This window comes from Parasteatoda tepidariorum, chromosome 6 (genome assembly GCF_982258835.1).
Source record: "Parasteatoda tepidariorum strain Cologne lab strain chromosome 6, Ptep-v5.0, whole genome shotgun sequence".
Taxonomy (NCBI): Eukaryota; Metazoa; Arthropoda; class Arachnida; order Araneae; family Theridiidae; genus Parasteatoda; species Parasteatoda tepidariorum.
This window is the reverse complement of record NC_141760.1, coordinates 88,202,189-88,341,437: the sequence shown is the minus strand read 5'-3', so window position 1 is coordinate 88,341,437 and position 139,249 is coordinate 88,202,189. Positions and strand designations below refer to the sequence as shown.

The window sequence follows — 139,249 nt, the reverse complement described above, 5'->3', positions numbered from 1 at the left end:
TTGCAAAACAGGCAATTTATGTTTCTCTTTTCTATTTTATATTTTTTCTTAAATAAACATCTATTTTCTAAAACTATTTATGGTCAATTTTTAAAATTATCCAGTATAATATTACCTTGCGCACATCCATTTCGGGCCCATCCTTGGCAACTAACAAATCAATGCACAGAATAACAAATCACTTCAGCAGTGCAGCAAGAACGGCACTTTAAAACCCTCTAGTTACACTCAATTTGCGCTTTTGTTTTCATATTATATATACTTTTTGTGTTCTATTTTATTTGTTGTAATTTTTGTAAAAAAATTTTTTGAGTGCTCCTCACACTATTGTATTAATATATTTTGCTTTGGCTTTATTGATACAATATCAGATAGCACTCTGTTTTGCGGATATTATCGTGTGGGCTGATGAAAAGATTATATCTTTTTTTTCCGGTTTTTTTAAATAAAATTTCATCCTTTTTTTTCTTCTTTTTTTTTAAACTGTTGTTTGTTATTTTTTTACTTATTATTTCCCCCCCCCTTTTTTTTCATATGTCTATAATTTTTCTTTGTCTTATCTTCATTTTGAACTTATCTAATGAGTTCTGTTTACTTGCAGCTTAAGCGCAATAAATGAAACTTATTGTTTTTCTTAACTTTCTTCGTGTTTTCTTGTATTTATTTATTTATTATATACATATATATATATATATATATATATATATATATATATATATATATATATATACACTGGTTATCATAAATTAAGGAAAATTCACAAAAATCGCGATAACTCAAGAAATTACACATGGAATTTTATGAAACTTACCCACAATATACAACACATAGTAAGGTATTAAACAACATAAAAAGAAATTATCAGACATTAATAGTAGTATAGAAATTAGCACATGTATAAAATAAACAAATTGGAAGTATCGGTTTGCAATAGAAAAAGTACCTTTAATATGGAATATGATTGCCTCTAGAAGCAATACAGCACAAACAGCGATGTGTGATGCTTTCAATTATGCGGTCTATCAGTTCAATAGGAAGTGAGAGCCATTGCTCTTGTAAAGCAGTTGCAAGCGTGGCAAGGGTCTGAGGGGGCGGATTGATGGCAGATACACGCCTCCCTAGAGCATCCCAAACGTGCTCGATAGGATTCAAGTCCGGGGATCGAGCTGGCCACTCCATGCGAGTAATTGTTTCCTGTTGAAGATAATCATCAACAATGCGAGCTCTGTGTGGTCTTGCATTATCGTCCTGTAACAGGAAGCAATCACCAATTGCCCCGGCATATGGGCGCACATAAGCATCAAGGATGTTGTCTCGATAAACCTGAGCATTCACGGTTCCCCTTGGAAAGACATGGAGGTATGTGCGCCCTCCTAAGGATATGCCTCCCCAAACACAGACACTGCCTCTTCCGTATGCATCTCTTTCACGGATGTTTGATGGATGATAACGGGTCCCAGGTTCTCTCCATATCAAATAACGTCTACTGTCACTTTCTAGACTAAACCTGGACTCATCCGTAAAGAGAACAGGCCTCCATTGATCTGACGTCCAGTGGACATGTTGTCGGGCCCACTGCAAACGGTCTCTCCTATGGCGTGATGTGAGCGGCACGCAAATGGCTGGTCGTCTCGCATACAGACCACCTTCGTGGAGCCTTCTGCGCACAGTTGACGTTGACACCAACCTTCCGGTGGCTGCAGCAAGAGAGGATCTAAGATGTGTCGGAGTAGCGGTTCTATTCCTGCGTGCACTTAATGTCAAATATCGGTCATCGGCACTGGTCGTAACAGTTGGCCGTCCTTGACTGAACCTCCTAGATGCCGAATCTGTGGTTTGAAATTGCCTCCAAAGTCTATGAACCACAGATGGACTCACATTTAGCCATCTGGCCACTTCTGATTGACTCTGCCCTGCCTCTAGTCTCCCGATGGCTCTCCATCGTAGTTCTTCAGGCAAATGATGCCTAGAGGTCATTATTACGAATTGGCTATCTCAGATTTTCAATGTCGCAATCACAGTAAAATTTGTGTGCTTTCTCTCAAACTTGGACTTTTATGCTCCAGGCAGATGACGTAAGCCGAGTGCAGCGCCACTAATTTGCATATTGCAATTTTACTCAGCTACTCTTAGTGGACAACATATGCAAATTTTGCACGGTTTGGCTTACTTTTGAAAGAGTTATCGCTATTTTTGTGATTTTTCCTTAATTTATGATAACCAGTGTATATATATATATATATATATATATATATATATATATATATATATATATATATATATATATATATATATATATATATATATATATATATATATATATATATATATATATATATATATATATATATATATATATATATATATATATATATATATATATATATATATATATATATAATATATATAATATATAATATATATAATATATAATATATATAATATATAATATATATAATATATAATATATATAATATATAATATATACAGAGAGAGCTTTCTCATATTGTATTACTATTGGCTATAGTAATATAATATTAAATAACACTCTAATTTACGTATATAATCGCGTGAGTTAACAATGAGATAATGTCTTTTCATTATTTTGCTTTCTGGATTTCAGTTCTTCTTTTTAATTGTTTTAATATTTTAAAAAATTTATCAATTTTTTTAATAATTTTTATTTTTTAAAAAATATATATGTCTTTTCTTGTTTTCCTTGTATTTTTATTGTATTTAATGTGTTATATGTAATTGCAACTTATGCGCAGTTAATTAAAATTTATTTTCTTCTTAATTTTCTTTGCGAGTACCTCTCCTTTTATTAATTCGTTTCTGTCTCTTTATTATTTTCCACATATACGTTGAAAACAGCAACATATACATATATCTACATATATGGCTGAGCATTCGCAAAAGTTAGTGAGCGTGTTAACTCATATGATAAAATTTCTAGATTTTGGATATTTTTTATTACATTCAGTACCATTTCGATGCAGCAAACAACTAAAAAAAATTACCTAGAATACAGTTTAACAAATGTGGTACATCATCTCCGAGCACAACAACATAGTGAATTGACATAGGGAAATGACATCTGCTGGTCTGGTCTTGTTGGTTGGCCGGGGTACCTGAGGCCGGAGCGGCCCTTTACCCCTTCATCATGAGATGGAGTCCTTGAGGTGTTTCCTTCTGGTGGTGAAAATCTAAAATTGTAAGTAGAAAATTAGTAATGAGCAAATTGCTCATGATACATTTTGTAAATACATATATGGAAAATACAATAAAATACAAGTACATAAAATATAGTAAAATACTACATAAAAATATTGATAAGATAAATAACTAGTAAAAGTTTAACTTCTAATGAGAAGTTTGTCCAAATATTGTATGACCCTAGTACAAAATATGCTCTTTCTTCTCATCCATTTCATTCTCACTAACCATATAGGTTCATTCATTCTATCTCTTATTGCCCCTATAAGCAAATCATAATGATTTTGTCAACGCATCACACTCTTTTTCCAAGTAGGATTTGTCATATATATTGTAGTGCCAATTATACATAGTATAGATGTATCGAATTTTTAAGCCAATGTAAAATTTCTTACCTCTAGAAAGAAGTTTGTCATATTTGTACATCTACTGTACATTATTTCTCTATATCACATCCAACATTTCATTCTTTCATTATTTACAGTGTTAATTCATTCTATATATGATATTTTGCCCCATTACAAAGCATAGTCAGTATTTTAAAACAAATCTAAGAGATTTTGTCAGCGTATATATAATATTTATAAGTCATGTCCGAGTTAGGTTTCCACATTTGGTATATTGATATTGATTTAGTATATTGATCTGCTTTCAACAATGCATGTCTTATATACAGATTCCGTAATGATATGCAGGAATGACGTCACTTACGTTATCTGAAAAAAAAAATCTGTTCCAACACACATACACACACACACACACACATATATATATATATATATATATATATATATATATATATATATATATATATATATATATATATATATATATATATATATATATATATATATATCCTTTAAAATGATTATTTAAATTTTAAAAAAATGAATAATAGACGATACCAAATACAATACCAAATTATCGGGCTGCCGTCGTAGTAATAGATAAATATTAAATGATTATTGCTTTCAAGTAATTTTTGGGGAAGATTCGATTTTCTGCACCCAGACTTTTATATAGTTTTTTAAATCCATGTATAAAAATAAATAAATAAAAACCCAAGTGCGACATAAATTTACAACATAAATAAATATTCAGGTAAATTAGATGAATTAAGAAGTTATTGATCCAGCTACTAGCGAATATTTGTAGAGAAAACGAAATCTTACCTTAGTTTTCCAAAAGATCTTTTAAAAATTATTCTAATTACGCATCTAAGTACAAAATATGTCAGATATTTTAAGAATGCAACGATATTTCTCGTTGTTAACTGAAATCTTGATAATTATCTAATCTCTAATAATTATCTTGAAATTAACCTTTTCGTCTTGTTTTTAAATAACCCGCTGAAATTAGGATGAAAAATATAATTTAAAATTACATTTTGAGACAAAATACGAATATTTGCTACATTATATATTCTGGTTTATACCAAATTACCAATATTAAGAGATTGTACAACGGGGGGAAAAACGAAACAATTAGAATAACTATTGATTTAATAATCAGATTTTAATGTACTAGGACTCAATCTCCATGGCTCTTGAGGATGATCTCAAATATGCTAATTAGTTAGTGCAAACGATATTTTAACTTAAGAAATCCGACACAAAAACGTGCTTTCTTTGAATATAATGCCTTTTTTACAATGAATTACGATGATTATGTTCTTGACCCCCAAAACATAGGAAGTAGCCGCAATCGGGTAAATATGGCCCAGTTTTTTTTTTTTGGTCAGAGCGGTTGAAAGTTTGGACCTATTAATGTTAATTTTACTTCATGCGTATTTCGCAATAGTTCGAGAATTAGGAAAATTTTTGCACACAATTATAAAATTCGTTTATCCAATTACTTTAAGGAATTTAATTTTATATTCGAGATACAGAATTTGTACGAAATCAATCGAATAATTCCTTCGGAATCTAGTTTTTAATGTCTGGTTTTTTAAAAATTCGATTTCTAAAAAAAGTTCAAATGTTTTTTCCTTAATTGTAAAATATTGTATGACACAACGACGAGACATAACATTAAAAAAAATCATTTATTTACAATTTTTTTAATTTTATCTTTGGTTAAAAAGCAAATTAAAGAAAGACAAAATATTCTAACTGCTTCTCTAAATTTTAAAGTGATGTTTCATTACAAAAACTCTCGTCTATTTTCATAAAACTAACATGACGTGACCCACTAAATTCAAATATATGAATTTAGACTAAAAAATCAACCTAAGTTCACATGGTCATACATGCCTTTTTCTGTTTTTGTCTTGCATTATCTTATTGGATATATTGTTAAGAAGTTTAAACAAAACTTTATATAGAGAGCTTTTGATCATAAAGAAAATTAATCAGAAAAAATATAATTGAAAAATAAAGATCAATAAATATATTTTTCAGGAAAAAATTATTTTAAAAAAGAAGGAAATCAATAATATAGTGAACATTAAATCTGTGTTTCGTTCCGCCCCCCCCCCCTAACATGGTGCTCCAGGTAATCACCCGCCTAGCCGCCGGTCCTGCCTGGATGCTTCTAAAGCAAAAAAGGATGTTCTAAAAGGTCAGAATGTGATTTCATCGGCGTTGTATAGTGTCTTCTAAAAGGCATTGCGAATGGATTTGATAAAGCAGGCTGCTGTGTATTCAATGGGAAAGATAGTCGTTCGGAATAAAATTGCAGAATGTGATTTCAACGGCGTTGTACAGTGTCTTCCAAAAGGCATTACGAATGGATTTTAATAAAGTAAGCTGCTGTGTATCCAATGGGAAAGATAGTCGTTCGGAATAAAATTGCAAAATGTGATTTCAACGACGTTGTACAGTGTCTTCTAAAAGACATTACGAATGGATTTAATAAGGCAGGCTGCTGTGTATCCAATGGGAAAGACAGTATTTCGGAATAAAATTGCAGAATGTGATTTCAACGGCGTTGTACAGTGTCTTCTACAAGGCATTACAAATGGATTTAATAAAGCAGGCTGCTGTGTATCCAATGGGAAAGATAGTATTTCGGAATAAAATTACAGAATGTGATTTCATCGGCGTTGTATAGTGTCTTCTAAAAGGCATTGCGAATGGCTTTAATAAAGCAGGCTGCTGTGCATCCAATGGGAAAGACAGTATTTCGGAATAAAATTGCAGAATGTGATTTCAATGGCGTTGTACAGTGTCTTCTACAAGGCATTAGGAATGGATTTAATAAAGCAGGCTGCTGTGTATCCAATGGGAAAGATATTATTTTGGAATAAAATTGCAGAATGTGATTTCAACGGCGTTGTACAGTATCTTCTAAAAGGCATTACGAATGGATTTAATAACGCAGGCTGCTGTGCATCCTATGGGAACGTTTGGGAGCGTTATATCCAATGGGTAAAATTGCGTGACGGAAGATCTTCCAAAGTCGATGACGCGCAAATGGGCTACAACACACATCCCATTACTTTTCAATTCCTGCAACACCTTCGAAAACGATGGGTGAAAAATATCGCAGAATATACCCACAACTGATCAAGAGAATCAAATCATAAAACTTGGAAACAATATTTAGTTTCGAAAGTAAACAAAATAGTAAATTTTCAAACAACAGAGATTGAGATATTGAGAGGGATATTGCTAAAATTGTATTTAAAAAGAGAAAAGATTACACAATTATTTTTTATCAAAAACATATTGTAAAACTTTGCATAAACGTTAAACATAAATAGAAAGCTTAGTTCTAGTGATTTCATAACATAACTATAAAACAAATTGTTGGGATGATTTTATAGGTGTTGTCGAATTTGAACAAATTCTGCACACTTAAGTGTAAGCATTTTAAATATTTTCGTTAAGTTGTCATCTATGTAACTACCGTGAACTCTCAAAATTCTTTGAATTTAATTTTTCATTCCTTGCTTTTAAATTTTCAAAATAGTTGCATATTGTCTTTGACCATATAATAACTTTTACGGAAATTATTTAAACATTTAAAAAATTTCAACTTATGAATGAATGATGTTTTGTGAAAACACGACACGCTGTTAAACATTTTAAAGAAAAAATCGTTAAATAAAAATTTATTTAAATGTAATTTTACGACATTCAACCAAACTAGTAAAGTAACAGAAAAAACGGTATTCAGGTGGCAAACTGTGAGTGAAATTGACTCTTTTCGCCTAAATACGGTTCAACAACAAGAATTTTATCCGTATCAAGTAAGCCAACCTTATGAAACCACTTAGTCCCTTGCAGCTTGACACATACTTTAGTCGCGAGGGCAAATCTGTATATCTCATCACCAGTTAAACAGAGATTTGAATACCAATGTTGACCCCACAACATTTCTTCAAAGCATAAAGAAATTCCAATGCCCTGCAGGTGATCTTGGAATACGAAACTCTCATTTACGCATAGATGACAGCACCTCAGAGCTGTTTAACATTAAATATTTAGTATTTCCCCGCTTCACGGTAGGTGGTACCACCAGATAAATCAATTAAACCCCATTCAGTGGTGTATTTAATAAAACACAACTCAACCACAACCTGATTCCAATGTCCATTATCTAACTCGAAAAGCCTAACCTAACCAAGCTCCAATGTACCTAATTAAATTTCCTTTTTACGGCTTTGAATTCATGATGTGTGCAAACGGTTACAAAATCCTACAGTTTTATAATCACGGATTTTAACCATACCAGTTATAAATGGTTTCAAAACCGTAAAAGTAACGAAATGTTTCTGACCATATATGGCAGTACTTTTACTTTCGTTACTTGTACCGCCGGTACAAGTAAAAAGTACGTACTTTTACTTGCACTTCGTTACTTTTTAAATGTAGTACTTTTACTTGTACTTTCGTTACTTTTTTAGGGAAAAAGTACAAGTATTTGTAACGAAAATGTCGAATGAAATCGTTACTTTTTTCTAAAACTCGGTAAGCTTTCTAAAAAAAAAAAAAAAAATTAAATTAAAAAAAATGCTTAGGTTTTTTTAATTTATAAAATTAATGCGCAATATATTCGCAATATAACTCCACAGCTAACTTCGTGTTTAAATACCTTCTGTTTCAACTTATACTGCACATTGAATTATTTTTTACTAGCTCAAAGATCACAAAGCTATCTGAAACCCCGTGTTTGCTTTGTTTATGTTTGTGCTTTTAAAACGCGTTTCTAAAGAGTAAAACAATTTTAAATAAATGGTAATTTAAATAAATAAAAATAATAAACTAAAAATTAAAATCCATAGAAAAAATTTCTTTTTCGTGCAAATCCATAAAAAGTTTTATATTAAAATTATATTTGATTTTAAAATTATATTATACGATTATATTATAAAATTATATTATAATATTCTTCCGAATTTAAAAATAAATTAATATCCATAACTTTCAAAATTAAAAATAAATAAATAAATAACAACAATTTTGCAAAAACATTAAAGAAAATAAGAATAAATTCAATAAAATTTTAGGTTACTTTATTTTCGATTTCCTGGAAATGTACTTTTAAATAGTTACTTTTTTGTTTAGTACTTGTATTTTCACTTGTACTTTTTACTCGTTACTTTTTAAAATAAGAACTTTTTACTCGTTACTTTTTTTAAAAATACTTGTACTTTTACTCGTTACTTTTTAAAAGTAACGTTGCCATATATGTTTCTGACCGTAACTTTTATAATTGATTTGATGGACAGTTTGTTGTCGGTTAATTCACATTAACTTAAGAATAAAAATTTTACGCTGTTCGCGATAAAGCGGACCACCTGAATAACTTTTGATCTAATAATCGGATTTTCACTTTCTAGGACTCGATCTTAATGACTCAAGGGGGTAATCTCAAATATGCTGATTAATAAGCGCAAACGATAATTTAAAGTTACAATATCAGACACAAAAGCATACTTTCTATGAATCGGATCTTTTCTTCGACTGATTCGGGTTTCAGATACCCAAAATGTAGAAGATAGTCACAATCTTGTAGATATGGTCAGAACTGTGGTCCAAAGTTTGGCTCCCTAAATGTTAATTTTACTGTTTGCGTATTTCCCCAGTTCTCGAGAGCTTTTCAAGCCATTTGAAAATTTTTGCACTATAAAATTCGTTTATCCAAAAATTCAAAATTCCATGCAAAGAATAGCTTTTAGTGAATAGTTATTATTTTCTGTTATTTTATTTAATAATGGTTGAAAAAATTTAAATTCTAAGCTGGACAATTTTTTGCATGATTTTAGAAAAAAATTTAATTTTATATGGCGATCTTTAGAACCAGACGATCTTTAGAACCAACTCCGTTCGCCATCCCAGTCTACAGACCTTAAACCAATTTAGAGCTTGTGGAATTCTCTGAAACAAAGAGAATATCCAAGGAAATAGTTAACTTTGTTACAGTAGGGGAGACCAGAGAAAAATAACAGTAGAATTAACATCTGAACTAGATGTATCAATGTCAAATAGGTTCAAAGATGTTATAAAAACAAGTGATTCCCTTACAAGAGATTAACTATAAGTTGCAAACAATCATTGTAAAGCCCCCAGTTAATGGGATCAAACTTTAGATAAGCACTATCTGTACCAATTTTAAGTTTAGAATTGTTTATATTATGTTAGAATCAGGGTTTTTTTTTTGTTGCTCATACCATAACTAAAGGACATTACAGGGAATTAAAGAAAAACTAAAATAATTCATAAAACCTTCAATTACTTAATGTTTAATTCATAAATATTAAAGATGATCATCCACATGCTACCATTTGGCGGCAAGTGTTAATAGATCAAAAGGAAGCTGTTCTGTTTTTTTTTCCTTTAACAGCAAATATTAAGATGAAAATATTATCATTTTTTCATAACTGCACCCGTATTGGTTTGTTTTTTTTTATTATCAATAAATTATTTTGATCTGTATAATTTCATTCCTTTGTTGTATATCATGTAAAAATACCATTAAATCTAAAGTATATTTTTTTTTTAAAAAATAGCTGAACTCTTCTATTAAATATTCTAAAAAAACGCATCGGGTTTTATTTTACGTTTTCCTTACAGACTATAAATATTCTGCTCCCTCAACCACCCCCGGGGGGGAGGAGATTTAAAGGATAAGTTCTGTAATTGAATTTCTCATTTGATATGATTTTACGAGGTAATTTTTCAATTTCTGCGTCGATGTATTCTCGCGGTATTTGACCGTTTCCGTACCTTTTTTTTTATCTTGTCCATAATCGACTAACCCAAACCATTTTTATATTAGATTAACTATTAAATAAACAAAGTAAAAAAAACAATTATACACATTGTTGCTGATTTTTTCGAATAAGACAAAAGTTATTATTACATAAAATATCATAACAAGCTGTAACATTTTTTGTATGCTTTAATAAAGTAAACTTTTTTTTTAACAATGCCATAAGCAATTGTTATTTCGATTGATTAAATGCTTTGTCATTTCTTCTCAAAAATTCTTGACTGAAGGCAACATTGAAGTTCGCATGAAAATTGCAGGTAGTATTACTTTAATGATATTTTTATGTATTTTCGTTTTCTTTTCTTCTTTTTTTGTAAATTAAACGTCATTTCTTCACACAGCGTATTAATAAAAGTCATTTAATAGAATAAAGAAAACTTAACCTCTACGACCCTGGCGTCCCAGTATTAGTGCGCATTTTTACATTGCACTATATTCCTTATTTTAAAAATTTTTTCCTTAATTTATTTCGCAGTGCAAATTAAGATTCTTTATAACCAATTAAGTGCTTTTAGCTGAAAAAAGTTCTCATAATACTTACTTATAGCCAGTATGTCCTATAATTAATTCACTTATAAATTAGTTCGATCACGGGCTGAATGTTATAATATTTCATATTTAAAAAAAACTTATATATAAGGCAATTTAACTAATCAGTCATTGATTTTTATGTGCCCAATTCATAGTTATGGGCTAGTAGGGTCAATATCATTATCACCTGTGTTCTATCTCCAGTGTCGCTTCATTAAAATAAAAAGAGTGAAAAAAAAACGCTTTTACAAACAAAATAGGCTCAAATTTTCAAATCTAATTAATTATCTTACAACAAGCCTGTGTAGGGGTTAGGGAACTGCCCTTGTATCAGAAAGGTTCTGAGTTCGAATCCCGGGCAAGGCATGGATGTTCTTTCCTTCTCTATACTATCTGTCCTTACTGTAGGAGCAACGTTGGTCCACCTAATATGGTGCCCTTGAAAGAGAGGCCAACAAAACTGCCCTGTAAGTGCCTGAAGTTAACACGGGAGGGCATTGGAAAAAAAATCTTACAACAAACTCTTTAGCAAGAAAGTAGGTGTCACAAATTAATGTTCCAACATAAAAAGAAAGTTTTATAATTGGATCATTTTTATGTTTCCTCAGTGAGTTTCTTTAATGAGCATGATTATAATTTACCAACATTCTATCGTTTAACAGTGAATCAATAATATTATAGTCGATTTAAATGACATATCACAGTAGCAATTACAAATAGTTACACGAAGTACAGTTATCTTCAAAATATGGCAGACATCGGGTAATCAAGTGACCAGGTAATGAAGTTTAAATTGCATAGTAAACAGAGTTTAAAATAATGGAATAAGAATTTGAAATCAGACAACATAACAGATCATAAATTGGATAATTAATAATAATAATAATAAAATTTAAGGATTCCCAAGTCAAAAGTGCAGTGCTAGAAAGAACAATAGTAACGACAGGAATGAGCTAGTTTCTGCTATGTATTGTTATGACTACAATCTTATGTCTGCAAGATTATATGCTTCACAATGCTAACCTACATCAAGTGCTAAGAAGCTAGTCTATAAAGCAATAGCATGATAAGCTATATACGAGCATCTTATGCTTACTTGCTGTTTAAGCTTTTTCCAAATAGAGAAGTAGACACATTAACGAACTTATAAGCTTGTTAATAAAGCTATGAAAACATTTTTGGTATGAACAGCCAGCATGATGCGCAATAATTTAATTACTGCTAACATAAGAACTAATGAAATATTCATTAATATTACATAAATTATTATATTCAATAATACATAATATTATATTCAATATTACATAATATTATATTCAATAATACATAATATTATATTCAATAATGCATAATATTATATTCAATAATTAGACTTAGAGGTTAGGCAGCTCTGACGAGCAGGGTACATCGACCAGAGGTCTATTGTACCCAAACCCTAAATCGCGATTAGCAAGAAAGCCCTATAGTTGAAATGAAGTTCAGCAAGCACCTTACAGGAACGTCTTGCAGTTTCCAGGAATTGACGGAATGCTGCCCTAAATGCTCAAATCTTTGAGCAGAATAGACATCACAATCACAGAGTATGTGTCGTGATGTCTCTTCTGCAAGATGACAACCCCGACAAAGATAATTGGATTCTACTCCCATTATGTGCAAGGGGTCTCCTGAGGATGCAGTGACCAGTAAGAAGACCTATGATCTTCCTTAAACTGTTTCTATTAAGCTTTAAGAGCTCCTTTTGACGTACACTAGGACAGTCACGATTCAGCTCCTTAGCTTGTCTCTAACAGTCAGCAGCGCGCCATTGCTCATGGGCAATCTTGCCGTAGAGCTTGAAAATGGATGCCCTAAATAAAGAGGGAGAAATTCCCAGCGCAAGTTCAGGGCCCCAGAAAATTGCATTAGAGCCAGCCCGTGCTGCTTCATCAGCTAGCTCATTTCCACCAATACCCATATGTCCAGGTACCCATTTTCAATAATACATAATGTTATATTCACTAATGCGTAATATCAAATCCAATAATATTATTCAAAATATTAAATAATATTCCATCCAACACTTTGACTTTCAAAATTATCCTCTATTTGTTTACTTAACAATTGGGACCACTCTTTTAGAAAAGGAGCACCTCATATTATTAAGTCAAATTTGAACTGAAAAAGGATCGAGTTTTTTCTAAATATAGCAACCATTGTTGCCTTTTTTAACAATCTCTCTATAAGTATCCAAAACAATTGTACGTTTCAAACATATCAGAATTACTCAATATCACTAATATGTTATGAAATGGAGCAGATTTGAACTCAGAAATTATATTATTTATTTTATAGGAAGCAAAATTATTTGTTTGAAAATATCGCCTCTCAAAATAAGATGCAGACGGCAGTTGGTAGGAAAAAAAAACAACATGAATTAAACATTTTAGATTTTTAAAAAAAATAAGTAAAAAAAATAGCAGCCGTGCTTTATGAAACAATTAACTAAAAACATACTTCAATTTATTTGTAGAATGTGCTCCGTAGATGAAACCAATTTCGTTTTCATATCAAAATGGGTTAAAGAAAAATATATAACTCTTTAAAACAATTTTTTTAAAAAACTTTGACAAATTAATACACTTTCAAATTATTAAAAAAAAACTTTTTTTTTTTACTTTACAGAAAATTTTTTATCAGTGTGGGGAGAGTCATCTCGACTATACCAACCTTCATCTAGCCCCATCATAGAAACAAGTTAACACGGCTTACGTAATGGAATTATATTTTTGTAGTGGTAGATACACTACAGTACTCCCCCGCCAGAACTATATGTGTGATAGAATTCGATGAACTGATGCAACTAGTTGATTTTTTGCTGTTTTAGGAGAAACCGGGAGAGCTATGTTAAGATCACCAGGCCTATTTGGATGCTAATCGTGAGAGCTGCATTAAGATCACGGTCGTGGTTGTTCCAGAGAAAGTACTGTCGTTAGCAGTTGAGTGTATAGAGGCCGACATTGTGTGTGATATTGACAAAGTAGCAACGGTGCCAGAACTAGGATAATGTCGCAGTCACAAGTAGCAAGTCAACTGTCCAATTTGGAATCCATTCAAGTAGGCGTGTTCAAATCTAATTGGACGTTTCTGTCAAGGGAGGTAGAGGTGGAGGATCGAAGTAAAGGTGGTGGATGTTCAGCTCCAACGTTAAGTAATCTCGCATCGATTGCGGTTGAAGCCTGGTCTGTAGCTGTAAGTTACGGTGACTGTAGCTCCCGGAGTAGATGCTCGGCTTGTACGTTGCGACGCTGTAGCGTACGTGGGGGAGGTGGTGAATGCTCAGCTCAAACGTAACGTAGCCTTGCATTGATTGCGGTTGTTTGCTCAGCCTGTTGAAGTCTATGTGAGGTTACGTAATGCTTGAGTCGGGTTCCACCACCTCTACCACGGGTGCTACAGAATCATCAACTCCGGGCTCTACAACCCCCTTCACTTACAGTTACAGGCTGAGCTTCAACCGCAGTCGATACGAGGCTTCACTGGCTGTAGCTTTCACCTTGGCTTTGACGTTGCAATGCTGTAGCGTTAGTGGGGGAGGGGTGTGTGCTCAGCTAAACGTTACGTAGTCTCTCATCGATTTTGGTTGAAGCTTAATCTGTAACTGTAAGTTACGGTGACTGTAGCGCCCGGAGAAGAAGCTCGGCTTGTACGTTGCAATGCTGTTGCGACCGTGGGGGAGGGGTGAATGCTAAGCTCAAACGTTGCGTAGCCTCGCATTGATTCCTGGCTGTTTGCTCAGCTTGTTGAAGTCTTTGCGAGACTAAGTAATGCTTGAGTCGAGCATCCACCACCTCTACCACGGGTGTTACTTAATTGTAACGTACAAGCCGATCACCAACTGCTGGCTCTACAGCCCCCGTAACCTACAGTTACAGGCCGAGCTTCAACCGCAGTCGATACGAGGCTACGCTGGCTGTTGCTTCCATAGCTGAAGCTTGGCTTTTACGTTGCAATGCTGTAGCATCCGTGGGGGTGGGGTGTATGCTCAGCTAAACGTTACGTAGTCTCGCATCGATTGCGGTTGAAGCCTGGTCTGTAACTGAAAGTTACGGTGACTGTAGCACCCGGAGAAGAAGCTCGGCTTGTACGTTGCAACGCTGTTGCGACCGTGGGGGAGGGGCTGAATGCTATGCTCAAACGTTGCGTAGCCACGCATTGATTGCTTGCTGTTTGCTCAGCCTGTTGAAGTCTTTGCGAGGCTACGTAATGCTTGAGTCGAGCATCCACCACCTCTACCACGGGTGTTACTTTATTGTAACGTACAAGCCGATCATCAACTCCGGGCTCTACAGTCCCCGTAACTTACAGTTACAGACCGAGTTTCAACCACAGTCAATACGAGGCTACGTTGGCTGTTGCTTCCATAGCTGAAGCTTGGCCTTTACGTTGCAATGCTGTAGCACCCGGGGGGTGGGGAGTATGCTCAGCTAAACGTTACGTAGTCTCCCATCGATTGCGGTTGAAGCCTCTTCTGTAACTGTAAGTTACGGTGACTGTAGCGCCCGGAGAAGAAGCTTGGCTTGTACGTTGCAACGCTGTTGCGACCGTGGGGGAGGGAGTGAATGCTAAGCTCAAACGTTGCGTAGCCTCGCATTGATTGCTTGCTGTTTGCTCAGCCTGTTGAAGTCTTTGCGAGGCTACGTAATGCTTGAGTCGAGCATCCACCACCTCTACCACGGGTGTTACTTTATTGTAACGTACAAGCCGATCATCAACTCCGGGCTCTACAGTCCCCGTAACTTACAGTTACAGACCGAGTTTCAACCACAGTCAATACGAGGCTACGTTGGCTGTTGCTTCCATAGCTGAAGCTTGGCCTTTACGTTGCAATGCTGTAGCACCCGGGGGGTGGGGAGTATGCTCAGCTAAACGTTACGTAGTCTCCCATCGATTGCGGTTGAAGCCTCTTCTGTAACTGTAAGTTACGGTGACTGTAGCGCCCGGAGAAGAAGCTTGGCTTGTACGTTGCAACGCTGTTGCGACCGTGGGGGAGGGAGTGAATGCTAAGCTCAAACGTTGCGTAGCCTCGCATTGATTGCTTGCTGTTTGCTCAGCCTGTTGAAGTCTTTGCGAGGCTACGTAATGCTTGAGTCGAGCATCCACCACCTCTACCACAGGTGTTACTTAATTGTAACGTGCAAGCCGATCATCAAATCCGGGCTCTACAGCCCCCGTAACTTACAGTTACAGATCGAGCTTCAACCGCAATCGATACGAGGCTACGCTGGCTGTTGCTTCCATAACTGAAGCTTGGCTTTTACGTTGCAATGCTGTAGCATCCGTGGGGGTGGGTTGTGTGCTCAGCTAAACGTTACGTAGTCTCGCATCGATTGCAGAGGAAGCTTGGTCTGTAACTGTAAGTGAGGGTGACTGTAGGGCCCGGAGTAGATGCTCGGTTTGTATGTTGCAACGCTGTTGCAACCATGGGGGAGGTGGTGAATGCTTCGCTCAAACGTTATGTAACCACGTATTGATTGTGCTTGTTTGCCCAGCGTGTTGAAGTCTATGCGAGGCTACGTAACGCTTGAGTCGAGCATTCACCACCTCTACCCCGGGTGTTACAGAATTGTAACGTACAAGCCGATCTTCAACTCCGGTCTCTACAACCCCTTTCACTTACAGTTACAGGCTGAGCTTCAACCGCAGTCGATACGAGGCTTCACTGGCTGTAGCTTCCAGAGCTGAAGCTTGGCTTTTACGTTGCAATGCTGTAGCGTCCGTGGGTGTGGGGTGTATGCTCAGGTAGTCTCGCATCGATTGCGGTTGAAGCTTGGCTTGTAACTGTAAGTTACTGTTACTGTAGTGGCCGGAGAAGATCCTCGGCTTGTACGTTGCAACGCTGTTGCGTCCGCGCGGGAGGGGTGAATGCTCTGCTCAAATGTTACGTAGCCTCGCATCGATTGCGTTTGACGAACGGCCTGTAATTATAAGTTACGGTGGCCGTAGCTCCAGGAGTTGATAAATGCGAGGCTACGTAACGTTTGAGCCGAGCATCCACAGCAAAGCCTTTTGTGCAAATGCTTCCTGAGGAGTTTAAAGTTCCACAAGTATCCAGTACCCAAGTGAATTTTGAAACCCAAATGTTGGATGTGTCTCCAGAGAATGACGAACCCTCATGTGACAATCCTCGAGGGAATGTTGGATAGCGCCCAAATGCCTTCTGATGAAACAGAAGTATTTGATATTCCTCTAACATTAGATGAATCAGAAGTATTGGATATGCCTCAAGTGTTGGTTGAATCTCAAGAGCTCCAAGACGTGTTTTTTAAGAGCCCCAAGGCGTGGATTTTTCACTCATTGCTCCAGAGGTGGATCAAGAATGGGATAACATGCGTTACTTTTTAAACAATTTTTCGAAATCTTTGGATGAATTGTATTTATGTACAGTTGTGAAACCCTGTAGGAAAAGACAGTATCCATTTAATCCAGAAACACCATTGGATCAGTAAAAAATCAAAGGAAACGATTATATAATGTAAATATTGCATAGTATTGAAGGTATTGTGTTGTATTGTAAATTTGAATGCATTGTATTATAATATAAATAAAACCCTCTGGGGTAAATTTTTTTTCAAAACTGTTTGTCATTCTTTAAGATTTCATTCCTTGTCACATGGCCAAACAGAATGTTATAACACTTTGTGAACAATCAGAATGCCGCACGCCATAACACTGCATCCTTTTTCGCGAATAAAAGGGGATTACATCCATCACACCATCTAATATGTTTAGTCTCTCTAAGATGGATCAGTTCATGAGAGAACAACTCTCATCATTACGATTTTTACTGACAGAACATAATTCTCGAATGTTTTCTATTCATGGCGTACACTGTCTCAGACAAACAGCTGAGTACAAGTTATGTAAAAGTTTTTGTCAATGTCATCAGTCGAAAATGCCAATTCCGAAAAGAATATCGCATCTCCCAAGATTATGAATATAGACTAGCACCGTGTCAATTTTTGTTGTTGATGAAGGGTCAATCGAAGGGTTGTCAATCGAAATGCAACTCTCAATTTTTGCCTGCAATTTGTCTGACATGACCCTAAAAACCGTACTATTTACTTTAATTTCACTTCAAATGCTTTTATGTGAACTCAATAGCTTATTTCATTTTCACGCAATTTGCACTCTGTTAGAAACTTCTCTGAAAAAAATAATTAAATAACAAGTTGTTTAACTGTTAACTCTGAGAAAAATCGTTTAATAACTGCTCTCACCTAATATGGTTGACCCACCCAATGAAGCCACTTAGTTCTCTTCTGATAAGTACACATTATAGACGAATGGCCCCTTGTGACCGATAAGACGGGGTTCGAGTCCTAGGGTTGACATTATAATATTTTCGATATTCCCTTCAAATAAAGAGTTTCTACATCATATGGGAGATTTTCAAACTTCTTATTTGGTTCTAAAACCATTCCAGTTGTAAATAGTTAAAAAACCGTCTAACTTTGCATTCATGCTTTCTTATCCATACTAGTTGTAAACAGTTTAAAAACCGTAAAGGTAAAAAACGTGCTTTACCATAAACTTTACGGTTAATTTGATGTACAGAGTGCAGACGGTTTGTTTACCATAATTTTAGAATGAAAATTATAGCAGAACGGAACACTCATCTTTTCTCCTTTTAGAACCTATAAATTAAAATTACAGAAATAAATTTCAATTTGAAATTATCATAGATAATTAACAAAACTGGCAAACATCTTATACACCTTTTGCTGTTTGTTAAAACATTTGCTAAACTTACAATTAATTTACAATCACAAAAAAGAAGCATAGTGCAAGTCTCTGAATATGAAAAATGATGCTCTTTGAAACACATGTCAGAAACAGTTTGTAAAATATCCTGGTACTGCCATCTGGTGTGTAAAATGAGAAATATTTTTACAACTCATTTAATGTGATTTTTAAATCCTAAAGATTTAAACAAATCCATAGCAACAGATCTGTCCAGAGTTTATCGGAATTTGAAAAATAGCCTACTAAAATATTTTTGCCAAATTTCTTTTTCTTTAAAATAGACATTTATTTATTCATCGAGATTTTTTTAATTTCACTTTTAGAAGGAAACATTAAAGTAGGAAACTCAAGGGAATAGCTTTTGTCTCAAAAAATAAACCTACAGTCTAACATACGTTAAAGTTTTGAAAATAGCCATTCGATGAACAGATTATGAAGACGCAAGCAATAGCAACCACTTTTTTTAAGAAACATTTTTTTACAAGTAAACTCAACTCTCAAAGGGTGTATAGACAAAGGAAAATAATGCCTAGTTTTTTCTTTCTTTTTTTTTTTTTTTTTTTTTTTTTTAATAATCTTTAGTAAGATTTCCTGATTTAAGTGATGATTGTTAAATATATTACTTTTTTAATATTAGTTTTAGATCTTCATTAAAACTTAAGATATTCTGCTATTTATATAAACCTTCTCTACCAAACAATGCATATTCACTGAATAATAAAAGGAAAGAGTTAGTGTTAAAGAAAAGCTACAAGATTTTCTCAGAACTCAGGTCGAATTTATAAAAAGGTTTCGTTTATAGCTTTTTGCTTAATTTATAGTTTCTGCCTGTATTTTTCATGGTACAGAAGAAGCATGTACATGTAAAAAATTCCAAATCAAATTTCGGTAGAAAAAACAACGACATTCTGAGTGCCTGTACTTTTTATCGTAAAATCCATTTGTTACTGAACAAAGTTTACAAAATTGTAAAGTTACAATTTGTAGTTTGCAAAAGTGTGTAGTTTACGAAAATTTAGAAATTTCGATCAGTGATAGAATTTTTTATCCCATTCAAATCATATTAGATAGTTTTTCTTTAACAACTACGAGGAGCATCCAGAAAGTCAGTTTCCCTAATTTATAAAAAAAAAAAGGACTCACACTTTCAGGAATATATTTATTAGCAACAAGTACAGCAATGTTTCAGCTATTTTTCGACATAGCCGCCACCAGAATTGAGACACTTGTCGTATCGTGGGATCAACTTTTGTATATCCCTCTGTCGAACTCTGCCGTCTGTGAATGGAACCAGCGTGTGACAGACGTCTTCAGCTCTTCGACGTTGCCAAAACGCTCACCGGAGGACAGGAATGTCTTGAGGTGCAAGAAAACGTGAAAATCGCTGGGAGCAATATCAGGGATGTAGGATGGATGATCAAACAACTCTCAACCACATTCCGTCAAAACAGCTGCTGTGCGTTGTGCCGTATGCGGACAAGCATTGCCATGGAGGAACGCAACATCTGCAGTAAGCATTCCATGACTCTTGTTTTGAATGGCACGTCACAATTTCCGCGGTGTTTCACAGTAACGGTAGACGTCTGTCACACGCTGGTTCCATTCACAGGCGGCAGAGTTCGACAGAGGGATATACAAAAGTTGATCCCACGATATGACAAGTGTCTCAGTTCTGGTGGCGGCTATGTCGAAAAATAGCTGAAACATTGCTGTACTTGTTGCTAATAAATATGTTCCTGAAAGTGTGTTCCTGAAAGTTTTTTTCTTCTTTTTAATTCGGGAAACTTACTTTCTGGATGCACCTCGTAATACAACGTGCTTTTAATTTTTTTTAAAAAATTCCGTTCGTATTCCTTTTTATTAATTTATATTTAAAACTTGCAAAAATGTAAGCGAAAAAGGCATTGTTACAATTTTTATTTTCATACGAATTCATTATTATATACAAATTCATAATTATTATAATTTTCAATATAAAATTACCGCTAATACGAAGCTATAACATATCTGGCAATCTTATAATATTGTTTATATTAAATTATCAGATACCAACATTTTAAAAACCATAATAGGTAATTGTAACAAATGTGTTTTTTTCTCTTTTTTCTTTGCAAAATAAAACCAAGACTGGTTTACAATGAAAAATTTATCATTTTTGTGTGTGTTGAATAAAACATAAATAAAAACATAAACAACATAAGCAAATATTTTTAGAACAAAAACATAAGCAGAAATAAAATATTGCTTTAATTTTTAGAAGAAAAAAAATCAGTCACGATTCAAAAAGGAGTAAAAAGCTATTCCCTCCAAGCTAATAAAGTAACGCCATTATTTCTTGTCTTTTTTTCTTTTTATGAAAAAAGACAGACGTTCTGCTGTGGATTAAACTCTATCGTCTAAAATTTGAAAAGTATAAAAAATTACCAAAAACAAGAAAATTTAAAAAAAATTTTGCAAAATTTAAAACGGCGAGGGTAGTAATGCATTACTACTTGATCATTTTTTTTCTATTTTCTTGAGTTCATGCTATTAATATCTTGAGTAGATTAATTCAATTTATACAAATAAAAAAAAACAAAATAAATAAATATGAGTTTCTGATTAACAGACTTCATTATGTGGAAGGAAAAATTTCGAATTGCATTATTTAATGATATGTATCAATGTAGATTAGTATTATCTATAGAAACCCTTCTTTGGATAGGATATTGGCTTTTTCTGAGACTTTTTTCTTTTTCAGACATCAAAACTTTCGAATCATTTTATTTACTCTGATATTGTTGGCTGTCAGGCATTTAACTTGGATGTCGGCGAAGTAGAGTTAAGTTTGCTATGGGAAATGCCGTATGCAAAGTATATTGACAAACCTATAAAAAGAAAGAGATGGAGTTAAGTAACAAAATTAAAAAAACTGTGTGTTTGAGAAGCTTTAAATATTTTACTAATAACCCTGATATTTTTTAAACATTTTCAGACTAATGCATTTAGGCTACGTAGAAATGTGTGAGAAATTATTCAGTCAAATTAAATTTGGTTATGTAGATTGCAGTGAGTTTTTAATAATGCCATTTGTCATTCAGTCCTTCAGAATTCAAGAGTTACTTCCGCTTTTGACAATTCAGCAATCTTTCAGCTGTATTTTGTTAATTTTGAGAATTATTTCGTCACGAAATTGCATGATTTGGGACGAAATTCGAACTCACAAATACCAAAAATATTTCCTCAACTTGAAACCTCATCACAGTGCATTGTGGGAAATTGATAAATAAAATGACAAAACTAGGATGAAGACAAGTCGATCGGTCGGAGAATGGCGAAATATTTCTCTACTTTTTGACGAAATTATTTTCTCGAAGAAATGACGATGGATTATTTCATCACTTGTTGAAATGTTCGTTTGGAGCATGTACTAGGAAGCGAATCGTCAAAGAAAGAAAGCTTCGTGAAATTAGATTATCCATTTTTTACAGTGTATATAGAAATCAAGTTACAAAATTTGAAATAATACTCTTTTGCATGTATTCCTAGACTTTTTTTAAATTATCAATCTGCTTTCGTGCTCGCCTTCAATTTGCTGTAAGAATCGTCAAAAATATACGCTGTGTACCAGTTTTGATTAGAGCTTAATTTCAAAATTAAATCAATCCCCTTATTTATAGGTGCATAATGTTAATGATGGCAAGCAGAATCTCTCATTTAAATAGCGTGCATGCTGATGTTAGTCATCAGTTTCAAAATTAGCTGAATTAGACGTTTTTTTTTATTTTCATCATTTAAATAAACAATAATTGTGTATAATATAAAAAAAACACAACTACTTCCACTTAGTAGGAATAACATTTACCATGACGCAATGCTAAATTCTATGCCACTATGCACATAAATGCCGCTATCCACATAAATCAATTATTAATCAAAAATCGAATATCAATTACTTTTCTTTATAATGCAATAAAATCTGGAGAGCAGCTATTTAAACGATCAAACACTTCGTTTGTTTATTTGTGGCTTGAAGTTAGGGTCGCAGAAAATGCCGTTCATGGGTTAAATTTAGTAGGAATAACACAACCTGTGACGTAGGCTATAGTATACCCAATTAATGATTTTTACCAAATATTGTGACTTTAATTACATAATTTTTGAATTATTAACTATATATATATATATATCGTACGCTAAATGAAGTACCGGTTCCTTGCAAATATAGTTAGTATTTTGCAATACGTTTGGCTAATTGAAAAAATCCTCATTATTTCCAAAAGATCCTGATATTGTTAGACTTATTACAATCAGCATATTGACTTTTAGGCTAAATAGGAAATGTGCAAATAACTACTCGATGAGACTAGATTTTCTTCGACTTTTTTTAATAAAACTTTAATAAAGCTATTTACTATAAGCCATTACTACACTCAGCATAAACAGCCTGAAATAGTAAATCAGGCTAATTAATCATTGGATGATGAATTTTCTAATTTGCCCATGAGCCTTCACTGCAATGAACCATAAAAAGTGTCAGGTTGATTTAAAACTGTTTAGAAATTTCCTGAATTAGCCAAGTGCATTTCTAAATGACGGCGATTGTTTTCAATAAACTAGACTATTCAATTAGCCTATCACGTAAATATTATTGGAGGTATCATACCATTTAATGCTCTGGTAAAAGCAGTTTCACACTCACCTACAATTACCCAAACTAATAATCTCAACCACGTGGCAGCTTGAAGATTTACTAAAAGGAGCACATTGAAAAAAATGCTTAATGCTGGAATCAAAGGAACCAGAGGTACCTAAAAGAAACGTTCATATACAATAAATCTAAATCTGTAAAGGAACAAAAAAAAAGACATTTTAAAAATGGAAATCTGTGTAAAACCGATTCACGTAATTTCGCAAAGTACCATTTTTCTTTTTTAAAAAAAGAAGAAATGTTGAGAGTGGAACAGAAACAAAAATTCTTAATCATTAGCAGTTTGTTATCCTTTTTGTTTCAAGTCCGAGTTACTTTTACAATTAATATACTAATTGTAATTAAGATGTAATTAAGATTGTAATTACTAATTGTAATTGTGAATAAGATACTTATTGTAATTGTGATTAAGATACTTATTGTAATTGTGATTAAGATACTTATTGTAATTGTGATTAAGATACTTATTGTAATTGTGATTAAGATACTCATTGTAATTGTGATTAAGGTACTAATTGTAATTAAGAATGAGAACAAGTCACAAATAAACCGTAAAATTTTGGTAAATGTGCATAACACTTTATAACTTAGTATTTTTCACAATTTAATCTTAATATTTTTACCGATATATCTCAAAATTTAAAAAAAAAAGGTTTGAAGTTTGGTAAATATGTTTAATGATCAGTATGAATTTTTTCCTGATTAAATTTTAATATTTGTTTTCCGTTAAACTTTATAATTAAAGAATAAACATTGGTAAAATCTGGTAAATTCACTGAATGCTTCATAATTTAGAATTTTTTTTTTATCATTCCTACGATGAAATAAGAAAGGAAACTAAAAATAGACATAGCAAAAATATTCTTAATGCGACGCAGGTACTTAATTCAGTGCTGTTGAACAAAAATTCAAAGCACAATTAAGTTTTTTACCTATTATAGTCACAAACTAAGGCCTTAAGTTCTAAAATTTACTTTTTTTTAAATCAATCAAAATATTGACTCTAGAGAATGTATAGTGCCTTACCTTATAATTAATATGTAATGAAGATTGTTCATGAAGCATTATCAGAATGAATGATATTGCAAAACCACAGAGTAGAATGACCACTATACAAATAGACCACCAAGCACCCTCAATTATGCTGACGTAACACACTCTCACAAATCCACACAGCAGAAATGTGAACACTACATAGCTTGTCAAGCACATAAGAACAAGCTTCCCCGGGTGCCAGTCAATGAAAGCCTGTAGTTTTCTGAACTGACTTTTTAATTGTCCTGCAGGATCTACAGCCTCTACAACCTGTATTTCTTTGCTTTTATCACCTCCAATTGGGCTGAGTTCTTGCCAATTTGTCTTTAGTTCAGCGGCTGGTTTGTATCTAAGGACTATGACTGAAGCACTAACAACTAAGTAAGCAAACAAAGTTCCAATCGAAAGCATTTCTACTAAAATACTGATGTCAAAAACTAATGTAAGGATGCCGGACAGGGAAGAGAAAATATACATTGCTGTTAAGGGGATTTTGGTTTTCGAGTTAACATTTGCACAAAAAGCAAACAAAAGTCCATCATCTGCCATAACATATGTTACTCTGGTTAGGGCAAAAAGGCTTCCAATTATTGCAGTAGCCATACCACTAACAGCTCCTACAATCACTACTATTTTTGCCCAATGTGCGCCATGATAAGCTAAAGCTTCCGGTAATCCAGAGTCTTCGACAATATCCTTGTAGTTAACCATCAGAGTTAATACAGTAGATACTCCAACGTAAGCAATAGTAGCAATAGCCATTGAAAACATAGTTGCTTTGGGTATAGATTTCTGTGGATTTTTTACTTCCTCCCCCGATGAGGCGATTGCATCAAATCCCACGTAAGCATAGAAGCATGAAGCAGCTGCAGCAAGAACTCCCGAAAAACCATACGGCAGGAATCCTCCTCTTTCTGGATTAGTCCAATTCGCCGTATCAGCAAAGTATGCTCCTACACCGATTATAATAAGTATAACACATAAGTTTACGTATGTGAACACGTTATTTAAATGTGATGTCATTCTAACCCCAAATGACAAATATATCACAAATAAAGTTAAAATTCCTAATGCTAGGAAATCTAAGTATTCTGCCATATATGGTTGGTTGATTTCACCAATAAATGTTATTGTTCCATTTTTGATGCGACCTCCAGTTAAAGAGTCTATATAAGCACTGCATGATCTAGCTGTAGCAGCTGCACCTATGACATGTTCCAGTGCTACATTCCAACCGACTAGAAAAGCCCATAGTTCTCCAAGGGCTAAATACGTATATGAATATGCAGATCCAGATCTTGGATATCTTACTCCAAGTTCAGCGTAACACAAAGCAGCTAAAAATGAAGCAAATCCACTGAGCAGGAAAGCTAAGATTATCGCCGGACCTGCAATATTTTTGGACACAGTTGCAGTTAGAACATAGACACCAGATCCAACCATGTGACCAACGGCTAGAAGAGTGATATCTGCTGTGTTGAGACATCGGCGTAAATTAGTTTCTAAGACATTTGTGTCAGTATATTTTTTTCTAGTAAGTCGGGCTGCAAAACTTTTAAATTTGGTGGACATTCTTCTAGAGTTCGAGAGCACACCTAGGAAAAAATTGTCAAAAATTATACAAAGGTCTTAAAAATAATATCCCAATCTAATAAAGACAAATCTTTAAAAAATCATTTATCTTAAGAGTTATATTACTTATATATAATTTGCGTAAAAAGATATGCATTTGAATTTATTGTCTTCCATTTTGATAAAAAAAAAATATCACTGATATTTAGAGTCAGAATGACGACACAAATTTTCTGTATGACGTCATATGTCATTCTAATACTACCTATCACTTAAATTTATTATTTTTTCTGGAGATAAGAGCTATCAAGGAAAAATTCAATACGCTAACAAAATGAAATACAATATATATTTACTACGTTTTTATTTTCTGCTTTTGTGTCTGAAACTATGGAATTTTGAAATCAAAATTTCAACTCTTTTTTCCGACTAGCTAAAATGTTCAAATTTTAGTTGCAGCAGCACGATTATATTGAAAACGCTGGATTCAGTCGTTTCTGGCCGATACAAGCATAAATTTATCACTAAATAAAATTTATAGTAAATAAAAATTCCATTCTTTTTTTCAAAGTCGCTTGAACGCTAAAGATTTAACAGAATAATTGTGTTGAATGACATTAATTCTTTATATTCAATTCTTCTTTTTTTATCTAACAGAAAGAAAATTATTTTCTTCCTTTGAGAATTCGATGTAGATTAATTCTAAAAAAAATGTAATTGATATTGATCAAAACGTAATTAAAAAGCGTTCGGTCATTCTGAGACCTGACTTTAAAAAAAGATGCAGAAAACGCGGTATAATACTTTTTTCTAAGTTCAACTAATTCAATTTAGTTTTTTTTTTTCAATTACTACTTAAAAAAATAATAAATTTTAATTCATAGCATTTTTTACATGGTGTCGAATACTTTTATGGAGCATTTTTTTCTTCTCAAAATGGTCATGGAGCAAGCTCCACTAGACTCAGATATTAAGATATTACTATAAAAATGTCAAAAAGGCAACTGACTTAAATTTTTAATTTTTCTTACAATTTCTTTAATTGTAATTAAAATTCCGACGAACGAGAGACAACCTAGTTATGTTTTTACGATTATAGATTTGTTTGCATGACTTTACAAATCTAAAATTAATTAGATTATAGATATAAATCAAAAAAGCAAATCATAAAAAAATATTTTTAATTGATAAAATTATACCAAATGTGAAAGTGATAAAATTGTACCAAATGTGAAAGTGATAAATTTGTACCAATTGTTTTTTAAGTGAGAAAATTGTTCAATACAGTTGTTCGCTGCTTCTCAGGAGGTTAATGAATTATTTTCTCTTAAAGTCTGGTATATTAGGTATCTTGCATAGAAGGAACACAAAGCATTAAGTGTTTTTAAAAGCAAAATAAATAAAAATAAACAATAATTACTTTCAAGGTCTAATGTTCCTTTATGATGTGTGTTTTAAACATTTAGTTATATAGGTTAAATGCCAAATTATATTTCTAATTATAGCTCGAAGTCAAGAAATAGTGACCTGTCTCAGCACAACTACTTAACTCTGAGGGCAATAAATCATATATTTTATTTTATCACAGACTTTGCACAGACAATCTATCTGGCATCCATCACAACCAGTCTTGCTATTATGAACCCAACTCAAAAGGCAAAGAAACTCCTAGATCAAGTTCGCTTGTGTGTAACTGACTCACATGCATTACTTGGAGTTAAAAACCACGAAGACTTCCAAAGGGATTTCGAACCAATATCCATCTACCACTACAAAACTTTTATAGATCAGTAGTGAGGTTGGCGTGAACCAAGAGTAGTATACTAACTGACCAGCTATAATTGGGATTCGAAACTGGGTAACCAGGCGTCTGCTCTAACCCCTGCGCCATTTGAATTTGGAAGTAATAGATAATATTTTGCCGATTTAAAGAATTGTGATGGAGAAAAATGAAGCATTAGCATAATTTTTTTATAGAAATCCTACGGTCTTTAAAAATACAAAAAAAATTATTGAGGGATTATTAAAAAAGGCACATTACAACATTCTTAATCATCGCAAAGTATAATGCCCCAAAGAAAATATACTTAAATGGATTTCTAACAGCGGAAGATTTAACCCTTATCCCTTTACTTCACACTTTTTAAAAGTGAAGGGTAATTATTATTTTCACATGCGGGATTAGTCGAGGAATACAGGATAAATGCAGAAAAAATTTCTTGCAATTTTTGAGGAGGGGGGAATAAATATTTGCTACTCAGCAATTTTCTAGGGGGGTGGTGTTGAACCTTCAAGCTGAAGTAATAAACACGAAATAATCAAACAACAATTATCCATCTTACCAAAAGGATAATTGGCGTAAAACTGACGAATCTGAGAGAAAAGAGCATGTTTTTCACTCTCTGGTGGTCAATTCTTTCCTCTTCTTGTGCGAAGCAGTTTTCAATGTTAAATTATGAAGGACAGAAAAAAAAAAGAAAAAAAACTTAACTTTGTAGATGCGCAAAGAGGAACAGTGAAGGGTTAAAGAGGTTGATAAAAGAAAAACCTCACTGGCTTTATCGTAAATATACTTGCATTTTTTTTTTTTTAAATTTTTAAAGACGAATTGATTTTTGTGAACCCTGTCTGTAACTGTAAACAAAGCATCAAAAGTTTAGAATTCAATTTGTGTTACAAACATAAATACTCTTGCGAAAATTTTATAATTGAAATTCTTCTGAGTCCTACGTAAACTTTCTACCAATATTTCAAACCCATAAGAACCGTGCAGCTCAAAATAAATATTAAGTTTGCGATATACGCAAGAAAAATCTGGAACAAATTTTGTGACCTTAAACTTTTTTTTCCTTGGAAGTGCATTGTGATAAACCATATCTAAAACAGGAGGGATACCGTTTTTCAATGTTTTCTTGGCACACTAATATACTATTTTAATGCCTACAGAATAAATTGTAGTATCTACTTTTTATTACAATACATATCACAAAGATTGCTTCATGTTCTGTCAAATTTTTATGACATTGAATATAAAACTCAGATATTGTGAAATTTCTTTTCATTTAAACACGTGTAATCTAAAGAATCATTTGGAAACGACGCCAAATGAATGTATTCTATTATCTGAACTGACACAATCAAGATGAATTATGAATTATAAAACCCAAAATGTTATTAAGTGCTTTGTTTATGCCTAGTTTCTTATTCATAATCATTTAAGTATGTTTTGAATGTAAAAAAATGTTTAACAAAGAGAGCAAATACAATTTTATCTATTTTTAAAATTAATAGTTTATTCCGCAATGACCGTCAGTATAGCACAACGCTATTGAAATCTAGGAAATTACTATTAAGGAAGGCGACTCAACAAAACGTAACGACATGTTTTACTACTGAAAAATTTGGAGGAGTTGGAAAACAATTATTAAGAAAACCTTTAAGTTTCAACCATGAATCAAACAGTTATAATGTTTTGTGTATCCGCTTTCTCTATAGGGATTTGTCAGATTTAAATAAGGTTTTTATTTGTTCATTTATTTATTTATTTAGCAGTCAAATATTTATTTGCGGCCTATACTTAGTAGGCTTGATGATGAAAGCTGAAAAGCATACCGTGACAAAGTGACAATGTTTTAGTGAGGAAAAACTAAAACGCCATTTAAATCTGACATATTACTATTGATGAATGCAGATCAAAACTTGTTTGATTGTCGAAAAAACAGAGAGGAGTTCAAAGATGATTATCACAGAAACACATTCACGTTTCAAGCTGCAGTCAAACAGCTTTTAATGCCTTATATTTTGCCTCCCCCTATAGTGATTCATCAGATTTTGACAACGTTTTTATTTTCCCTTACTGAAATAATAATTAGTGACCCAACCTAAATGTATACTTTTTCGTCTTTGAATTTGACAAGAATTCTATAAATCTAGTATACGAGATTCAACTAAAGACAAATTTATATTTTTTTTTTCCTGTAAAATATTTTAAAGATAACATCAGCGATACATCCTAGCTTATAGCTCTATTTGATTAAAAAAAGATCTTAATGTCCGTACTTAATGTTTAATTATTTTTCATTCGCTGTGTCAGATAAATTTAATGAACAACGTTTACGTGATAACATGGGAAGACAACGTAATCATATTAATATTTCTAAAATTATCTGAGACCATGAGTTTATTTTGCTTATAATACTTCTTTTAAAAAGGAGTTTTTATGAAAGCAAATGATTTAAAATCAACGATAATTCAAATGAAAAAGAAATTGGTTGATGATTCATTAATTTAAATAACAGCTGCATAATGAAATAAAAGAAATACACTATGTATTAAAAAGCAAAATTTATGAATTCAACGTTCTTAGTCGTTCCGATGACCAGTTAAAATGAACCATGCTGTTATTGACACCATCAATGTTTAATTAATGTAGGTAATATTTAATAATTCAGATGGAAAAAAAATCTTTGTACTTAAATAAGCAAAAAGAAAAGATGCTTATTCGGCTTGGGGAATAGTAAAAATTCGTCATATTATTGACACATAAATGAATTAATATTGGTAATATGTATTTTATTGAAATAAAATAAAATAGGCTATGTTCCAAAAAGCAAAGTTAATGGAGAAAAGGGATTCGGCTAGGGCAGTGTTTCTTAACCTTTTTGGTATAATGGACCCCTTTTAAAAATTTTTAAGAAGTCACACCCTGTGGAAAAAGTAATTGCAAAAAACATCAATTATTAGAAAGCATTTAATTTTATTATTTTAATAGCATACAAATTTTTTTAAATTAAAAAGTAATTGCAAAAAACATCAATTATTAGAAAGCATTTAATTTTATTATTTTAATAGCATACAAAATTTTTTAAATTAAAATTTTTAATGTTAAGGTTGCTGCTGCTTTTCCTTAATTAACAAATTGAATTGGGGGATAGATTTCGACAAAGCAACGCGCATATCATGTTCAACATTCAATCGATTTCGATGTTTTGTTTTTATTGTTATGAGTGTGGAAAATCCCGCTTTGCAAAGATACACCGTAGCAAACGGGATTATAGCTGCCATAGATCTCTTTACAAGCAAAGGGTAGGCCTCCAAACGTTTTAAAAATTAGGAGTAGTTAGCGGACCCCCAAAATATGACTCATGGACCCCTTAGGGGTTCATGAACCACAGGTTAAGAAACCCTGGGTTAGGGGAACTATAGAAAATCGCCATACTCAGGTGACGCTTAATTAATTTTAGTAATATGTACTACTGGTATTATAATTGGTGCAGTTTTAATAAATATTTTACAATGGATTTTCCTTAGATTCAGAAGAAGAAAGAAAATTTCGTGTTAGCAAAGATAGTGTATTGATATTTTAATGAACTTGAAATAAAAGAGCTTTTTCCTATCCCACCACTACTTATATTACTTTAAATAGTATATTAAAAGTTAGATAGGGAAATAGTTAAGATTTAAAATCCTTATCAAAGTCTTACAAGATTTATATTTGCATTTAAAATTATATTCGCTTTATTGAAGAATTATATTTGGTTTTAAAATTTCAGTTTCAAATTGCTACCATTGACACATGTATATCGCATTAAACTCAAATGTTAAAGGATTGTGCAGTAGGTACTAAATACACTAATAAAGGTATGCAGTATTATATTGATATATTAGGTAATTAGCAATTAACCAATACTAAACAGTTTTAATGCCGATACTATGGAAATAAGTATCTTACTGCCTCTCGATATTTTATTTTATAACCGTCGTTGAAAAGCTGACCCAATTTCTGGGCTTTACAGCTGCTAATATTCAACTTCGTAGTCTTGTAATTTCTAACCCAATTCAGAAGACAAGGGAACTCCTGGATCAAGTATTGGGAGAAATTTTGCCTTCGTGGAGAACTTTTTGATAGAACTAACCCGCATTTGCTCTACATGGAGAGAAAACCACAAAAATCTCCAACGGTTAGCCTGAGAGCAAAGGGACTCTAACCTATCTGTCTACCACTAAGGATATTTTATGTCAGCATTGTGGTCAATAGAATTCGCATCGACCAGTCATCGCTGGGATTCGAACACGGTTCCTCTTATTGGAAGGCGAAATCTCTAACCACTGAGCCATCACAGCTCACTGCCTCTCCATAGAGATATCCTGAGAAAATTTCTTCATGGTGCTAAATTTTGACTATAATGATTTGGCAGCGAGCAATAGTACCACGCCAAGTAATGCTGAATACAGTTAATCTCTTTTCTGCTGAGATGAAGTACAAAAACCGTTTTGCCTTATTTAGTAATGTAAGACCGGGATAATCTGGTTGGTAGGGCACTAGGCCCATGTCCAAGAGTTCGTGGGTTCGATCCCCGCCGGCTGAAGAATCCCAGTGTGATAAATGGTGACTGATGCATGTTAAATCTGTCGAGTCGCAAAGTCCCGCATGTTCCCATACCAAAGCAATACCTCTGGGGGTACTGATCTAGGAGTTTCCTTGTCTTCTGAATTGGTACAAAGCTACAAAGCTACGGAGTTGAACATTAGTAGTCGTAAACTCAAAATTGGGTCGGCTGTTCAGCGTCGGATAAAATAAAATAATAAATAAAATTCAGTAATGTAAACCCCCCAGGAAACGAAACAAATAATAATAAATAAAAAAAATTTAAATTATTTTAACTTTATTAATTGTGTCTGTATATGCCTCTCAGTTTTGTGGAGGATTTCGTTGCGTTATTAAATACTGATTAATTGATAATTTTCTCTTTTTTTTTATTCATCCCATGCAAAGAACAGGTTTTCAGCTATTTCGAAAATAAAAAGGAAATATGTGCATAATACTATGTGTAAAGACTTAATGCATTAGTTTCTTCAAAAACGTTGCACTTCCCTTTATTTTAAATTTGATTCACAAATAAAATCTTTCTTTGTCATTCTTAATTTAATTCAATGAAAGAGATAAATACGATACAGTGAGTTACCAAAAAATGGTCCGAACCAGTCAATTCTACATGTTAGCGCTATTAAGAACCTCTCACAGACAAAATAATCTATGACAGAATCTTGTAAATGTAAATTAGAAGAAGAAAATCTCACGCAGCTAAAACATTGTCAAACAGGATCCCATGATGACAAAATACCAGGATAAAATTTTAAACGGACAAAATATCGTTGGTAGAATTTCCCGCTAGTGAAATAAAAATTGCAGCTAAGAATCATGAGCGGTCAAATTCTTCGAGCGTTGAATCTTCGATAGTTCGAAAATAAAAATGAAATATGTGCATACTATGTGTATATAAACCAGTACTTGATGTACTGGTTTCATTAAAAACGTTGTATACTTCCCTTTAATTTAAATTTGGTTTATAAATAAAATCTTTCTTTGTCATTCTTAATTTAATTCAATGGAAGAGATAAATACGATGCGAGAATTACCAAAAAATGGCCGGAACCTGTCAATTCCACATGTTAACGTGATTAAGAACCTCTCACAGACAAAATAATCTATGACAGAATCTTGTAAATGTAAATTAGAAGAAGAAAAATCTCACGCAGCTAAAACATTGTCAAACAGGATCCCATGATGACAAAATACCAGGATAAAATTTTAAGTGGACGAAATATCGTTGGTAGAATTTTCCGCTAATGAAATAAAATTTGTAGTTAAGAATCATGGGTGTTCAAATTCTTCTAGGAACGAAATGGTAGCAGTCTTGTGCTTATAATTGTGTTTACTGTACCATATGATTACATGTAAGAATTAGTCCTAAAACCAGTCAGCTAAGAAGGATAAACCACTCATAATTAGAAATGTATTTTATAATAGTGGTTTCCATTTCTAACAAGTGGGAATAATTTTCCCCTTCCAGTTACCGGTAAATCTCTAAAGGGGAAAATGCGGTTGCTAATCTTATTTTTAAGCAAAATCTGAATTACAGCATTCAGCCGAATTCCGTAAGATAATTATGGAAAATACCGGAACAATACTATTATCTTCCGGAATATACTATTATCTTCCGTAAGATAATAGTATAATTATCTTAAGGAATTCAGCCGAATTCCGTAAGATAATTATACTCGGGAAAAAAAGTAATCGAAAAACAATTTAAAGGAAACAAAAATTTTCAAAAAATAAATGAAAAGAAAGAACTATTTTTAAATTCACATTTCATTTTCCCAAACACAACGCTGCACTGAGTTTTCTGATACAATGTTTTATTTGGCATAGATCTAAATATCAATTATATAATAAACGGATACTCAATTTACGAATCATTTTTACGGTTTTTTCTCTGATTACTGTCGACGTCTGCTTTATTTGCTACTATTATCCTCTACTCAATTAAATTTAATTTTTTAATATAAAAGTTATTTGTCTTATTTTTATTTTATTATGAAATATTTATTTTTAGTTCAAGAATATAAACTACTGTAATTTAGTTTTTTTATTAAAGCTAATTACTAACTGCGAATCGTTTTGATTGTGTCTGAAATCTAAATAAATGCATGTTTGCATTTTCTGATATAGACTTGGAGGAGGGGGATTATTGTACAGTAAAGGCGAAAGGAGAGAAGCGGCAAAAAAAAAAAAAAAAATTCGAAACCCCCCTGTTCCCTGTAAAATGCTGTTATAGTATAAAATATATAATTGACTTACCAGTTTCGGTTGAGGCAGCCATGCTTTATGGATTATTTATTAGCGATTTAATGTATCTATCAAATTTGATGATTTTGGAAACATAAAATATTCCAAAAAAATAATTTTTTTGTTCCTTCTGCAGCGCCTATCAATGCCAAACAAAACATTTGATTATTATTTTATAACAACTTTTATAAAGCACCATCTTCTATAACGAATTTTGAAGATAGCTATGTGTCAAGCATTGTAGCTGAACTTCAGCCAAATGAATGCATGCTGATTCCACGATTTGCGAGCTCTTAACGTGTAATAAATGCATTTACGTTTTATAAAGAGAAGTAGAAAACGGCGCTGCTCTGATGAAATCTCGCCAATGTATAATTCTTGTCGGAACTGTCGTGATGTGAACAAATATTTACTTAATTTATAGTCTGAATCTCGAAAATAAAATTATATGGAGTTATTTAAAAGAAACCTGCATGGCATACATAAATAGCATTGAAATTCTATCTTTTCAAATCATGTCTTACTAGTTATCACGAATAAAATAATAGCTTTGTAGAATAGAAAAATATATTAAGTGAAAATGACATTTTCACGGTTAAAAGCAATCTTTATTTATTTATTAATAAAATTTCTATTCTCGCAATTCGTAACGAGAAAAAAATGTATTGTAAGATGCAACTTTACTTTTTTTCCCCTTATATATTCGAAAACTGTACCTCCTCCCCCCCTCTAAAAAAATTAACTAAATTAACAGCCAATGCACTCTTCTCTTAAGCTCTTCAAATAATATAGTGATTTTATCTTAATTAATATTCACCGAAAAAAATCCTTTTAAAAAAATGCTATTGTTCAGGCTAAGAATGTTATTAGTTTAATTTGCAAAGTTTTTCGAGTAAGGCTATTTTTAATGAAAAAAATGTTTGGTAGACTACAACTTCATGTTCTTATTTTTTTAATTATTTTTTTAGCTGCTTTATTTTTAATTTTATTATTTAACTAAACTGACTGTCAACACACGCTTCCATTAAGCTCTTTAAAGTTATATAATGATTTTATGCTTAGTAATATGCAGTAAAAAAATTATTTTAAGAACGTGCTATTTTCCAGATTAATTTATTTCTCAAGATTTTTCAAACAGGGCTCTATTTTTAATTAAAAGCTTGTTTTATTGACTGCAAAGTTTATTTATTTTTTTTTTATCTCTAAAAAGTAGGTTTTTTTTTCTTTTTCTTTTTTTTTCTTTCTTTTTTCGAATTTTCTAAAAAGACAGTCTTATACATTTAAACATTGTCTAAGGCAATTTACCATGAAGAAAGATATTTTGTAAACATCTTCTTGATTATTATTATTTTTTCTTTTTTATTTATTACTAGCCGCTTAAGGCGGCCAGCTGTCCGCCACGCTAAAGGTTTTCACAAATAAAGTTTTTTAAAACATAGCAGGAAATTTGAAGATTAGTGGACAATTAAAGTGTTCCTGTCCTGCAACGTTGTCTTCATACCCAGTTCTGCTGCAGATGTGTTATAGCTCTTGAGGATGTTTGAAGATGTAACTTTGCTATGGTAACCTAAGGCCTATGATAACCTAACCTATAATATAACTATCAGGTGGAGACTTTTTTTTTTAAAAAAAAAAGGCCTCAGAAATTGTAAAAGCATACAAAAGTTGCTTTCGAAATCATCATTGGCCAATAGCTGAAAATTACAGCGCAGTTAATAAGATATTTGAGAAACAGCAATAAAATATTCCTATTTCTTCCTAATTTTCCCCTAATAAAATATTAATATTCCTATAACTTCCTATTCTTGTAAAACTTCTTTATAAACAATATTTTTAGTTTTTCCATTTGGTGCGAATAAGTATAAGTTCTTTTCTTCACCAACTCTTGAGCAGCCAACATAAAGCTGTCCATGTGAAAAGCAAGGCTTCTGCAAGTCAAGACCAATGACTTTTAAAGATTGTCCCTGAGATTTATTTATACTCATCGCAAAACTAAGTCGAACAGGAAACTGAAGTCGTTTAAACTGAAATGGATTGTCTGAAGATATGATGGGGATGCGAGGGATAAGCACACTATTTCCTGTTGACTGTCCTGTTATAATCATCGCTTCAATAACATTAGGCATCAATTTTTTCACAATCAATCTTGTTCCATTACACAATGCAGGTGGATCCAAATTTCTTAAAAGCATAATTGGTGCCCCAATTTTCAATTCTAATTTATGTGCAGGCACTCCAGGTGGTTCCAATGAGTTCAAAAATTCTGTCGGATAGTTGACAACTTGATCTATTTCCATGACAGCGTCCATCGACTTGTAAATTTCCAGAGCACCAGGTAATTTTTTTAAAAGTTTGTTATTTATCACGTTAACAATATCATTTGTTGGAGAAAGGATAGCTCTTTCACATAGCCATTGAGGGTTGCAGTAATTTTCATGAATATTAGGAAAAACCATTTCTTTGAGTTCGTCGGTTGTAGCAACACGATTTCCAATATTTTTCACATCTATAAGCCCTTCTTTATCGCCACTAATATCACCATTTCCAAGTCTTAGAAGATTGTTGGCAAATTCCTGAGCAAAGACTTCTCCTGTTAAATGAACTCGCATATTTGTTTTCAGCCGCAGTCTTTGAACATTTGTCCAAATGTAAGATGACTTTATACATGCATGTATTTCATCTGCCTTTGTCCCACGTTGTATTACGGGAAGTGTTTGTCGAAAATCACCAGATAAAACTAAAGTTACACCTCCCATACACTTGTTGTTTTTTAAAAGGTCTTGCATAGTGATATCCAGGGCTTCTAAAGCAGCTTTATGTGACATAGTGCACTCATCCCAAACTATTAGTTTACATCTTCTAAGAACATCAGCTTTGTGTGAGCTTCTGGAAATATTGCAGGTAGGATGCTCGACGGTTGATAAATTTAAAGGTAATTTAAACACTGAATGAGCTGTTCGTCCACCAGACAAAAGAGTTGCAGCAATACCAGAGGATGCAACAGCAAGTGCAATCTTATTTCTTTGTCTCACTTTTGCTAAAATCAGATTTATGAGATAAGTTTTTCCTGTTCCACCAGGTGCATCCACAAAAAATATTCCACCGACGTCATTAAACACAGCAAATAAGATTTTCTCCACAAGCTTCCTTCTGGTCTTGAACCAGATTTGGCTCATTCGAATCAATGTATGATGTCATTTCATCTGTATTGTAATTAGTTGCCCTCAAAATTTCTCTGTTTAAGTCAATGGTACCTGTTTGTTGTGGCAAAGGAAGTCCATAAGTTTTTAAACCAGAACCACCCAATTCTTTGACCTTGTTTTCAAGAAGAATTAATGCCTGATTGAAGATGGCATCATCATAATTTAAATCCATGTCAGTACTTCTAATCCTGGCCTGGTGCAAAACATCTTCAGCCATATTTTCTCTTTGTAAATTCCACAATTCCAGAGGGTTTGCAATAGAACATGTTTGCAACATAATTGCAAATAAATTACGCAGCATTTCAGGTGATCGAACAACAGCAGCTTCTTCTAGCGTGCTTTTCCAGTGCGAGTCATCTTCAAGAAGTCCTCTTACCTGGCAAGCCTGCTTAAATGTTTCGCATTTTATTTCTCCAAAAGTCTTTAAGTCATTGAAAGATGTAGGTCCGTGCACCTCATGAAGCAGCAGTCGAAGATGAAAACATTCGGAATTGTTAGGATGAATAGTGTAGACGCGACCAAGTGCATCACTTGATTTAATTCCTGGGTCTTCAGATACTGTCTGACCAGATTTCCGCCGAACCCACTTTTTGCTGCTTGCAGACCATGTATAATACTTTGGCAACTGATTATACAACAAAGTGCGAGCAAAATCATCGTTTTGACATAAGCTAAAAAAAGAAGTAAGTGTTGTGGCTGGTGGAGCTTGAGCTCTTTCCCGTGCATTTTCTAATGTGAAGTAAACTCGCTGGCCATTCTCTAAGTGTACACTTAAATGAACAACTGTTGGATGCCTTTCATGTATAGGGAAACCCAAAATACGCCACACTGCCTCATTGCTACTGATGTATCGTCCTATTTCATAATGCTGTACTTCATCATGCACACTTTCGTCGTTGGCAATGTTAAATACAGCCATATCAGATCCTTTGTTTACGTATTTGCAAACATATTTTATAGATTTTATCGAATTACAAAATTCCACATTAATATGGGCATTAAAAGTTTTTGACAACAATGGACAAAAAGGAACTACCCATCTATTATCAATAACAATATCAGAACTCCGTACTTTTTTAACTGTCGTATAACTACCATCCTCTGGACTCTGTCGACGATACAGGGGATATCCATCTTCCCCTGTTTGTGTTTCTTTCAAAAAATTTCGAGGATACCTCTTCGTACATTTTCCATCTTTCATGCAAGGAGACTGTTGATTCAGGATCCCACAAGGGCCATGTATCATTTGCGTCTTAATAACATCATGCAAAACTGGATCAATTTTTGGATCTGGTATTTCTGCACTTATTACATTATCTATGCTATGAACATGGATTTTTTCATGCAGCCAAATTAAGATATGAGCATGTGGGAGACCACGTTTTTGCCACTCTATTGTGTACATAAAACATTGAACAGAGCCAAATACTTTTCCTTTGTTGATGAGAATCATAAGAGCTCTTAGTTTAAGATGAAAAACTCTTGCTAGCAAATCATGTCGATCGTGACTTCTCTGCCTAGGCATTAATTCATTGGTAACCTCCTGCCACTGAGGATTACAGGTGAATGTAATAAACAAATCAGGCTTCCCGTAATTTCTAACATATGTCATCGCATCTTGAGTTCGCTCATGCATGTAGCGTGGACCACCAGTAAATGTAGAAGGTAAAATTACCATTTTACCTATATCATGAACACTCCCGTCTCTGTTTAGGGCATCCTTGAGATGAACATACTCTTCAACACGTAGTTTCTTCTGGTTCAAGCGTACAAACCTCAGTCGCTCAGATTCAATTTTTGCGAACATGTCCACAATAAATTGATTAAAAAGTTCCTTGCATCTCAAAATAATATTGAAATTTGCAGCTCGAAACATAATTCGATAGGCATAAAAATCCATTGCTGAAATTTTCTTAGAAGTCGGGAAGCCAGTAGTTGGGTTTAATTGCCTTAGTTCAAAATGGTAGCCGTCTTCACCTTGCCAGAACATCAAAGGATACTGCAATGCATCATATGCTCGGTGTGTTTCTGCAATTTTTTAATTTCATTACTTTTCAATTCCAATACTATATCTCTGCTGCTGTATACATCACCTGCAAGAATAACTGCCACCTCCGATGTATTTGGAGCATTAAATCGTCTTTCATGCTGACCGACAGGTGTTTTATCTGCCTGAATTATAACTTTTAATTCAGGAGTCATTTTCTCCATGACCAACTTAAAACTTCTCACGTAATTATTGTGTTCATGCAACATTTCTTGCAAACTTGAAACTAATGCTTGTTTTACTTTCAAAACATTCCTGCAACGTTGTTCGGATTGCTTTTCCTGATCACCTACAAAGTATAATTGAAGAAAATTTGGCTTATCATTTATTTGTGGTTGTAGGCTTCCTATTCTGTGGTACACTTGTCCCTGAACTTTGAAAGTAGGCATAAAGCCTTGTTCCCGAATTTCACTCCCAGATCCAAATGATGTCATCTGAAAGCATGAATTGTATCTTCTGATGTTAGTCTGAAAATGTACTGTTTCAATTGAAGAATCTGTTAACAATGCCAGTAGAGGTTCAGGAGGTGTTTGAAGTTCACATAGCTTAATTTTTCCATTGCTACAACACATACTTGGTGTTTCACCTTTCCATTTTAATACCTGGCAAGAAATGCATTCTGTTGCCATTCCGCCAATTTCTATCAATGGATCTGATGCATAACATAAAGATGGGTTGTACATAAATGCAGAGTTTTCCTTGTCTTGCCACAAATGCAATCGAGCTTGGGATGTTGAAGCACGATTTTCTTCTAGCCTTCTTCGACGTTCCTGGGATGTTTCTCGGGTCCTTGCATTTCTGGTTGAGACACGATTATTTTCTAATCTTCTTCCGCGTTCTTCAGATGTTTCTCGGGTCCTTGCATTTCTGGTTGAGACACGATCATTTTCTAATCTTCTTCCGCGTTCTTCAGATGTTTCTCGGGTCCTTGCATTTCTGGTTGAGACACGATCATTTTCTAATCTTCCTCCGCGTTCTTCAGATGTTTCTTGAGCCCTAGCACTGCTTGTCGAAATTCGGTCATATTCCATCCTTCTTTGACGTTCCACAGACGTTTCTTGGGCCCTTCTTCTTCTTTGAGAATCTCTTAATGTCTTTTTCTTTGACAAAATACAAAGTTTTTTGGAAGGCGGTTCTGCCATATCAGTAATCGGGTGTTTAAGAAGTCAACGAATACTTTAGAACAGCAATTACTATGAAAGCAAATCATGAAACTTCAATATTAAAATCTAAGTGCCTACCTGCAAACTGAAACTTTCTGAAAATAACTAATTACATTTAATAAAAACTGTTAAAATAAAGAATAGAAAAACCAAAGAGATCCAAGGTAAGTGTGATCGTTCCTTCAAAAACAATTAAATTCCTATTTTATATATTATATAGCTACTACGCTTAAGAAAAAAAAACGAAAATGCTAAATACATGAAAAGAACACGAAAACGAATTAATTTTTTATCGTATCAACTTCTATTTCTATATAATTTTTTATGGTATCAATTTATATATCTATATCGCAACAAAAATTATCGTTTTCGCTTAAGAAAAAAAAACAGAGCGTGGAAAGAAGAAGAAAAACTTATTATAACAATTATGAACAGCGACAAATATATCAAAGCGAATCGTTCTATTTACGTATCGAATATGTTGCCACATTTTTGACACAAAAGTTAAACTTTTCTCCACTTTGATAAATGTATGCTAATGCGAACCTTACAATTAAATTATTAATTCCTTTGTGTATTATTGGTTTAAGTTGTCGAAAATTAATATTTCAATTGTAAGGTTCGCATTAGCATACATTTATAAGAGTGGAGAAAAGTATATGCATTTTTTAATAGTTTTTTGAATATGGCTCTTTGAAAACGAATATTACGTCAAGTGCTCAGGTATTATAATTTTGATCTAGTTGCGCTTGTATAATTTTGATCTAGTTGCGCTTGTATAATTTTGATCTAGTTGCGCTTTCTACGTCATTTTGCTAACATCGTTTGGTTTGTTATTTAACATCGTTTGGTTTGTTATTTCTAAGTTAACTTTCAAAAAATTAGCTGGCAACAGCAACGAAAAAGCAGAGATTTTCTTACAAAATGACTGATAACTAAAAAACTAATCCAAATTTTTGAAAAAGAAAAAAAATACTTCTTCATTATGTCAAAACACAATTATGTGCCGAGTTTCGTGCCTTGGCGAGGCTTCTGGGGCGATATATTGTGATTACAGACAGACAGACACACACACATCCGCGTTTATTATTATGTATAGATGTATAGATGTATAGATAAATTAGTTTATTACCATTAATATTTTTACAGCTTGCTTTGTGGATTTTTTTTTATTAATTCTATTTTAAAATAATGGACAGCGAGAATAATTTCGAATGTACGCATCTAATTACTGTATAAATTTTAAGTAAAATGTATAGCACTCTTATTGGCCCCCTAAGAGCGTTTAGATCCTACTATACTGAAAGGAAACACAAATAATTAAATTCGAAAAGGATAGAACTTCTTTGAAAAAAACGCGCTAAGAAGCAGCAGAAATTTCAGAAAAAAGTATCAATAAAAGAAACAAAGGAAATAAAAATAAAAATATGACCACCGAAGCCGACGTCTTCAGGGGGTACCGGCCTCGGTAGCCATTAAAAACTAAACCATTTCTAATTGAGGGAGAAGCAAATGCTTAAAATATCTCCCTCAGTATACCCCGATGGTTTTGTATAGAGGTCCAGGAAAAACAAGATACATTCAAAATAATAAACAAATTAAGAAAAGAAACTCAATCAAAATCATCAGAAAAATAAAAACTCACTAAGTCACAGGTCAAGCATCAACTTCAAAAGCAAGTAGAAGAAAAGAAAACACTAAAAACTGAAAAAACAACGCCCCCTATTATAATGCGCAGAAGTTTAAAAATGAAATGGAAAAGGTCAGGAGAAGGAAATACGTAGACAAATTAGTAGAATGCTTAACTGGGGCTGCTCAGTTAAGACTATAATTGCGCCCTGTTAAAAGAAAAAATTATATAAAAACTTAGAAACCATCAATCATTTTTTAATTAAAAAATTAACATTACAAAAATTAAAAGGAAAATCAATATTACTCAAATAATTTAAAAAATTATCCACAGCTTCCCGAAAACTTTCAACATTATTGCAAATTTTCTTGATCCTAACTAATTGTGAAAAAACAAGATTTTTGAATATTTTACTACACAAATTAGTTTTAAAGTTGCAGAAAAAAATAACATTAAATTTAAAAGCTTTTCTTTTATCAAACACACCAATTTTAATAAAACTGTTAACAATATCACTTTTAAAATCTAAATATTCATTATTAAAACAATTTTCATTAGTTTTTTTCAAGACCAAATCACCAGGATAAATACTATAAATAAAATTATAATCATCACAATTAAGCAAAATCAAATCATCAATGTATCTGAAAGCATTAAGTTCCTTATGTTCAAGAAATTTAGCCTCAAAAAAATGCAAAAAAAAGTTGGCAAGAGCCCCAGAAAAGGAATTACCTTGTGGAATTCCAATAATTTGTTTATAAAAATCTAAACCATTAAAAAGAACATTCTCCAAAAAATTAAACTTGCATAAATCTAACCAGTTAAACCTATCAATTTTTTTTATTAAATAAATACCTGTCATAAATACCTTTCAGTTTTCTTTTCTTCTACTTGCTTTTGAAGTTGATGCTTGACCTGTGACTTAGTGAGTTTTTATTTTTCTGATGATTTTGATTGAGTTTCTTTTCTTAATTTGTTTATTATTTTGAATGTATCTTGTTTTTCCTGGACCTTTATACAAAACCATCGGGGTACTGAGGGAGATATTTTAAGCTTTTGCTTCTCCCTCAATTAGAAATGGTTTTGTTTTTAATGGCTACCGAGGCCGGTACCCCCTGAAGACGTCGGCTTCGGTGGTCATATTTTTATTTTTATTTCCTTTGTTTCTTTTATTTATAGATCCTACTATGTCATTCTTATTTACCCCCTATAAACGTTTAGATATTTTTATGTATAGCATTCCTAATGGCCCCCTAAGAACTTTTAGATCTTTTTATGTATAACATTCTTATTGGCACCCAACGAATGTTCAGATCTTTTCATGTATAGCATTCTTATTGGCCCCTAAGAAAGTTTAGATCTTTTTAATGAAGTAACATTTAAATATTAGGTAATCATGACTTGTACTTTTTTGTTCTTCCCGCCTTGTCAAAGCAACAAACAAACTTTTCGCATTCTTGTTTTGGGTTTTCTCCCTTCTAACAAACTTCTGACAATTATACATATTATGTGACAGCACCATGCAAAATGTAAAAACTAAAAGTTTTGTTTTTCAAAGGAGATACAGCTTTTGAATTTTTAGATTTAAGCCAGTTTCTCTCGAAATTTTGAAACCTTAAATTCATTAGTTAAAATTTTTTGAACAGTAAATTTAATGTTCTACATTTTATTTTATTAACTATTCTGCTTTTTATATTTAATTTTATAACCGTAGTTGAACAGCTGACCCAATTTTAGATTTACGACAACTGTTTTTCAACTCCGTGGTCTTGTAATTTTGAACCCAATCCAGAAAATAAGGGAGCTCCTGAATCACTTATTGGGGGAAATTTGCCTTCGTGAAGGACCTTTTGATGTAACTTACACGCATTTCCGTTTCATGGATAGGAAAACAACGAAAACCTCCCACGGTTAGCCTCACGGCTAGGAACCTCTAGCCCGTCTGCGGCTGAATACATTTTACATCAGTACTGTGGTTGGTGCGAGCCGGGTGGGGAAATACTCTACATTTGTCTACTTTTTTTTAAATGGGCAATCAACGGTCTTTGCCATTGGGTTTTATTTAAAATCCTTTCACATAAACTTAAGTTTTATGTAGTATCATCCATTATTAATCTAAGACATTGAGTGCTGAAGGGTTCTCAGATCATTACAGTTCTCCATATCATCACTGATATGTTGTGGCTGTCAGAAGGATTCAATGTAAAAAAGAAATTCAAATATCATCCTAAGCTCAAGACATTTACAGCTTAGTTCTAACAACACAGGTCACTCAACGGCTCGCTCAGTAGGATTTATATTTGAAATCCAAACTCATATTAAATCTAACACACTAACAGTATCATTTGTCATAAAGCTATATGACAATACTCTTTCTTCATGGCCTATGAAGCATAGGCAGGATATAAGAGGCAAATTGATAACACAAAAGAAATTTATTTAACAATCAAATATTGATTAGTTTCGTTGATTTTGAAAATAATATACATTGGATGAGAATGCTTAAGTGAGATTTATATTAAAGTAATAATATATAAACATGAGCTTTTGCATACGAAGCTAAAATACTATTACTACTGCTGAAATTCTATCACTTATACTGAAGCGCCTTTATCACAAATTTGAGAATAATGTTTTTTATAATTGCTTGATCTATGAAAATTTTATTGGAACAAAACGATTTGTCTATTGAACTAAAGTACAAGCCTAAATTTTTTCAATGCGAATCTATCAGATAACGTTAAGTAACACACGAACCGAAATTTGGATCAAGTCATAGTCTTGAAAACAAACACAAACTTTCACTAATATCAGAAATAAAATATTATTGTTTATTTATGGTATCCATTGCAATAAACAGCGTCAACACTAGGGCACATTCATCTGCGTATTCATCTACACCGATATTAATTATTATATTTATATTTAATACAAAAAAGCTTATTAACAATGGTAAAAAAGTTTTACTTATAATAAAATCCATTCGTGGTCACAACGCTCAAATTCGCCATCTGGGGAAAAAATCGGTTCCATGTCTTGACCCTTCCCCCTTGCCTCTTCTAAGTTGTAAAGGAATGTGCTGTCATATTTTCCTTTCTTAATATTTTTCGTACTTTCGTTTAAATTTTTTAAGATTCCCACGACGCTTCTTTTGGAACTACGTTCAATGTAGTTTTCATTTCCATATAGTTTCCTAACTTAAAAGTTTTTAATCCATTTGAAAATCAAGATGGAAACTAACGTACTTCTTTTTCCGCATGCTATGGCGAAAGAATGTGAAGAGTTGCCATAGGTAGAGAGTTCCGCTCTACGCAAACACTACACCCCATTTTGATCACCAATTCAAAAAGAACAGTGTTCCACAAAGGACTGATCGTTAAGACACGGTCCCCAGCAGAACATCGAAGTCAAGCATAACTGGCTGTGGTCAGTAAGCGAGTGGGTGACCCCTTTGATCAGCCTGCGTAGGGACCGAAGGTGAGCGGTATCGGCCCTTGTTAAACTGTTCTAACTTAAAGCGCTTGATTTCGGGAGCAGGTCGTCAGTTTACCAAAGCAGGGGAGCTATCTTCTCTGCAAAGGAGCAAAAATTGCGATGGCATGTCTCCGGATCCTCTGGGATGTTTCTCAGACGGTCGCCAATAGCCTATTGTGCAGCTCTAGTGCCACGTAAATAAAAGTACCTACCTATCAAAAATACAGTTAAATGCTGACGCTCTCGACAGAAGTAAAATTAAACTGGTAAACAAATAAAGGCAATGACATCGCACGAATTGACCAAACCATCTAGAAACCTGACACCAATTTGAATATAGGAACGACTAGTGCGGTGCACTGGTATAACCTGTTCTCATTTTGGGATAGTCGATGCATGTAGCTGGTGTCAAAAGTGTGAATATTGGAAAGTGCCCTTTGAATAGTTAAATATGATTTCAACCTAGAGAATAGTTAAATTAAATTTTTTAGATTAATGTTAAAAGGAGTTAACGGAACCCAAAATCTTCGATCAGTTGCTATGAATAATATACCTTTGAGCCAAACCTTCTATTGGCGATCGAAATAGGCTACGAATGGCTTAGAGCAGAACTCTCTATCTAGAACAATACTTCGCATGCTTTTACCATTAGTGTGTACAAAGTCATAGAGGTAGGCAGTACGTTTGATTCTGTCTTGATTTTTAACTGGATTTAAAACTTTCAAGTAAAGAAACTATACGGAACTGAAGACTACATTGAACGTAGCTCTAAAAGAAATCATCGTAAGAATTTCGAAAAGTATCTTTGGCAATTAAATATATTAAGAAAAGGTAATATCGTGGCACATTCCTATACAACTGAGAAGAGGAAGAGAGAAAGGGGGTAGGGTGAAGACATGGAACCAATGTTTTCCCCAGATGGCGCATTTGAGTCTTGCGATCATGAACAATTGAAACAGTACCAGACTTTTCAGCTTTTAAATTCGCAAAGGTAGGCAGCCAGAAACGCCTCATATGCATAAATTTGTTTTGATTTTTCAATAGCGAAATTTTGTTCACTAATCCGATTTTATTAATGTTCTATTTTTAACACATTTGTTTTTTAATATAAATTTTCTAATTTCGAATATTTATATACTGATCGTAGCAGGTTTTTTTAGTAAATTTGCAAGAAACTTGATGTAGTTTATTCCACATCTAGCTAGGTAAAACAATATGAAAAAATGAGAAATTTAAACATGATGAGTGAAATAAATAAAATGTTGCATGGATATTTCGAAGAAGGGATACACAGATGTTGTGTGTCATATAAAGAATATTTGATATAGTTATATTAATCATTTAAAGAGCCACATGGAATTTTTTCGTTTTCTCTTCCTTTATTCTCGCCGCAATTCCTTGTCCTATCATTTAATATCAGATTAATTTTGATTTAAAAAATAGGATATAATGGGTGATAAATTATTGCCAATTTTTTTTTTATCTACTCCGTGTGTTTTATTATGCTTTTCATTTCATTTTTTGGGGGAGGTGGATTCGAACTATAATTATTATTTATTTATTGTTATTTTTTTAAAAATTTATTTACCAGTGTAAAAATTTGGTCTATTTACAGCTAGCAATTTTGAAATCTTGTCTCATGTGTAAAATCTTTTTCTTCCGGTGGAATTTATGAAAAATTAAATTATGCATATTGCAGTGTTTATAGAAACTTAAAATCTTTGAATAGCATCTTTTGGATTTTTTTTTTCTTCAGTTTTATATTTTTATTTTTCAATGTTTTTAATAACCATTTTAAGTCAATTCCTTACAGTCTAAGTTCAATCTTAAGAGGACACCATGTCACATGAGAAACTTCACATCACAAATTATTTTTCATCTCCATAACTAATTCAAAGTATAGCAAAAGTTGTCAAAATATGAAAATGCAAGCAAATTATTGGAAGAGAACTTCTTCATTGTGTAATCCTAAGTTATCTTTTAATTTTTTTTCTTTTTGATACTTAAAAAATGTCTTTTCAGTATTTGAAACTTCATGGTTCTCTCTAGGTTTGCCTTAACTCACTTTTTTCTATATTTTAAATTAGCTATGGAGCTCAAAAGAAAATTTCTCCTGTGGTATGGCATCTTAAGTCATTTCTTCAATGAGTACCATTGCAATATTTCAAATTAATGAATATGACTATCTTAGTCAACTTACTTTTACACTTATATTATTGTTATTATATAAACTATATAGATATGTCAGGGGTCTGTCTAGGTTTTTCTGAGAGGTACCTATGTTGTGAAAATTTAGACATAATTTGTGAAAAATTAAAAATTATATTAAAAAATCGACACAAAAACATGGTCAAAATATAGATTTATCGTTTCTTAAGGGATACAAAAATAAAATTTTAAGAAAAAGTATTTTGTGAAACTACCGTTTTTCCTAAAGTTGAATTTGTGAAGCTACCGTTTTTCCTAAAATTGAATTTGTGAAGATACCGCTAAACGGTAGTAAATTCTGCCTGGACAGACCCCTGTATGTTGTGTCTTGCATAAAGCTCACATAATTATCTGAACAATCTAACTCAAATGTGAGTTTTTATTTTTTTTTTAACCAAAAGTCTGCTTAATATTTGTCTCAGTTAGATATTCTAGATTTGCTTTAATGCAGAGAAGAAATTAAGAGATTTTGGTTATAGATTAGGTCTTACATAAATTTAAATTTTTGCAGACTAACTTTTTTATTAACTGAGATTTTTATCTTTGTGTTTTTATGTAAATGTTTTATATTACATATATACATATAAGTATATAATACACAATAATGAATTATATTACATTGAATAATAAAAGTGAAATAATGGAATTAAATGGAGAATTACAATGAATGTTTTATATTCAAATTTATGATGTTACACAGAGCTAAGATTTTATGAGAGAGGAAAAGACCTAAGCATCATATGAAAAAAAAAGGAAAACTAAATCAGTATATCATCCCTTTACACTCGTATGGCAGAAACTGCCAATTGTTTTCCATGAAATTTATATGTTTTTCCTTTGAAATAACATTAAATTTATTTTTGTGCACTTTAGTGTAGTTATTACACTTTTGTAATTATTACAATATTACGTATAATAATAGGTATTTTAAAATTGAAATGTCAAAATTTTGTGAAAATTTTAGAAAGGGTTTCTAATATTTTGAGTAACAGTACTATTTTTGGCATGCTTAAAATTGTAAATTGAAAATTATTTTAATCTGAATGATTCCTTCCTTCCACTTTGGTATATTTTTATTAAGTTTTCTTTAATTTTTCAGACTAAACAATTAAATATAGTGAATAGAAAAATTGACAAATTGTAATAATAGAAAAATTGTAACTGCTATTAAGTTTCTTAATGTTTTTGTTTTTAAATAATTAAACATCTTGACATTTAAAAAAAGATGTAGATAAACATATTTTAAGTTAATTTTCAAATTAGTAATAATTCTTCAAAGAGAAAGTTAATAGTAATACAAACTGTAAAAGTTATTTTAAGCAAGAACAAAAAAGAACTTGTTTTTCAATTTCAATTAGTTTTAGAAAGTTGTACAAAAGTCAAGTCTGTACAAAACTGTTTGATTAATTTGCCCATGTTATTCCATTAAATAACATATAGTGGCTGTTTTTGATGCATTATAATCACATGCACAAATTTTGATGCATATAAAAAATTGTTTTCATCAAGGGGATCAATGTTTAACCTGTTTATTATTCATATTTTTCCAGGCAGAAATTCAATATTAATTCACTCATTAATTATAAAAATTACCTATGCAGTATTAGTATATTGTTTACTGTATTATATTGTTTCAAAAAATAACTGTCATTTGTATTTTTATTTGATTGTTCACTCTTTTTCTATATTTTGATTAATTGTGTCACACTTTAAAATATAACCACTGCTCATGTGAACTTTGTTTTTATACATTTATAGTTGTTATGATTAATTTAATTGGAAGAGGATGAGCTCTGACCCCCATCATCAAAGCCAGGAATCTGAGTATTTAAATGAAAATCAACCAGGGATTTCTAAGTCAGGTGATCTTTTTCTTAATTTTTGTCATTCTTTGATGAAATTTTTAAGTAATTCTTCTAGTTATTTGTTCTGTGGCGTAACTACCACTATAAATATTAAATACCAATTCACTAGTATATAAGACATGTTAACTTGATTCTATCTTGAAGTACCTTTTGATAGATGAAGGTTGACATAGTCTAAAATTTTATCCCCTCATTGGTGACCTGCGGACGTGATGCTGGATGATCCACATTAAACAGTTGATTTGCTTAAAAATATACTGCTGAAAGGAAAAAAAATCCGGTTAAGTAAATAAAGACTCCTGGTTAATAAACAAAAAAGAAAAATGAAGGGGGAAAAAAATAATGAGCAAAATACTATAAAAAAAAGGGGGGAAATAATGAGCAAAATGCAATACAGATAAAAAAAAATTGAAGAAAAAAATTATATATATAATGAGCAAAAAAAAAAAAATTATGTAAATTAATAAACAGCATGAATCAACTAGTAGTAACTGTTCATCAAATTCTATGACAGATAAAATTCTGCAAGGGGAGTAATGTGGTGTAACTACCACTATAAATATTAAATACCAATTCACTAGTATATAAGACATGTTAACTTGATTCTATCTTGAAGTACCTTTTGATAGATGAAGGTTGACATAGTCTATAATTTTATCCCCTCATTGGTGACCTGCGGACGTGATGCTGGATGATCCACATTAAACAGTTGATTTGCTTAAAAATATACTGCTGAAAGGAAAAAAAATCCGGTTAAGTAAATAAAGACTCCTGGTTAATAAACAAAAAAGAAAAATGAAGGGGGAAAAAAATAATGAGCAAAATACTATAAAAAAAAGGGTAAAATACTATAAAAAATAATGAGCAAAATGCAATACAGATAAAAAAAAAAATGAGCGAAATGCTATAAACAAAAAAAAATTGAAGAAAAAAATTACTATAAAAAAAAGGGAATACTATAAAAAAAAAGGGTAAAATACTTTAAAAAATAATGAGCAAAATGCAATACAGATAAAAAAAAAAATGAGCAAAATGCTATAAACAAAAAAAATTGAAGAAAAAAATTATATATATAATGAGCAAAAAAAAAATTACATAAATTAATAAACAGCATGAATCAACTACAGTGGAGCATCATTTATACGACGCCGAAGGGACCACCAAAAAACGTCGTATAATCGATTTTTACTTCTAAAACTGAAATTAACTCTGTTTTCAGTTAATTTTAATGTTTAACGTGTTGATTTACATAAATTTCTAAATTAGACAAAGCAAAACAAACAAATAACCAAAGAAGAAAAATTGCAGTAAGCAGTTTGAATGTATGTTACCTTTAATTATATTTTCTTGCTATTAGTCTCTACAATGCTTTGAATAGCGAGTTGAACTTACTGCTTTCTATGATGCAATTTTAGATTTCTAATCACGGCCAAATCTAATGGCTGAAGCGCACTTGCGCAATTTACAGGAAAAAAGAGAGCTTTAACATTTTCCAAAATAATTAGTATCGATGGGTGCGCTGGACATTGGTCGATGAATAGCAAAGTTTTTCGTTTTTGCCTCTTCATAATATTGTCTAGTTTTTTCAGTCATCTAGTAAAAATTACGGTCGTCATCCAAGCATTCTTGTTGGCACCCTTTTCTGTATCATTCATGTTGGCAAATGCCGCCTTTTTTTAAAATACACAAGAAAAAATAATAAATTAAATAAACGTGAACAAAATCTAAAAACCGACGTATAACCGATTCTGTGCGTCGTATAAACGATATATTTTTACATTAAAATGAATAGGAATGATTTGGGACCACACTAAAACGTCGTATAAACGATGCTCCACTGTAGTAGTAACCGTTCATCGAATTCTATGACAGATAAAATTCTGCAAGGGGAGTAATGTGGTGTAACTACCACTATAAATATTAAATACCAATTCACTAGTATATAAGACATGTTAGCTTGATTGTATTTTGAGGTACATTTTGATAGATGAAGGTTGGCATAGTCTAAAATTAAATCCCCACAGTTCTCTTAAAAAGTCATTGTTATTGTCAAAAAATCATAGAATTTCAATGAAGAATACAAAAAAAAAAAATTTATATTTCGTTTTGGATTTTAACTTCAAAAAACTCCAAAATTTACTAAAATATTTTTTTTCTCCATAACTTTCTTCACTTTCTTTTCCATTTAAAAATATTATACTTTCTTTTGCAAACCTTATTAAGAATGTGTAAAATACGTAAAAGTTTATCAATATTTGCTATTGCTGGTTTGGAATGAAGATTAAAGTTTGAAAGATGCCATAATTTTCATATAACCAGTAAAATATGAAATTATTCCTGTAACTAAATCTGTCTTTTCTCCTATATGGTGTTCAATGATGTGTTAAATTTTTCTAGCAAGTTTAAGAAATAAAATTGTATGTTGCTATAACTTATTGTGAAGTCAGTTGTTGAGAACATCATTTATTTTTCTCTTGTTATATATCTTGTGTTTGGTGATAAATACTATGTTACTGCACTGAGCTTTTGACACAAAAATTCTTGTTGTATAATAACATTGTTATGTTTAATAGAACAGCAATTTTTTACTATGTATGTGGGAGCTGTTTTATATAATAAACTGGTTTCCACTGGTTCTAGTTAAATATCCTTATTGATTGTTGTATTTTATCCTTTATTGAATTACTAACATATCAAATCTTGAAGAATTACAGTATTGTTATCCATAAAAGATATTTAAAGATGCTTTGCAGATCTTATGTTGAGATTGAGAATCCTTTTGGTGCAATATAATCACATTGACTGCTCCCGATGCAGTGAAAATAGCCCCAATGATTTTGACTAAATATAGTTAACTATATACGTAGGCACTGTCTAAAGTTGTTTTCTCATTTTAGAAAAACATTGTAATTTAAAAAAAAAATTTTAAATTGTTTGTTCAGTTGATTTAATAGGGGCCTTTAAAATTTTAAAGAGCAAGCAAATCTCTGTTGTACCTCGGCCAAGGCAAAATATGAACAGACCAGTTTTTCTGGAGAGTTTTGTTACTGATATAATGAGTTAAATTTTTATTCAATATTTTCAATTAAAAAATATTTATTGAATTATTGATCATAGTTCTTAAAAATGTGAGTCAATCAACAAATAAAATAAATAGAAAGCTCAAAATGGACAATTTGTTATTTTTTATTTCAATATAAAAATATTTCATTTTGAGTTAATTTATTTTGACTGTACACCTAGTTTTAAATAACCAGAAAAAGAAGTTTTAAACTACATAATTACCCAAGAAATTAATACAGCAGTGCACTGTAAATTAAATTTGTATCATATTTTACTTTCTCAATTGTTGATGACTAAACAGAATGTTTAATATCATTAATGGTAGTGGAACTCAACATGTTAAGGATTTTTTGTCGTATGCTATTATTATCACGATACTTTTACTTATACAAATTTTTTATTCCTTTTAATACCTGAAGTACTTTTGGTGATAAATGCTTTGTTATTGCACTGAGCTTTTGGCACAAAAATTCTTGTTTTATAATAACATTGATATGTTGTTTAATAGAATAACAGTTTTTTCACTATATATGTTGGAGCTGTTATATATAACAAACTGATTTCCACCTTTTTTATTTTATAAGAAAGATGTACTTAAAAGTGATAAAACCCATACAAACTTCTCCAATCGCTTAATATTTCTGATGCTTTAAACAATCGTGGAGCTCAATTTTTTTTTTCAGAAATCATTACCCATTTTCTCCATATTCAGAAACAGAAACCCATTTTTAAATGACTAGATTTATAGTGCTTTTCATCATTCCTGTTAAAATTTGAAAAATTCATGATCTATTTTATAACCAAATCTCTAAAATATATGCCTAGGTTAAAATTTGATGTCTATAATTTGAGAATAATAAACAATTTTACTCTTGTTTTATGTTTATAAATGGAATGTTAATTTTCTTGAAATGAATTCAAAGTGAAATTATAAAGTGAAGTTCATGTTAATTCATCATAATTTAAACTTATTTATTTTTGAAGATTTATTTGACAAATAATTTTTTTTTTTAACTTTATTTTAATGAAATGTAAATTAGTTATTCTAAAAACTTAATTTTATTTCAGGTGTATTTCAGTGCATACCAAGGAAGTTTAAACAATGGTTTCCATCTTCTTCTAAAGTTGTTTTATATTTTACTCAAGGACTAGTAATTTTATTACTGTTTGGAACTATTTACGGCATGATAGGAAAAGATATCTTTCCAGTTAGTGGAATTTTCGCATTATTTCTTCTGGCATTATTAGCTCATATAGGTGGCTTGATTGTTAAGATTGTTAGGCTGCCTCCTTTAGTTGGTAAGTAATTTACTTTATATATGTTAAAAAGTTATTTTGTTATTTTTGATGTTCTGATAGCTGAAAAATGTAGTTCAGTGCCAACTTTTAGAAGAAAGAAAAAACATTTATTTATTATTCATGCTAAATTGAAAAAGTACTTTGTAAATGATTGGAATTCTTAGTTGAGTAAAATATTTAGCAACTAATCAACATACAACTGTTGTGCATTTACAACTTAAAAAATAAAAAAGAGCTGCTTCAAACTACAGGGTTGCCACTCCACAGGGAAAACCTGGAAAATACAGGGAATTTAAAAATTACCTAAAATAACAGGGGAAATGCAGGGAATTTTGATTTTTTCTTTACAAACTGGGAAAATACAGGGAATTTTGTTTTTTAAAAAATGGGGACCACTCCAAGCGTAATCTATGGAATATTTAAGGAAGATGTTTCAGCTATACTTAACTATTTCATTTACTATAGCATTATTTAAGTATGTCGTGCTTTTTTCCAGCAATTAAAACTAACAAATATAGTTAGACCAATATGGCCCACACAAGAGCACAGTAATTGTTGTTTCTTCTTAATATATTGCGTGTAATATCTACAGGGAAAACACAGGGAATTTTTTTTACAGATTTGAAACCCTGAACTGTATATTAAAGTAGTTAGTATGATAAGGAATGCAATGCAAAAACGCACTGATAATATGGTCAACAGATGTATCTCTGTTAAACACAGTTGCTTTTTTTATTTGATTGTGTTTGAATTTATTATTTATGGTTCTAAATATCTTATAAACACCAATTAGTTTTTTACTACTTTAAAATATGATTTTGTTGGTGTTTATTTTTCCTTTACAATTATCTATTATAAAGGCCAATTACATGAAATCGATTGGCCTGGCAATCATTTTAGATATTTTTGTTACAATTTTTGTTTAACAAAATAAACTTTTAACTGGTTAAATAATAAATTATGATTAATAAATAAAATAAAACAATAGACGCAATATAAAAATTGTATAATGCAATTTTAAGTAATAGATCTATTTATTTTTAATAATTTTACTTATTATTTAATGTTTGCATACTTGGAAAACATAATTTACAAAGTGCCTTGGCTATTTGATACCCATGAATCCTGGGGTATGTCTAAAAATTAAAATCATTTCATTTTCAATATTTTTTTTACTTATCCCTGATTAGGCAATTTGTCAAAAATCATTAATCAATTAATAAACAATATGCATGATTTTCAAAATCATTTTTAAAAGAAAAAAGCATGAAAAACTATGTTGAAAAATTTCAATTAATCTTCAATTCAACTAAGTTAATTATATTTAAAACTCCTTTTAAATTGCTATGATCTCACTATCAGTAAAAGCAGCTGATCATTGATGATGTCACTCTTCATGAAACATTCTATTAAGAGTCTATTATCATTAATGTTTCCATTTCTCTTGATAGTTTTTTTTATACAGATTTATTTTATATAAAAAAAAACAGATGATGGGAGATTCTGAAAAGCTTCAGCATTATAGTTATAAATATTGTATAGTGCTCTATTGCTCAAGTTCTTTGATCAAAACTCCTGAGAAAACGTTTTTTGTTGTGCCTAAAGTTGAACGTATTCAAAAATAAGATGTGCAGCAATGAAGAGAGATGAAAGCAAAAATAGAAAACATTACTAATTACGTTTTTATTGATTTTCATAGTTTTAAAATTTATTACTTTGTTAAAAAGTTTCAGTTAACAAAATTGCTTTAGTGCTTGGTCTTGAGCTTTCAGAAACTAGTTTATTTAAGAAAGATCATTGAATTAAATCAAATGTTTTTTTTTTAAAGAAATCATGAATTTAAAAATTTATTAAAGTATTTTAACGTGAGAATTTTCATTGATTTTCGTAGTTTTAATTTTTTTTTCCTGTGTTAAGTTTTAATCATCAAAATTTTGTATTTGGTGTATGAACAATTAAAGCACTTTTGAAAAGGCATTTTAAAAATCTTCTTTTTTTTGGATTTTTCCAAATGCAACTTAAAAATTTTAAAATTTGATGTAGTTATTTTTTATGTTTATTATATATTTACTTGTATTTTTTATAATAATAAATAAAATAATGACTTAAAAATAAATTTGCTATATAAAATTCATAACTGAGCTTTTTGCTTTTACACATTTCATTTCTACTCGCATAAAATCAAAATGTTTTCTTAGAAAAGAAAACATCAATATGCTGTCTAATGTAGGCAGAATATCCTACTGATCCTTTATGAATCTTTGTTCCACTGTCATTCTCTTAGATCAGGGGTGGCGAACCTTTAGGTGCCAACGTTCCATTTTTTCTAGAAAATTGTTTAATGAGGCCATAGATGTGCGGTCAAATAATTTTAACTTCGGGATTATTGGGAAAATAATGATACTAAATACTATCAACTCAAAACTCTTTATTTACTATGAGAAATAATACATTTTACAATGTCTCAGTTATATGCGTAACTCAACTTAAAGTAACATCAGTGTGATTTCTGTTGTTGCAGATTCGATGACAAATAACTTTTATTAGGTTATAAGATGTTAGTTCCAGCATTGCTGTTAATTTTTTGCTAGTTATTTATTGTTAGCTTGTTTTTTATGCTTATTAATTGTTTTTTGGCATTAATTGTTAATTATTTGGTTCAAATTTTTTTATTTTTTTGTTTGTTAATTGTGAATTTTTATTTAATTGTTAAGATGCTTCATAGTGAACTTTGTGATGGGTGGCAGGCTCAAAATATTGTGTCGCGTGCTATTGGTTCGCCATCCCTGTCTTTGATTGCTTAGATTGAATAAAAGTTTTTTTTTTTTTTTTTTTTTTTTTTTTTTTAAGAATTAATTGTTTGTAAACTAACAGCAAGTTTAATGAATGTTTATTTGAAATGGCTTAGCAGCATGTTTATTTGAAATGGCTTATTGGAAATAACATAAGATGAGCAAAAGCTGAGCAATGTTTTGTGTAGAGGGAATCACATTAAACCAAGCCTTGCTTTCAGTCACATAGCTTGGTTTACGAATTTTACAATTTTTAGTTGTTTTTAACTCTTAAATTTAAAGTTTTATCAAATTAAGTGGATTTAAAATTTTTTTTACAGGTTGATATAACTAATATAACCAGATTTTAATGGGATATATTCGAATGCATATTCCTCATTTTAAATCAAACAAACTTTATTATTTTATTTCTAAACTAAATTGTTATTAATTGCTGTTTATATATTATTGCTTTTTTTAATAGGAATGCTAATTGTTGGTTTCCTCTTCCGTAACTTATCTTTCATAACATTTTATGACCATATAACGGTCAGATGGGCTGCTTCATTCAGGTACTTATTATTTTTGCCTTATTAATAGTATATATTTTTGATTGGAATAGCTCACAAAAAGCACAAAAGTGCTTGAGTGTTTATCTTTTTAGAAACTTATCTAATCACTTTTATAATTCTTAATGAATGACAGTTGCCTATATTCTTCAGATGTAGTACTTTTCTTCTCCTTCATTTTTTATATTCTTTTTACTTTTGAACTGCAGATTTCCTTATATACGAAGCATACAATTTAAACATCCTTAAAAAATATATTTTTTGCATAGATTTTATGCTATTTTTGTTATTGAAACTGTATGTTTTGAGTCTATATAGTGTAATTCCTTGATTCACCTTCTAACTTTTTTTTACTACTTAAAACCAGACTTATTATCTATGTACAATTTCATGCAAAACATGAATATTCTTAACAAAAGTTCTTTATTTTTTTTAGATGATAAGTGCTAGTTTTTTAAAACTACTGTACTTCTAGTTGTAATTGCTAAGAAATATATATTTTTTGTATAATTCTTCCAGCAGTATAATGTTTCTTTTTCCAGTTGGGTTGCAAATATATTTTATTTTTGTTTGTACTAAGAATATCATTACTTGTCTTAGTACTTTTATTGCTTGTACAATTTGTCCTGATAGTAGAATACTTAAATTTCATATGCTTTTTTAAATTAATCGAGAGTAAAATAAGTATATATTCCAAACTTTTAATTTTAAAATGATAGAAAAAAACTAACATAATTTTTTTTAGTTAATTCCAGTTTTCAGAGACATGGATATTTTATATCAAGTTTTACAATCATTTAGTATAGATATTAAATTATTATTATTATTTAAAACTACATATTTATACTCATATTTATAGTTTATTACTTTATTTCTGGTGTTTAGTGGCATTCAAAAAATTAACAAAGGTAATGTAAAATGTGTTCTTTTCAATTACCTCAAGAACACACTGTGTTGTGGTTCTAGATATTCCAATAATTGAAATATTTTTAAAATTAAAATATTTTAATATTTTTGTAATATGATGATTAAAATATTACTGTTATATGATCTTTCAATTATTAAAAAGTACAACACGTTTAATTGTATTTGAATTTTAATTTGGAATATTAAGCAAACCCCAAAAAATTGAAAATCGGTGCCTTAGCTGGTGGTTAGGCTACATTTCTGAAGTTTGTATGACTGAGTTTGAAGTCATACAAAAGTTTATGACAATGATGCTTATGCTCCTTAATCCAATTAAATAAAATTATTAAAATCTATATTTATTTGATTTTTTTTTTCAAAAAATTTAGATAACAAGGCAAATAAATAGTAATATCTATTAAGTAGTGCAAAACTAAACTACCTCTATGTTACAAATCGAAAAGTCAACATACCTATATAATTAAACAAATCTTTTTGATTCTGTGCATCTAAACTTTTTTTTTTAATTTTAAAGCAATTTATTATTTTTTTAAATTTGCATTTTTCGTGCAAAAATTGTTTAATTACAAATGAACTTTCACTCTATCCAACTTTTACATGGTCTTACACATTTGATTACTAGGTTGTTCTTATTCAATCCATCATTTTTCTAGCAATGAGGCTCAATGATAATAACCTATTTATATTTACAAGTAATAGTTATACCTATACATTTCATATGCATTTTATTCTAGGGGATCAGCTTTGGTTGTAATCTTACTCAAAGCTGGCTTAGGACTTGATGCAGATAAATTAAAAAAATTAAGCAGAGTAGTTTTTCAACTGTCTTTCACTCCCTGTATCGTTGAAGCAATAACTATTGGTGTTGCTTCACATTTTTTATTACAATTACCATGGTCTTGGTCTATAATGCTTGGGTATGTATTTAAATTTATGCTGTGGTTATTTCTTTTATAGTTACTTGAAAGCTTGAATTGTTGGTTGTGAATTATTTTTTTTAATTTTAAGAATTATGACTGCTTGCAAGGTTTTGTAATATCAATATGTTTTTATTGAATACATTTTTCAAATATAAGCCATCTGAGAAATATGCATATAAATTTTCATGCTGATACAGTAACGTAACAAAAAGTTAAAATAGAGAGAAAGAAGCACCTTGTTCATTTTATTTAATGTTCAATATCATTTATATATTTGTTCTTTTACCAATGACAATGAATTTAAATCATTCAAAAACCAGTATGTTTTAAATTGTTGGGAATTATGGGCTATCTCACCTTCAGATGCACCTGTTGCATGTAACTTGAGCTGGGCTATTTTGAGATTCAAACTCAGATTCAAAATACTACAAGCACACACTTATTTGATTTTTTTAGCCCTATCAAAAGGAAGCTTATTTTCCTTTTAAGAAAATTAGCATTTTATCTTATAGAGAATGACATTTTGCTATTTATCCATCTTAGTTTTGATTTCAAATGTAAGTGCTATAAGGTTTTATTTTCCAATCATATTGATTTCAAAAAATTATTCAGTAACTGTAAACTAAAAAAAATAATTTTTTTCAGCTCAGGCCTGCAAAACTTGAAATGTTTCACAATACAGATGATGATACTTGTTGTTACAGGTATTAATTTCACGAAATGTAGAAGCATTATGTACTAGAGTTAGGGCTCCAACGAGAAGGTAATTCTCTGTTAAAGCTACTTTATGTGTCTCAAGGTGGGAATGACGTCACTGCCCTATTTACTACTTATGAAGCATTAACAAAATCGCAAAAATGGCGAATTCTTAAGAAAAAAATAAAAAAAATATTAAAATAGAAAGTCAGAAAAAAGTACATTGAAGACAATGAAACAAAAATAAAAGTACTGAAAAATTAATAAAAAAAATTTTTTTTTAATACTCTTTAAATCTTTTCTAAGCACAATTTAACAAACATTATATTGCTTTTTGTTCCTTTCATAAATTTCTGAATTATTTTTTATATAAACATCCAATTTATGAATTGCTTTTTTTTAAAAATCGATTTACTGGTTTTTCTCTGAGTACAGTCCAGTTGAACTGTTTTATCTGATACTAGATGTTAACATTTTAAGTTTGCGCTTTGTTACGTAAATTATATTTTGCATTTTATTTTACTACTATGTATATAGTTAGTTTTAGATCATGTGTATGAACATTTATTTTTATTCAACCTGATATAATTCTTTTTTAATAAAACACATAAGATATGTCTGAAATCTTAATAAATGCTTCTTTATGTTTTCAGTTTTAGAAGGAAGGGAGGGGAGTTGTCTTATAGCCATAAGAAAGGGGGGCATAGGTCAAAAAATGTTGGAATCCACTGCATCAGATAGACAAATATTGACACTGGTTCAAGAAACATTTTAGTCCGAGGCTCATCATTCTCCCCTACTTTTCAGACTAACTGAAACTTATCACAGTTTTTGGTATTTACATATATGTGAGCATTATTATATGATTAATTGTATTTATTCTTTAGATTTGTTATATCTGCTGTATCGCCAGCTGTCATTGTTCCTGGTTTATTGAATCTTCAAAGTAAAATGCGTGGTACTAAGAAAGGAATACCTACACTGGTCATTGCTGCTGCTTCTATAGATGATATATTGGCTATAACAGGATTCACTGTGATGCTTACTATAGCTCTTACGCATGGTAAGATTTTGTAGCAATTATTTTATGAAATTATTAGCTTTTGTTAAATTTATGAATAGACAAAGATTAGAAGAGATATTTAGCTTATATTTTATTCAAAAATTCAACTGAATTTTCTATACAATAAAAAAGCATGCTTTTTGTACATGTATTATAATTGTGTTACAATGGGACTAAAATTCAATTTTCAGTTATCTATTCTCCTTGCATATTTTACTATCCAATGAATCATATTAATTTAGACAATGTCAACCTCCTCTAAATCTCTTTAATTTCCTAAAATATTTCAGAATAAAGTTTTCTAATTTTTTTTATTACATATATTGCAATTTTAATTATAAACCTCAATGTACTTTTAAACATTTTATCCATTTCAATCTTAATTGAAATACATAATTTGAAATGCAAAGAAATGTGCTTAGATTTTCATTATATTTATTTGTGTTAAAGTTACAGCTCTTTTTTTTTTTTTTTTTTAGTGTCAAGCTATTTAGAAAAGAAAAATGCTGTTCTGTATTCTTTAATTTGTTGTTATAGCCCAGCTCATAACTAAATGTTTATAAGGAAGAAAAAAAATTTTGTGCCAATAAGTGATTGCAGATTTATTACATTCTCATAAAAATTTAACTAGTAGTAAAATTGAAACTGATTCAATAAAAAAATATGAATAATACCTCAAAATATACAATTTCCACTCAACATTCAATGATGCAAACAATGTTTTCTTTCTTTTTGAGAGATGTTATTTGATGTGATAAGTAGTATCAGAAATGGCGACACAAAAATCAGCCATTAAAAATTTCAGCATTTGATCTATACATACATATTCCTCTTCACTCTGAATCAGAGCATAGAGCTTCTATCACAGCTTTCCATCTCACTCTATTTGTGGCTAGATATTTTGCCTCTCTTTGTGTCATTTGATCAAAGTCATTGTCATTTGATCAATCTATACTTAAAAATATTTTGAATGCATTAGTTTTTTGTGTAAAGCATAATCACATGCAGTTATATCTTTAGCATTAGTGAAATAAGTATTTTAACTTAATTTTAAGCTTTAGAAATTGGTTGCTGATCAAATAACAGTTTTTTTTTATCATTTTCCTATGTAAAGATTTTTATGAAGATGTAAGACAGTGAAAATCGTAAAATTAGTTACACTAAAGTGATGTATAATATTTGTTTGACTTTTAATAGTAGATATTAAAATCCAAAGTTTAAAGTATGAAATAACTGCTTAAACCATTGTTGGTTTCTTAGAGATAACATTCTTAATATCAATATCCCTTTGTTGGTAGATTATTTTTAACCAAATTTATTGACATTTTGTTTACAATTTTTTGTAATCATTTTTCTATGTAAAATTTTTTATGTAAAAGTAAGACAGTGAAAAACATAAAATTAGTTACACTAAAGTGATGTACAATATTCGCTTGGCCTTTAATAGTAGATATTAAACAATGCATTTTATTGAACTGTGTTGATCTACTTTTTTTTTATCATTACCAACCCAAAGTTTAAAGTATGAAATAGCTGCTTAAACCATTGTCCATTCCTTGGTTTCTGAAAGATAACATTCTTAATATCAATATCCCATTGTTTTTAATAGTAATTTTAACTTGATATATAAAATTTATTGACATATTTTAATCTTTAATTACTTTTTAAGTTAGTGGACTTACATTATTTTGTTAAAGGTTACATATGTTTATAATAGCTTTCATTTTGTTTTAAAAGTTTTTTTTAAATCTAATTTATATCTATTATCATTTTTGTAATTTAGTTATTGATTAAAGTTATATTTACAGATAATCTGGTCTCTTCAGTTTTAAAAGGTTTATTTGAACCAATTGGTGGACTTATATTTGGATTAGGATATGGTAGATTACTGTGGTGCTTGCCCAGCCTTGAAAGTTCTCCAGTATGTATGCATCTTTAAAAAAAAAATTTATGAACTGTAATCACAAATGTAATTATTATATACATATTTTTCATTGATATTACTGTTTTGGATAATGTATAAATTTCTTGTATGAAATTTTGTTCAAATTTCTTGTATTGAAAGTTCGTAATTTATTTTATGCTGATTAAAAAAATTAATACTTTTCTAGATTGCATTGTACTACATATAAAATAATTATGTTCTTCTATATTCTAATCTAAGTTTTTTTATATCTAAGTTTACTATTACTTTCTTAATATGGTCACTTACCATCCAACAGCATGTAAGTTTGTGCTTTTGCTTTAAGTATTTTATCTTTGTTTCTATTTATTTATTAAATTTTTATTTTCAAGTTTTTATTTATTTATTTTTGTTCCATGTTCTTTCTTCATATTTTACATCAATCTTATTTAGTTAATGCAACACATGAAATATGCAGAGAAGACCTTTTTTAGTGTCCTATGTTAAGTAATGATGAGTGGCCTATTATTTTGTTGTCATACTATTTTTTACTGTGATTTATTTCGAATTTACTTTTATTTTCTATAATTATTATGTTCAATTAGCAGCATTACCACTATGTTACTTCTTTTATTTTATTTTCTTGCATTTTTGTTATTATCTTTTTCTCTTTTTTTCTTTATTTTATTTATTTATTGTTTTTCCTTTTTTTTTTAAACATCACAAACTTGATTTCTCAATTCTTTGCTAAACTTTACTTTTTTTTGTATAAAAATGGCTATTAAATAGATAATTTTTTTTTTAAATTTAACTGTTGAATCCGTGAGGAAATGTATGACTAATTTTTATTACATTATAAGCCAGCAACATGCTTTCGTATTTTTTATATTTGTTTAACATGAGATTTTAAGAAAAAAAATTTGTTTGTTGCAAAGTTTTTGCATTTAGTTTCAGGTGATGTACTACCATATTTTGCTTCTGTGCTTAGGAGGTTCTACTGTCATGTTTTTCAGTAAAGAATTGGGTATTGCAGGAGCTGGTCCAATGGGTTGTTTAGTATTAGCATTTGTTGCAGCTTTAAATTGGAAGAAGGATCCAGAACATTTTGTAAGTTTAAAATTTGCACATTTTGTTTGTATTTAAAAAAATTCATTTTAGGCTCGACGTTTTTAAGCATTTAGTATTCAAAATTATGATGCTTTTTATCAGTTTTCTTATGTGTTAATTTAGGATTTAATTTTGCTCAGTTAGTTAATATTCTTTTCATAATAATTAATGCATTCGAAAGTTTGGTATTTTTTGGCTAGTTGGGTGCAAGTGCCACCAACTCTTTTTACTTTGGAGACATTTTATCACTATTTCCAGAAGTAACCAAACAAAACGGCCGTCATTGAAGACTAAACCGAAAATGTTAATCAATATACAAAACAGAATCCCTAGTGATTTAACGCAATTTGTTACGCAAGCCTTGCCGCCGACCATCAGACCCTTTAATTGGCTCCCAGAATGCGGTATTTTGAAAATAAAATGGCCTAGTGAAGCGAGCCTTATAATGGGCTTAAAACTGAGCATTAGCAGTTGCTCAACGAGCGCAAAAGGAGTTTGAATGCAGGGGGGCACTCTCTCTATCGCAAGTGCTTGAAGGAAAAATGAAGGGTGCTGGGGGAGGGGTACATGTAATCAATGTAATATATATATAATAAAAAGTATCGTTTTGAATTTTTATTTTATTTCAGCACGGGTCTAAATTATTTGGTGACTTTCCGCTTGCGCCCGACTTACCGTAAAGTACCGAAAATTCTCTTCCTAGGGCATTCATTTGAATTTTAGCATATTCTGTAACCTGTAGCTTATTTTTTTCAGTGGTTAAACTAATACTGATTACACAATTATTCATATTTTTGCAAAATATGATTCATATTTTTACAATTATTCATATTTTTGTTTTCTGCAAAAAACTATTTTGGTTCATCAAGAAATAGATTTTAAAAACAGTTTGTTATAGAAATGTTACCTTACAAAAAGTGTGGCTTATCATTGTATTGGTCCAATCCCTTCATTTCTCCAGAACTTATATGTAGTCAGGGATTCTCAAACTTTTTATCACTTTATGTCATGATTTTGTATAAGATTGTGAAATAAAACCATACTATCTATTATTTAATTATGAGGTAAAAATTTAATCTTTAGCAGGATAATGGCTTCTGTTATCAGTCACGACTTCTGTTTTCCAGTTATTATATATTAAGAGCTAATATCTAAGCAAAAATGTTCCCATAACCATTCTCTGTTTTCGCTCATTTCTATTCACCAAAAAAAAATTTTTTTTCACCTGTCCTGTTAAAACACTCAATTATATTATTAAAGAATATTATTTTATTTAATGTTTGTTTTGTTTCAAATATTATTTTTTATTGCATGTAATTCTTGGAAGTAGTGTTGTTTTTAAGAGTTTGTTTGTAAACTCTTGTCAAATTAAACTTTTTGAATCAGCCATGTTTCATACTTATTTTTGGATATTAAATTGCATTAATTTTTCAAGTTAATAGATTTTTACCTGTTTTGAAAAGAAGTAAGAGATTATATAAAAACAAGTTAAGTCTAAAAAAAATTTATAGCATTGATGAAGAATTTTTTTTTTCTTTTCAATTTTCTAGTTTTATATTTTCTTTATTTTGTCATGTCATTCAAGTATATTAAATAACATTTTTTGATTTTGTGTTGTGATGATATTTTTCTGAGCTTCATTTTCATAAGTTAAACAATAATTAAAGAGATTTTGATTTCCTTATTTGCTTTATTTACTTTACATTATTAAAATCACATTTATTTGAATTATTAATTTTGGAAGAAAGTAAGCTTTATATTTTAATAATACAGTACAGAACCCGTTATCCGGAAATCAGAAAACCGGAACGAAATTCGATAAATTTTCCCGCCATTTTTTAAACAAAATTTTTTTTTCCTTATAAGATTTTAGGATTTTTCTTTCTTTTTTGAAAGATGTTCACCTTACCATCATTTTGGAAATAATCATTAGTGTATTACTTCATCGTTTTTTCTTCTTTTCAGGATTATTTCCTAAAAAAAATTTTTTTTTAGTTTGGTTTAACAATAAAAAAACGGCTTTTTGTAGCGATTCAGTAAACCGGAAAAATCAGTTATCCGGAATAGTGATGGTCCCGATCGTTCCGGATAATCGGTTCCCTACTGTACTTCATTTTAGATTTTTAATTAGATAAAAATTCCATTAGAAGTAAAAGAAAATTATGTTTGAAATATTTTGTTAAAAAAAAAAAAAAATTACGTTTGAAATATTTTGTTTTACTGTTGATTTCAAAAATAAAAAATAGAGAATTAATGTAAAATTTCTTTTCCAACAAAAATCATTGAATTTGTAATTCTTAATCTGTAAGTTTTTTTTTTTTTTTTTTTTGACTAAAATATATTTTTTAAGATGCACACTGATAAAAAGATATTATAATTCTACTTTATATTGTAATTTTATGTAATTTTGCTTAAACACAATAAGCACTTGTATTAAATGATTTAATTCCTAATAATTTTCCTAAAGATGTTAACTAATTTAACAAATGATATTTATCAGTTAAATATTAAGGTAAAAATTGAGCAAGATGAAATAAATTATAATTATAAAAACTCTGTGAAATAAAAAAATTAAGTTTAAATTATTGTGTGTTACTATTGATTTCAAAAATAAGAAATACAGAATTAATATATAATTTCTTTTCCAACAAAAATCATAAAAGTTGTAGCTCCTTTTTACGCTGTAAGCTAAAACATACATTTTTAAGACATACTCTGAATTGTAATTCTACTTTACTTTGTAATTTCGCTTGTTTGCATTAAGAACTGTTATTAAATATTTTAACTGTTATTAAATATTTTAATTCCTATTACTTTTCTGAAGGTGTTGCGTAATTTAACAAATGATATTTTTCAATTATACAATAATTAAGGTAAAAATTTAGCTGGATAAAATAAATTCTTATAATTTCTTACTTAAATCAAAATAAATTTTCAACTTCGTCAAGTGCGAATTTAATTTTATAATTTAGCAAATAATCTGTAATTATCATTCATTATTATTAATATAAAATTGATATATTATTTTTGTTAAAATGTTTTATATTTCTTTAATCAGCTCCTGATATTAATTATAGTTCATAATTTATCTGTAGAATTATATAGAAAAATTGATTTCTTTGCTCTGGAGCTTGCTTCAACCTTTTTTGTTTAGCCTTATTGGTGCTGAAGTTTCTGTTGGAGATTTACAGTCTAATCTTGGTAATGTATCTATAGTTTTATAATCTTTTTGTGATTTCTGAAAAATTATTTTTTCTATCATGAATTCCTATTTTTATTTTATATTTCACTTTATCATTAAATGAATATTATTTTCAATTCACCTTGAATTTTTAGATTTTTCTGTTGGTTGCTAGTTTAAAAAATTGAGTCGTATGGAACACAAATTAAACCAGAGTTTCTATCTATCTATCTCTTTCTCTGTTTTTTTCCCATTAATAATTTATATTTTAATTCATAAATTGAAGTGTTTGAAATAAATTATAGAAATAGTTAAAAAGATAAAGATAAATTAACTTACAAATAAACTAGCTAAATATGCCTCTATTGGTACCCTCTTTTTTTTTTTTTTTGTTAATGCTATATTTCTAAAGAATGACTAAGCAATTAATTTGAAATTAGATAAAACTCATATTCTAGTTCCTGATTAGCTGTCAGCTATTATTTATTTATTTATTTTTGCTTTAGAAATAGATATATTTTCTTTATTTTTTCATTTAATTGTATAATTTATTGAAATCAATTGTATTTTCCAGGAGCTGCCATGCTGACTCTTTTTATTGGTTTAGTATTCCGTATAATGACAGCAGCTTTTGTTACATTTGGGGGAGGGTTCAATATTAAGGAAAAAATTTTCATTGCATTTGCTTGGTTACCAAAAGCAACAGTTCAGGTAAATTTCAAAATATGTTTATATTATTTAATAGCTTATTTGAACCTCTTGAGAGATTTTCTTGATATAAATTTTTTATTTTATCTGCCATATATCCTGATATGCAACTCATCCCCCATTTTTTGATAACAAGGCAACAAATTTTTAGTATGACATGTGTAGATGTTGATTATTACTCCTGTAGACATCATAAAGAGTGCCACTCTTTATTCCTGGGGACTCCTGAAATCAATTTTGAGGAAAATCAGTAGACTAAATTTCTCCAATTAATATCTCTTTTCTGATTTTTTTAAAATTAAAATGTCCCTCTTCCTTAACAATTCAGAAAATATTTTCTGTTAAGAATAAAATAATACATTTTAATGAAAACATTGTTATTTTTTATAATTACTTTGAAGTGATCAAGTAATGATCACTTCAAATCACACCGAAATGAAAAATTGTGATTAATGCTTCAATTACACAGGTATTCAAAAACATATAAATTATGCAAAAAGTGAGCGTCTGTGAACAATGAGCTTCAGTGCTTGCTTTCATAAAATTTGTACTGTTGTTGTGTCTAGGATATCCATTACAGGGAAGGATCCATATGACCACACTACAAACATAATTGATTCCGACGCAGTTGATGTTCATGAATCTTTAAATATGTAGCTTTTCAGTATACTTGAAAAGTTTTCATTTTTTTCTGAAGCACTCATGGATAAATTATCTTAACTTTTAAATTTTTTTTTTCAGAATTTAATTTAAAGCATTAGCTCTAAAACAAAAACATTGTATGTAAAGAATATAAGATGAAAGAAAATGCTTATTAATTGTGTATAACATATTAAAAATAGTTTTCAAAAGTGTTGCATTGATACAAAGTAATTCCTATCTACCTCAATGCATCAATAAATCATAATTAACTTTTGTTCATCTTTATTACCGGTGTACAAGTTTACCTCCCAATTCTCTTAAAGTTTAGGTTGTTTGAAAAGTCGACCTAAGCTCCACAATGTATGGTATTTCTTTTTTGCATTTTAATATTATATTTTTGCTGTCTCATTTTTTTATATAATAATGACTAAAATAAATGTGTTTGCTTAAAAGTTCTGTGATTAAAATAAATATTTTTTTTCTTCATTATTTTAAATATTTTAAACTTCAGAATTATTTGTAAACGATGCAGGTGTATGTTATTATCATATTAAGATTTATAACATAAATATGTTAACATTTATAACATTAATTAGTATTTTTTTAACATTAATATTTGTAACATTAATAGGTTTTTTTACATTAATATTTATAACATTGATATTTGTAACATTAATTTTTAACATTGATATACATATTAGGATGCTGTCTCAAATTTAAGAACTGAGTTTAAATTCATGTTGAAATAAAAAATACCAGCAAACATTCATATTAAGTTTCTTGACAACTGCCATGGTGGTAAAAGGTCATAAACATTTTGGCATTATTGAAATGAAATGTATGCCCAAACAATATGAGGGAATAAAGGATTTATCAAATTCTTAATGCTGCATGTATTGATCATGTTCCCTCAGTCTAAATTTTATCATTTATATTTCTTTACATATTTTTTCTTGTTGAGTAAAGAATTTCTGAAAAGGATTATAATTGGATCTTGTTTTGTAAAAAAGAAAAAAGATAAACTTATCATGAAATATGGTCTACATATTTAGTACATGTAACAATTTTATATAAATTATTGTGTTGGCCAGGTGACCGAGTGGTTAGTGTGCCTGACTGCGAAGCCAATGGCTGCGGGTTCGAATCCCGCTCTGGGCATGGATGTTTCTCTCTCTCTCTCTGTTGTCTTCTGATGTATGAATGTGGCCCACCCTATGAACGGGTATTTGTGGCGTGGGTAATGTTGCTCTCCTCCGTGACTTAGGTTCATAGGTGCCCGCAGGATAATGATAAATGAGCAATGCTTCCGGCATCTTCTAAGGCGAAGAACGAAAGTTCAGTGCCTGCCGTTATTAAAAATAAAAATATACATAAATTATTGTTGTTAAAATTCTATATATAGGAATTCTTTTTATTTTCCTATAAAAACTTGAAATTCTTTTAAAGGCGGCTATTGGATCCCAAGCCTTGGATTATGTTGTTACTAATAATGGCAGCCCTGAAATGCTGGATTATGCTCAAAAGGTAAAGTAATGTTTGTGCTCTTTAGTCATAGATTTGCAATTATTATCAAAATCTTCAATTAAATCTTCAATTTTTTAAGGTTCTGACATGTGCTGTACTTTCTATCATGATGACAGCACCGATTGGAGCTGCTTTCATTTCTATTATGGGCCCTAAATTGTTGACTAAAGATATTCAAACCAGAAGGAAAAGTAAACAAAAATTAGAAAATTGTGATTCAAATATCCAAGATGTCGAAAACTGTATAATGGCTAAAATGTGAGATGAAGTTTAGTATGTTATGGTAAGAAATTTATTAAAATTTTATATAAGTTACTAAAAGATTGAAATTAATATTTTAGCATTTAATACTTATCAAACAAATACTTTATTTTGTTCATCTATAATTTTCACAGAAAAAAAATTGTTTTTTTTTTATGTACATATTATTAATTTTAAGTCTTGTCTGAATTTGATTTAGAATATTTAATATTTTTCTGAAATGTTTAGTTATAAGTAGGGCCCTATAAATTATGCGGAAATTTTTTATAGATTATGCGGCGATTTTTAAAAATTGTGCGGTGTCTTTTAAAAATTATGCATGCAGGTTGCGAATGACCCAGAAAACAATTGAAACTGAAAAAAAAAATCACTTAAAAAAGTTCAACTTTCTTTCCTGTTTTAATAAAAAAAAAATTCAATGAATACAGTAAAGATTTCAACTAAATTACCTTCTTATGTATTGTACATCCATTTTCTACATCAGAACAATTATTAAAGTTTATTAAAATGGAGAGAAGTTAGTCCAGAAGCTGCATTTTCTTTCAAACTCTGTCTTTGTTTTGTAAAAATTTGGCCGTAGCAGGATACAGCTCTTTCACAATCTACTGAATTAGGAAGCACTGAGAGCACTTGTCTTGCTTTTTTTGTAAGTTTTGGAAATCTCTCTGAGACTACCTCTGAATTCCAGAATCTAATTATGTTCTGGTTTGAACATCATTCTTTTACATATTCTTTGTAAGCAGCATACTCGAGTTTTATATCTTGACCACTCATTCCTGGAATATTCTTGAATACATCGTCATCTTCAATATTGAGGTTGACTATTTGTTCTGGATCGAAAACTCGAGCAGCTTTCATGAAGTTTAATGCAGGTTGACTCAACTTGGGCACGCGTTTTTTGAATACATCTAGTTCTGGAGAGTAGTAAGTATTCAACTTTGCAATTGTTTTGTGAAACACTTCTTGAAGAAATACGTTGCGTGAATCTTTTTGTGAGTATGATGCCTGAGAATTGCATCGAAGTTTAGACCGCAGATCAAAAATCTTATTGTAAGCTTTGTGAATAGATACACCACATGTTTCGAAAAAGAGAAGAGTATCCATTAATATCTGAGCGTGTTCTGCAATGAACTGAAAGTCTTTGCAAACGTACTTGCTTTCCACCAAAACTTTGCACTGATTGAGACAAGCAGTGTTAGGAGTAAGGTGTTTATTTCACTGCTAAAAAATTCTATGTAAACATTACAATATTCAGCATGATATTGCGCTGATTTAAACCAGGAATTCCACCGTGTCTTTATTGGTACTGGACAAAGTTTAGCTTTCTTATTGTCATCTGTTAAAAACTTTAAATAGCGGCGCTTTCTAGCAGGACAATGCGTGAACAATTTCTTAAAGTTTCCTGTGAATTTGTCCACCTCTGAAAAATGTTCACGCCTCTGATCAGACGCTAAATTAAGAATGTGAGCATTGCAGGTCATGTGCACTGAATTGGGCAGTAGAGTACGCAAGACTTCCTTGTAAGCCCGAGTCATGTAAGTTGCGTTATCTGTTAAGATTGCTGAAACTTTGTTGAAATCAATCTCCATATTTGTCAAGCACTGCGCTACGGCTCGAGAAACTGTAGTCGATTGTACAGCTTCAAGATGAATGCTATGTAGAAGATAAGGATGCATCATTGCAGTATCTGTAAATTGTGGGACAGCTAAAATATGTAAAACATAATTGTCTTTATCATCACTGCCTTCATCGAAGCCGATGCAGAGTGAATCAGTAGTACGAAGAATTTCTTTCAATTCATTCTTCTTTACTTCAAATACTTTTGGTAAATAATTTTGGCGAAGAGAATTAGCACAAGGTAAAGCACCTGCACCCGAAATATTTTTCATTAGAAAATCTCTCATTTTGGGGTGATCCAGTTTTTCAATTGGAATATTAGCACTCGTAAATGTGTCAACAATTTCAAAGTTTAAAAGATTGCGCATTTCAGCACATTCGGTTTTTCTCTTGAACATTGATGACACGGTTGCTTGTTTTTTTTTCTGCATTTCGCTGTCCTCTTGTTCATTTTTTCTTTTATTTGTTTTGTGACAATTACTACCCAAATGCTTATCGACAACACACTTTCTTGTGTGATCCACGGCAATATTACACGTGGTACAGAACATTATTCCATCAGAAGCATGAAAAATACTCTGATATTGCTTACATCTATCCTGTGCAGAAATATGGATGGCATTTTTTTTAATTTTAGATAGAGACATGTTTACAGTGACTATTTGTGTGGAAATGAGTTAAACTAATTTCAAATCAATAAATGAAAAGACTCACATGCACCGAGCAGATACTCGAAGAATGAATAGAGCGGAATGCATGGCCCTCAAGCAATATCTTGTGGAGTTCCAGGAACTACAAGGAAAAGAGGTGGGAGTGGAGTTTGGGGGGGGGGTCATTCTTCCCCAACGTCCCATTATCTCTGTGGTCTATACCATAGAGGTGACCTCTATGGTCTATACACCGCGAAAGCTGTTCAACCAGCTTCCTATTGAAGATGATGGCGACTGATAAGAAGCTATGTGCCGGGGGGGGGGAGATTCTTGGAAAGATCTGACAACCTGACCAAAAAGATTCTTGGAATTGAAAAAGAAGATATATTTCAATTGAAAAAAAAAACCCTTAAGGAGAAATTTATCTGGTAAACGAATACATTTTGCTGAAAAATAAAAATTATATAGATATGCTGCGATTACGCGGAAAATTTAAAATTATGTGGATAGTTGTGAATTATGCGGGTTTTCGCATCTTCACATAATTTATAGGGCCCTAGTTATAAGTATAATATGATGATTTTGATAAAATTAAAAATCCAATGTCAGTTACACCTATTAGCTTTAGCTAAATAATTGAAATTCACCTCTTCTGTGCTCATTATAGGGAAATGTTATTTGAAATATTTCTAAACTTCATATAATAATTTCTTGAGTCTTGTTTCCACCAAATAAAAAAAGTCTTGTATCAATGTGAAGCAATTCCATTAAATGTGGAATATTCATTATTAGTTGTAATTAACGAATTCTAGTCTTTGCTTTCTTTCCCAATGTCCTTTTTTTTAAAATTAAATTTGGATAAATATACATGCCAATAAAAGTATACATACATATATTTTGTCCAAGGTAAATTTTGTTAAGTAAACAGGACTATTCCTGATCATTAAAAGTGCCTAGTATTCACTCATTAAAAAGAAGTCTTGTTTAAAATCTACATTATTTTGTGAACTGAAATAATTCTTATTTGTAATCCTGCTTTCCCAATTGCATCCAATTTATACAATATTGCATACCACTTTTTAACATTTGTTGATGTAATTTCTGCACTCAACACACATTAACAAAAGTATACCCTGTGATGTTCTGATAAAAAAAATTCTCCTTTTTGTTGTTACTATGTCATTTAATTATAAATGTATGCATAATTAAATATTTAATATTAATTGAGTCACTATACAGTATTTAGCTTATGAATAGATAAGTTTTTAGTTAGATGTTGACATTTTTTACTTTGGTTATATAAGAACCACAATGGGATATATAATGTTTTTAAAAATCTGTACAAATTAAAAATTATTATTGATTAATTGCATGTTTTTGGATTTATATTTCAGATTTGTATCAAATGGATGTTTTCCTGCTATAAACTTTTTCTTTAGTTCAGCACAATTTGAAAAATTGGCATCTTTTTTTGCAAAGCTGAACTATTATGAAGCTTAGTACCTAGTAACTGGCATGTTTCAAACTTTAAAGTACTCTTCCATCATTTTTATCAAAAATAAGCATTTGCACTGAGCTATGTTGAAAGTAATAGATTTTTTCTATTAATAATATTGCAAATAGGTCTTTTACATATTGCACTGTTTTAAAAGCTAAACAAATTTATTTTATTTTTTGCTCATTTTTTAATGTTCACACATTGTAAGTTGCTTTCAATATATCTGGAAATTTTCAATTTATATGGTTGGATTTATCATCTCATATTTTAAGTTTATATATATTTAAGCTTTGTTTATATATATGCTTAGTTATATGTCTGAAAATGTGCAAAGGAAATAATTTTATCTTTAAATATTATGTATATTTTTTCTTCAGGAATAAGTATTATTGCATTTAATGAACTAGTATTTGCATTGAGAAATTATTTTTTTTCGTAATACTGGTCTATATTTTTACAAATGTGTTGATTTGTTATTTTAAAAGTAGTTTTTGATTTAGTATTGTTATTTTGAATACTGTTTTGACAGTATGTAATGTTGAAGTAATAGTATTTGGCAAGTATTATTTTCCAAACTTGACTGGTCTATATTTTCACGACAATACTGGTCTAAAAAATAATCAAAGGAATTATGTTTGTTTATAAATTGTTTTATTTGTCCTAATATTTTTTTAAAAATATTCCAATGCATAATACATAATAATAATCATATCGTTTCGGCACTCTTTGCAAATGCTAGTAAGTTTTTAAAATACTGGTAAAATGTTTTATCAATAATACTAGGTTTAAAAAAGAGAACCAAATTTGAGTACATAATAACATGAGAATATCCGTAATAATTAAAAATGTTAAATATATGCTTTAAAAAACACACACTATAACATTTTATAAATTATTCTTACACTAAAAGGACTTAACCAAATGTTGAATGAACATTATTTGTTATTACATTATTTATCCTAATTTTTTTTAAATAAATGTTCCAATACATAATAAGTAGAAAAGTAAATTTAAGCAATTTTTTTATGTATATATCAGTATACATATGAATTTGAACCAAAAAATTTCAACAATAAATAAAAAAATTTTAAATCTGAATAATTGCAAAAATAAATATTTATTGTTGACTGCACTTTTTATAATAATAATGAAATTTTATATTTTAATAAAATGTACTTCAAATTTTATTAATTTGTGATAAAAATTAGATTAATTTTTAAATCTAGTAGTGTTACAATTTCTTTTTTAGAAATAAGTCATTTTTGTGTGTACATATGTAAACATTGTTATATTAAGCATAAAATCTACATAATGTTATTTTCAGATGTAATAATATGGTTATTTGTGCCAAAGCATTTGATCTCAAAATCATCTTATGCCCCACTCGACAAATATAAATATTTATTCTTACATGTATTTTGTAAACTACCATGGTGTCAGTAACATGTCACCGGAAATGTTAGCAGATAAAATGCATGCTAGACTAAAACTCTTATATGCCAAACATCTTTTTTTAAATGCTTATAGAAATTTATAAATGTACCTGCTATTTATCTGTCAAAAAAAAATGACATTAGCAAAATTATAGCTTTGTTAATAACTTTAATTAAAAGGACTAAGTATTACAGGGTTCCCACGGTCCTTGAGAGTCCTTGAAAGTCCTTGAATTTTTTTTTGCTAAATTTAGGTCCTTGAAAGTGCTTGAAAAACGTCTTATGTCCTTGAAAAACTTGATAGGTCCTTGAATTTGTCCAATACTGCTGGAGGCCCTTTTTATAAAACACCCGCGGATATTTCTCGTTCTTTCTGTTTTGTTCCCGAGCTCTCTCATGTGGTTTTTAACGCCACCGTTTCTAACCGGGCCTAGCGTCTTGGTGTCTGCCAAGCGCGCGGAGCACAGCAAACAATCAATGCGTTCGTGGCGAGACTCCGCTTCATCTTCTGTCGCATATGCTTAGATCTTCTTTTTTCTTATCGAAACTGGAATACTCTCGAATTTACAATTAACAATATGTACCTTGATGGATTAACAATAATGAATTAACAATAATGAATTAACAATATGTACCTTGTAGTTTTCAATAAATTTGCCGTTTTACCATCCGCACTTGTCCTTACGTTTGCGTCATTTCAAAACTTTATTGTAAAGCGTATTCGCAAAGGCACGGCTTTGTATTTGTGTTATGTAGTTTAGACTAGTTATGCCTGGGAAGTGCTATTTTAATCCCCAATGGATGGATAATCAAGCTTATTAAGAATGGATTTTATCGATGCCCGAAAAGAAGTTCAGAGCCAAGTGCCGATTATGCATGAAGGAGATCGATATCGCGAAAATGGAAGAATCTGCTCTGAAATCACACATCAAAGAAAGGTAAAACAAAAAAGCAGTCTCATGCCCTGAGTTCTCTTTTTCCAAAGACATCAACATCTAATTCATCTGGTGTAAATACTCCTTCAACATCATGTGCCCCATGTGAAGCAGAAACTTTAGTGGCCGAGGTAACATTGTCTTCTTATCTGGTCAAAAGGAATGTGCTTGATGCTGAAATTCTCTGGAGTCTGAAGTGCATCACTAGTACATTCATGTAACTCCTGTGAAGGGATTAGTAAATTGTTCTCCAAAATGTTTGCTGATAGCTGTATAGCGAGACAATTTTTTTGTAGTGCCACAAAGTGAGCCTATTTGGGCTCCTTTGGATTGGCACTATACTTCAAAGGGATTCTTATAAATGAGCTGAAGAATGTTGATTGCTACACTGTACTCTTTGATGAGACGTTAAATCAGTCTCTACAATCTAAGCAGATGGACATTATTGTAAGGAATTGATAATAAAGTTTGCACTAAGTATCTTACCTCCCAATTTATGGGTCATGGAACTACAGAAAATATTTTGTCCTTGTCATGCCTCCATGTTGGGATGGCGCTGTCATCAAGGTAGATGTTGTAAAAAGACAGAGGAGGGAACGCTCTGATGGAGAGCGGAAGCGAATTGTTTAGGTGGATTGGTTATAGTAATTTTCTTCAAACTTCATTTTTTTTCCTTTGTTAATAAATATTTGTGTTGTTAACTGGTTACCATTTATTTGGCCAATTGTGATTTTGGGAAGTATCTGAGTGAAGAAGGGAAAAGGAGGAAAAATTATACGTTATATCACAGCACGCTCTCTTTCGAGAACCAGAGCATAAATCAAGGTATGAGATTTATCATATTCTGTTTATGAAAAACAATTAAGAATTGTGAATTTGGGAAGTACCTGAATGAAGAAGGGAAAAGGAGGAAAAAAGCAGAAGCGAATTGTTTAGGTGGATTGGTTATATTAATTTTCTTCAAACTTCATTTTTTTTCCTTTGTTAATAAATATTTGTGTTGTTAACTGGTTACCATTTATTTGGCCAATTGTGATTTTGGGAAGTATCTGAGTGAAGAAAGGAAAAGGAGGAAAAATTATACGTTATATCACAGTCCTCTTTTTACAAATGCATGGATGATGGTTAAAAACTCTCTAAAATACTTCAATTATCCATGGATGAACCCTATGTCAATTGGAAATTCTATTAGAAGCTTCAGTGTGAATTAAAAGAGAAATATTCCCACCAGGTCATATTCATTGGCAGTTGTGGATTACACATAACGAATAATGCTTTTAAACATGGTGAAAATGGGATATGTTCCTTCTAATTTTTATTTTCAGAAAGAATTGTTGCTGCATAACATTTAGAGAAGGTTGTGTAAATTATGGATGAATAATTTCAGAAACGATGCTTAATCGAGGAGAGGAGGGGGTTATGGAATACCTAAGATTTAGCTCTGTCTTTCATGCAGCCTTCACATGGAAATACACAGGATTAAAGGATTTCACCATTAACACCTCATTACCATTAGTGATAGATTGTGCTGAAAATGATTTTGTGAATTAATCTGTAAAACCAGTAGGGTTGTTTTTAAAAATATATAAATTTTAGTCCATAATACATATACTCTCTTCTCTCTATATAGGCAAAGCATTTAGGTATTATATTTGAAATTAATTATTGCCACAACAAGCATTGTTGCTTCTAGTAAAATAGAAGAGAATAATTTTTAAAATTGGTCTTAGATTAAGGTCCTTGAAAAATTTTGTTGAGGTCCTTGAAAAGTCCTTGAATTTTAATCTCATCATAGAGTGGGAACCCTGTATTACTACCTATGAAATACTAGGTAGTTTTACAAAGAAGTATTAAGTCTGAATAAGCAATGATAGACTTGCTTTGCATTGTTTATAGGTTGTTTTGGACCAATTGATTGAATAATGCAGAGCATAATTAACAATGTAATATTTATATAAAAAATGCTAAGTATTGACAATTATTATGAGCGTGCAAAACAATGTCCAATTGTGATTGGATCAAAGTATGAAAAAAGTCTAATTGTTTAATAAATTCCTATTTTTTATAATTAAATTTAAAAGGCAATTCTTATTAAATAAAATAAGATTTTTTCTCGCATTCTTAAGTACAGTTTTTCTGTGCCCCCTCCCCCTTCCAGCATCTTAGCAATTTTCATCAAAATTTTAGAAAATGCTCAGCTGTTGTTTTATATTATTTTTGAATCAATATTTATGTGCCCAGTCAAGCATGTAGAGGTAAAAAATTCATGATCAATCAAATATTTTACATGCTCCAGGCATTAAAACTTTTTAGGCCCCATTTTACATAAATCATAATGTATGTTATTTATTTTATTAGAAATCATTTCAAAAATTATATAAATTTTTATGTGCGCAATTTTTTTCTCATAAAAAGAAACCTGGTAAATAGTTTTAAATTTAAAGTAATATTCGATTTATAAATTTCCATAAAAAGAAAAGTTACCATAAAAGGAAAACAATGACAAAATCTCTGCAACTATATATATTTTTTCATTCAAATATATGTAATAACAACAAAAATTAGAAATAGCTTGAAAAAAAAGTCTTTATAGAAAAAAAAGCTTCTCAAATGTCTATATACTCTGGTGTTATAGACAATACTGCAATGAAGGATCACTTACATGTATTTTAATGTGCCAATTTTAGCATTCCTTTCATGAACTAAGCACTCAGTACATATATAACATCTGCAGTAGAGCCTCTATTACCTGACATGCATGGAACCAGGACTAAATCAGAAATTAAAAATGGTTGACTAATTTGGGATCTTTTTTAAGTCTAATAAATATCCATTTTTATGTTGTTGTTTTTTTTCATAAATAATGATACAATAACATGAAAAAAATTATTAGCAATTTTTTTGTTTTCTGTGTCTCATTCTCTTAAATACAAATATCTGATCACAACATAGTTAGTTTATTGGCATAAGGTCCAAAAATGAAACAGTAACTTAGAATATCAGCAATAATAATGGGATGCTTTTAACGTGCATTGAAAGTCATATGATTGAGCATTAGCTAATCAAAGAGTCAGATTGTCAGGATTCTGCTGTATTCTAATTTATATTCCAGTTGTGTCTACCATAGATGTTTAATATTTGCTTAGCATTTTTTATAAATTGTATTCCAAAAAAATATTTTTTGCTTCAGTGTTACTTTCAGTGCTTATTTTTGCTAGTTTTTTCAAAATTGACAATTTATTTAAACTTTATTTATTTATTATTTCTTAAGATCAGTAATGTTTTTTTAAAAAAAAAATTTATATTAGTATGTTTTATTGAAGTTGTTCTATCGTGAAGTTTAGATCTGATTTTATATAATAAATGTTATAGAAATCTTTTTATTACTATTTTTATTTTGTTTTTAAAAATTGTTATTCATGAACTTTGCTCAAAGCTGCACTATAATACTTTTCTACTTATATTTGTGATAGTCATTTTATAAATCTATTTTTTTCCAACTTGTTAGCAACTGTTTCAACTGATATAATATTACACCTTCCTGACTGTGATGTTTTATACTTAGTCTTTCACATATCTCATTGAATAAAGTGTATTTAAAATTTATGTTCTCTTATTTCAGTTCTCAAATTAATGTTTCGTATTTAAATATTTTATCCATTTTCAGCTCCTAATCAGATTCAATAAGTGTTCGGTAGTGAATGCTCATATATATATATATATATATATATATATATATATATATATATATATATATATATATATATATATATATATATATATATATATATATATATATATATATATATATATATATATATATATATATATATATATATATAAAACTAAACTCAGTGGCGCGACAGCCCATAGAGGGCCAAGGTCTACTGTGCCCACCTCATTTTTCTTGACCTTGGGCTCTGGGGTGCTGGAGCAGATGTTCCCGTCAGGTGGATATATATACAGTAGTATATAGTAAAATATTTAAGTGAGAAAATGCAAAAACACCATCGAAGTGTTACAAATCATTACTGAGGAAAGTGGGGACCAAAGACATCGAAAATCAGTGTAATTGCCAGAAAACAGACTTCATTAGTAAAAGTAAAGCATTTCTGCAACAGCTTGTTGTGGGCAAGGGAAGGGAAAACGTGGAGGTAAGACTTCACAATTTCGTGACCAACATCTTGATTGTGGCATTGTGGTCAGCACTGTGCGCAGGTGACCTTTACTTCCCAGACAAATTTATCTGAAGCTAGGTGGGGTTCAAACGCCAGCTCTTCACAATGACAGTTCAGTGTAAGTGATGACAGTTCATTAGTAATTAAATATTAATTTGTGATCTTGTAATGTGTGTAAAGAGATTTTTACAGTATATATTAAAGACAGTCCAGAACACCTTTTTTGCTTACTTTATAAAATTAAATTACTTGTTTGTTTTTTTAAATCATACCAGTTATAGTTTTTAAACTCCATTTTGTTGTTGATATTTCATAACCAAACGGAATAAATAGAATGCTCCTCTCCTCTTAGTTTTTTTCAGAGTGAGTAACAAAGGTGTGTACCAGATTTTGCACTCCCCCAATATCTGTCCTCACTGTGATGTATGTAGTGGGTGGGAGAATATTTATTGAAAAATTTTACATCTTGGATAAATATTTAGCTCGCGAAAAAAAAATGGGTTTCTTATAAAGTGAAGATGCTAGAATTTTGTAAACTTTACTAATCAAAGTTAGGAAAGAAAATTTTTTTGTGCGTTGAAAGTTGGAAAGTTTGATTTTTTTTTTATAATCATTCTTGAACAGCTGACCCAATTTTGAGTTAAAGACTAGCAATGTTTAACTCTGTATCGTTGTAATTTTGAATCCAATTTAAAAGACAAGGAAATTCCTGAATCAAGCATTGGGAGAAATTTACTTTCATAGAGAACTTTTTTATGGAACTAGCCTTCATTTCAGTTACACGTAGAGGAAAACTTCCCACTGTTAATATCTAGCGGCAAGAATCCATCTAACTCTTGATTCGTCTACCACTGAAGATATTCTTCTCATCAATGTGGTCGGTGCCAGCCATCACTGGGATTCAAACTTGCATGATCTCACCGGGAGGCAGGCTTAATTTTGTGAATGAAAGACAGTGTCTTTACGATAAAATCTTTTGTGAATGGTCCGTTTTAAAGATTAAATTTGTGTTTTGTTTTTTTGTTTTTTTTTTTTAAATCATTTTATGACTTAAAAAAGTATTTCAAGAAAATGCAATTTATATTTTAAAAAGGCATATTCCAGGCAGTAATATTAGTTATTTTAAGATTGCTATCTTTCTTTTTTGAAAACATATTGGGAAGAGTTTGATTATTATGATGTTCTTAGTTAAATTTTATCTGTCCATGCCTTTATATGTCCTTGTAAAATAAATAAAAGAATCTTTAAAGCATATTTCAAATTTCAATTTATATTTGATCTTGGAAAATAAAATTCGATACATATAAATCTATAATAAGAATGAGTTTCTAATGCATATGAAATCTATATTCAGTATGAAGTAATAATGCACAAACTAGATAGCATACACTTTATGAATGCAACTTGTTTTGTGAATCTGTGCTATGAATGTTCTCGGAGGTACTTTAGAGGTAACGGTGGCTAATGTCATAGCCTGGCATCTTGAGTTGTTTCCTTAAATATGGTTGAAACTTTACCATCTTCTTTGGATGAGTTAGCTGTGTGTACACTTCCATACATGGTGATGCTTGTACTTTCTTTGTTTTCTATGTTTATTTTTCCATCTAATTTGTTAGCTGGTTCTGGTGCTTCTAGTAATCTGGGGGCCAACACAGCTATGGCTGTTGCTCCCAGCGGTGCAGTGATAAGTATTGCAAGAACTGCTACAGTGAGAATCTGCAAAATATTTAGATTTTACAATCAAATTATTTATTGCTCGTGATGATATTTCTGGGAGTGTATTTCAGAAGGACACGTTTTAAGTAGTCAACACTTCTGCCATTGGTAAAGAGTTAAATTGATCAAAGTGTTAAGACTTTGCAGTCTGCTTTTTCTCTTGGTGTGAACATCTAAGAGTTAATTAATGTATTTTCATTTTTGGAAAATATTATATGGCTACATTCGATTATATAACTATGTTTGTAGAGCAATATCAGGCTTGATGTTTCATTGAAATGAAAAATATATTGGGCATTGAAAGTCCGATTTATACTAATCAGACATACCAGTTGAACTGCAAGCAGTGGGAATGGTTTCCTAGTTTCTGAATCTAATATTAGTGGATTTAACATTCTTTGAAAGTTTTTGATTTGTACTGTTAAATATATTTTTTTCTTTAAAAATTATTTTTAATGTTTAAAAATTATTAAATTTATGCCTTATGCAAAACTAAGAACTGGGTTGTTTCAAAAGTAAATATTTGTGATGTATATTAAATTTAAACTTTTTTGGAACATTTTTCAACACTAGGCACTCATTGTTAACTCGTAAATGAAATTTAAAAATATTACTTGAATCAATTAAGTACTCAATAAAGCTGTTGGGAAAAAAAATTTCCGAAAATCTTTTGTTTGATGTTTATGATTTCATATTTAAAATTTTTAAATTATTTATTTTAAATCGGCTCCCAAAATTTGATCATCATAAAATGATCTTATCAGTAATAAACTAACTCCTTTTTAACAATCTATGAGATGATTTTGTAATTTAAGCATTAAAGTTATTTTCTGTTTATCTTTCTTCGTTGAATTATTAGATACATTTAATAAAATGTGTTTTTTTTTCAGGAAAATAAATAAAATTAAGATTTTATCATGGCCACAAGTTTTTATCCGGACCATTTTGATAGATGTTTACAAATCGGTTTTCTTTGCAGCTTAAACTCTTTATTTCCTTCCATTTATTCTAGTACATTTATATTACAATTTTTAGTCATAGCATTTAAAGTTGCAAAGTATTCTACATAATTATTTCTCTTCAAATTCTTTTTTATTTTTAATTCTTTTATGCTACACAGTAAAAAATATTTTAACAGCATTGAAAAGAATTTAAATAGTTAGTCATAGTATAAAAAATGCGATTTTTTAATCTTGTCACAGGTTTAAGTGTCTCTTAGCACATATTTTTCATATTGCGAACAGTAAATTAGTTAATATATTTTAGAGAGAAATGTAGAACTTGCTATTTTAACATGTGATTTGATTTAAATTCCTATAAATTAATCGTGATTAATTATAGGAATTTAAATCTTCATTCTATTAAAAAATAAATAAAAGTAATATTTTAACAATATTATAATCACTAGGATTACAAACATACCTCAATACCATACTGTTCAATTTCAGATCCCAGTTGAAATTTCCTAGCCATTGCTAATGGAACTGGACCTATGGCAGCCTATGGGAAACATAATTTGTCCATTTTTTAACTTAAGTAAGACTAAATTAAAAAGAATTATACAAAACAAAATTTGCACAAGTGATAAGAAAAGTTGAAAAACATTAACAACTGCACTTTTGATAAATTTATATTAAATCAGCATTAATTATTAATATGTATGTTTATTATTTTATTTACACGACGTTGATAACATGTTTGATATTTTATTGTAGATAATTTGATAGGTTTTTTAGGTAATATTAGTGTACTATAAAAATTTTGAATTGAGCAGAATTATGAAAGATCTGCAATCAATATATAGTGGCAATATACAGTATATAGATTTATACAGTAAATTAACCTATTATTATGCAACTATATCAAATATTAATGCTATTATATTGCCCTAAAAAGCATAACTTTCACAGAACAGTGGATCCTATATGTGGGAAATTTGGTTGTTGCTGAGAAAAATGATTTTTTCTTTCTCTTGAACATACCATTTTTTTTTCATTCATTTAACTTAATTTTTGAATATTAAAAGTTATGCTTTGATGTTTTACTACAGGTTATCAGAATTTGAAAAAGCTTTGCTGGATGCATGGCAAAATAAAGATGTAAGGAAGATTCGTCAAAAATACTTAACCCTTTAATTAAACCATTATGTTTCTGTTAATTTATTGAAAAACACAATTTTATTTATAGAAATGTGTAAAAAGACACTCATTTAAGCAATGTTTAAAACAGCTCAATTCTGAGGTTTTTAGGAGAAACTAAATTATCTGACATTTTCAAATTTAAGAGGAAAAAAATAGAGCTTGAAAATTTTAAATCTTATTCTTTTATACTAATAATTTTTTAGCTTCCATCAGAATCCATTTCCGCTGAATTGCCAGATAAAAATAGAAAAAAAATGAGAATATGAAATTTAACTTTAATTGAAAAAACAAAGTCTGTGATTAAGTTTTTCCCTAAAACCGCAGAATCAGGGTGAGAAAAAAAAATGCCTACATACATAGTCAGCTATAAACCTTTGGTATTGGATACTTTTTTTAAGGAAGCGTCTTAAACAGCATGCAACATAGAGTCTGATGAAGACGATATCCATGAAGTAGACCTCTTTAGAATCAATGTTGGATAAGGTACTATCAGAGCAAGGAAGAACAGAGTAGATTTATTTAATTAATTCCATCTTACTCCATTAACCTTGTCTGACAGTTAGAGTTAAAACTCTGATCATCCAATCACTTTGTTTTACCCATGTCGTTTAAGTAGTTCAGAGGAAAGGCATCTGATTCTATCCAGTTACCCCATGACAAATCAAAGAGCACATAGGAGAGAGCAACAATCCTTCAGAAGTTGTAATACACATTCACTTTCAATCTTTTGCCACAGTTTTAAATGATAATCTTATTAACGACGATTTTGACAAAACTTAATACTACAGTGAAACCCGTTAAGTTAACCTCGATTAACAAAAGCTGAATTTATCCTATAATAAAAGGTACCTTTGCATCTTACCACTCGTCAATCTTGTATGTTAACTAACTTAGGTTAAATTTGTCTAGGATAGTTATTGATTTCTAAACCTTTCATAAGCATTCCAGGAAAAACTTTCTTTGCTGTTAAGTATTTGAAATTTCCCCTAAGTTGAGAAAAAGTAATAAAAGCTAACCTAAACTCCTTTTTTTATTTAACCTCATCGGAAAACTATTAAAGAGTTTTGTAAGTATAGCAAAATAAATTTTTAAATGTTGAAGACAAATATAATTAGAAAACGTCAAGATTTTTATTTGTATATTGAGTACAGATGTTTTAAGAAATTGTAATAAATAACTAGCATGCATCATTTACAAATTATATATCTTTTTTTTTTAACCAATCCATTTGCTTTTAAATGCATGTGTAAAAATTTTAACGTAAATATAATTAACTTTAAATCTAATTAATATATATTTTATTTTAAATATAATTAAACATAATTATATTTTTTTTTACTTGCTACGGTACCCTTAATTATCAACTTTCTTTCGACGGAACTCTAACTTTATAAATAAAGTTTAAGTTAATTGTAAACTTTATAACCTATAAAAGACTATTTTCAAAATATTTAAGGCAATGAATATTTTTTTTTCATTAATAATCTTAAATTAGGTTATATGTCTGGAAATTAAATTTGCAGTCCTTGTGCTATATCTAGTCTAGTTATGAATATGTTTCTGGTGTATATACATAAGTAAAAAATTTAAAAATAAACAGAATTTTGGTTTGCTTCGTAATGAATATATTCGAATGAATGGCTGCTATAAACTAAATTATCAAGTTATTAGGAAAACATTTCTTCATGAAATTGTATTATTTTGATTTGAAAATCGCGATAAGAAATACTAATGTAATATGTTATAAATGCTTGTGTATGTATATAAAATTTGCTCAATATATAGTAATTAAAAATATTTTTTCTTTTAAAAAAATGGCATTTTGCTTGAAATGATTTCATAAAGGCAACTGTAAGATTAAATAAATCAGGAATTATAGGTTGAATCTAAATATAATCAGAGGTTTCAAAGCTCATCACTGGTTATAAAAAGTACTAACTCGCGAAGCCCCTTAACTCTTCCACGGAACCCTAGGTTTCCGCGGTACACCATTTGGATACAGCTGCATTAAAGTAATGCACTCCAAGTAGTCACTTATATAGGTTTCACTGTACTATCAAATGCAATTTATTTTGATTTTCTATTCGCACCATAAATATAATTACACATAAAACTTAACATTTTGGTACATAGGAACTTTCTCTTATCAAACAGGAGAAGGATGTTTTTTTTTAACCTACTGCCTGACGGTGGAAGATACTCTTTTGAAACAAGCTATTTTGCGATTTTAATTATGCATTTAAGAATACATTCTTCAGATGCATACTTGGAACACAAATATTTGTTAAAACAAATATTAATGATGTATCAAAGAATAAATCATTAATATTTGTGTTTTGCAACAGTTCATTTTTATTAAACTTTATGCAACCATTTAAAAACTAAGGTTTCTAGATAAGGTTAATTCGTCCCAAGTTTAGATTATATTTTGATTGGGAAATTTTGACTTTTTTCTCCTAATAAATTAGGTAAATTAGTATTTAGCTGCAAATTACAACTAGTCAAAACGTAAAATAAAATCGAATACAAATATTTACATCTTTTTGTCAAACGGTGTGTTAAGTAAAATTCATTTAAATTTTCTGTTCATGATTGAACCACAATATCTTCAAATTAGCTAAAACTGTAAATAAAGAAAGCATAAACCATTTCAGTCCATAGTTAAAATACATGTTGAGTAATGTAAAGAGTACCTTGAACGATAACGTGGTTCAATTTAATTTTATTGTATAACGTAATTTGAAACCCTTCATTATTTAAAAAAGGTGTAATTCGAAGCTTGTTTACTAAGAAAAGCAGCGCAGTTTGATTGTCTTAAATCGGAAACAAAACTATAATTTTAAATTGTATGTGCTAGATAAACAAAGAATTATCTGCCCTGTAAAATTAAATTGATAATTGTAAAAGATTTCATTAGGTTCAAAAATTATAAAAAATGAAAAAAAATCAACTTGTTTTATGCCTGCGACTATTCTTAAGATTCTTCCAGACGAGACTAAAAATAACGAAATCGATTTTAAAAAAAAAATAAATAAATAAATACGCAAATTTGCCTTTGGAATATAAAGATGAAAAACAAAACTAGAAAAACCACGCGTCATTACGGAACAGTCAATAGTAGAAAGCTAAATGGAATAAATGTAAAATTCAATTATTCGACATTACCTGAACAGTAGCTTTTGGCATGCCAGCGAATGTGATAAAAATTTGCTCTTTGAGGGTAAGGCCGGCACTGTAAGCAGCAAACATCGAACCAATCATTCTGGAAGCTAATCCAACGAACATGGTTCCTAACCCTAGACCTAAAAATATTAGAATTTTTTTGAATTATGGTTGTGCCCATATTAAAGATGGTTATTAATTAACAAAGTAGCACAATTTTAATGCAACAGAAAACATCAAGAGTGCTCAACTTAAATAAAAACCAAACAATGAAATCTTTTGTCAAATGATAACATTTAATGAACAATTTATAACTATTTCCACATGCTTTTGGGACTAGAAATGAATTAAGATGGAAATTTATACGCGAGTGCTCACCATCTTGCCGAATTATTAATTGCAATATAGATTTTGCCGAATTATTGACTGCAACATAGGTTTGTGTTTAAAGTGTAAGTCTAGTCAAGTAGTAAAGTAAAGTGTTTAGTCTTCCTTCCAAATTAACAGTTTGGTTTCAGAGAGAATTTCTCAACTACAAAACAACTGGTTAGAACTATGGAAAATATTTCACAAGGATTTTACAACAAAGAGGCCACCGCACTTCTGATGCTATTTGTGGCCAAACCCCTTGACCGAGTCTGGCATCAGCGACTAATCCACAAACTAATTAAATATAAAATTCCTGATGATTTAATACTATTTCTAAATATATATTTTAGGAATGAACCTTCAACATCAAAGTAAATAATGCAAAATTCAACCAAAATAAAAATTAAGGTGGGTGTCCTGCAAGGCTCTATGCTAGGGCCAGTTTCATTTCTAATTTGTTGTACAGATTTTCCAAATCTTTCCGATAATAACAATATCATTACAGCACTTTATGCTGATGATACTGCCATCCTGAGCAGATCCATCTGTCCCTATAGAACTATAAGCAACATCAAAAAGAATATTCCAACTATCGAAAACTGCAATTAACGCTTCGAAATCCTCTTTATTAATTATTACAAAAGGAAGAAACAAAATATCTTTCTATTCTTAGGAAGTTAGTTTTAGTTCATTATTGCTTAAGTAGGAATTAAGATCTTTATTTACAAGAATTAAATATCTTATTTACGTAGCAACCTTATTCTTATAATAAATTGAAGGAACGTTAAAACATTTATTATAGAAGTTGTGTCTAATTAGTTTCTAAGCGTTATTATACACACCTAATTACGTTAGAATTGAAGAGTAAATATTTTAAGAATAGTTGTACTGTGTTTAATAATTATTTATCAGGTATTTTATTTAAATAATAGTAATTAAAATTGCTATCATTTGGCAAATAACTGCCAAAAGTAAAATACTGTCCGCCACTTCAATGCCTCAAAATTCAGACAAACTTGCAGTTTATATAAATGGTTTTCTTTGAAATTGAAAATTTCACAGTGAAAAAAGAATTTAAAAGAAAAATAACATAAAACAGAATTTTTAAAACAAAAATTCCTACCTACAGTTTCTGGTTGCAAGTAATCTATCCTAATCTCTGAACCAATTAATCCAAAGAGAAAAGGTTCAATAATCCTCCAAACAAATGATAAAGCATCACCCACGGGATTCTGGAAGTAAAGAAAAACGCCTAAGAACGCTGCTAGGACGTTCACTGATTTTGAAAAATAAAAGATAATATAAATCAGTAAGATATTATAAAAGAGACATTAAGATATTATAAAAAATAAATTTTAGAAACCCCTCTTTTTCGTCATCTTTTTTTTTTCTCGAAATTTTAACGTAGTGACATCCATGAATATATAATAGATATTAACTTCGAATTAAGATAAACATAAGCAATGAACTTTCCTTTAAGATTCGAAAGAAAAGTAAATACGAATAATTATAGTACGATTTTTAACTAATTTTTAAAAATATAAAAAATTTTGATTTTCTCCGTGATACTTGCGCACAGGGTCAAAGATGGAAGAGATCACTAATGCTGGGTGATATAGGAATAATTATCGAGATATATTGTCAGAAAATATTGAAAATACTTTTCAATATAACTTATTTACATATTTTTATTATTGGACAATATTTTAGTTTTAATTTTTCCTCTTGCATCAGCTTATCCAAATACCAAATTTTGCTTGAAGATTTTGCTACGAACAGGTAGTATAGTGGGTGTTTTTTTCGGTAGCTCATCTTCAAATATTGATGCTAAAAGGACAATGTCCTGGTCAAAATATTTCTGAACGTATAGATTCGCTGTTACACCCCTCCCTCAAGTGAATAACGCCAAGCAAAACGGAGTATAAATAAAGAAGTAGCACTTAAGTAGAAATTAAAATATTTTTTTAAAAAAGTAATACTTTCTCATTATAGAAATGTATCGACTAAAATAATGCAAAAATAAATGCTTCCAAAAGTAGCAGGGATATTGTGGAGCCATGAAGCAGTGAGTTTGTGTTGGTGTAGGCCAGTGTTTCCCAAAGTGTGGTACGTGTACCCCCAGGGGTACGGGAACAGTTCAGCGAGAGTACGCGTTCTTATGCGAAATATCTTGCAACAAACAGAAATTTCAAAAACTTTTATTTAAAAATAAAGCTAGCGATAAAAATTTGTAATTACGTATTTTTCTATTGGCTATTTTTTGCAGAGTTAACCGTTAATAATTAGTGGTGTCAACAACCAAATGTGATTTTTAACTTTTGTGCAATTTTTTATAGCAGAAAATACATTCATTTTTTTTATTAGTGATACACAGCGTTACAAAAATAAATAGAAGGGGTACACAAAAGTCATAAGTTTAAGAAACAGTGGTGTAGGCTAATATGCAGAGGAAGCAACCGCGATTTTTATTTTATCCCAGTAATTTGTTTTTAAAATACTGATGCCATAGATTCAGAGTAATGCTGCCGAATGAAACGGAATCAATTTGAAGCCGCGAATCTGTTCGAGTAGGTGAACCAGCTGGTCACCTAGCTTAAAATAACTAATTACAGTTAAAAGCAAAATATAATTTTTAGTATGTTTGATTTCATAAGGATACAAGTGTACCCTCTTGCAGACGGCAATTAACAACAGGATCATCTGTTTCTTCGTTTTTATTCACATATCATTGTGTGCAGATATAGATCCAAAACCGTTTGGGTGCTTACTATTGTTTACTTTTTATCGTTATTTTGACGCAGCATAATCACATACAACTTTTGCTTTATTTATAGTCATGTTTAAAAAAAAAAGGAACACTCTGAATAAATTTGGTCGAATGATCGGATTTTCTCTTTCCACGATGCACTCTTAATAGTTCGAAAATCAGAGTTTAAATATGCTAAGTAAAGATGAAAATGACATTTTATGTCACAATACGTAAATTGCTTTAAATACAATTTCTTCCCTTTTTTTAAATTTTGCCCTAAAAATATACAACTGCAAAATTCAAACTTTTCACAGCAATACAGGACCTTCACATTATTATTTCGTTCAATGAATTTAGGCAGGGCCAGTGATAGGATATGCGACTACAACTATACGATGAGATAAAACTTTTACTTTTAATTTTTATCTGTTTAATCTGAGGAAAATAAAATAAAAACTTTTTCTTTGTTTTTATTCCTTCTTTCGTGTCTATTTATAAAATAAAGCTATACAAATAAAAATCTTCGATTATATTAGCTATATGCACTGTTTATTATTTGGCCAATAAGCTCATAAACCATGTACTAAACGTACAGAAATGCTGATCAATGCTATTTACATATTTACTGTTTCATATTTAACTGACGAATCGTGGCAAAGGGTGCATCTACAAAATGGAAATTTTGAGGCACATATCAGTTGAAGTCTGACTTTGCCTCTGTCTGCATTGTTTTAGTTGGGCTTAAAGGAATGGCCTTTCACGTCTTGGATGGTCCTACCAGGAGTAAAAATTCCAGATGTACTTTCACCCATGTCGCCTAAGCTAAATGCAATGTGGCCAAGCAGCTCCTTCTCACATTTTAACCTGCATCAGGTGCCAGAAGAACCAACTGTTCAGTCCTGAAGTGGGTCTTCTTAATTTGAAATCGCATGAATTCATGGACTTTATTTAGATATTACGGTCTATTAAGTGGGATAAGACAACACAACACATTCTTTCATATTAGCCAACTTTTAATTGGTGTCTTGGGATATTCATCCACTTTTAGATGCACGTGGATAACTTTTTTTTAAATTTTTTTTCCGCACATGCGCTTTATAAAGCAACTACTTCAATTACTCTTATCTGGCGCAGTTTTTATTATTATTTTTTTAATTTTAAATCAATAATTTCGTTATCAGTTTAAAATTGATTCAAACGCTTTGTTTAATTTTTTTTAAATATTTAATCTATAGCAAAAGTGGCACTAGACCTAGTATATATTTTGGACATTTACCAGAGGTCTATTCATACTAGGTCTAGTTAAGTGCCATTGCCCGGTACACATTTGCCCGGTATATCCAACACTGATGTTTTTTAATGGTCAAGTGCCATTGCCCGGTATACATTTGCCCGGTATACCCTACACTGATGTTTGTTCTAATCTATCGTCAGTAAGTATTAAAATATCGAATAAATGTAATTATATCCACGAATAAATTAATATCAAATCGGAAGTAATAAATATTTCGGACATTCACCAAAGCGACTAATTTGATTGTCAACATTCACCGTTGAAAGTCAAGAACCACCGATTTCAGTCATTCACAGTAACATGTACATCATTTACATAATAACCTCATCAGGATGATTATTTCATACTTTGCCTAAATAGCATCCGGCATTTCAAAAAATAAAAATTATTGGTTTTGTTGGCGATGATCTCGTAAGGCGATAAAGAATCATGCATAGTACAGGTAAGGAAGATATTTACCTCGAAGGAAAAGTGGATGAATAACCCAAGGAACCCTTTTAATTCTTTAGTATAAAATCCTTACTTTAAGATATTTAAATAATAGAAAAAATTATTCAAATTTTTCAAGTAAAATATGTCGAACATAACGTAAAGCCTTAGTGTTTTCAGTGGCTCAATTCAGCCTCATTATTTTCAGACTCCCACTCTATTCTCATTATTTTGACAATTTGAGTATCTTGTATTAGTCCTAATCATTTCTTCTTTAGTTCATATGCCACACTTAAGGATTTTGCAATAATGGGGAAAAATTCTTTTGTCCAGAAGAAAAAAGACGAACCCCAATTTCCGATAATTTAAATATAACGGTTTACAAGGAATTAAATTGAAAAACTCTATCCATTATAAGTACTTACATCTTCATCATCCCAATCTTTTTTCTTCCAACGTATGGCAGCTGTAAAGGGGAGGCATATACACCCAAGGGCTCCGGCAGCCCCAGCACCTAAAGCTTGACTTCCAAAGAAAACACACATGGCTGCAAAGACCAACATCATGAAGCGAAATGTTGATTTACTTTTCTGAAAAAAATAAATAAATAGATCAAATTTAAATAGTAGAAAGAAAAAGTCATAGAACTTCTTACTTAATGCTGTGTAGAAAAATAATAAAAATATAAACTACTATAGGGAAAAGTTTCCTCAATATTTTCACCAAGGGTTATATTAAATTTGGCTATCATATCGGTATAACTTACCAGCTATTCCAATACAGCTAGCTACAAATGACTATTACTGCTCCTATAGCTTAGTAATATAGCTACAGTAATATTTCAGGTCCAGTATTTGAATTCAATTTAGCCTAATATTTTTTGTTACTTCGTACCTGGTACATTGTATTCTAAAATTAGAGGACTGTATGTGCTCAGTTGTTTTATTACTTACTTATTGAGAGTCAGGAGACAATGGAATTTCTCATGCTTTCCAAAAAAAAAACGCATATTGCATATTTAGAAATGCCTTGGTGACTTTGAAGTTTTTAAAAAAGGAATCTTCATAAAACCTTCTCATTTCTACAAGAGGCGAAATAATTCTAAATTTTGTATTTTTTGTCATTTATTTTTACTTTTACAATCTTAATCATACAAAAAGATAAGAACAATACTACATAAAAAAAATACTTGCCTCCTCTGGGTTGGGCACATACCAAAATATGACCCCAACAATGATACCATATGCAATACCAACTACGATTTCCACAGGACCTTGAGCGACAGTCCATGCTAAAGTTCCTGGAAATAGAATAGTTTTTCCAGCAATTATGTTAATAATATTTCTGATAATTTTATTAAGCGAGTTAAAAACTATAAAGCAAAATAAAAACATTTTAGAAGAACAAAAAAAATTATAAGCATAAGAGATTTAAAAAACCTAATGCAGGATGTGCCCGAAAGTTTATTTCACTCGGTTAATTTTATTTCACATTATAACCGTCTTTGAACAGTCGATCCAATTGTCGGGTTTACGACTACTAATGTTCAACTTCGCAGTCTTGTAATTTTGAGCCTAATCCAGAAGACAAGGGAACTACAGGATAAAGTATTGGGAGAAATTTGTTTTCGTAGAGGACTTTTTGATGGAATTAACCCTTATTTGCGCTACATGGAGAGGAAGACGAGAGCCTTCCTTGGTTAGCCTGAGGGCAAGGGGACTCTAACCCATGATCCGTCTACCACTGAGGATATTTTACGTCAGCACTGTGGTCGGTGCGAGGCGGATGCGGAATTCGTATCAACCAGCCATCGCTGCTATTCGAAACCAGTTCACCTCATTGGAAGGTGAACGCTCTATCTCCTGAGGCATCGCAGTTCAGTTTGGAACAATTGACAAAATTCCAGAAAGGTTCGAAATAAAAATTTCTGGGAAAAGCTACTGTGACGCCTTCAATGGTAATAAATCTTGCTGGAAGTGATTTATATGTACACGAGAAACCTATTTTAAGACTTTTAAACTGTATACCCGATGTTTAGGCATGTTTTTTTTTTGATGACTTAGTGACAGTGATTTAAAACAAACCACGCATGCACTCATGCACATTTAAATTTATTAGTGCCATAACATTTTTAGAAATTTATTTTTACTCTCTGAGATGCTACAAATAGTAATTTAGTTGGTAAAAAATATTAAAAACAAATTGGCTCTTCAAGCTCAAATCTTTTTCTGAAGAAAAATTTGCTCAAAATTTGAAGAAAAATAAATAACCGGAAAGTATTTTGAAACTGATATATTTACTCTTAACACAAATTATATAAATACAATTATCAACATTAGTTTGCAATATAATGTTTTCAATGGAATTGCTTTTTAAATTAGCATCTTTCGAACTTCAAAAATTGAGTATTATTTTTGAAAATGCAAGAAGAACCCCAAATTGCGTCATTTTTCCGTTCAAAAAATTTCAATGCGAAGAAAATGTAAAATTAGGCTCAGTACCTTGAGAGATTACAGAATTAATATAAATTTGTGATTGAGCAGTAATACCTACCTGTAGCAAATGTAACTCCCAGTAGAATCTCAAAAGCTGTGAGAGCCAAAACATCGTCGATTCCAGCTACGGCAATGACCATTGTCGGAATTCCATTTGCCATTCCAAAACCCTTTTTCATCATTTTGAGCATAACAGGCAAAACGACAGCTGGGGAAACAGCTGATAACATCGACCTGGAAAAATTATAAATTTAACATAATTTTTTTTCTCGATTATTCGATTGACTCATATCGAATGATTGCTTATATTTTAAGTCAAGTCTCCCTACGACCACTATTTGTAGGCCATGAGGACCATGAAGTTTACAGCTCTACAATTCATGACCAATATCTCGAATAAACACAAAACAAAGGAAAAGCGATCGGACGAGTTCAAAGAAATCTAATCAAAGAAGCGCGCTTCAGTTGTTTAACACGTTGAATGGCATGGGGATCACCGGTGACCGGCAGAGTTTGTTCGTAGCGCCACGGGGGTCACCGGTGACCGGCGAAGCCATTATTATTAGAAACACATAATTTGAGTAAATTTTTAATGCTTTTACATTTTTTTATATTATCGTTACTGTGATATTACGTACATTTTTCCTCCTTTTCCCTTCTTCACTCAGATGCTTCCCCAAAACACAAAGAAATATTTATTAACAATGGTAAAAGATGAAGTTTGAAGAAAATTAATATAACCAAGACACCTAAACAATTCACATCCGTTCTCAATCGGAGCATTCCCTCCTCTGTCTTTTTTAAAACATCTACCTTGATGACAGCGCCATCACAACATGGAGGCATGACAGTTACTAAAATGGTTTGAAGAAATTAAAGCAATACATATCGAGAAAATCATTTTGGCCAGACTATCAAGCCATGTAAAATTAGTGTGGCATTCAACGTGTTAAGGGTGTTAATGTAAATTATTAACTCACCCTAGAAGAAAACTCCATATCCAAGGCATTTCTAATAAGTAGTGGCCAGCAACAGATCCAACAACGACTTCGCAAACGAATGGTATGAGTATCACTTTAAAGCAAGTGTTTTTATTATTCTTTAAAATATCAGAATCCACTTCGAGACCAGCTCGTAGAAGAATGAAGATGAGAGCGAGATTTCTGAAATAAAATAAAATAAATAAATGTATTAAAAAACAGAATTGCTTCAAATAAAAACGTTCCAATATTTTCATTTAAATTTTTCAACAAATTAAACAAATGCTACTTTTTCATCTAGTAAAAAGTGAGATAATGGCTCACAAAATTCATTTGACTGGTTAGAAACACAGCAGTGTAAAAAATAAGTTTAAGCCAAAATAATGGTAATTCCATTAACCCTTTTACGCAGATGGTATACCGGTGTCCAATTTTTTTTTCAGACACTCTAATTACAAGCAAAATTATGTTGTTGTTACATATGGCTATATTGGAAATATTAATCCATATACAATGTTCAGTTTTAAGTGGACATAAACAAGGAGTAAAAAATAACAAAATTACATTAACAAACAATTGTTTGTAAAAAAATTTGTTAGATTATCGGAATTATATTTGTACCAAAATAAAAAATCCAAAAAAACGTAGTTTGAATTTTTTTTTTCATTCATATTCAAAAGCTTATCAATAATTGACGTTGTAAATTGAAAAAATGTCAATGATGAATAACTGTTTCTCTGAGAGCTAAATAACAGCTGTTACAAATTTCTGCCTGACCAGAAGAGGGCGTTGTAATTACTCAAAAATAATTCTGTAATCACTTATGTGGCAGGCAATGGATTGAATTGGATGGCTCATTGGAGAGCCCCATTTCGCATCTTATTTTTTATTGCTTTTATTATTAAATTTGTTTGTTATTAAATATGTTTTCTTTATTAATGCACCCATTCACCACTGAATCATTATGCAGCAATTTTTTTCAAGAACAATATTGGTTGAAATATAAAAAAATTTATACTTAGCAGAAATTTGCAATAACAGCAAACAAGTGCAAATTTGAAAATTATTATTTGTAAGTGAGGTGTGTTTGGAAGATTTTACCTTTAACCCAGGAAAAGACACCGGCGTTTCATGCTGTATTTCAGAACCATAGATTGTTAAAATGCTAAATATAATATTTTTCACTCATTTAGACTTAAATTACTAACAAAATGAAAAAGAGCATAAAATAATAAAAAAAAACATTAAAAAAATTAGTTTAAATAAAAATTCTGCATCAAAAGGTTAATGCACACAATCCAAGTAAAATCAATTTTACCATATGCACCTCAATAGAACAGATTTTGTTATTAGGAAAAACCTTCTTACCTTATGTTCCCTGCCCATGCTTCAGGAATGTCTTTCGCTACATTTATATGAGGAACATTGCGAAGGATAAATCCAAAAACCATCATACCTGCAGATGAAAAGATAAATTAACAGACTAAAATGATAAACATAGTTAAAAAAATTCCATGTATTTTTAAATGCATTTTTCTTAACTAAAGATGCAAACACCACGGCTACCATCAACAGCTGTAAAATTTACAAAGATGCTGTTTTGAACAGTGCTATAAATATTACAGCTGACTGAGGTAAATTTCGCATACTGACAACATCTGTTACAGATAGTGAACAACACTGTCAGAAACAGAACCGAGTGAAATTTACAGCAATGTACAGTGTTATTCCCAGAACTGTTAGTAACAGCACTTTCTGCATTTCACATAGGTCTGTTATATTGTTCAAAAGAGAATTTTGTAAATTTTACTGTAGCTGCAGTGTTAGCAACTTCTGCTGTAAAATGCGAGCGATTTCCATCATAGTGTAGACCAATATAAGATAAATTTTACTACTTTAATGCTACATAAAGTGACGGGCCGGCCCTAGACATTTTGGTGCTCCAGGCAAAACCTTAATTTTGCCCCCCCCCCGTTTAATTTGTCACTAATTTGGTGTTCTATAGCTATCATTGCCAATCCATTGAGACGATTTTGCGTCTGCATCATTCTGAGATAATTTTTTATTATTTTTTGTTTTGAAAAGCTTCTTTCCCCTGAAGCCACAGTGACTGGCAATGTAAGTAGGATTCTTAATGCTATGCTGAGGTTTGGTGCGAATTTAAGTGTAGCGATAAACTTGAGAACGTCAACAGGGGTTTCCTTTTTTTGTTAATAATGACGACAAAGTAACTGAAGTCACTTTAAGTGACTTCAGTTACTTTGAATGTTTTGCTTTGATAATTCAGCGTAATGTTGTAGTTATTACTCACTTACTCAATAACTAAACCTATCACATATCGCAAAGATTGATCTAAAAAGGCGTAAGTTTGCATACCAATCTCGGGAGATCAAATAAGAGTTGTGAAAATTATGTGTAAAGTGCACAAAATTAAAAAAGTGAACACTCTGAATATTGTTATATATTGAGGATGTTCACTTTTTTGTTATGGGCACTGTGCGTTTTCCACGGATTAAAAGTTCTGTAAAGAGTACGCATACCAGCTAAATAGATGTAAATACCAGGGAATGTTTAAAAATCATTCTTTTTCCGTCCTAAGAATATTTTGATTTCATAATTACTCTCACAGATATTATTATAAAAATCCTATTCTTTCCTTTTAAAAAATATTATTTTAAATTTCTTTATTACAATTGAAAATTCGGATTATTTTTTTTTTTAAATCGAGAAGGAGCGAAGTTTTAAAATTTATTTTTGGCCTAGTGCCAGTTCTTCTTGATTCTGTTTAACGTGAAACACTCCGGCATAGTATGATGACACATTAAGTTCTTTTTTTTTCTATAAATTTTCCTCTGAACAAATAGCTGATAAATGCTAAAACAGGACAAGCATGCCAGCTGTTTTACGCTTATGTAATCTAATCCGCTTATGAATATTAAAAAAATGTGACTCTTTTCTATGCTTAGTTGAAGTTGCATTGACTGTGAAGTAAAAGTGGCGTAAAGTAATAAATATACTTCGATCTGAATCACTTCATTCAAGATTATGATAAAAAACGGTTTCTTAGACTATATATTCAGCCAAAACGTATATAAAATAATTGACCATCAGCATAGCGATATCTTACTTGTTTTTACAAAAGACTGAATACAAATGTACCGCACGCAGAAATTTTTATTAAAATAAATTTATTAACTTTAGATTCATTTCACGTTCTAGGACTCAATCTTAATGGTTCGAGAGCCGAACCTTAAATATTCTAATTAATTTGTAAAGACGACATTTTAAGTTTTAAAATCAGATGCAAAAACGTACTTTCCTTCTTGATCCTCAAAATAAGGAAAGTAGCTGCAATTTGGAGAACATGGTCTCAATAGAATAGGCTCGTTACCCTTAATTTCACCTTTTCCATCTATTGCCATTTCTAAGAAGTATTTTAAGCTTCAATTTTTTAAAGAACTATTAAATCGATTCACTTCAAATTTCGGGTTTTATCATTTTGAATTTCGCAGATTTAATCGGCGTAAAAATTTGAATATCTTACAATTTAAAACTGTTTTGACCATTAGTAAATTAAATAATAAATAATAAGATTAAATCAATAATTAGTAAATTAAATAATAAAGCAATTGGGACTAAATTTTCCAAATTGTGGTTACTCCCCACATTTTGAGGGTAAAGAATTCAAATCCGTCGTAAACAAGTATGTATTTATTCAAAGAAAAAACGTTATTGTCTCTAGTTCCGTAACTTAAAGCATTGTCCGTAGTAATTAATTAAATTAGAATGCATATGTTTATACCCTCAAACCATTAATATTGAGTTATAGACATAAATTTACGAGATTAACCCATCTAGATGAAAATTATTAAAATCTGCGGAACAAGTTTTTTGTTGCATTTATGCAAATACTTGATCTTGCCTAATTCGGGAGAGGGGTGATTTAAAATCTGAAATTAGTTTTGCTTTTAAAGCTACCTATTTTTTTAATGACTATTTTAGTCTATTTTTTGACGAAATGTACAAGTTCAAAAACCTTATATGTAACTAGGGGTTGCGTAAATGTTGCGACGAACTTTTAGGAAAGCTAGGTCACTCCTCCAGGCTTCTAATTGCATAAGAAACCATGCTCGGAAATGTCTTCGTACGCGGTTAGGCGCGCTTCTTTTATTATGACTTGTTCACGAAGAAACTGCTCATAATAGAAGAAGCACCCCTAGCGGTATTGCTGGACATGGGTTTTTATGCGATTTCAATCCTGAGAATGCGCTCTAACTTCCCTAAAAGTTTTTCGCAACATTTACGTGTCCCTCTGTTATATATAATATTTTTAAACTCATATATTTCGACAAAAAGTAGACTAAAAATGCCATTAAAGAAATTGTAGCTTGGAGAAAAAAAACGATTGCAGATTTGAAATCAGAGATACGAAAGTATTTAAGATTTGTTAAAAATCTCCTACAACAGAAAAGAAAAAATATTCCATAGTGTATTATTTCTCACTTTTACGAGTCCCATGAATGCAGCGATAGAGTTACTTTTCAAATATTAAAGAAATAAAAACACGAACGCTTAACATTTCTATAAAGTTGATAGTTTTCTCCATCTTGACAAGTGCCATTTTCACCACATGGAGAGAGCTGGCTTTGTTAGAAATAACAGTCATAGCAATTAAAATATTTATCGCTTAAAAGCGTTTTTAATGCAATGACAGTAACTTCGCAAAACCTTAGTTCTATCAGATTACTATTTAAAATCCTAACTAAACTTGCATAAATAATTTCCAACAGAAGTAAAGTAACTTACCAACTAATGTTGGTACTCTTAGAAGTTTCATAAATTGGCCTCCAAGGTAACATATGATAACTAGAATGTAAAGTCCAAAAACAGGCCCACCGGGTAGGGCGTCATCTCCCATAAGGCCCCATAATGTTCCATAAATGAATAGGACCGAAAGAATTAATGCAAATGCTGTGGACAAAGGCGAAACTGGTGGACATGTGGTAAGAGCTTGCTGCAAATTTTTTCTTTTACTAAATTCTTCTGGTTCTGCGTGATCCACGCTCATATTGCAGCTGCGTTGTTCGAAGGACCTAGAAGATAGATTATATGTGAGAATCGGTTAGAACAGTGTTTCCCAAAGAGTGGTACGCGTATCCCCAGGGGTACGGGAACAGTTCAGCTGGGGTACGCGTTCTTATGCGAAATATCTTACAATAGGGGTGCACAACCTGCGGCCCGCGGGCCAAATGCGGCCCTTCGACTACTGAAGTGCGGCCCGCGAGAGCTTCTAAACACAATTTAAAAAATGGCAATTTTTAATCGCACTTTTAAGTCATCACGTTGTGACACAATCAATTTTAACAGATTCTTTAGTAAATGTACGTTTAACGCGCTTTCTTGAAGCCGAATTTATCGTAAATATAAATGATTTTTTTTAAACAGTTATTTCCGCTTTTCTACGTAATTTTGAAAATTCCAAATTTTTATTGCGACGCGAGTTTCAGATCGCAAATTTAAATAATCACTTTTTGTGCACTTTATTTGTGACTGAGAATAATATTTCCTGGAAAACTCGTTTGTTTTTCTAGAATTGAATGATTGTGAAGTACTTCACTTAATAAATTCTCTTTCTAATAAAAACTCCTTTGACTATGACGGTATTAATGTAAAATTAATTAAACTATTTGCTCTCAATAATATAAATTTTATAACTAATTTCATCAATACCTCAATCAAGTCATCCATATTTCCAACTTCTTTAAAAAGAGCAACCATAACTCCTATTTTTAAAACCGGCGATAAAAACTGCCTATCAAACTATAGACCAATTTCAATATTACCTGTTTTTTCCAAAATCATTGAAAAAGCTCTAGCTGATAAAATGTACAATTATTTAAAACATACAAATTTTTTCTCTGTTAATCAACATGGATTTATTAAAGGCAAAAGTACAGAAAAAGCTCTTTTGGAATTTTCAAAATTTATTCATAATAGTATTGCCGAAAATAAGACAACAGTAGCTATATTTCTTGATATATCAAAAGCTTTCGATAATGTCAATCACAATCTTTTAATTAAAAAATTTGAATTTGCTGGTTTCAGAGGAATTATGTTAAATTGGTTTGTTTCATATCTTTCAAACAGAGAACATAGAGTTAAAATCCGAAGTAATTTTAGTAATTATATTTTTTCAAACCGTGGTGTTCCTCAAGGATCTATTCTAGGACCCTTATTGTTTATTATATTCATCAATGACTTTTGTCAACTCAAACTTTTTGGTAAGATAATAACGTATGCTGATGATTCCGTAATTTTGTATTCTTGCACTGATTTAAATCAACTAATTTTTCAAATTCAATCTGATTTACGCATAATTTCAAAATGGTTTACAATAAATGACTTAAATTTAAATCTAAATAAAACTAAATATATTTATTTCAGTTTAAGAAAATCAGAATTTAACTTAAATTTAAAATTTCACTCTCTCTCCTGCAAAAGTACTAATGAAAATTGTCAATGCTATATTCTACAATCTGTAAACAATATCAAATATTTAGGACTATATATCGATTCTAATTTAAAATGGAAAACACATATTAACAATTTAGTTAAAAAATTGCGTTTCGTTTTAGTTAAATTTTATCACCTTAAGAATAAAATTCATTTTAATTTTGTGAAAGCACTCTATTACTCCTGGTTTTATTCTTTAATTAATTATGGTGCGATAATATATGGCGGTGAATATAAAACTAATTTACTTCCCTTAATCTCAGTTCAGAATAAATGCTTCAAGATTATTAATTCTCTAAATATAAATAATTCAAGTGTAACTACTACCAATATATATACAAGAATTAACCTATTACCATTTCGCCATAATGTATTTTTTCGTATTTTACTCTATTTACACAACAATAAATTAATATGCAAATTAAAAACTAATGTGTCTGAAAGGAGACCAACTGAAATGTATGAGATTCCCTTCTTTACAAAAGAAATTTCACGAAAACAGTTTTTTTACTTAGCACCTAAATTATATAATAAATTACCATTTCAGTTGCAAAACATCAAAATATATTCTTCTTTTAAGCGTGCTTTATTTCAATTTGTGATGAACATTGACGATTTAGATCTCTATTTTTCACTTTAAAGGAAGCATTTGATTTTTTATACCAGTCTTGTGCCAATCCAAACGAATTTCTTATGTTACCTTTGTTATTTTTTTTATTTATTTATTTATTTTTTTATATATATAGTTTCATGCATTTTTTTTTTTTTTGTTTTCTATTATTACAGTGTTCAACAATATATGACGTCTTATGATGTGCAAAATAATTTATGATTGTATTTTTTTTTTTTTTTTTTGTAAATTTCTATTTTAAATTTATTGTATTACTTTTCTTTGTCGCCTGGACAGGATTTTCCTCTTGACGACGAATATATATTCTTTGTATTTATGTGTTTTTGTTCTCAATAAAGTTATATTTGTTTGTTTGTTAAAAAAAAAACAATCATTTTTCTTTAATAAAGTTTCTTGAAAAAAAAGGAAATCATAATGATTTTTCCAAAAAAAAAAAAAAAAAAAACGCATTCATAAATTAACTCTAAAAAATAAGGCTAATCGAGAACGTTTTTGAAAATGTCGAAAAGCGAAACAGAGAACATAAAAATCAATCTTAATTTTTGAAAAATTTTCTTAAAGCTGAACATCTCAGTTTTTCAATTACCAGAAAAAGCCAAGAAAAAAGAATTAAGTCAACAGAAATGCTATTAAAAATTACTGAGTTATAATGAAAACGTCTGAAAAAAGTTTTTTTTTTTATTTAAAGAAAATAAAAAGATAGAAAAAATGTTCTTAATGTAGTTCAAAAATGTAGTTAAGTGAAAATCTTACGCCGAAAATCTCAATTTAAATTTTTCTCATTGCCATAATTTTAGAAGAAAAAAAATTGCTATAAAATGAATTTTATTTGTAACTTTATTTTAAAAAAAAATGCTGAGTCATAATAAGAATGCCTAAAAAAAGAAAAACAGAAAAAACAAATTTTTCTCAGTTCCTGAAACAAAACTTTAATACTGAAAATCACACTTTTCTATATAAGTAATATCTATAAAAATTCAGAAATAAAAAAAACTTAGAAAAATACATTTCTAAAAAATATTCGGCCAAATACTCGTTACATCCCTCCTTAATTTAAATGCAATGTTATTGCAACTTGAAAAATTCATAAAATGGCGGAAAACGTGAATTTTTAAACTGCTCACTGTTTGTAGTTAAGATTTCAATTTTTTGTTGTTTAAGTGAACTTTTTCGATAAAAAAAAGGGAAAATGTTTACGATATAAAAAATCTAATAATTAATAAAATAAAATAATAAAGTACATTACGAAATAAGCATTGAATTTTATTTTGAACTATCTCTGTTTTGTTTTTATTTTAGGCTTTTGTTTAAAACCTATAAATTTTCTTCAATTAAAATATTCAATTTGAATTTATATTACTTAATTACGACTAAACTTTTTCCTACTTTCCTTCAGTGGGAATTGCAGTTTTTTTTTTAATTTATTAGAATTTAATTCTAAAATGAGTTTTCATATTGCATGATATGATAAAAAAATTTTTTTCTTTTCTTCAATGTTTATTTATTTTGATAAATCTATTGTTCATATAATAGCAATAGCAAGTTTTTTTTATTGATAAAAAAATGGAACTATAATGTTTAAATAAACATTATTACATTTGTCATTAACATGTCTAAATACATGTGCGGCCCTTCGGCAGCCAACCTGCTGTGCAAGTGGCCCTTCACTCAAAAAGGTTGTGCACTCCTATCTTACAACAAACGAAAATTTCAAAAACTTTTATTTAAAAACAAAGCTAGCAATGAAAATTTACGATTAAGTATTTTTCTATTGGCTATTATTTGCAGAGTTGACAGTTAATAATTAGTGGTGTCAACCGCCAGTTTTGATTTTTAACTTTTGTGCAATTTTTTAATAGTAAAAAATACATTCATTTTTTAATTAGTGGTACACAGCGTTACAAAAAAAAATAGAAAGGGTACACAAAGTCATAAGTTTGGGAAACACTGGGTTAGAAAAATACAAACTAAAAAAATTTTATACATTTTCGAATGAGACTTGAAAGAAAAGCTGAATTATCAACCATCAAGCACTTGATATGTGCTCCCACTGATGAAGTTTAAAAGAAAAACATTATCTAAAAGTAGTTTTCATCAAAAATTTTTGTCTAAAACACAGGATTGAAATCTATTCTTTTTATAACACTAGAAAAACTTTTTAAAAAAATGAAGAAAAAAATTCAGACAAAATATATGATACTAAAATTGATTAATGCTATCGCTAAGTGATAATTATTATAACAATAGTAAATTACAAACAAAATTTAATATAATACCAGAAAGTTAAAAGCTTTCCACATTTACTTCAAAAAATGGCTGTTCTATTATTTGTTTCAGTTTGATGCAAAAATATATAAAGTTGCTGAACTAAAATCGAGAAACTTTTTGAAAAAATTATGCGTTGTAAATGAAATTTTCAGATTCCTTACTTTCAGCCAAAAATATACAAAAAACACATATTTTCATCCTAAAGACATTTTTCTTGTTGTGGGAGATAGATCCGTGAGTTTGTTAGTCTTCATCAATCCCAGCACGATGTCGGGTCGTTCGTTTAAATAGATAGTCTTGTGTCAGGGCAACAACACAACTGAGTAGATGGCGCGAAATGACTTCTCACGTATTGCACTACATACAAACCTAGAACTTTTTGAAATTCTGAGCTGTGATGATGTGTGTTTAGAACAATCCTTAGAATCTCCAGATCCTTATTGGCTAAAAAATGTCTAGATTGACTTAAATGTAAAAGTTTAACGGTATGACGGTTAGATGCGACAATAGTGCACCAAATCAACGCAAAGAAGTCTTATGCCTAAGATCATATTATAATGTTGGATACACAAATCTGACAATGAAAAATGAGGGGGGGGGTTGTCACAGGCGAATCGCATTTTTTCTGTGAGGAAAAAAATTCGGGTAAAATTGTTGAAGAAGAAAAAAATTACAGTTTAAATCATTGTAAGAAAGTTTCAAAAAGTAAATTACATGGAATCTAGAGCATTGCAATCAATAACATTAATGTTTTACCAAAATTTTTAGGATCAAACAGTCCAAAAAAATAAAAGAATAAATCAAGAGACAAATAAAACGTTTGAATGATCGTGGTTTTAGGTTAAACTATGATTGATAGTACAAATGGTGATAGCAATCACTAGATCTCTGAACCATGCTTCCAAACAGCTCAACAATGCGCGAACTTTACCTTCTCTGAAAATTTCGGAAACTTCACATTGTATAAAGAAGATTCCGAACTGCAAGACATCAGTATGAGAGAACTAAAGAAGGCGACTAGTTATGATATAAGGGTTTCAAAAGTTGAGGCAAAAGAGCATTCAACATTTTGAATGCCTAAACTAATAATTAACTTTCTGCATATTTTGCACCATGAATTTCATAAAATGTTTTTAAATATATAATATTTAATAATTGCACAATATTTATAGTGTTAAATCACCGAAATTTCAATAGAAAACACTTCATTTTTCTTTTACAATTGATCTAAATTAATCAAGTTAAAATCATATATACTAAAAGCAAAATGTTACCTTTAAAATGCTATAAGTTAGAAAAATCTTTTTACTTCCCGTTTAATCTACAAGAATTAAACCGCCAAAAAAATGTTAGATGAAAATTGAACTGTTAATACATACCTCAGGATTTAACGGAAACGAGACGATAATAATGTGTAGTTAAAATTGCTTACATTAATGAAATTTTTCTTGTCGAAAATCTTAAAATCGCCTATTGTTATTAAGTATTGAACATTCAACTCATTTTAAAAGTGTGTTACGTTGTCAAATAATAACGATTGTATTTCGATAATAAACAATTTTTAGAGTTGAGCATTCTAAAATGTTATGGAAGAACAATGTTAAAAATGCAATAAAATGGTAATTAAATGACGTCACTAAAATGTTTGCTAATCGGAAACATTATTGGATATTTCATATACTTCATCTACAAAATTAAGCCTTTCAGAATCTCTGACATTCGCATTAACAATCTAAACAGTAGTATTTTCTACAATGCGTGTCACGTGATTTTTGTATAATGATATAATTCTAAATGAGAAAATACTCATTGTTTGGTAATTTTTTTTTAATAAATAACTTTTAAAATGAAAAACGAAAGAAAATAATCTCTAAATTTGGGCATACATATTTTTTTTTTCAAATTTTATGATAGTCATACTTGTCTTTCATTCAGATTAAAATTTTATACAACACGTTCTGAAGAAAAGCAAACAAATGGCAAATTATGATCAGTAGATATATAAATTAGTGTACAGTGTGCACAATAAAAAACGGCTAACCCTGAATAACTTTTGATCTAATGATATTCACGTTCTAAAACTCATTCTAAATGGTTTGAGAGGGTGACCTCAAATGCTAATTGACAGGGGAGTGCTAATAAATTAATGCAAACGATTTTTTAAGTTACGAAATTTATCACAAAAACATACTTTCTCTGAATGAACATACCTCTTTTCGACGGAATTTGATTTCTGACCCTCAAAACATGAGGGGTACCGGCAAACTGGGAAATATGGTCCCTATAGTTTGGTCAAGCGATCGGTTCGAAATTTGGATCCCTTAAGCCTGTTAATTTTTCTTCTTGCGTATTTGGTCATATCTTGAGAATTTTTTAAGCAAATTTAAAAAAATTTGCACGCAGTTTTAAAATTCATTGATCCAAAAATAATTCCATGCAAAATATAGCATTTAGTAAATATTTATTTTATAATCGTAGAGAAAAGTTCGAAAGATAAAATATATAATTTTTTACATTATTTTAAAAAAAAATTCAATTTTACGACATGTCAAAATATTTTATTTACATGGCAAGATTGAGAGAAATTGGGAGAATGGTTGATAAAGTTAGTCTGACGTGAGCTTATTTAGGCTATAAATTAAGATCTCTATAGTTTTCACAATTCTCTTTAAATTCAGCAACTAGTTTCAAAGGTTACCAGAAGAAATAAGAAAGCCTAAATAGGTCGTAAAACTAATACGTTTTGTGAGCTTATTTAGGCCGTAAATTACGATCGGTATAATTTAAATTTATTTTTAAATTCGATAATTAGCTTCAGGGGAAGCCTAAAGAAACTTTATCACAATATTAATGTTTAAGGCAAACTATTTAATTCTCAGGACATATAATTTCAATAAAATCTTATGTATGCGAGGATTTGTTACCGCGGCAGTTGGTTTCATTCTACAAACTCGGCATTTGGAATATTCGTTGCAGACGTTTGCATAGATATGGGTATATGGATATGGCATCAAATTTTATTAGCTTTTAAAAGCATGATTTGTATGGGCAATTCTGTGCTTATTTGACTTTTTAATATTTTTTTGTCTCTTCGCATGCCACACATCAAGTAAATTCTTTCTGTTTAAAGAGAAAACACTGAATACAAACAATACAAACAAATGTCGTTTTTATGATTCACGATAACACACAAACCAGATTTCACCATTATTAATAGTGAATAAAACATTTTTTTTCCATGGGCTGAGAAAGATAGACACTTGTTATGTATATATTATAAATATTTATTTTAGATGACATTCTGTTTTGAGCTACAAAACGTTTGCTCCTCTTATCACTAGTTACACACATATAAATCACCTACTGTTGTAATTATTTAAAAGTGGGTATAATCCTCGTATAAGCCCTTAATAAACAGAAAAATTTCCGACATTTTTTGTTCTCATTTTATTTACTGTAAATTATTGCGTTATTTACTGTAAATTATTGCGTTATTTACTGTAGATTATTTGACCGTTCATCCCTTATTTAACCATAATTTAGCTACAATATTTATTTTTTATTTCATCGTAATATTATTCTTTGTAAAGTATTCTTTTTTTTAATCTTCGATTAATATTCTAAGTTAAAGGCAGGTGGTTTTTCTTTATTACAAATTAATCGCATGTTACATATTAGTAACCTTATATGGTTGCTAATATGCAACATTACATAAAGATATTTATCGTTTAATAAATGTAAAACAATAACTGAGTAAGTTATTTAATTAAATTTTATTTTAATTATATAATTAATTTGACATAAAACTGGGGTCAATATATCGTGGCTGAATTTTTTATTCTGGGAAGAGCTCAAAATGCATGTTAGCAAAATAACATACTATTTAATTCTGAATTTAAATGAACTCTAATTAATACATCTAAAAGAATGCCTAAACCACTTTAAATGTTTTTTAAAATTAGTCCTTTCTTGAAAAGGTAATAAAAATTAATTGTTATAAGAAGGTTTTCACGAATCCTGTACATTTATAATAGTGTTGTTAAATTAACATTATATGAATTTAGATTTTTTAAAATAGCTATACCGATTAGTGCCCTGAATACGAAGTAGTGAATACGAAACCTGAAAAGTTGCATCTATATATACCCGATAAGTTTGAAATGCTAATTTACAATCCAACGGCCTTTAATGACTAGCTTTTTTGGAGACTTTTCTTTTGGCTATAGCTGGTCGAAATTATAATGCAAGCTTTTATTTCTCTTAAAATTTGTTGCTTGAACTAAAAAAAAAAAAAAAAAAAAAAAAAAAAATCAGGAATTAAATTCTTTTTTATTTAAAAAAAATGCCAAACAGGAGAGAGGGCCGCTGAATTGGAAAATCGCGCCCGGGACATTGTCCCGTAATGATGTAATGCTTAATGTTTAAAATAGTAAATACATAATTCCTCGTTTAATTTGGGTATAACATTGAAAGAACTTTTTTGTTCTTTTTTTTTTCCTTTTTCATTGCTGCTTACATTTTCTTAAGCACGAATTTCAAACTGTCTATTTTCAGAAACGCGCGTTTCAAGGTGTGTCCTGAATTAAAAAAACTCACGACGGTATACTGTAAAAATATTGAATACTAAATAACTATTCTAATTTTCAAAGCAACAATAAATAATAATTTTCACAATACTGCAAAATATCTCACAAGTGAAAAACAATTAACAAGTTTTTAAAGGGGCCAAAACTTATATAATTATTTAAAGAAACTCTGTGGATGAAATTTCAATGGTAACTAAGCATTACTATGTTTTATTTATCTCAAATCGGAGACTAAATTGTGTGAAACCAAATCTGTGTTAATAAAATAACTGTTTGTAGCTTTTGTAACTTAGCATCTTTTGTTGTTTAAATTTGACGTCACAATATTTTCATAACCAAGAAATAAAAATGATTTCTAAGCAATCGTGGAGGTTGTTAAACGAAAAGAGCAAAAGGATGGTTCTAACTTGTATATAAAATAAAAATTAATTAAATATAATGCAATCAAACAGAATAAATATAGAGTCTGAAATGATCAATTTTGTTTGAAATATACAACTATATTGTCAGAATAGTTTCAAGTTTAATCTTCCTTCCCCCATCATAAGATTTCTTATTTCTTATGCTTACGTTTGATTTTTTTTTCTAGTTTTATATTGACTTCTTTGAACCTGCTACTAAAGCTTTATTTTAACTTAGTAATTAATAAAATAATTTCTCTTTATATTAAAATAATCGTAAAGGCAGCCGCTTTTTCAGGTGTGCTTAACGTGACATTTTGTTTTGCTGCGCAAAAACTTTAAAATTTATAAACTTGAAATTTCAAATGTGTTCAGAAAAATGTACAGAGTACTATAGATTTTGAACTGCTGAAATTACCATGTTTATTTATGAATTTAGAATAAACTTTTTTTAATTTTTGCCTGAAGTGCTTTTTTTGCGAATTTTTCCTCAATTTCTTTTCGCTTAACGTTACATTTTGTTTCACTGAGCAAAATTTTTTTGTAGTAATTATTATTTTATTTAATGACAGTCAAAACATTTAAATTGTAATGCATGCAAAGTTATATATAATTTTAAAAACTTAATTTAATATGGCTAAATGCAAGACTTGAACCAAATTGTTTGAATAATTCCTGAGAAATTGAATTTCAAATAAACAACTTTAACATTTCACCCATTAAAATTGAATGCCAATACGCGAAGATGTGATCACTGCATTATATGTTATTCAGGGAGTTCATTTTTTTCTTTTGCACTGTGCAAGATTGAATAAAAATTACGTATAAACAGCACATTTTTCAAGTAACTTAAAGTACACCTAATAATGCTATTATTTAAGAATAAAATTTGAATAACTATTTCAAAATATACATGTAAATCATACAAGAGAAAAGAATAAGGGTGGAAGGATATGTACCCTCTTGAATATAGCATTCGATTATTTTGTTTCTATTTTACAACAGGATAGTTTACATTCCTTTACTTTTTTTTTTACTTATTCCTACATTACTTATTTTTTATAACATCATCCGGAATCTCCTAAAATAGCAATTAAGAAATCCCATCCTCATGAAAGTAAAACTCTATTATTAATAGACTGGAATTGCCTATGGGATCAAGAGTGTTAAAGAGGATATTTAGACCTTTCTGATGAAGAAAAAAATATTTGGCCAATGAAACAAATAAATAAGGCTCTTTTAGCACATCATGCAAAAATAGTTTAACTTTTTCAGGTGCATTTCAGTGAGCTGTAGAGCTACCCGTGTGGCATTCTTTATTTAAAGTTAATTAAATACAGTTATTTTTGCGCAGCAAATCAAAAAGCAAAGTTAGAACCAAGAACAGGAGTAACGGCAGCGACCTTACCGATTTGTTCAATAAGGAGAGATTTGAGATAAATATCTAGGCCGAAAACGAAGATACAAGCTATGAAAAATTAAGAAGTTTAATTTTCCATATACTTTTGACATATTTATATTATTGCGATAGGAATCTTGAAAAATCTTAATACCCGTAATAATTTAGCCCGTATAATTCTATACCTTTAAGAATTATTAATTCAGTTTAATCCATTAATACTTATGTCATTAATTTTCAACAATGTAAGAATTGAATAATCAGTAAAAACTCCAAATAAATATAATATCTTGGAAAGAAAAAAAAAGACTCCTTGTTTTATTCGAAAAAAGCCGTGACATTTAGCGAGGCAGAGTAAAATGCCATCAAATAATTAAAACTTAAAATTTTGAAAGATTCAACAAAAAAGTACTATTGCAATTATATTTACTGAAATATTTGCAGAATGCGAATAATTAAACAATTTAAAAGGCTTTTCCAGACATTGCGAAAACTTGTTTCCAGTTCTTCTTTAACGTCTACATTCGAAAATAGTAACTTGTTAGTTATAGATAGAGATACTGTCTTCTTTCACTGGATGGCATTTTTATCTTCCTATTTCACAAATTTGAATAATTTCATATCTTCTTAATTTGAATTTTAAAATTGAAATATTTTTCCATCTAAAATTCTAAGGGAATTAGCGAGACTTCAAATGATCGAATATTTCAAATTATCGAATATTTCAAATTATATAATTAGAGCCGACCATTCTTATTTGTGATTTGTGGTCAATTTGTTTCGCGTAATTACAAGACAAATGTGATCTAAAATAATTTTATGCTAAAATATTTTAATATTTATTCATTTCCATTGTTCATTCATTGCCATTAATATTTATTTATTCAATTGGAAAAAAACTTAACATTAGTTTACTCTTCATAATTATTTCATGTTAAAGCAAAACTTTAATCAAATTCCTTGTCATTTTTCAAAAAGTAAATAATAATAAATACTAATTTATTGACTTTTTCATTTTGGTTCAAGCAACAAATTTTAAGAGAAATAAAAGTTTACATTGTAATTTCGACCAGCTATAGCCTAGAAAAAAGTCTCCAAAAAAGCTAGCTAGTCATTAAAGGCCGTTGGATTGTAAATTAGCGTTTCAAACTTCAAAAAATAAATAAATACTTTTAAAATATTAAATGGCAATTATAAAGAAAATTTTAAAAGTATACTAGTGAGAAATTTTTTTTTAGAAAATTGCAGAATAATTAAAATAACATTCAAATAAAATAAATTTAGAAGTTTTTAATTAATAATAAATTTAATATTTGGAAGAAAAACATTTCTTTTTCACTTCAGACTTTGGAAAAACGAAGATTACTCGTTTTGAAGTATGTCAGTTCTTTTTTACATGAAATTATAAAACTGTTTGATCTAAAATAAATTTATGCAAAATCACCTTAATAGTAATTCTTTTCTTATTTAAATTGATGAAGAATTGATGATTAAATTGATAATTCTTTTCTTATTTAAACTTTTTCCAATTAAATTATTTCCCGTAATTACTTTGCATTAAAATAGAACTTTTTTTTTTTATTGAATTATCATTGTCTCTTAGAACATGGATTTCTATAAGTTTATTTTCCAATATTTTCAATTAATTAAAATAACTTATAAATAAAACAAACTAAATATTTGTGGAATATTTTACCAAAAAATAAATTGATTATTTGGGAGCAAAACAGAAGTTACGTTTATAACTTGGGAATTCTTTTTCTAAAAATTTATTTTTCTGTAATACTAAAGACAATTTCTGTCACATTTTACAATTGAAAGAATATGAAAGAAAAGCTATAGATTATAAGAAAAAAAATGTGCCTTTTAAAAACAATAATTTTTTTTTAAATCTCAAAATTGAATTAAGGTGATTGTTCAAATTAAGCAAACTTACCCGTTACTTTTTCCCCTCTCCAATTCAGTTCAGTTCGGAATTAGGAACGCGGAAAAAATATGCACAAATCGTTTGAAAAATGAAAAACAAAAGAATCGGATATTATAAAAGAAAAAAGTACAATTGTTTAATCCATCATTCTGATGTTGTAAAGTGGAATAGATGAAGTAAAATTCCCTTTGGGAAACTATGCAAGACCTCTCTTTATGCTACTAAAGATTTAAAAGAACTTAACGGAAGCATTTGCAGCCACTTTACACATCTTGTCTGTACCTCTACTGTTTTTTTCTTATTATTTTACGATCGACTATTGCAGTAATACTGCGCATAACTGCCTCATCTTTATGCCAATAGGACTTTAACGAGAGAAGTTATCAGGTATTTTTATGGCTCCCCAGATGTTTTCCTTTTTTATTTTTTTAATTTTTGTACGATAAATATTTAGACAAGGAAGCGAATGAATGAAAAATCCGTTCGCTCTCCTCTCACGATTAATCCGAATTCTCTAAAGAATTTCTGGAATATTTTTGAAGAATGCCACCTGTTTTAAAATACACGCGGTGTTAGAGGGAGGCATTAGACTGGGTTTATTTTTCTCAAGGTTAGAATGTTTACAACTATACTGATTACACAAATTTAAAATCAATGGTTAATGAAGTACTATAGAAGCAAACAATAATAGCAATATTTGTACTGATGTACAGTACCAACATGCTGTAGTATTCTTTTTTCATTTCTAAGTCAATAAAATTTAAAAATTCAGTAATTTACAGTTTACTTCTGGATTTGTTTATTAATTTATTTCGAAAGAACTGCTAATCCGCACTGTCAATATAAGTAAGGAAAGGTTTCTTATTCTTAGTAAAAATTTAGACTCGTGATAAAAATTAGCGACCAAGTATGCTTCGCTGTCTAAAGAACTATTTTTCGATAAAAATAATCAATTCAACAAGGCTCTTGTAAGTAATTGTAAACAGGGAAAATAAGGTTGAAACGAGAAAAAACACAAATAATGCAATATTAACAGACACGCGATTGTTTCGATACTATAATGAAGTACATATTTCATTAAAAAGTACCTAAACTATCAAATATCACTTTATTTGGCTTTTTTTTTATATAACCGTCATTGAACAGCCGACCCAATTTTATGGATATACGACTACTAATGTTCAACTGCGTAGCCTTGTAATTTTGAACCCAATCCAGAAGACAAGGGAACTCCTGGACCGAGTATTGGGAGAAATCTGCCTTCGTGGAGGACTTTTTGATGGATCAAAGCCACATTTGCGTTACATGGAGAGGAAGACCACGAGAACCTCTCACTGTTAGCCTGACAGCAAGGGGACTCTAATCCATGATCCGTCTACCACCGAAAATATTTCACGCCAGCACAGTGGTCGGTGCAAGCTGGATGCGGAATTCGTATAGACTGGGATTCGAACCCAGTTCGCCTCACTGGAAGGCGAACGCTATATCCCCAGAGTCACAGAGGCTCATTTGACATAGTTTGTAATTTTTTCTTGTTTTCTATGAGAACAAAGTCAAAGATGAGAAAAAAATACATATTATTACACACATATAAACAGGCAAATGATCGTTTCGGTATTATAATTAGCATTTTATTCTCCGTAACTGAAACGACAAAACGTTTATACGACATTATTTGTGGCCTTTTTAAGATTTAGGCAATTTGTTTTGTTCATTTATAAACACAGCACAAAGTTAAATCTTTTTTATTTAGAAAGCTTATATTTATTTATTTAGCGATCATAAGATAACTTATTTATCCACATAAAATAATAAGAGAACATCAAAAAAATTTAAATGGGACATCCTCCGCCTATAAAAGAACTGTTTTCCCAAATGACTGTGTTTAGAATAAATAGGAGGCTCCACCCCCTGTCCACTTTGCTCGCCAACCCTTGTAATTGATTCTCATTTATCATCGTTTATTTCTTCTAAAACGTCAGCATTTTCCACAAAAATACAGAACATTTAAGTTTTAAAATTGTGCATTTATTTTAGCTTTATGTAAGAACGTTTTGTTAATTGTCACAAACTAGTTAATTACCTAGATTTGGTAAAAAAAATTATCTGCTCTTGAAAAAAATTAATACAAGGAATACAGATTTGAAGTTTTAATAAAAAGAAATAAATGGGGAAGTAATTTCACTCATTGAAGAGACAATTCAAATAGGGACAGGTTTTTATCGCTATTTATTAAGTTTTTTTCAAAAATGTCACTATGATTGTTAAGATTTATATATGGTAAGATGTAATAGCTCCCTCTTCTGTTACTTTTGATTGACACCAACTCGAACTTATTAAATAAAGATCTCGAGAGAGAAAATTAAATTTTCTACAACAATGGAATAATAGACAATATTAAAAGCAATAAAGCTGAAAAAAATCAGGAAAAAGCACTTAAATTTGTAATTATAAATGTGATAATAAATAAATGGAAATTTCGAAATAAAAATAAATGAATGGAAATTTCGAATTAATGGGAATTTCGAGAAAAAAAAAACTGTCTTTTAAATTATAATACAAAAATTTCATCATCAGCACATAAAATTTCAACATTGTAGTTTCGTTTCAGTGCACAGTAAATCGAAAAACAGGGTTTTTTTTACTACTAAGTCAATAGCTAATTCTCGAACAAACAATCGAATCGCATTTTTTATTCCATCGAAATTTTTTTTCACACCTTTGTGATTTCAAGTTCCTAAGTCTGAAAGATTTTGAATCAGCAATGTAAAAAGCGTAAAGCAAAAAAAGTGGAAAAAAAATGCACAAAAAAATCACTTTCGAACTAAATGGAATTTTGAAAGAAACTAAGTTCATAAATAAATATGGCCCCTTTAACATGCCTAATTTCAACTCAGTGGTTGTATTCCTGTGGCCTATAAAGTATGGTATTTTTCCAACTAAGTTTAACAATTAATAATTCTTGAATAAATTGTTGAGTATTAAGCTTTTTTATACCATTGTAATTCCTGTATACTTTTCTACATAACTTAGTAATTTAAAGTTTCTAAGTCTCATGTTTTTTACGAAGCAAAACAAAATGTAACGTTAAGTTGAATGCTCAAAATATCGGCGTAGAAAACTATTTTTTAATAAAAGAGATAATAGTATTACAATATGGGCACATTTCTTCACATATCTTCAGAAATATTTGAGATTTTTCAACCCATAGGTTAAGATCTTATATTCAGACCTGTCACTCTCAAAGTCTTATAATTTTAACTCTAACTCAAAGGACAATGGTTGAAGTGCATATCCAGACAAACCTGTTTTCCAGAAATTGTTTTGTTTAAAATTAGCATTCATGTAAAAATAAGAGTTTATTGAGATGAGTGTTCCAGCAACTTTTAAATACAGGAATACTAGCTCAAATAACAATAAGAAAAAAATCGTATGAATCACCTAGTTTCTCCTTGATTGTTCCGTTTATGGGGCACGGAACAGTTTTACTATCTTAATAAGCAATACAAAGTAAACAATTGTTCTGGTTTCCCTCTTTATCAGGTGCCTAATACTTATAACAAACATGCATTTAAAGCCGCGATGGCTCAGGGGATAGAGCGTTCGCTTCCGGGCGAACCGGGTTCGAATCCCTGTCGATACGAATTCCGCATCCGACTTGCACCGACCACAGTGCTGAGACGTGAAATATCCTCAGTGGTAGACGGATCATGGGTTAGAGTCCCCTTGAAGTCAGGCTAACCGTGGGAGGTTTGCGTGGTCTACCTCTCCGTGTACCGCATATGCCGGTTCGTTCCATCAAAAAGTCCTCCACGAAGACAAATTTCTTCCTATACTCGACCCAGGAGTTCCCTTGTCTTCTGGATTGCGTTAGAAATTACAAGGCTACGGAGTTGGACATTAGAAGTCGTAAACCCATAAAATTGGGTCGACTGTTCAACGACGGTTATAAAATAAATAAAAAAACATGCATTTAGAATGAATATTACGAACCTAATAAAAGTTGAAACCGAAAATAGGAAAATTGGAGATATTTCCTTTTCTTCGGATAGCAGCAGAACCTTACAAAGCAGTGCATAATTTGAAACCCAAATTTTTGTAGCATAAATTTGCACCGAATGCTTTGTCGGTTTTTTACCCATTTTATACGTTTCAGAGTTAACTCCGCCTGTTGTAATGTACTTCTGTATTTTGATGTGTAAGCTTTCAAAACAACTTTTAAAGTCCTTGTTTGCTATGCTCTTCAATTCTGAAGTCCTTAATGTCTTCGATATCCATAAAGCCTTTTTGTTTTAGGCTATATCGGAAATGCTTTTGAATGCATTCTGATATTGAAAAAGAAATTTTTTTATTTTTGATCCTTATTTTCTGAAATCGAAAATAAATTATGTAACTAAAAAATATTTGGTTCGGGGAAAAAAAGCAGGCATGTACAGTTTGTCTACAGTAGGAACTCCCCCCGCCACAAAGTCTGCTGTGAAATCAAGAATAGGAGAGGGTAGCTTCTCTTCACTCTAGGGTTTAGGACTAGCACACTAGACCGAATAAAAAGATTCCCTTTCTCTCACCGACACCTGTCCTAAACAGTGACCCGAGACCCCTACTTGAAATAGTTATACCTCGTTACCATAGTCAACACTACGGGTCCAGACGAATGGGTGGGGGAGTTCTTACTGTAGACTAACAATATCCTTTATTTATTCTCACCTGTCTCACACATTAGGAGAGAATTTGGAATTGAAAGGCACATTGGAAAAAAATCCCTATTGGAAAAAAAATCCCTATTGAAAAAAAAATCCCCATTGGAAAAGAAAATTCCTATCTTCTATTATTCCTTTCCGCGTTTCACCTTCGCATTTCCCTTCTGACGTCACATTTAACATTATGGAAATGTCCTTCTTCAAATCGCTTGACTTAATTGTTTCTTTCTCAAGAAAACGACAGACAACAATGAAATCTCAAAAAAGTAAGACATTTGAGACTGAAAAGGTACTGTTAAAATGAGTAAATATAAATTCAACTCAAAGAAAGCTTTAAAGATTTTACTCAATTAAATGAACATCATTAAAACAGTAGGCAATATTTTTCACTCATAAATTTATTTTATTATTAATACGCTATGAATTATAGATATATAAATTCTATCTTAGTTGCATGATTATTATCTTGAATTGGTGATAAAACTGATGTTTTGTTACGACTTCAAACGAGTTTGCGAAAATTTCCTCTTTTTATGATCAATTTTTAAATTGTAGGCGAGACTAAGGAACTGGTCACAGAAGTACTCATTTTTAATATTTAGCTACTTGGATATTTTCTCGATAATTGTAATTTACGCCAATAGAAAGAATTTAGTTCGAAAGTTGCAAAGGTATACGTAAAATGCACTATTTTTGACATACTTATTTACACTTTTTTTAAACCACTATCCTTTTCGTTCGATTTCTATTCATTTATTTATCATTCGATTCGGCTTAAAAAATACACAAATAATGTATCACTTCTTTTGGTAGCCACTAGATATCAAAGCAAAAAGTGTAAATAAGTCAAAAAATAGTACTTTTTATGCATGAAAACCATCCCAATTTGTGAACTAAGTGCTATTGAAATATCCATTGAAAACCATACTTGTCTAGATATAGCAATGTCAGATGGGTAAATAGGTAGTCAAACATCGTGCTTTTTGTGTATAAAAATTATTACTTCTTAACTATTAGTTACATAATTTTAAACTTAAAAATTACATCAAGAAACAATACATATTCTGTATAGATAATATTTAAGTTTTTCCCGCAAAACCTGACGTGAGGGGTAATGCAACGTTTTACCGCTTTCTAAGAAGAGGGTATTTTGCAGAAGTTAATAAAAAAAAAGAAAAAGAATAGAGAGAGAGAAAGAGAGTCAGTATTGCTAGATATAAATCTTACATTAAAATTGAATTTTTGAAAAACATAAAAAAGTGAAATTAAAGGAGAAAAAAAGCAGTTTCCAATTTGAACTATTATAATGATGTAAGTTTATCATTGTATATAATTAATAAGTAAAATTACTTCCAATTTATTTCTTCTTTTGTCACATTCCAAGCCCAAGTAATCATTCATTTTATAGTGATTCACATATTGACAATGTTGTTACTTAACATTACAATAATTATGCATTTCATTAACCGAATGTTCTTTATTTCGTGCAAAATGCTGAATTTTAAGGGAAAAAAACAATGGTGACTAAAAAGTAATTACGGTTCTTGGTGATTGGAGAAATTGTAAAGTAGTATTATCATGCATTAGAGAATGGTTTATACCAGCTTTATTTGATTAACTGACATTTTCAGGTTGAAAATGGATAATTATTAGTTGAAAGCAGGAGAAAGCAAACATAAAATGGTACGTGTAATTCTATCTACAAAATTACGGATGATGACGACATCAAAGTCAGTTGCATCCAATAAAGAAAAATTATATTTGTAACCAAGCAATAAAGTAGTAGTTTTCTATCTTTTCAGCTGCTCAAAATTTTCTCACGCGTGTGCTGTTATTTAGAAGTATTATAGGACAGAATATCAATAAGAAAAACTGTAAAAAATTGAATATTGACTTTTCTTTCGTCTTCTTTTATGCGTTTGCGTTCAAAAGCAATCTTTTTTCGTACTCCTTTCCCTTCATTTTTTCTTTAATTATTTTTATTTTCTAAGAAAAAAAGCAAGAGTTCTAAAAGGAATATATTCTTTTAAAATATATTTCTTTTTTTCTTTCTTTTTTCTCTTTTTTTTGTCGGTCAGGTGCTCCTGACTGCGAAGTCAATGGCCGCGGGTTCGAACTCCGCTCTGGGCATGGATGTTTCCCTCTCTTGTGTGTGATGAGTAAATGTGGTTCACCCTATGAACGGGTTTGTGGCAGTGTGGCATGGGCAATGTTACACCCCTCCGTGACTTTGCTTCACAGGTGCCCACTGGGTAACGCGAAATGAGTAACAACTCTGGCATCTTCTAAGGCGAAACGAATAAAGTTCAGTGCCTGCCATTCGGGGAAAAAATATTCTTCTTTTTAATTAATATTGTGTTTAAAAGAATTTTCAGACATAAAAATATTGCTTTTCGACTTGATGTCTTTTATACCAAATATCAGATAAATGACAGACCAAGATTTGCATCCTGAAGTGTTTCCAGTAATTCACGTAACATCTGTGTCCAGACAGAACTATTGCTAGACTTCTGGGTGGGCTGAGTAACACATTTTGAGAGGGCTCTAACTAGTCAGCTTCTAAATTTACACAGCTATTCTTGTATTATAAAATACAATAGATTTTATTAGAACTAGAAGAAATAACTTTTAACCAATAGAACGATTGAGTTATATCAAGTACTAGATGGCTAAGCTTCCTGTTCGCTACCGCTCAACACAAAAAATCTCTCAGAAAGCACAAAAAACGTCTTTACAATATTACAAATCCTTCTAACCTTAGGATTTCTTCTCTTTTAAAAAATACCTTATTCCGCTATTGAAAATAGAAACAATAGTGTATTCTTATTGAAGGTAAAGGGAAACATGATACAACAATATATCAAACTATTTGTTTTTTCTTTCCATGAGCGCAACCTTTCATCCGATCGACTTTGTATTAAACAGACATAAAGTAAACATGATTTTTAATTCGTAAATGGAGTATCAATAGCTTAAGATTACTCTAAAACGTTAACTTTTAGAACAATTCCCGAAGCATAATGATAATTATCGGTAACTCAAAAACTTTAACTAATGCAAGAAATTACAGTGTAATTAAGTTAGTTTTAATTAAGATCTTTTTAATGTGTACAACGGTGCACGAAAATAAACCAAATCTGACTTTTATTTTGATCGGGTTTGCTTCTTCTGGCATTTATAACAAACACATTTTATAAACGTATTAATAACATATTTTTTAAGAATATGTCCATAAATGAATTTTCTTTGAAGATGCAGTTTAAATATCCTTCTTGCATACTAAACTTTCAAATTTTTAGTATTTTTTAATTTTTAAAACTGTTCTTGTAACTACAAATAACGTCATACCGAATTGCTTTTTTAATATTATTGCTTATGTATTAAGTAACAATTTTAAGTAAGCAGTAAAGAAAGTATAGAAAAAAGTAGAATATATCGAAAATAAGAAACTAAAAACAATGCTAACAAGCCAACTTATCTATAATTAATTTCACTATTTCATTACATTATATTAGTGTGAGAGAGTTAGAAGAGAGAGAGAGTTAGAAGAGAGAGAGAGAGAGAATGAAGAACAAAAAAAAAAAAAAAATATTTAACTTGCAAACAGATCAAAAAGAAATATTCATGTAACAAAAAAAAAATAAAAAAAACGGAGTGAAGTTAAAAGAATTAAAGAGGTGAAAAGTTGAACGACAATAACTGGAAGGTTGTTATTAATAGATTCGTTTTGTCAAGGATATTCTCCGTATGGTGGAACTGAATAATTCGTCAAGCTAGAAGTCGGTTTCTTCCAGTTTTCACTAGTTTAGATAACCGGTTAATAAACTTTCTTAAATGTAAGGTTTTATTTTAGGTTACGGAAAAGGAAATGTCAAAAAAAGAAAGAAAATCTCGTTAACTTAAGGGTGTCGCCTTTTTATGTTAAATATGCGAAATTTCCAATTATAAGGGCTAGTAGATATTTTCTATTTGATCAATATAGATCATGAATTTCTCAATAGATATCAATATTTTATTTGATCCATATTATCATCCGTAAAAAAAATTTAACAGCCCAAATAACTTTTGTTATTCACTTTTCGACAAACAAGAGCACTCAAAATTTTAATAGGGGTTTTAAGGTGAATGACAACACAAGTTTTAATAGTTTTCTGACCGTGCTGGCAAACGTCTTCTTATGAAACCTAATCGAACGTATTATCATTTTATTTCATTTTATATTATATAACCGTCATTGAACAGCCGACCCAATTTTGGGTTTACGATTTATAATGTTCAACTCCGTAGCCTTGTAGTTTTGAACCAATCCAGAAGACAAGGAAACTCCTGGATCAGTACCCCCAGAGGTATGATTTGTTATAGGAACATGGATGACTTAGTGACTCGACAAATTTAACATGCATGAGTCACCATTTACAACACGGGAAATCTTCGGCCGGCGGGGATCGAACCCACGACCTCTTGGACACGGGCCCAGTGCCCTACCAACCAGGTTATCCCGGCCATGTATTATCATTAGAAATTCCAACCACTTTAAGACTAGCTAGAGCTGGGGTCGTCAGCTGTAGTGACTCAGGGGATAGAGCGCTCCCCTACCAATGAGGGGACACGGGTTCGAATCCCAGCGATGGCTGGTCGATGCGAATTCTGCACCCGGGTCGCACCGACCAAAGTGTTGACTTAAAGCGAATTCCGGTTAATTGCATCAAAAAAAAAATCCTCCACGAACGTTAATTTGTCCCAATATTTGATACGGGAGTTCCAATGTCTTCAGGATTGTGCTTCAAAATTACAAGGCTACAGAGATGAATATTGATAGCAGCAAACTAAGAATTGGGTCGGTTGTTCAACACCAGTTATAAAATAAAATGCATGTCTGATAGTATACATGCCGACACTCGATCAGGGCCGGATTTAAGTTCGGTGGGGCCCTAAGCTACTGAAAATGATGGGGCCCTTATAAGTTCAATTCCCTTTCTGCACACCTAAAGTAAACTGTCATTATTTTTTATTGTTGAGTGTTAACATAATATTATTAAAGAATTTGTTAATATTACTTGATTGTTAAATATATTAATTGTGATGAGACTATAATGTAGAACCTTTCTTTTATTGCACATATTTTTTGAACGAGGTAAAAAAGTTACAACAGAAACACAATTTGAGCACAGAGTAAAAATTTGGCGTGCTGGAAGGGCCCCTATATATTTAACAGAGTTTTTTTTTTAAAATTCATTTTGAATATATTTTATTTTACAATTTTTTAAGGTTTTTGCGATTTTTTTTCATTTGTTTTTTCTTTACGTTATATTTTGCTTTGCTGCTCAAAATCTTGGAAGTAAGACATTTTGAATCTATGAAGAATATATGCAAAGAGTTAGAAATAATACAGGAAAATACAATTTGATTATTAGTTTTATTTTTTTAATAACCGCCGTTAAACAACCGACTCAATTTTGAGTTTACGACTACCGTAGCCTTGTAATTTTGAACCCAATCCATAAGACAAGGGAACTGCTGGATCAGTACCCAGAAGTATTTATCTATTATGAGAACTTGGAGGACTTTGTGACCCCGACAGATTTAACTTGCTTCAGTAACCATTTTACACATGGGTAATCTTCTGTTTTCTGGATTCAAAATCCCATTCTCACTAACACGAGTCCAACGCCCTATCAACCAGACTATCCCGGCTAAATTTATTAATTTATTTTATAACAGTCATTGCACAGCCGACCCAATTTCAAGTTTACGAATACTAATATTCAACACCGTGGTCTTGTCATTTTGAACCTAATCCAGCAGTCCCTACACTCTGGAGCAGGTGAGGGCCGTTATATTAATACAGTTTGCAAAAATAAAAATAATAAAAAGAACATTTCGTAAGCTGATATTATTTAATTGATGCTTATATAAAAAATATTTCTTCATTATTTTTGCTTTCTTTTTAATTGTTTAAGTACATTTGTTAAATTTTAGTGCAGGAATAAAAATTTTCATTATTTATGTAAATTTTTGGCTTATATTTTTAAGGATGTATTAAAGCAGGGGTCTGTCCAGACATTTTGTAAAAGGTCCGTTTTTGTAAAATTGTGAAAAAATTGCTCGTAATTTGCGAATATGAAATAAACGTCAAGTCACATTCTTTCAACCAGGGTCCGCTTTTGTGAATTTGGGCAAATAGGGTACGTTATTGCAAAAAAACTTTTTCAAGGAGTTTTTAAATTGTAAAGACATACAAGATTATGCTCAACACTGTAAAATTATAGTTAAAGAAATTAAATTTTAAAAAATAAACAGCAATTGCAGCGACTAAATTAGCGATTCAACATATAAATAATTGGTATTTAGCCTATACTGCTGAACGCAGAATATTTATTTCGGACGAATAAAGTAAGAAGCGTCTGCCGAAGACAAAATTTAGTTCATTTACATCTGTCTTTCTCCTCCCCTTCCTGGGAAGGGTTTATTCGATTAACAAAACAATAATGAAGATAAACAAATTTGTAAAGGGTCCGATTAAAAGATAAATTATTTTGTGAAGGGTCCGTTTTTATGAAAAGATATTTTGTGAAGGGTCCGTTAACGGACTCGAATTTCTTCTAAACAGACCCCTGATTAAAGGGTCTATTATATGTCAGAGAGAATAAATATGATACTGGTTTTGGGCATCTAGCCAAAACGAGCATTCAACATATCAATGTAACACAAACAATTAGCTTTAGATAATTACAATTGTAGAATAATTATTTTATTATGGAATGAAATGTTTTAAAAGACAAATATGTTTAATATTTAATCAATGAAGAAACAGAACCAATATTGAAATGTAACGAATTTATTATTTTTAACTACTGATAAATTTTGTGACAGAAAAAAAATTAAAGCCTGATAGATTTCAGAATTTTAGAAACATCCTCTAGTTTTACTATTCAATCAAATAGGTTTCGATGTCTTTCATCCCGCCTGTCTCAGAAGCGATTCAACATATTTCAATATCATTTTTCTTTCGTTCTTACTTAATATTAATTTGTTTACGACAGTTAATTAATATACCTTTTTTACTACATTTTTCGAGGAGTTTAAAAATATAATATTGAGGATTTTAACCGAAATGAAATTTGCTTTCCGACAAGCGTCCGACAAAGTAAAAAAAGAAAAAAAATGCATTTTGGGCTTCAGAGGGCCTCAGTTCCGAATAAAACTTTTAAAAAAAGAGGGGGGGAGTAGGATTTGGGGGCCTTTGTCATCTCGGGGCCCCAAGCTACAGCTTATAGCTTATACGTAAATCCGGCATTGCACTCGATAATGATTTTTGCAAGGTGAAACTGTCATTCTGATAATAATGATCAAATTAAATCTTGTCAATTTATGAACTTACTTATCACTTTGAACAATTATTTTCCCTTATGACCAATATTATAGACAAATTAAGAAGTACGTTTAATGATGAATGCCTCAAAAGTTGCATGGTGTTAAAAATTCATCTTTGGAGAAACTTACTCTTAAGTTGGAACAGCTTTACTCAAAGTGAAAAAAAAAACATTACTCTAAGTGAAAACAACTTTCTGCCTCTACTTAATCCCAAAAATCTAATTAAATGTAAAAAAATATGAAACTCAAATAAGTAACATTAATTTGTATTTTAGGCAATGCTAGATAACTTACTGGAATAAAGTTTTTTACTGTAAAGTTTATTTTAACAAGTTAAAAAATAGGGGTAATAAAAAAGACAAAATAAGTTTATCCCTTTTCTTTAGAACTCTGAATAATATTTTCTGTTACCAGGTCAAATAAAGTTTTACAATAAATACACGTTTCACAGCAGATTAGTTACCTTTTTAAGTAGATAAGTTATTTGTTGATGCATGCATTTGCAATTGGTTCTTTAAAAAAAATAATTTACCACACAGAGAAAAAAAAATAGCTTTACTGTAGCTTAGAAAAGCTTACAAATAGCTGAAATGTCGCTTTGAGTTTGATAAAAAAAATACTATGAGTTACAATTATTATTTTTTTAAATATTACGAGCAAAATTTAGTTTCATTTTGCCACTTAATGACATGTTAATAATTTTTCATGGTAAACTAACAGACACAAATTTTTAAAAAAAGGGAATTTACTAAAACAAATATTTAAAAAAGACTAGTGAAATTTTTCTAGTGAACTAGAAAAATTTCACTAGCCTTTTGTCACGTCTAAAACTAATAACTTAGAACGAAAGCATAACAAAACTTCTTTCTAAAACAGACCCCCCTTCGAAAGTTACACTATGTTTTTCGTTTTGGGTGTTACAAAATAGAATTATTTTCTGCTCCTTATTCCACTTGAAAACATAGTTTCTAAAATCATTATTTTAATTTCATAATCAAATATTTCATTTTATTGAATCTTATTAAGTTTCCACAATATTTTTCTGTGAAAATTTCAAACACCAATGGGTTTAATTTATTTTCAATATTTATTAATTTGTACATTTACTTTCATTTATGTGCAAATTGCGGTCTCGTTTGTGAACAGATTTTATTATATTATTAAATTATTTAAAAAAAATTATACGACATGAATAACAATAACAGAGTTATTACTTAAGCTCTCTGAAAAATAAAAATACAAGTAATTGCAAACTCAACTGATTTATTTTTTTTGTTTGTTATAAAAGCTAGAAAAGTGTTTTGAATTTTTTGAGAAAGATTACATTTCAAGAGAATACAATCAAATCTAAAAACAGTTTCTGACTTACTTTGATTTTCACGTATTTGAAAAATAAACTATAAAAGCTGATAAAGACAATAGGAAAGTTATGTGATACTTAGATTACAGTATTTTTTAGTACTATTGTAATTTAAATTTTTTTTATGGAAGAAATTTAGATTTGAACATGTTTACAATCGAAGAATTATGAATAATTCTTAAGACTTTCTACTACTACATAGATTTATAAGAAAATAAAAAAGTGCTGAGGAACTAGTGGTAATTGAAATTTGATTGCGTTACCTTTACATTAGCATAAAAATAATTAATTTTGAAACATAACAAGTTTTTTTTAAATAAATCTATTAAAGCATTCATTTCTAACCAAAGAATGCTCAGTATACATTTAAGAAAATTTACTAAATATATCTAGTGAGTATTGTGATACAAATCACGTTTACAACTTTTAATGATATATTTTAATATATTAACAAAACAGGACAAAATTATTAATAAGATATATAGGTTATTTTGTTTAGTTTTTTTTTGTTTGTTTTTGTTTGTTTTCTTTAATTTAACATGTAATAGCTTTCATTGTTCTTTAAATGCTGTTGATAGTGGTTTAGATTAATATATTGAATAAAAACAATTATTGTGTTAACTATATTACAGGAGAACAAATTACAAGTTAAAAAATATACCAGTGAACAATTTAGAGCTAAAAACGCATGTTACAAACGCATGAAACTTAAAAATTAAATTGAAATAATAACTTTTAATTTAACAGTAGAAAGCTTTTGTTTTATTGCAAGTTATTTTCAATTGAATTGTTCTTTATCGAAGATCTAATTAATCATCAATAGTATAGACATTATCATAAAAATTCCGATTGGATATAAAATATTCTGATATATTCTGATCGGTTAGTTAAATTCAACTATGAAAATGATTTCTTAAAAATGATTATTTTTGAAATGCAAAACAATGCCGTTGAAATAATATAGTTATTTTGAAATATTAACAAATTATAATTTAAGGAGCCAATAACGTAAAAATTTATAGGCTACTTTAAAATTATGTTATTATGTAATTCAAAACTTTAATTTAAAGAATAAATTTTAACTGCTTTAAAATTATAGCTACGAAACAATTTAGATCAAAAGTAAAATTTAAAGAATGAAGTTTAATTGCTTTATATACTATCACTGGAAAAGATGTAATGTAAAGGAAAAAGATAGTGAAATAAATTTACTTAGAGATTTACAAGTATTAAGTCAAAACTATAACTTAAAGATTGAATTTGATTTTTCTTTCATAAAATTGGCAGTTTAAACCAAAATACTTTTATGTTTATTTCTTTGAATTACTTAATTCTTCCAAACTTAAAACAATGAAACTAAAAACAAACCATATTTTAATAATATATAGCATTAGATATTTACAAAATCCAGTTAATTTGAAAGTAAATGAATATTGTCAGACATACTTTATTAATGGAGTCGTCGTTGAAGGCATTGCTGTATTTAAGCCGGTACTTAAATAATCCACCAGGTGAAAAATCAAATGTGATTTAATGCACGCAGCTACTGAACTGTCAAACACTATAAACAAAATAATTTTCAAAGAAACAGATGAATCATTTAAGGTTTATCTTTTTTCGAACTACAAGCTCTAACTATCTCATCATTGATACTGTAGCATAACCTTTGATTCGACAGATGTTCTTTTTTTCTTTCTGCTTTGAACGCTGTTTAGAATAATAAATCAAGGACGTATTGGACGTCATTTAGCTCAGCGTCCATGTCTAATTAGATTTTAATTGAGTGTTTATATTTAAGATAATTTTATTTTAAGGTATGTTCCATTGAAGAAAAAGCTAGCTCATTCCTTTTTGTTATATTGATGAAAAACTTAAGTTAATTACTCGTTAAGAATTTATACAGTTATGAATAAAACTAAGAACAAATTGCGCTTCTTTCTTTTTTATATATAACATTGTTATTGGAATGGATTGGAGTTTTCGTCCCGCAGTGGACTGATCGTTAAGGCACGGTTCGCAGCAGATCACCGAAGTCAAGGCATCACTGGCTGCGGTCAGTGTGCAGGTGGATGACCACTTGGATTATTCTGCTTAGGGACCGAGGGTGTGCGGTATTGGTCCTCGTTAAACTATTCTACCGTAAAGTGCTAGACTTCGCGTGCAGGTTGTCGGGCTACCGAAGCGGGGGTGCCATCCCCTCTGCAGAGGATCAAAATTGTCTTCGAATCATCCTCAGGGATGTTTCCCAGACCGTCGCCAATAGCCCATTATGCAGCTCTAGTGCGACGTAAATGAGCTACAGCTACGGATTGGAGTTTTCTTTATTTATTTATTTCAGGGATAGCCTGGTTGGTAGGGCGTTGGGCCAATATCCGAGAGGTCGTGAGTTCGAACCCCGCAGGCAGAAGACTCCCTGTGTGTAAAATGGTGACTGGTGCATGTTGAATCTTTCAGTCACAAAATCCTCCAAGTTCTCAAAACAAATCAATACCTATTTGATTACTGGATCGGAGATTGATCGTGCTTTGGTTCAGGTCAAAATTACGATCTGCGAAATGGATTGATGGTGTGTGAATGTGCCCCTACCGTAAAACGGGTTGTAACGAATGCCTGTTGTCACAGGAACATCCTCAGGGATGTTTCCCAGACCATCTCCAATAGCCAATGGAGTACAGCTCTAGTGTGAAGTAAATAAAAAGTTCTTTATTTATATCTTTTACATACATATACGGGCTCAGTAAAAGGAGCCTCTGTATCCAAAGGGTTTCACTCTTCTGCCAAATGCTGTAAAGAGTAGATGTAGCGGGTTCGAATTCCACTTTTACCCTAGATGTACCTTTATGATGGCCTTCTCTAACATGTGCTTTGTGTTCTTCAACCTAACCAGGGCTTATAAAAGCCATTCTTTTTTCACAACCTGCACGTGTATACAGATAACAATAAATAAATAAATATTGCCGTTTCTTTCTTCTTCATTCATGAAACTGACAAGACTTTTCAGTGCCTTTGTTCGCTAGAGCAAATATTTATAAATTTTTATTTATTACTACATATTCACTTGCAGGCTTGTGATTTCTTTACAAGTTATGACTTAAAAGCCCTTTTCAAGTTTAACTATATAATAAAGATAAATTAGAAAAGGGTTGGTAGATACTTTACTTACGTCGCACTAGAGCTGCACCATGGGATATTGTCGGTTTGGGAAACATCTCTAAGGATGATACATGTCATCTCAATTTTGTTCCACTGAAGAGAGGCAGGCTCCTCCGCTTAAGTAGTTCAATAACTTGTGCGCGAAGTCGAGTATTTTATCGTAGAATAATTTAGCAAGGACCTTTACCGCGCATCCACGGTCCCTAAGCAGGCTGATCAAAGCGGACGCTCACTTACTTTCTGACAGCAATCGGTGATTCCTGACTTCGGTGTTCTACAGGGTCTTTACTATTAGCACAGTGAGAAACCCACATGGCGATAAGTTGTGTCCCTTAGTGTCATATTGCCGATAGGGTATCGCCCGTGACCAACTGTATTCAATACATAAAAATCGTGAATTCATTAAGTTGTGCCCTTAATCGCCTTTGCTAATAAACACATCTTGTCGGAAGAAATTGACTCATGGCTTTGCGGTATTTGCAAGCTGACGATGCTTACCCAGAAAAGTATTTTATTGTTATCCTTGAATGTACTCCTTGCATACAAACACAGTCTTTAGAAATTCTTGAAGATCTATTTATTTATCCAGAATGGTATTGTTGCTTTGAAATTAACATATCGCAAAAGATTTATTGTGATCGAAAACTTTTACAACACCCAGAACTCGTGTTTCAAATAACATTTTACAGTGCTACTGCTTACAATAGTCCTGCTGAGACCCGATGGCAAAAAATGCAATTTTTACTTAAAAACATATAAATTAGAAGAAGCAAAGTCATAAATGCGATAAGTATTTTGAATAAAGTTTAGTTTTTTAATATAAATGAATTTTTGCAATTGTTTTTAATTATAACCAAAATAATAAATTTTTTCTGTTTTTAGCCAAATCAATACCTCTGGGGGTACTGGATCGGAGATTCATCGTGCCCTGGTTCAAGTCAAAATTACGATCTACTGATGGATGGACGGTGTGTGAATGTAAAACGGGATGTGACGTATGCATGTTGACTCAGGATCATGCTCAAGGATGTTTCCCAGATCGTCACCAATAGTCCATGGTGCAGTTCTCGTGTGACGTAAATAAAAGAGCCTCAACGTACCCAGTTTTCAGCTTTTTTATATTGTAGGATTGTTATTGCGTTACTTATGCCACTTGCCAATACCAGCAAGCCTGGTTGAAACCAAGCAAATTTTAAAGGCAGTGAGTTCGTTTCTTACTTTTCTTCTAGGGCCCCGCTTAGCTTTGCGAAAATGGGTCCCGCTTAGCTTTGCGAAAGTTAATATTATGCTTATCATTCCAAATAGGCAAAGCTACTTCAATTAACATCTTCATCTATTTACCAATAAACATTGTCTGGTGTCCACCGAAAATAAAAGAAAGTAGGAAAAACCAAGACAACTCAGAATGTTCCCATCGGAACTAAATATTATTTAATAACATCATTTCCGCAAACGAGAATCTTAATCTGCATGTTTAAATCGATAGATATCTTTCACGATATACAATTCCACGTGATTTTAATCTTTATTTTAAAAACAAGTAGATGAAATTCACCGCAAAAACAATCCAAGATAGGAAATGTTCCCTGAAATAGATTATTAAGTCGTTAACCCGATGAAACGTGCTTTTATCGATTTGAAATCATTATTGAGATCTTCGCTTCATTGAGAGAATAAATCTGTGGAGAAACAATCCACATTAACACAGGCACGACAAATAATTACATCATACAGCATGTGATAAGATAATTTTAAGACTGCAAAAACTTCATACCAGCAAATGGTTGATCATGTATTCAGTTTAAAAACATTTCATCTCTTTATCAATTTTTAAGTATTGACAGATTTATTCCAAAAGTAGAAAAATTTCATGATTAAATCGAAAAATGTCTCCTAGAAATTTTATTTATAATAATAAAATAGTTCTTCAAGGTTCAAATTGTAATGTTGTATTATTTAAAGTTAACAGTAAATATTTTAAGGATCACGATATTATTTAATACTGATTTAAAAACGTTACTTTAGAAACTATGATTCATTGTTTATCTTTTCCGTCTACAAACGAACCATTCGTGTTTATGTTTTATTCATCTGAAATGAATAACCACAATTTCTGAATAGGTCTAACCGTCAATTTTATAAAAACATCCAAAAAATACTACCGAAAAAAGAAAATGGATTATTTATTTAAAATTAAAATGAATTGGTAACAGAGAAAAAAATCAAAGTTTTATTTCCACTTATGTGCTGAATTTTTAAAAAAAATATTTTTGTAATCATTTGAAACTTTTTAAAAATGTCAAAAAATGCACAAAAAAACGCAATACTATTATTAATAAATGCGTACAAACCCTTTCAACATAGTAGTATTGTTCCAAGATAGTATTTTTTATTTTATTTTATTTTATAACTAGCTTTTAATAACTAACTCCTTTTCGGATTCAACTCCACAGTCTCGCACTTTTGAACGCAACCCAGAAGACTAAGGAACTCCTGTATCAAGCATTAGGATTAACTAGCCTTTGTGGGAAACTTTTTGATGGAACTAATCCGCATTTGCGGTTTTAAAAAGTTAAAACAAATTTCATTTACTTGTTTAAAAGCAAGAAGATGAAATTCACCTGAAAAAACAATCGAAAATAAGAAATGTTCCCTGAAATAGATTATTAAGTCGCTAATTCGCTGAAACATGTTTTTTATCTACTTAAAATTATTATTGAGGTCTTCACTTTATTGAGAGAATAAATCTATGGTGCTATAAAAGGGAATAATTTCAAATAATATATTCACGACAAATAATTACATAATATAGCACGTGTTTAGAAAGTTTTATGACGGCAAAAACCTCACGACTACTATCTCTTATCACTGTTTAAGTATTGATAGATTCAAACTAAAAATAGTAAAACTTTATGGTTAAATGGATAAGCTCTGTTAGAAATCATATTTATAATAATAAAGTGCATGTTTAGGGTTCATAATGTAATTTTATATTATTTGAAGGCAACGATAGTAGTTTAAAGATCACGATGTCATTTAATACCGACTAAAAAAATATAATTTTAGAGACTATAATTCATTATTGTATACTTTTTACTACAAAACTACAAAAGAACTATTTGGTGTTTATGTTTTATTCATCTTGAAAGAGTAATCATAAATTTTTGATGGGGATAGTCACAAATTTTTTTTAAAAAAACATTCGGAAACCTCTGTGGGCAAAAACAAAATGGATAATTTATTTAAAATAAAAATAAATTCAATATTAAAAAATCAAATTTTATTTCTTATTATACATTAATTTTTAATAAAATAATATTTTTATTGTTTGCAGCTTTTTAAAAATATCACAAAACTGCAAAGAAAAACGCAATATTTATGACAAAATGAACGCACACAAACTCTCTCAGAATCGTAGTATTGTTTCCTTGTTCATTTTATAACCGGCCTTTAACAACCTACCCATTTTCGGGTTAACGGTTATCAATGAACCTAACCCAAAAGACAAGGGAACATCTGGATTAAGCATCGGGTAGAATTAGCTTTCGTGGAGAACTTTTTGATAGAACTAACTTGCATCTGCTTTATGTGGAGAGGACATACCCCGAAAACCTTCCATGTTTAGCCCGACGGTTAAACCATGATTCGTTTACGTTGGGATAACTTTACGTCAGCACTGGGGTCGAGCCGGAATCAGAATTCGATTTGGCCGTTACTGTAATTCGGGTCAGAGTCACCTCATTTGGGGAAGACTCTGTACTCTGAGTCATCGTTCCTCCAGAACGGTACTTTGAAAAGGTTCAGAATTTCCATTAAGTATAGTACTAGTACTATACAGGGAAAAATTTTGCTTTGGGGAAAAACACTCTCCTTTAATTTTGAAACTGTGACTTATATTGCTCTACGTCTCTTAATTGTTAATTTTAAATTTCCGTAATAAGTAGGAGAAATACAACTAAAAACGGGGAAAAGAACGATAAAGAAAGGAAAAGAGGTAGGTTGATCGTACCACAACCATTTATTATAATTAATTAGTTTTTTTTTTCTACCTTTCTTAAGATTATTAGATTTCAAAATTGCTTGGAAATTTGAATCGATTTACGTTAAATTAAAAAAAAATGAAATAAATGAAAGAATTAAAATATATAATGTATAGTAAAATCACACGGGTTGAAGAGTCCTGATAATATTATCGCACGGTATGGTAAGGACATTCCTGTTAGAAAAGGTAATAAAAATTTTGGTTAATCAAACCAAAATATACAGTACTTAAACTATTCATTTGGTAATATTTACTGAATCTGGTATTGGTTTAGCGGAAATTCTGATTTTCAAAATTATACTTCTTTTTACTACACATTTAGTCAAAAATACAAAACTGAAAAGTGAATTTAACCGAATAAATGCTTTTTATGCCATGCTCTAGGGTATCATGATAAACTTAATAAATCTTACCACGATTACCATATTTTAACACATATTATAAAACCATATTTTATTGTTAATTTTTATAAAAAGCATTATCAAAGCGTTTGGTAAAAATTATCGAGTTTTTCGGTTTTCCCATAGAGCCAGGAACACGGCTAATTTGACCATACTTTTTCCTAAGTAAAAAGTAAAATTTACTTTAAAACAGCTTTAAATATTTTGTACATGTTTTTATTGAAATCCTATAAAATTAAATCTATGTTAAAATAAAAATTATAACGATGAAAGCTTTATAATTTGTATCCGAATAACTGCAATTATATATTATGATAAAAGCTAAAAGAACATCAGTAATCAAATAATATTATTGTTTGACTTAGATGTTACTAAGTATAAAAAAAATCTGCTCAAGGAGTTTATGTCAATTTCAAAGTATCTACGTCGTTCTTTATTTTTATTGAACAAATAATATAGCATAATTTGAGCAATGATGCTATCAGTAATGTTTCACTTTATATTGTTTGTGTCAGGTAAAAAAAGGCTTAAAATGGGCCTTCGCACCATTTTAATATCATTAGAATGATAACACAGAGATAGGACAATGCATACCGACTTAAAAAAAATTCTTTTATTAATCTTTACGACCATTCCTTGATAATATGCTACACTGACAATTGATAAAAAAAATATTTAATCCTAATGCTTTTTATTGTTCTATTACACCAAAAGTTTTACAATTTCTGATTCGATAACAAGATAAATATTTCCCCAAAGAAATCTTATCAATAAAAAATGTGTTTTCAGATTTTTATCCCATTTGGCTACTTTCCTATTCTTTGAATCTTTATGAATTTTGATTGAGTCTTATTAATTGCATCATAAATAGAAATATAATTTATGAAAGTATTCTCTTCCATTAATAATAATAATTTCAATATAGTACAGTTACAGTTTTTCGTTTCAAATATGTTTGATATTATACTTATGCAATAAAATAAAATAAAATTTTCTAAAATTTGTGAAAAATGTTTTGGAAAGGGAATTTTTGTTAAAAGTTGATACCATTTATTTATTATCTATACTTCATATAAAATTTGAAATTCTTAATATCACGCTCTTGTTCACCACAAATGTTGCGAGACTCTATCAGAAAGTTCAATATTCTGTCGTTCTCTACTTTAACGTAGTTAAAATAAAATTTCTGACTTCATTTTATAAAAGGAAAAAAATAACACTTTTTATTTACACAAGTAGTTCCATTACATCGTTAGAGCAAACCTCAAATCCACATCGTTTTCTTTTTAAAATAAAACGAGACAAATTCCAGCTTATAGCTCACACAGAATAAAATAATAAATTAATCGATTCGTATTTTTTAACGATTTTCGGTGATGATAAACAGAAAAGATGCACCCTTTGTTTTTTCCTTAATAATTAATTTATTCTATTTTATTATTTCCTTTTTTCAGTTTTGTGTCTATTAATATGCTTGTTCAAGTAAAATGATCAAAGTTTTGATTTTCGATAAAATTTTGCCTGCACCATTTAGAAAAAAAAAAACGGTAATTTATTATTGGCATCAGGAACATATGCCATTAGTTAAAATGGGAGCACGTCAGCTGATAGATAAATGGACGGAATTTCCATTCTTAATACATCGACTGTGATGAATAGACCAGAAATCTTTTATGAATTTTTCATACATTCATTGGCATTACTCATTCATACACTCATTATCATATCCATAAGTTATATACTATTCATTTCTGTTGGAAATAAAATAATTTCCTTCTTCTTCTGTAGTTCTACAGCCTGTTGCAGTTCAAGACTATCTCTAAAACTTTCGTCCATCGAGAATTATCCGCTGTTATAGTTCTCCAACTGTTGATTCCGATATCATAAAGCGCTTTCTCGACTATTTCTTTAGTATTTAGTCTACTTCTTTTCTTTTTTCACATTTTTGAAATATCACTTTTTTTTAATCATTTTATGTTTGAAAAAATAGTACGCTACAGTCTGAAATAATTTTAATTATTTAAAATCTATATTTGTTTTTTAAATGAACATTATTGTGAGAGCAAGTTATTCCATTGCTTTTAAGTTGCTTTTGCCCATTAGCTAGCAATCACTGATAAGACAGGAAAAAATATTATAATAGAACTAATACATAATAGTATCTATTATCTTTGAATAAAATTATTAACAAAAGGAAATGAAATAATAATTACAAAAAAACTTTTAATAAAATAATATAATAGTTAAAAAAAACTAATTATAAAAACTATAATCATAATTAAAAAATAGTTAAAAATATTAATCACAAAAATAAATAATAATTACTATAAAATAATAATTAATAAATAAAATAATAGTTACTAAATCTTTTAAAAGCTGGTTTATTCAATGTATACAACGATACAATTTTACTGATGGAAATATCTTTCTTGAAAATAATAACTTCCTAAATACTAAATATTGCCATTAGGCGGAGAAGGATAGGGCCGGTTAAAATTTCGATCCGCTAATTAATCGAACATACATCGCAAAATTAATTGATGGAACAAAAAGATTATTATTACTATAAAAATAATGGATGACAGTAAGTATAACATCTTTGTTTAAATTCTTAACCAAAGGAAATTATAGCAAATAATTTTCTAAACAAGAAACACTCATAATGAATTTCATGGGAGGATTGACGGCGAATCGGCCCACTAAGTAATGCATATTTATCACTATAGACGTGGCATTGATAACAATAACAAAAATTCTTCATAGCTGATTTAGTAACGTATTAAAAATGTCAATGCAAAATGAATTATGATGATAAAAATAACTTGCAATTAGAAAAAATAATAAAATTTAGGAGTTTTATCTTTTAAATTTTGTTGTATTCCATTTCAAAAACTGTATTGTATCCCATCTTACAATTTTATATGAAAATTCTTTAGTCAAGTCATTTTAAAAGCATAAAATTTTCCTTTTTTAAGCATTAAAAATGAATAGAGAATTTTAAAGAAAGTATAGTATTAGACTTAAGAACTTGTGATTTTCAATGTCGCGTACCTGTACCTTTAAACATTAACCCCTATGTTCGAATAATTAATAATATTGCTTATGATAATGAAATTTAATAAAATAAATTAAGAACTTTAAAATATTTAGATTGCTACCTGGTGGGTAGAAATACCTATTGTTAAGTAGAACTACCAGATAGGTTGAACCACCAGAACCTACTAGATAGATAAGTAGAACTACCTATTTCTTAGTTGATTCCTAAATATTTTAAGATAACTTAATAAGTTTATGATAGAATTAAAAATATTTTTGTAATTCAATGTTTAAAGTACTAAATAGACAAATAATAGTATTTGGAATCAGCTTACCATGAAGTAATAGATAGTTTTTAGATTATCTGGAAAAAAAATTACTTGTTGAAAAAAAAAATTTTTTTTAAAATACTTTTCAAACCTTTATAAGCCATACCATTTATAGAAATCTGTAGTCCAGCTAATTTAGCATTGAAAGTTTTATTATTTATTCAACAGTTAAATCATAAATAAAAGTAAGAACAAACAATAGAAGCCATCGAATAAAATTTAGTTTTTTAAACATGTGCCCGGAAGTTGTGACGGAAATTGATAAAAACAAGCTTTCACAGCTTTTGTTATGGGTCACAATTTCATTTAATTTCTTTGATAAAATTCAAGTCCTTGAAAATAACTGTTTAATATTGCAATTTAATGATGTCATAGTTATAAAATTATAGAAGAGAAAGTTTAATTATCCCCAGTTCAAAGCTGCCCCCTCCCACCTATTCGTAAAATTATATTATAATTCAATATTGGGTTGGCAAAATTCCCGCCTTTTTTTTGAAATTTTCAGAAGTTTAAAGTGTGAATTTTCGTGCAAAAGTTGGTTTAATTGTTCTTTATCGAATTCAATTGGCCAGCCTGAACGAGGTGC

At 30.3% G+C, this 139,249-nt stretch overlaps 4 protein-coding genes across 7 annotated transcripts; 1 reads left to right on the top strand and 3 right to left on the bottom strand.

The window, feature by feature from the left end:
- Nucleotides 1–20,877: 20,877 nt before the first annotated feature.
- Nucleotides 20,878–35,017, bottom strand: LOC107443025 (cationic amino acid transporter 4). The gene is made up of 4 exons (XM_043051502.3): nucleotides 34,686–35,017; nucleotides 24,464–26,067; nucleotides 23,429–23,537; nucleotides 20,878–21,614 (listed from the first exon to the last, which is right to left on the bottom strand). The coding sequence occupies exons 1-4, from the start codon at nucleotides 34,705–34,707 to the stop codon at nucleotides 21,535–21,537; spliced, it is 1,815 nt and encodes a 604-aa protein (XP_042907436.2). The 5' UTR covers nucleotides 34,708–35,017; the 3' UTR covers nucleotides 20,878–21,534.
- A 1,455-nt stretch (nucleotides 35,018–36,472) lies between these two features.
- On the bottom strand, nucleotides 36,473–44,220 carry LOC147808197 (uncharacterized). Its single transcript, XM_087166929.1, has 4 exons — nucleotides 44,204–44,220; nucleotides 39,970–40,928; nucleotides 37,814–39,904; nucleotides 36,473–37,710 (listed from the first exon to the last, which is right to left on the bottom strand). Exons 1-4 carry the CDS (start codon nucleotides 44,218–44,220, stop codon nucleotides 36,473–36,475), a joined length of 4,305 nt encoding a protein of 1,434 aa, XP_087023055.1.
- Nucleotides 44,221–47,200: 2,980 nt separating this feature from the next.
- Nucleotides 47,201–76,045, top strand: LOC107443023 (sodium/hydrogen exchanger 9B2). Its single transcript, XM_087166157.1, has 13 exons — nucleotides 47,201–47,395; nucleotides 50,157–50,260; nucleotides 54,395–54,625; nucleotides 57,881–57,968; nucleotides 59,627–59,809; nucleotides 61,396–61,571; nucleotides 63,380–63,492; nucleotides 64,423–64,581; nucleotides 67,677–67,782; nucleotides 68,337–68,473; nucleotides 70,559–70,636; nucleotides 70,716–70,919; nucleotides 74,559–76,045. The coding sequence occupies exons 2-12, from the start codon at nucleotides 50,185–50,187 to the stop codon at nucleotides 70,896–70,898; spliced, it is 1,530 nt and encodes a 509-aa protein (XP_087022283.1). The 5' UTR covers nucleotides 47,201–47,395; nucleotides 50,157–50,184; the 3' UTR covers nucleotides 70,899–70,919; nucleotides 74,559–76,045.
- Nucleotides 76,046–82,458: 6,413 nt separating this feature from the next.
- Nucleotides 82,459–138,851, bottom strand: LOC107443022 (sodium/hydrogen exchanger 9B2). Of its 4 annotated transcripts, none has more exons than XM_087166156.1 (11): nucleotides 138,770–138,851; nucleotides 101,350–101,636; nucleotides 97,912–97,999; nucleotides 96,544–96,726; nucleotides 95,622–95,797; nucleotides 94,262–94,368; nucleotides 93,494–93,658; nucleotides 89,720–89,828; nucleotides 88,231–88,367; nucleotides 84,347–84,424; nucleotides 82,459–82,924 (listed from the first exon to the last, which is right to left on the bottom strand). In XM_087166156.1, the coding sequence occupies exons 2-11, from the start codon at nucleotides 101,609–101,611 to the stop codon at nucleotides 82,676–82,678; spliced, it is 1,554 nt and encodes a 517-aa protein (XP_087022282.1). In that variant the 5' UTR covers nucleotides 101,612–101,636; nucleotides 138,770–138,851; the 3' UTR covers nucleotides 82,459–82,675. The 4 variants fall into 4 exon arrangements, with proteins under 4 accessions (XP_087022282.1, XP_087022281.1, XP_087022279.1 ...); XM_087166155.1 differs by having other exon boundaries at nucleotides 138,670–138,820; XM_087166153.1 differs by lacking the exon at nucleotides 138,770–138,851 and adding an exon at nucleotides 129,149–129,700.
- Between the last annotated feature and the right edge of the window lie 398 nt (nucleotides 138,852–139,249).

Coding starts and splice junctions, on each gene's coding strand:
- LOC107443025 (XM_043051502.3), bottom strand. CDS start 34,707: ATGGCTGCCTCAACCGAAACTG. Junction 23,538..24,463: donor CATTACATATTAATTATAAG/GTAAGGCACTAT, acceptor CGTTTCTTTTAG/GTACCTCTGGTTCCTTTGAT. Junction 21,615..23,428: donor ATTAGTTTGGGTAATTGTAG/GTGAGTGTGAAA, acceptor TTCTTTTTATAG/GTTTGTCAATATACTTTGCA.
- LOC147808197 (XM_087166929.1), bottom strand. Junction 39,905..39,969: donor GGTGGCAGTTATTCTTGCAG/GTGATGTATACA, acceptor AAAAAATTGCAG/AAACACACCGAGCATATGAT. Junction 37,711..37,813: donor TCAAGACCAGAAGGAAGCTT/GTGGAGAAAATC, acceptor ATCTGATTTTAG/CAAAAGTGAGACAAAGAAAT.
- LOC107443023 (XM_087166157.1), top strand. CDS start 50,185: ATGAGCTCTGACCCCCATCATCAAAGCCAGGAATCTGAGTATTTAAAT. Junction 63,493..64,422: donor CCAGCCTTGAAAGTTCTCCA/GTATGTATGCAT, acceptor TTTTGCATTTAG/TTTCAGGTGATGTACTACCA. Junction 70,637..70,715: donor TGCTGGATTATGCTCAAAAG/GTAAAGTAATGT, acceptor CAATTTTTTAAG/GTTCTGACATGTGCTGTACT.
- LOC107443022 (XM_087166153.1), bottom strand. CDS start 129,177: ATGCCTTCAACGACGACTCCATTAATAAA. Junction 98,000..101,349: donor AAGAGTACCAACATTAGTTG/GTAAGTTACTTT, acceptor TTTCATCTGCAG/GTATGATGGTTTTTGGATTT. Junction 82,925..84,346: donor TTGAACAGTATGGTATTGAG/GTATGTTTGTAA, acceptor AATATTTTGCAG/ATTCTCACTGTAGCAGTTCT.